The 144,179-nt window shown below is 37.0% G+C and overlaps 1 protein-coding gene across 3 annotated transcripts; it reads left to right on the top strand.

Annotated features, from left to right (window-relative positions):
* Nucleotides 1-27,563: 27,563 nt before the first annotated feature.
* Nucleotides 27,564-116,695, top strand: MDFIC (MyoD family inhibitor domain containing). Of its 3 annotated transcripts, none has more exons than XM_070616294.1 (5): nucleotides 27,564-27,657; nucleotides 28,693-28,879; nucleotides 47,788-47,910; nucleotides 81,129-81,404; nucleotides 114,140-116,695. In XM_070616294.1, the coding sequence occupies exons 1-5, from the start codon at nucleotides 27,580-27,582 to the stop codon at nucleotides 114,385-114,387; spliced, it is 912 nt and encodes a 303-aa protein (XP_070472395.1). In that variant the 5' UTR covers nucleotides 27,564-27,579; the 3' UTR covers nucleotides 114,388-116,695. The 3 variants fall into 3 exon arrangements, with proteins under 3 accessions (XP_070472395.1, XP_070472396.1, XP_070472398.1); XM_070616295.1 differs by lacking the exon at nucleotides 27,564-27,657 and adding an exon at nucleotides 28,275-28,415; XM_070616297.1 differs by lacking the exon at nucleotides 27,564-27,657 and adding an exon at nucleotides 28,276-28,415 and having other exon boundaries at nucleotides 28,696-28,879.
* Nucleotides 116,696-144,179: the final 27,484 nt, after the last annotated feature.

Here is a 144,179-nt window from a genome sequence, read left to right on the forward strand (position 1 = left end):
TTTTTCTTTTCATTGTTTTTGACCAACATGTGCTACCTAAGCACATTTGGCGAATACTGAGATAAGTTCCAGGAAACTTTAAAAAATGACTCAAAGAAATCCGAGAAAACATGGTTCCTACTCTCATGTCACATAATGTCAACTCTCTCTCAATTTTTATTTGCCTAGTGGGTTTCTATTTTCAAAGACCATTTGTCTATATCCAGTTTTTCAGAATTTTATCATTCTCTATAAAGAGTGGAAACCTAATTATTTTTGTGGGAATTGAAATATTTGCCTCCATCTGTCATTTCTACTTTCATCTTTTCCTTCCTATTTAAAAGAAAGATGAAATTGAATGGTATCTTTAAATACTATGATGACAAGTGAAATGACAAAAATTCAGAAGAAGCAATGGAGTTATGTGATAGTCCACAGTACCTAGCTAAGGTGACGGTGTCTGAGAATCTGTTTTATGGGTCTACATTGCCTCCATACCTCAAGATTGTATAACGGCTTGAAATAATAATTTAGGGTATCTACTTTGTTATCAATTAAGAAATATTCCATAACATTTGAGATTGTACTACCATATGAATTTTACTACTGAAAAGAACTTATGAGCTAACCGATTCTGGTCAGATAGTTTCACAGAGGAGGTAACACTGGCACATGTTCCCATGACAAACTTGCAATATGAGGCAGGACTAAGAACAGGACCCAAAATCCACAACTCTCATCTAAACTGGGGATCTTTGTCTTACACTATGTTTCATTTCATGTAATGTATTTTACTTTCCATTTCATATGTCACATATATCTTTACTGTTACAGCAATTCTAACATAATTGGATATATAGTTTTGTCTATGTGACACTAGATCAGGTTACCAAAAGGAACAACATTTTAAAGTATTCATTTCATTTATTCATTCAAAAATATTCAGAATGCCTACTAGGGGCCGGGCACTTTGCAAGATGTGGGAAATACCCTGAGCTGTAAGATAGACATGGCCCCTGACCTCTAGGAGCCGAGTGGCTCTTGCACTGTTTTTCAAACTGCTTCTTTAACCCCTCCAGCTCCATTGAAGTACATCAAGGATTAGACCAAAAACAGAAGCAGTTTCCACAAACCAATAAAAAAATTTTAAAGTGACCTACTCATTTATCTGTTTTGTACACAGTATTGAGGAGGATTTCACTTCAACAAAGAATTCTAAATCTAATCCAGTGGAATCAACTAGCTTATAGAAAATGGAATACACTATATTTTGAATAAAATAATGTCACCATGCATCCGTAATAATAGACACTGTTTTGTTTAAAATGTAAATATATTGAAAACACATTTCTGATTTCTCTCTGTGTCCCTCTTTTCTTCTTTTTTTTAGTGAAGTATAATTGATGTATAACATTATATTAGTTTCAGGTGTACAACATAATGATTTAATATTTGTATATATGGTGAAATGATCAGCACAATGTCTACTTAACATTCATTACTATACATAGTTACAAAAATTTTTTTCTTGTGATGAGAACTTTTAAGATCTACTCTCAGCAACTTTCAAATACACAATACAGTATTAACTATAGTCACCATGCTGTACATTATATTTATGACAACTTAACATTCATTACTATACATAGTTACAAAAATTTTTTTCTTGTGATGAGAACTTTTAAGATCTACTCTCAGCAACTTTCAAATACACAATACAGTATTAACTATAGTCACCATGCTGTACATTATATTTATGACATTTATTTTATAACTGAAAGTTTGTACATTTTGACCCCTTCATCCATTTTTCCCACCCCCCATACCCTGCCTCTGGCCACCACCAATCTCTTTTCTGCATCTATGAGTTCAATTGTTTTGTTTTTTTAGATTCCAAATATTAGTGAGATTGTATGGTATTTGTCTTTCTCTAACTTATTTCACTTAGTATAACACCCTCAAAGTCCATCCATGTTGTTACAAATGGCAAGATTTCTTTCTTTTTATGGCTGAATAATATTCCATTGTATATATATACCACACTTTCTTTATCCATTCACCCATCAATGGGCACAGGTTGTTTTCACATCTCGGCTATTATCAATAATGCTGCAATGAACATGGGAGTGCAGATATATTTCCAAATTAGTGTTTTCATTTTCTTCAGATAAATACACAGAAGTGGACTGTTGGATCATATGGTAGTTCTATTTTTAATTTTTTTGAGGAACATCCATACTGTTTTCCATAGTGACTGCACGAATTTACGTTCCTACCAACAGTGTACAAGACTTCCCTTTTCTACACATCCTCACCAATACCAATTATTTCCTGTCTTTTTGATAATAGCCATTGTAACAGGTATGAGGTAATATAGCATTGTGGTTTTGATTTGCATTTTCCTCATGATTAGTGATGTTGAGGGCCTTTTCATGGACTCATTGGCCATCTGGCTGTCTTCTTCAGAAAACGTCTATTCAGATCTTCTGCCCATTTTTTAATTGGATTGTTTGTTTTTTTGCTATTGAGTTATATGAATTTTTTATATATTTAGGATATTAACCCCTTATCAGATATATGATTTGCAAATATTTTCTCCCATTTGATAGGTTGCCTTCTCATTTTGTTGATGGTTTCCTTTCCTGTGCAGAAGCTTTTTAGCTTGACATAGTCTCATATGTTTATTTTTGCTTTTGTTGCCATTGCTTTGGTGTCAAATCCAAAAAATCATTGTCAAGACTGCTGTCAAGGAGCTTATGCCATATGCTGTCTTCTAGGAGTTTTATGGTTTAAGGTCTTACATTCAAGTCTTTAATCCATTTTGAATTAATTTTTGTGTATGGTATAAGACAATGGTCAAGTTTCATTCTTTTGTGGCTGTCCAGTTTTCCCAACACCATTTATTGAAGAGCCTATCTTTCCCCATTGTATACTCTTGGCTCCTTTGTTGTAAATTAAATGACCATATATGCGTGGGTTTATTTCTGGGCTCTCTATTTGGTTCCATTGATTGATGTGGTCTATTTTTATGCCAATATCATCCTGATTTGATTAGTATAGCTTTGTAATGTAGTTTGGAATCAGGGAATGTGATGCCTCTAGCTTTGTTCTTCTTTCTCAAGATTGTTTGGCTATTTGGAGTCTTTTGTGGTTCCATACCAATTTTAGGATTGTCATGTTCTATGTCTGTGAAAAATGCCATTGGCATTTTGATGGGGATTGCATTGAATCTGTAGATTGCTTTGGGTAGTATGGACATTTTAACAATATTAATTCTTCCAATCCATGAACATGGAGTATCTTTCCACTTATTTGTGTTGTCTTCAATTTCTTTCATCAGTGTCTTATAGTTTTTAGTATATGTCTTTTACCTCCTTGGATAAATTTATTCCTAGGTATTTTTTCAATGCAATTATAAATAAGATTGTTTTCTTAATTTCTCTTCCTGATAGACCATTATTAGTGTATGGAAATGCAACTGATTTTTTTTTTTTTTGGTGAGGAATCTTCTTCACCCTGAGCTAACATCTGTTACCAATCTTCCTCCGCTTCATATGTGGGATTCCTCACAGCATGGCTAATGAGTGGAGTATGTCTACACCCAGAATCCAAAACTGGGCTGCCAAAGCAGAGTATGCAGAACTTTAACCACTCAGCCACAGGGCCAGCCCCAGAAACACAACTGATTTTTGTATATGGATTTTGCATCCTGCAACTTCACCTAATTTGTTGATTAGTTCTAACAGTTTTTTGGTGGCGTCTTTAGGGTTTTCTATATATGATATCATGTCATCTGCAAATAATGACAGTTTTACTTCTCCCTTTCTGATTTGGATGCCTTTTATTTCCTTTTTGTTTTTTGGCCTAATTGCTCTGTCTAGGACTTCTAATACCATGTTGAATAAGTGGCAAGAGTAAGCATCCTTGTTTCTTCCTGTCCCTATTTCCAATACTAATTCCCACAGAAATTTTTGATATTTGTAGTAATTTTGATGCTAATCTGATCATGCTGAAGAAAAAGCTACTTCCCTACAAATGTAAAGGTTTGCATTTAAGAGAATGCTTACTTTTTAAATGAAATGAGAGTTTTATTTTGCAGTTGATGCACTGTTATATTCACTTAAAGAATTAAACATTTGCTACTAGGCATTTTGAATTAATTGCATGAGTGCGTATTACTGAACACAGCGACTACAGGCTGAAGCAACATTATCTAGATTATGAAGTGACTTTTGTACACTGTACACAATGGAGTCTCCTGATTAGATGTCTTAGATTTCATGTTCATGTTAACACACTTCCTGAATGCAGAGGTCTGCCTCTTTGAGTTTGTGGTCTTGTGAAATTTGATTTCATTGTGCTGATAGGACATAACATACTTTTCTAGAGAGCTCTTGCATTTCTCATCTATCTAAACTCATTCAGTTTATGGCCCTGTAATACTATCCAAGGCATTTAAAATCACCCCAAACCTCACAGATCTTATTGCCTTCATGTGTTCAGTGATCAGCTGACCTTCACAGATTCGTCAGAAAGTAAAGGACATGTTGAGTTCATGTTATGAGTTTAGGTCATCTCTGGATTCTCTTAGTTGATGAAAAACTAGCTAGCTATGATAGCATATGGTTTGTTAAACAGCTATAAATTTAGTTTATTTATATCTTGCAGAATTGGTGGACTTTCAGAAGTTTATCTAAACTTTTGCATCTATTACAGGGCCTTTAAATATAAGAGCTATGCAATGAGCACAATGAAAATATGTTCATTACAACTGAAGTTGCTATTTCTTTTACCTATATAGACTGTATTCTGTGGAGGATATAAGCAAGAAGGATATTGTTTAAAAAAAAAGAAAAGAAAGCTTTTTGATTTGGTCATGTAACCCTCTGGAAACCCAGGTTTTCTACCAATTTCCACTAAAAAATTTAGAAATAACACATAGCAATTTGTAGAATAGTAAGTAATACGTTTAAGTAAATAGCTTTTGAATATTATAACTATATTTTTATAAAGATTTGCTTTATAACACATAATATGAACTCATATTATGTAAATGTATTCTACTGTTAATATGCATTCACAGCATACATAGATAATGGTTCCAAAGGAACTGTTACAAGGTATGCTCTGAATATGTATGAAGAATAATAGACACATGTTATGGGTTCAATGTATAGTAAGGGTCCAAAAGGCAGAATGCATGGTTTTATTAATACTCATTCAGTAAAAATACTGAGGAAACAAAAAGAGACATGTTATGGTATAATTCTGAATACATATTAAATATACACCACAAACTTAGCAAGCCCTTATGAGTCCATTGATACTATAACTGTAATGTGATGAGTAGTATTTTGTTACAGAACATTAGCTAATCCATAAACCTAGAGAATGATTTAGAGTGGATAATATAGCTCACTTTTTAATAAAATGAAATGCTTAAAAGATATTCACACCTGTGATCCATTGATCAGAGTATAGGCTTTATGGGTTTGCTTCCCTCAGGAGGGAATAAGCTCCTAAGAGGCTGATCCTTCCACAAATTGCAACTAGCAATTTTGGAGTAAGTACAAAAAACAACTATCTGAACATCATGGATACAGACAATGGACAAAGGCTGAGAGATTTTGGAGGGGAGTCAAAACTTGAATAAAGGAAATGGGATGGTTTGAGTTCCTGGTTTTTGCAAGCTTTTGATTAGAGTTAGAAAGTTGAAGCTCCAAGAGAAAACCTGTGGTTTCTCTGGTCTAAGGGATCAGAAGACAGCTCAAGGTGGCCACTGCCATAGGAAAATGACAAGTAACCCTGAAAATTAAAGAGCCAGAGAAGTGGAAGCCCAGGTACTATGTATAAATTCTGCCCAAGTCTCTGAATAATGCATAAGGAGCAAAAAATTGAACTGAGATTTGAGATGCCACAGGTGAGGCAGAGTTTTCAATTTGAAAATCAAATCAAGTTAATTACTTACCAAGGTAAAAATACCAACACTCTTCAAAAGAATATAAAGGAATCTAGGGTCTCTACAACGTAAACCTCAAAATATCTAGGATACAGTCCAAGATTACATGACGTACAAAAAGCTAGCAAAATGTGACACGTTCTCAAGAAAAAGATAGCTATAGAGGCTGTAATAATTTTCATTGCTGCAGAACAAGTTATTATAAATTTAGCAGCATAAAACTGTATACATTTGTTATTTCACAGTTCCCATGGGTCAGGAGTCCGGGCACAGCTTAGCTGCATACTGTGCTCAGGGTTACAAAATTACAATCAAGGTGCCTTCTTGGCTGAGCTCTCATCTGGAGGGTCTACTCGGGAAGAATCTGCTTCCAAGCTCATTCAGGTGATTGGCAGAATTCATTTCTCTGTATGACTAAGGACCCCAAACTATTGCTGGTTGTCAACAGGAGGCTACCCTCAGATACTAGAGGCTTCCGATAGTTACTAGAGACAACCTGCAATTCCTTGAAGTGTGGACTTATCCAATAAGGTTTCTTACTTCATCAAGAGCTGAATAAATTAAAAAGAGAAATAGATAATCACACAGTCATAGTAGAGTATTATGACTGGGATTTGATTTTACCCTACTTACGAGAGTTAAATTAGCCAATTACTGTTCCATAGACGCTGGCTGAAAAATACAAGGATCCTGAGTCAGAGAAAAAAGGGTTTATTTTTCACAGCAAGCAGCATAAATGTCAGCATACTTGCATCAGTTACCCTTGCCCCCAAGTCCCATGAAGGAAACAAGACAGATCCAGATGGGTGTGCAGTGCAGGTGAGGAATATTGAGATTGAGGAATACACTGCTTTCATAACAAGCAGTAAATGAGTGTGCTGTTTTTCTGGGGGTTTGGGGGTGGTACCTTATCTCTCAAGGTTACCAGGGGAATTAACAACCCCAAGTAATGGCCCAGGTAAAGAGGATCAGAATTTTGCAGTCCTGGAACACCCAGCAAAATATATTGGAATGTAAGAGGTCCAAGGAGAACTAGATCTCACAAAAGAGATTTTAACACTACTCTCTCAGCAACTGATAGAAAAGCCAGACAAAATATCAGTAAATACATAGAAGATCTGGAAAATACTGTAAAAATAATTTAACCCAATTGATATTTAAAGAACACTATACTTGAGTATAGTGCCCATAGTGTGTTTAGCAAAATAGACCACATGCAGGGCAATTAAACAAGTTTCAATATATTTAAAAGAATAGAAATCTCTGACCAGAACAAAATTAAGTTAGAAATTTATAACAATAAGAATTCTACAAATATTTGGAAAATAACAACATACTCCTAAATAATTCATGGATCATAAAAGAAATTGCAAGGGCAATTAGAAAATGTTGTTAACTGAATCTTATTGAAAATATAATATATCAAACTTGGTGATATAGAGCTAAAGCAATGCTTAGATGGAAATTTATAGCTTTAAATCTTTATATGCAAAATGAGGAAAGTTCTAAATCAATGATGCACTTAAGAATCCAGAAAAAGAAGAGCAAATTAAACGCAACATGCATAGAAAAAAGCAAAAGATAAGAGTAGAATTCAATGAAACAAACATAGAGAAAATTTAAAAGCCAAAAGCTGATTCTTTGAAAAACTCAGCAGAATTGATCAGCTCCTAACTTGCAGATCAAGAAAACAGAGGAGGGAGGAGGGAATAAGAAAGAGACGAAGAATAAGTGATGGATTGTTATGGCAACTCCTATAGACATTAAAAGGAGAACAACAGAATATTAAGAATGACTTTTGGCCAAAAAAATTAACTATCTTAAATATAATTTACCAAAATTGACACAAGATGAAACAGAAAATCTGCAACCTCAGTATAGGCAAAGATTTCTTAGGAGACACACACACACACACGTACACACACACAATTACACTTCAATAAAGTTGTTGAATAAAATTCAGTTTTGGGGAGTAGACTCTTGGCATTATATTTGTTTTCTAACCATAGGGCTTTAGAGTCTTCAAATATATTCATCAGGAAAACACTGGAGAATATCACAGAAATGTTATGTTGCTTAAACACAGCATGGTAGGAAGCTTCTGACTTGGCTCCCAATGATCTCTGTCTCTTGGTATTCACTCCCTCCTGTGGTCCATACCTCTTTAGTGTGGCCTGGACCTAGTAACTTGCTTTTAACAAATAGAATATGGCAAAGGTGTTGGGATGTCCCTTCTGTGATTAGGTTATAAAAAACCATTTCTTCTATCTTCCTAAACCCTCTGTTTTGTTGGCACTCTCTCTTGCCCTCTTGCTTTCTGGCTCTGGTGAAGCTAGGTGCTATGTTGTGAGATATTCTATGAAGATGCCCAAGTGGCAAGGAATTGCTTAACAGCTCTAGCTGATAGCACATGTGGAACTGACACATTAGTCCAACAACCCACAAGGAACTGCATTCTCTCAACAATCTCATGAGTGAGCTAGGAAGTGAGTCCTTCCCAGAGGAACCTTGAGATGACTGCAACCTTTTGAGAGATCCAGAGCCAGAGGACCTAGGTAAACCATACCCAGTTTCCAAACTTACAGAAACTATTAAATAATAAACCTTCTTGTTTTTAATCCACTGAATTTTGGAGTAATTTGCATCAATGGAGAACTAATATACATAAGCATACACCTACCACATGTTAAAAATTGGAGGAAAAAAGTAGAAAGGAACATATATTTCCAATTCTGAATATTCATGAATAGAAGGGAATCTTAGAGATGGTGGAGTTAAAAATCCCCTGCTGAAGCTACTTCCTTTTATTCTCTTGCACAGTAAAGTTTCGAGACTTGCCCAAAGACATAATAACAGCATGGTTAATTTGGAATTTACTACCAAAGTATTCTAATTGCCTAATGATTTTCTAGTAGCCCTCCATATATATGTGTGTGTATTTCTTATCCATTTCTCGCTAGTAAAGACTCCTAATTGACCCTAGCAATCCTGAATGAATGTTTGTGAGGTAAAGAATATATATGAAAGTAAAGATTAACACTGAGTGACGATAAAATGCAAGCAGACGCTGTTCATCTGCTGTACTAAGCAAAAATCAATGTCATCCAAGCTGGGTCAGGTGACTAAATGAACAGCAAAGCAATATTAAATCAGATTTTAACAAAGTGGAGTGGAGAGTTGAGAAATACGTTCATGAATTAAATTTACATAGGCAGACAATCAGGATTACTTTCATGAGCTGATGCTGATAAAGTGCTAAGTATAGTGCCTGGCACTAAGTAAAAAGCTCCACAAATGTTAGAGATCATTATTATTTTAGAAATAAAGGGGCCAGCCAGGTGGCACAGTGGTTAAGTGTGCACATTCCACTTCTCGGCGGCCAGGGGTTCACCAGTTCGGATCCTGGGTGCAGACATGGCACCTCTTGGCACACCATGCTGTGGTAGGCATCCCACATACAAAGTAGAGGAAGATGGGCATGGATATTAGCTCAGGGCCAGGCTTCCTCAGCAAAAAGAGCAGGACAGGCAGTAGTTAGCTCATGGCTAATCTTCCTCAAAAAAAAAAAAAAAAAAAGAAAGAAATAGTTTTTGTCTTAGTTTTTATTTAAAAGCTATACAGCACACAAATATAAGTTAATGTATGTATAAGTGACATAAAATTATGCATCTTGGCAGTGTGTGTATGTGTGCACATCGTTGTCTTCTTTTTTCCTTTTGTTTCCTTCTCCTCCCTTCCCTCAATAAAATAACTTTCTGCATCCTCCCCCTGCCTGGAGTAATCTATGCTACCAACCTAAAGTTCATGCTTCTACATTTGTTATGCATATAGTCATATTTAAATATATCTTATATCTTCATCTACATTTATATCTGCATCTACGTCCATATCCGTGTGCATATTATAGCAATATCTGTATCTCTACCTATAAGCAAATACATAAAAATGCCTGGCCAACATGTTATACAACTTCATTTATATGAATGGTGCCCCTGGAGTTGTGTAACAACAGAAGTTGGGTTACATAATATGTTTATTCCTAAGGGATTTTTTGTTTGCTTTTGGCCTGTGTTTTATATAATGGTATATTAAACATATTTGTTTCCATTTCGCTTTTGTAGCTCAGCAGGACCCACTGGAACTGTTCTGACTGAGCTTCAACTCTCTCCTTAATGACGTTATCCGAGTCTGTGGTGTGGACTGTGGCATATGTATTCAATGCCTCTTTTAATGACAGACGTTTACACTATTTCCAGTTCTTTTCTCCTAGTGCAGTGTCGCCATAAACAACATTGTACACGTATCTTCACCTCCTGGGAATTGTACTCCTGTGTGATATATTCCTGGGAGTTGTCATGGATAGAAAGGTACATGTAATTTTTCATTTTAATTAAAGTTGCCAGATTACTTTTTAAAAAGCAATTTTTTTCTCTATTACCACTAGCATTGTAATTTGTGTCCCCAGCAACAATGGACACTGTTGTTCCTTATCACCACCCCATTTCTTGGTAAGAAGTTTCCCCTATAGATATTGTTTCACCTATAGATTATATATGTAATTGCCTAGTTTCCTGCTAAGATTTATATTGCTTTATTTTTTACATTTAAATCCATTTGAAATTGTTTGCCTATGGTTTAAAATAAAGCTATAACTTTATTTTCCAGGAAGATAAATTATAACATCAATAGCATTTATTAAATAAATGATCTTTTCCCCATTAAATTGAAATACAATCTTTGTCATATATATATATATTTCTGAATCTGTTCCACTAATCTCTTGGTTTATTCCTATGTCAATAACACATTGATTTGATTAGTGTGACTATATAGAAATTTCTAGTAACTGGCCAGGTAAGTCCTCCTCAGTGGTCTTCTTTATCATATATTTTTGAGGTGGGAGCATGCAGCTCTTCTCAGGTGTTTATTCTTCCATATTAATTTTAAGATTACCCAAAAATAAAGAGAAAACAAAAAATACAACTGGAATTCTAATTGGAATAATGTTAAATATATAAATGACATTTAAGAGAAATGTCATTTTATAATATGAAAATTTCTCATCTAAGAACATAAGCTGTTTTTCCATTTGTTCAGATCTTCTTATGTCTTTTAGCAGATTTTATACTTGTCTTCGTACAGATCATGTGTCTTTCTTGTGAAATTTATTTCTAGTGATTTCATAATCTTTATCACTAGTGGGCAAGGAATAATTGTTTCCATTTCTAGTTTATTATTGCCTATTTAGAGAAAAGTTGCTGAATTAAAAAAAATACTTATTTTGTATCCCTCCACGTTACCGTTATGGTAGTTACTGTTTTTACTAGTCTTGTAATTCTAGGTATACAATCCAACTGCAGCAAAAAGAGAGTTTTACCATCACCCCCACTATCCCTGCCATGTTTATACTGATTAATTTTTATTTGTACTATATTTGCTAGACTCTGAGGACAATATTAATAACATTATTTAATACCTTTTATTAAACTGGGTTTAGTGTAAGCTATTTAGAGTAAATTTGCTCTTGATTTTATTAAAGAAGTTATTGCATTTAAGTAATTTCCTCAAATCCTTTTACTTAATGCTTTTACAGGTAATGATATTGAATTTTATCAAGTGCTTTTTTGGTATTATTTGGTATTAATATAATTATTAATTATTAATTAAATTATTAAGTTAGATTTCTCAATACAGGATCATCCTTGCATTACTGGAGTAAATACAATTTTATTATGGATTCTTCTTTTTTTTTTCCGTTTGGTGAGAAAAATTGGCCTGAGCTAACATCTGTTGCTGATCTTCCTCTTTTTGCTTGAAGAAGATTGTCCCTGAGCTAACATCTGTGCCAGTCTTCTTCTGTTTTGTATGTGGGACACCACCACAGCATGGCTTGATGAGCAATGTGTAGGTCTGCAGCTGGGAATCCAAACCTGTGAACCCCAGGCCACCAAAGCAAAGTGCGAGAACTTAACCACTGTGCCACCTGGCCGGCCCCAGCGTGATTGTTCTTTTGCAGCATAGTAGATTCTATTTGGTAGTACTTTATTTCAAATTGTAATGTATCATAGGTAAGATTTATCTGTACCATTATTTGTTTTTGTTGTTCACCAGGTTTTGGAGTTCATGTTATTTCAGCTTTTACACAAGGAATAGAGGGCTTTTACGTCTTTCTCTTTAGTCTGTAATAGTGTGTTTGGCATTTAATTTTTCTGTTCTTTGAAGGTTACACAGAAGTCAGCAATGAAGGTATGTAATCCTGGTGACTTTTTCAATGGTAGATCTTTAATCACTTTTCCAGTATTCTCAATACTAACTGGTATAATCAGTTTTTCCACTTGTGTTAATTTTGGTAGCTCATATTTTTCTACAATATCATCCATTTCCTCCAGATTTAAAAACCTAGAGGAATTGCATGCTTGACATAGTATGTCCTAGTCTCGTACATTTTGTTGGGGGTGGGACTGGGCATTATTTTTTCTTTATTATTTTTTTAAACTTCAGCTTTATTGAGGTATACTTGACATATAAAATTGTAAGATATTTAAAGTACACCGTGGTGATTTGATATATTTATACATCATGAAAGGATTCCCCCATCTAGTTAATTAGCATATCCATCACCTCAAATATTTATTTATTTATTTGCTTGTTTGTTTATTTTGGTGGGAACATTTAAATTCTACTCTCCTAGCAAATTTCAATTACACAATATAGTGTTATCAACTGTAGTCACCATGTTTTATATTAGATCCTCAGACCTTATTTGTCTTATGGGTGAAAGTTTGTATCCTTTTACCAACCTCTCTCTATTTCCCTCATTCCCCAGCCCCTGGCAACTACTTTTCTACTCTCTGTTTCTATGCATTCAACATTTTTTTATTTTTAAGTTTCCATATATAGTGATACCATGCAGTATTTGTCTTTTTCTGTCTTGTTTCTCTTAGCGTAATGCCTTCAGTTCCATCCATGTTGTCACAAATGGCAGGGTTTCCTTCTTTCTCCTAGCTGAGTAATATTCTATTATGTATGTGTGCGTTTGGTGTATTATATCTTTTTTTATCCATTCATCTGTTCATGGACACTTGTGTTGTTTCCATATCTTGTTGTTGTGAGTAATGCTGCAAAGAACATGGGAGTGCAGATACCTCTTTGGTAACCTATCATTTCCTCTGGATATATACCCAGAAATGGGGTTGCTGGATCAGATGGTAGTTCTAGTCTTATAATTCTTTTAAATCTCCTCCACAGGTCTTTCTGGCTCCTTTCTAATTCGTTATCATATATATATATATTTCTGTTTCTATTTTATTCTTAATCAAGACCACATTGGACTTATTATTTTATAGATTCTTTCAACAGTCCATCATTGGATTTATTTATTATGTCCATCTTTTAAAAAATCAGTCCATTAATTCCAACTTTATTTCTTTAAGTCTATCTATCTGATAGTTTAAAATATCATTTGTTGTTTTTATAGTATCTTAAGATGAATACTTTTTTCTTAATTTTCATCTTTCTTCTAATTTTAATAATAAAGGCATTTAATGCTACACATTTCCCTGAGTCCAGCTTTTCCTGTCTTTTCTAGGTTTAGATATAAAATATTCTTTATTTCTTTGTATTCTAATGAGTTAATAATCTCACTTTTGATTTCCTCTTTTATCTAATGACTTTTCAGGAGTATGTTTCTTAATTTTAAGGTAGTTTGGATAATTTTGGTCCTTTTTATTTTATATGAGGAAGATTCACCCTGAGCCAACATCCATTGCCAATACTCCTCTTTTTTGCTTGAGGAAGATAAGCTCTGAGCCAACATCTGTGCCAATCCTCTTCTACCTTGCATGTGGGATGCCTCCACAGCATGACTGATGAGTGGAGTAGGTTTGTACCTGGGATCCGAACCCAGGAACCTTGGGCCACAGAAGCGGAGCACATGGAACTTTAACCACTCTGCCACCAGGCTAGCCCCCAAGGTAATTTTTTATTACTCTTTAAATAGACATAAATCAATTACATATCTATATACTAGCAATAAACAATGGGAAGTTGAAATTTTAAAATTCCATTTAAAATAGCATCAAAAGTTATAAGATTGTTTGAAGAAAATTCTGTATTCTTCTCTCTTATTTCTGCATTTCTTACCAATGCAGGCATTACTTGTCTTTGTTCTGAACCATCTTTTTAACAGTGCTTGTGTCGCAAAAACATTAGAAGACAGAGATAACGTCTTTTTTAGATACTTCCTTTGCACTACATTTGATAGAGCAAAAGGAATGTTTGCTTATTGCTCATTATAAAATGTTTAGGTCTCTAAGCTTGTGCAGTTATTGCATGACTGTTTTTTCATCATCCATGGGAATGGGGTTTGGATAAGTGGTGTAAATGCTGATACTTTGGCTCATGCTATTGCTGGAAATAACAAACTATCTTTTGTCTCTAGCCCAAAAGTCTCCTGTCTTCTGCCAGCATCTATGCAACTGACAGGCTAAGTTGTTAGCGTGTAAGTAGGGTAAAATTTCAGAAACTTCATAGTTATTGAAGAAAATACTTAGGAATAAATCTAACAAAACATGTGCAAGACCTTTACATTTAAATTACAAACATCACTGATATTAAAGAAAACAACTAAATGAAGAGATATAACATTATTATTGATTGAGAAACTCAGTATTGTTACGATGTCCATTCTTTCTATATTAATATATAGATTAAATGCAATCCTTTATAAACTTCCAACAGACTATTTTGAAGAGAAAAAGATTATTCTAAAATTTATATGGAAAGTCAGAGGATTAAAAAGTCAAACTGATTTTTAAAAGGAACACTTTTGGAGAACTTATATCTTGTGATTTCTAGATATGATACACTATAGCTACAGTGTGGTATGCATGTAATGCTGGGAAAATGAATTGATGGAACAGAAATAGATCCTCAGATTTATGTTTGATTTTTGACAAAACTAGCAAATTAGTTGAATGTGGAAAGGAAAGTCTTTTCAACAAATTGTGCCGGAACAATTGGATATCCTTATGAAAAACTGTGAACAAAGATCCCTCTCTCACTCCATACACAGAACAATTTGAGATAAACCATAGTCTTAAATTTAAAAATTAGAACTTATAGGTTCTCAAAGAAAATATAGAAGACTATCTTTGTAACCACAAAGTAGGCAAAGCTTTCTTGGACAGGCCACAAAAAACACAAACCATAGCACTTAAAAAAATATATAAATTGCACATTTATATGTTCTGACATTATCAAAATTTAACATTTTGGCTCATCAAAAGACTCTATTAAGAATATGAATAGATAAGCCACTGTCTTAGAAAAAACATACACAGCACATATCTAATAAGGAACTTATATTGAATATACATATTATTTATGTGTATGTATATATACACATATATTATATATATTATATATACACACGCAAAATACAATAAAAATTCAAGAAACAATATAAAAATAGGCAAGCTGTATGAATGGTTAATAAATAAAAAAATGCACCACCTAATTAACTGTCAGAGAAATTCAAATTAATACCACAATGAGATATCACTTTTACCTACTATGATGGCTAAAATTAAAAAAAAAGTACTGAGGGGCTGGCCCAGTGGCTGACTAGTTAAAGTTCCACACACTCTGTTTCGGTGGCCTGGCTTCATGGGTTCATAACCCAGAGGCAATAGAATACACAGTGTTTAAATCCATTATTATGAAATTCAGATTAAGGCAAAACTAATCCATGTTGATAGAAATTAGTTGGTGGGGGAGGGCAATCAGTGAGGAGGAATACTCATAGAAAAACGGCAGGAAGAAAATTTCCAGGGTGATGGAAATAACTTATTTTGGGTGATGGTTATATAGATATATACAATTGTCAAAACTTAGCAAACTAAACATTTATAATCTGTGCATTTTATTACATATTAATCTTGTCTCAATTTTTAAAAATATCAGAGTGTCTGGTGGTTTAGGAAGACAGAGGAATTCGCTTATTTATCCGTGGTATGATGGAAAAAATTCAGACACTAACAGAGTAGGCACACATTTACCCTTTGGCTGAAGGACAACCCCTGTGTTTATCTTGGTTGAGAAGCAAAGGATCAATGATCCTCTGCTCCTGTAACATCAGCCTAAGTGCTGGGCACCAAAGTAGTTGCCAAGGCTTAAGATCTCTCTTTATTCTTCTGAATGGTGTTCTGTTGTACTCTGTGCATTTAGAAAGAAAAAAACTTGTTAAATGATTGTATTCGTTATCTATTGCTGCATTACAAATTACCCCAAAACTTGGTGGCTTAAAACAGAACCCATTTATTATCTCATGGTTTGTGTGGGTAATGAATCTAGGCAAGGCTTAGCTGTGTTCTCTGCTTCGGGGTCTCTCTCAGGCTGAAATTAAGGTGTCAGCTCAGGCTGTGTGGTCTCATCTAAAGGATCAAGTCGGGAAGGATCTGCTTCCAAGCTCACTCATGTGGTTTTGGGCAGGATTCAGTTCTTCAAGTGCTGTTGGCTGAAGGCCACCTTCAGTTACTTGTCATAAGGCAGAGAGAGAGGCAGAGTGCTGGCAAGATAGAATTTTCAGGCTTTTGTAACCTATGGAAGGTATGCACTATCACTTTTGCCTTATTCTGCTCATTGCAAACAAGGCACTAGGTCCAACCCACACTCAAGGAAAAAGACTTCACAGCAAGTGAGGATCATTGAAGGTTGTCTTAGAATGCTGCCTGCTAAGATACTTACCAGTGTGTCTAACATAGGAGATACTAAGTGTAAGGTACTGTTTTATAGAAAGTTACATTTTCTGACCTTCAGTGTGCATGAGTTATTTTATCTAATAATGAGAAATTTACATTATGCTAAAGAGAAAATATAACAATCTTTAAATATATCTTCATAGTATATACTTGTAGTGCATAATATAACCATTAATTGACAGGGGAACAAAGTAATCTTCCAAAGCTATAAATTATTAAATTTTAATTACAATTTGTAAAGTTAAGTACTAAAGGGGATATGGTTTAAATAATTGTTTTAATTCAGTTTTCTTAGTCAACTGGATCATTTTTGGAATATAAATTGGCACATGTTTATATTATAACAGTTTTGTAATATAGATATAACTTTGATTGTTTGAACACTTGATTACTTATTGGCTTGATATTTCAATGACAGAATTCATCCCAAACTACCGAAAATAATTATTTAACTTTAAAGTTGATTTTCTAAATTTTTTATTTTTAAAAACTTATTAAGTACACTACTGTTATTATGCACTTAATACAGCTAAGGAAACAAAATGGTTTGAAAATATTTCTAATAAGGAATAAACTATATCTTTCATTCAATATTTTGAATACCATTGGGTTTCTACTGAATACACTAAACTATATGCATATAGACAAGTAAACATTTTTATTGATATATTTATAAGCCAAGCTTCTGTATCAACCATAATCCTGGAAGCAAGATTTTTACAAGTTAAGGAGGAATTTTAACTAAAAGAAGGATGTTAAGCTCATCAGAGACCAAAAAAATGGATTTCTTTCATTTCATCTTGCTTAAAATCTGAATTTTTTAATGTTTCTGTTGCCCTGGGTCAAAGGCCACTAGGCACATGTTTCAAACTGCTGACTTTTACTACAGTTTTCATCTTTCTCTTGGATTAAAGTTTCAGATTCTATAATCAAGTCTTCTCTTTCCCCTTTCCCCTATTGTCTAGGGCAAGGGGCTGACTGGGGAAAGGGGCTGGGGACAGATGTGGCTCCTTGACTTAAGAACCATGGTGTCTTGAAAGCGTGACTTTAGAAGAGCTAAAAAAGGGGAATGACCTTCGTTCTGTATGCTAAACCAAACATCAGAATCATACTTCGAGTTATTTAAGAATCTTCCATAGCCTTGCTTTTAAAATAGTTATGCTTACTTTGGGAATTACACTCAATTTTTAAAATGGCTTTAAAACAAGTGATGCTAAGAAAATCCCACACCCTCTCCAAAGACTGATATATCAGGAAAAAAAATTTAGATGGTCCTAAGAAGTTGCTTCCTTCTGATTGTGAAGGTATTCACATCCTTGTATGAAGGAGGTTCAGTGTTTATAATGTTGAATGATCACAGACAATGTCCATCAGCTGGTATCTACGAAAAGCGCACCCTGGGTCTCAGTGCAGACCAAATGGATAGTCCAAAGTGATTCTAGCAATTTTGAATGTCAAGATTTCATTTTGTAATGGTTTGTTTTAGCCTTATCTTTCTTATCATCTTTGGCATTAATGATTATGTTTTATATGATTTAGAGATTTCCTTTTATTTTGAAATAATTTTATAATCATATCTTTATAAGCACTGTTCCCTCTCTTTTATTTAAAAAATTATCTTTGACTCATTAGTGAGCTTTCCAAATACCACCTTCTTGATTACAGCGAAAGCCAGGAGAGATTCTCTGCTCTGATGTTCTAAAAAGCAAAGACTATAGGATAAAAAGAGACAGATGACACCAAGGGATTCTAGTTAATGTTGTACCACAGCAAGACTATGGGACAACATTTTTCTACTATTGGTGGTATTGGTGGTGCAGTTTAGGGTGTAAATACAAGTAACCCTTCTAAGAATACTCTCCTTTTTTTGGCTGCTATCAGATGGATTTTTTCCAGCACCAGCTAGCCAATAGCATCTTGGGTATACTTCAAATGGGTTTTTGTCTGATCACCTGGAGGGAATTGAACGAACAGTGTCATAGTTAAAGAGTAAAAACCTCGTCTAGAAATCCCTCTGATAGAATTCTGAGATGAATTAAAAGCTTCTGGAAAGTATAAATGAGGTCCTATTTTGATATAGGCATACCTATCATAAGGAATCTAATAGAGCAGGTATAATTAGCTTTAGGGTTCTCTGAATGCCCACTTCTCCTTCTCCCATGTCTTTGCGCTTGCACTTCCCTTTCTCCTTCCGCTTCCTCTTCCTATTGTTAAGTCCTTCTCATCCAGGGTCTTCTCCAAACCCATTTCATTCTTCAAGTTCCTCCCTCTTCAGATTGAGTTTGGTGGCACCTCTTTTGTCCTGTCACAGGACACAATTCCTACTTCATAGTATGAATCACATTATATTTTAACCTTCGCTTACTTGATCCTTTCACCTATTCTACTGTCAAGTTCTTTCAGAGCAGAGACTTCATCTCTAATTCTCTGCCCCCCTCACATACTCTCCCAGCACTCCATCATTTTTCTCCACTAACTACTGTTTGTACTTACATATTTATATGTGTGATTATTTTATTAATGTCTAACTCTCAAATTTTATGAAGGCCAGGACACATCTGCTTGACTTTCCATTTTATTCCAGTGTTTAGTGTTCAGAGTACCTGACATCTTGTAATTGAACAAAAGAATTCTGTACTGCCAGGACCTAACTGGAGGCCTGGTGTAGAGTTAGTGCTCAGTAAATATCTGATGAATAATTAGATGTACATTTTAGTTAGAGCCTGAGCTTTTCAACTTACTACTTATATGTTCTTCATTTAACCTCTCTCAAACTTTATTTCCTTACTTATAGAGTGGGAATTATAATACATTTTGTACATCTAACACAGAGTTATCCCTAGGATAAAATTGAGGATGGATAGCAAAGAATGTGTAAATTCTAAAAGACTTTGCATATGATAGTTATTATAATTAGTGCTCAGAGATGGGCTATACCCGTGGAGGTATTAGGATGGACATATGTCACCCTGGAAAGGCTTTTGTTGAAAGGGTTGGGTCTCTTCAGGGATTCAGAGTAAACTGCTTTGCCCTTTGATAGTGACAGCATATCAAAAATCAAATAATTAACAGTAGCACACTGTGCCTAAATAGCTTCAATTTCACTTTTCCTAAAGACAGTTGTATTAGTTTCCTGTGGTTGCTGTAAAAAATTATCCCAAATTTGGTGGCTTAAACAACAAAAATTTATTCTCACAGCTTTAGAGGCCAGAAGTCCAAAATCAGGATGTTGACAGGGCTGCACTTCTTCTGGACGCTCCGGGAGAGAAGCTGTGCCATGCTTCTTTGGGTTGCTAATAATTGCCAGCTTCCTTGGCTTGTGGCCAGTAAACTCCCATCTCTGTGTGCATCCATCTTGACAGGGCCTTTTCCTCTATATCTGTCTTCTTTGTGTGTCTGTTATAAGGACACTTGTTGTATTAGTTAGGATTCTCCAGATAAACAGAACCAATAGGATATATATAAAGAGATTTATTATAAAGTATTGAATGGAGGTTGAGAATTCCCAGGATCTGCTATCTGCAAGCTGGAGGCCCAAGAAAGCCTGTGGTGTAGTTTGAAGGCCTAAGACCCAATGGCATAATTCCAGTTCTAATCTGAAAGCTTGAGAATCAGGAGTGCCAAACACAGAAGATCAATGTTCTGGTTCAAGCAACTAGGCAGAAAGCGAATTCAACCTTCCTCTGCCTTTTTGTTCTATTCAGGCCTTCAACAGATTGGATGATGCCCAGCCACACTGGGGAGGGTCATCTGCTTTACTCAGTCTTGCATTTCAAATGCTACTCTCTTCCAGAAACACCCTCACAGACACACCCAGAAATAATGTTTAACCAGCTATATGGGCATCCCATGGCCCAGTCACATTGACATATAAAATTAACCACTTCACTTGCTATTGAAATGAAGGCCTACCTGTATAATCCAGAATTATCTCTTCATTTCAAAATACTTAATTATGTCTACAAAGGCCCTTTAACTAAATAATGTAACATTCACAGGTCCTGGGGATTAGAATGGAAACATATCTTTTTAGGGGCCACCATTCAGCTGACTACAACAGTCTATGTAAGAGTGAGTAGAGAAAACATGCCTTCGTATAGACTGGCTGTATGGTGACTAAGGTGTTCTGGTGTTGCTGACCATTCACACAGATCAAGTAGGTAATCATTTCATCATTTCTGTAGTGATTTTAGGGATATCTGGACAGTAGCCCTCCCCCAATGTATATCGTACAACAACTTCATTTCTTCTGGTCTTTTTATTGCATTGCTTTATAATCTACCAAATACAAATTTAGGCAAGTCTTTTATTTTTATCGTTATTATTGTTATTATTGGCAGTAGTAGTTGTTATTGTTTTGGACCTCTAGAGCAAATAACTGAGTTAATCAGCGCCTTGGTACATGGCACATTATCATCACTGATCTGTGCGAGTCCCCTTTCTTGTACATTTGCTTGTCTGCATATATTTATATGTTCTCTATGATTCCCATTCTCCACTTTCTTTTCCTTCCCCTCATAGATTACCCCATAAGATGTTTATGTAAGTCCTTTTGCTTGTATGTGTTCTCATAAACTGTGTTCTTTTATGTGCACATATTTTAAATTATTAATTGGTGCTGCATTAAAATTACATTCTACTTCTTACTCTTTTCACCAAATACAATGTTTTAAAGATCCACACTGTTGTCACCATGTATATATAATCTACTCCTTCTAATAGCTACACAACACGCCATACTCTGCATCCACCCCAATAACCTCCTGCTCTCCCAGGGATGGCTGCCCGGGATGACTCTGACTCCCTGCCACCAAAATAATGTGGCAATAAGTCATCTGTCTATGTCCAGTTATGGGTCTGGATACATTTTTTGGAGACTATGAACATAGAAACAGGATTGTTGTTGCTAGAGTTAGGAAGACTATGAGTTATTTATATCTTTGTGTTTAATATATTAAACCAAACTTGTTCCTAATAACTTGGGCACATATTTGCACAGAAGTCTAAGGTTGGGAAATTGGGGTAGCAAGAGAATAGTATAGGGCTCCAAGTGCCTCGGGGCCAGGGGCTGTGCCAAGTAGAGAGAGGAGCATAATGGGAGTGGGAGGATTTCAAGAAAGCTTTGCCTTTTTCCTAAAGTTGGTCTTGGGATTGAATGAACCATATAGTTTAGCTACAATCTGCATTTTTTATTTAGTGTCTATTTCTTAATAGAAAATTTGGAGAGTTTTAGGCATTGGTTTAAATGTCAGAGTTGAAAGTTACCCTCTTTACCTAAGAATTTAAATGAGTTTAGGGGCCACAGTGACAAAAGAGTCCTCATCTTCTACACTATTCTAAATGTTTTTGTCATGATGGGCATGCTAAGATTGTTTCCAACTGCAGTTTCAGCAGATCAGTCATCATTCTCAGGAGCCTCTTATGTTTATCACTTTTCCACAATTCTTATTCTCCTGATGTATCTAGGTTCACTTTCGATGTACCAGGAGAAAGTCTGCTTATTGTCTACTGCGTGTGATATGCCCGTTTTCATTTTGTCTTCCCTGCTGTTGTGCATATCCGACACGTGCCACTGCATGCCTTCACATCGCCCCCCTTCCCTTCAAAACGCAAGCAGGAAAGTACAGTGACAGCAAGGAAATACCCTGAAGGCCAGTGCCCCAGGTCACAGGAGGCAGCCAACAGAAAGGGACACTAACTGAGAGCTTGGAGGGCAAGGACAAGTCAAGCTAATTCAGTAACAGGAGATTTTGTGCCCAGTTCTTTGGTGGACATATTTACACAGAAAATCTTTGGAACTCCTAAATATCAGATCAGGTACGCCCTTGCTTTCCATCAGTTAGAAATGATGGATTCATTTCCATGACTTATCCAGATAACTGGAGCAAGAAGCCTGGATGTCAAGAAACTTAGGCTCTTAGTACCAGCTCTGTAATGAACCCAGTGAACAACGTTTGCCAAGTCATTTAACTTCTCCTGGGCTTTCTCACTTCTGTGCCTTCGCAGGCGTTACATCTTCTATCTGGAATTCCCTAACTCAGTGACAGGCAAACTTTTACTCATCAGCAATACTTAGCTTGGTATCATCCTTTTTTGGAAACATCCCCTGACTCTCCCCACCTACACCCGACTTGAGCAGTTAGGTGCTGCTTCCTTTGTGCTCCTGTAGTACAGTTATTATTTACGTGAATGTCCCTCTCTCACTCTGCCCCCTTCCCCTACCCCAAGCCTTACACACTATGAGCTCCCAATATTTCTTCTATTTTTAAAATCCTAGTGCCCAGCGTATGGTTTGACATCTATTAAATACTCAGTGTATGTTTGTTGAATCTAACGAATGAACTTTACGTCTTTATATTTCTTTGTATGTGAAATGAAGAAGTTGAGCAAGATTGGAGGTTTACAAATGTTTAAATGTGGAAGAGCCAGTTTTCTCAGTTAAAAATTTAAGGGAAGGACCAATACATTATGGAGAAAAAGAAGAAAGTGCTCTATTTGAAGTCAGAATGGGATTCTAGAAACCTGTCCACTTGACCTCTCCTCTTGGAACAGAACACTAGGAGGTGGTGAAATACAGTTAAAACAAATTGGCCTAGAATCACGATTGCTCACTTTCCTTGCAGCTATAAAAATGTAATTCTGAGAAAGTTATTTTTTCAAGTAGCAACATTTTTTTTTATGTGAACGTTTTTTGGTAGAATTTTTCCTATCATGTAAAAATACTGACCTGCCTCCCTAAAAACCAGAATGCAGCACTAATGCAACTGAACCTTTCCTTAATGACTCAGGCCCTCATTAGGAACGTTCACTGTTTCACTGAGCTGAATTCACAGAGGTGTTGTTATGACGTGTTTATTTCCCTGTATCTCCCCTGTCTGTCAGCTGCCATTTCTTTTGCTGTCATTTTTTCTGACCTAATAGCTCCCTGAGCTAATCTCTTTTGCTCAAAGCCCCTGTGCCCTAAATTTTCTGTGAGCTAAAACAATAAAAAATAAAGTTTGTTTAGAAGTATATGTTCACACACACACAAAAATGAGTAGGATTTGAGAAAGTTGATGGCCATTGTGTTGGCACTATGTGAAGGTCATGAAGGTTATTTTAGGTATTTAAATGTTTAGGGTTATTTTCTAGTTTCTGTGTCCTTTGCTTTGGGCTTGCTAAAGTCAGGCTTCTCCGTAAATATGTTTTCCAGAAAAACTAACCTTGGTACAATCTGGGAATGAATGAATGAATATACCTTAAATCATTTAAAGCATTTAAATTCTTTTTTATACAAAGGAAACAATAAAATATTTTTGAGCATGAACCCTTAATGTATGTTTACTTATAAATTATATACATGTACTTTTGTATTAATATGTTATATATGTTAAAAATACTCAAATAGAAATTATAAACAACATAAAAACAAATATCAATGCTCATTCTAATATTTTCTTCCCACATTCCAGAGAATTGTCTTGTGCACTCCCTGGTATGCACGCACAATAACACACCCCACGTACACACCTCTGGTTTAGATACTATGTAAGAATATTGACTTTGACTTTAGCTAGGCAGATAAGCCTCTGTCCAAGTGAAAACTAATTTAGCTGCTTTTTAAGATATCAAATCAAATTTTTTTTTTTTATCTCCAGAACCTAACATGTGGCCTAACATGTAGTTGGTGCACAATAAATGTTTGATGAATGTTAAATGAATGAATAATGGAGATTTAGTTCATAAGGATGCTTTATAAATTGTTTTAATGCGTTCATTTTATTTGCTTAGCTCATGTCAGACTTCTTCCACAATGTGTTCACACATTATTATATCACCATTAGTGCGTACATCACTAGGCAAGAATGGTTGTAACGCCCATTGGGATTTCAGTGGCAGAGGACTTTGAGCCAGGGCTAGGGCATTTAATTCCAATTGGAAGGCTGGTCCCCAGGGAAGGTTTCCACCCATCCAGATTACTGGAGTGTGAAACATGGCAAAATCTGGCCTAATAGACACCATAAGGTGATACCGAGGGGCATCTGGGATGGCAGAAGGGGCACCAGCAGTAGTAGTAACTAAATAATGGTAATTCTCAAAGACAGGCAGAAAACAGTATACGACATTGGGAAGGATGTGGAGAAAGGGAAAGGGGCCAGCAAAGACATGTTTGAATTGAATTTCAGGGCATAGCCACTTCTAGCGTTTCTGCTCTTACACTACACCCTCACCCTGGGCACTCATAACCTCCTGGCCAGTAAAGCACCACCCATGTGCTTGTATTCCAGACACCTATCCAGCAGCCTAGTGGATGGTTCCAATTAGCTGTCTCACAGGTCCCTCAGACACTACATCATCTAGGTGATTAACTCAGCAGCTTTCCCCACACCTGCTTCTCCTGAAGGTTTCCATCTCTGTAGGTGGTATTACCACCATCCACCTAGATGCAGAAACCTGGATGTCGCCCTTGATTCCTCTAGCTCCCTCATCCTTTACCTCTGTCTGCTTGGCTCCATTCCTGCATCCCTTACCTCCTAATTGGACCTCCTAGCTCCAGTCAGGGCCTCTAAATCATTTTACATGTTATACCAGAGTAGCTTTTATAAATAGAAATTTGGAAAATACATCCTCTTTGTTCAAAGTTGATAGGATCCCTGCTCTTCTCCAGCTTCATCTCTCATCACTCTCCCCTTACATTTGGTTGTCCTTGTATATTGAACTTCTTTCAGTTCTTCAAAGATGCTAGGCTGCCCTCAAACCTCTGGGCTTCCACCCACACTGCTACTTCTGGCTGGAGCAATTTTTTCTTCTCTTTTATTTTCTCCTTCTGGTCTCAGCAGAGACAACTTTTTCCAGAAACTTTTCCCTGATTCCTAGACCAGATTACATCTCCCTGCTAGGTAGTATCATAGCATTCCACAACTTCCCTTGCCATCCCACTCAGTGACTCTTGTAAGTAGTTGTATGTCCATATTTCCTTCTAGACTGTGAGCTCCACAAGGGCAATGGCCACATTTATCATCTTCACTAGTGCGTCCTCAGCACCCATGACAGTGTCCTCCACCTTCATACATATTTGTTGAAGAAAAGAATGAGAGGATGAGTGCACTGGAGTGCTCATCAGGAGCCAAGCCTAAGGGATTAGTTAGACAGACCGAACAAATACAGCAAGGCATGGGGTAAATGGGCAGCTTGCGGAACACTTAAGAGCCCATACTTTTTAAAATGGTGTATCTTATGCATTGGTGTCTTATGGGCTGGTATCCTGTGGACTTCTGGGTCCTCCCAGAGGGAAGACCTGAGTTTACTTACAGAAGCAGGATAGACTTGCAGTCAGACAGACCTGAGTTCTAAATCCAGAGGTATAATCCTCGCAAGTTACTGATAGGGCTGATGTAAGAATTGATTGAGATAATTTGTATAAAGTTCATGGCATAGTTTACATGGTGTTGTGACATGACCCTTGTGATACAGTCATTATGCCATGCTCAGCGTTACCCATCAAAATACTTCTGCTCTATAATAATAATAATAGTTAATATTTTTGAGCACCTTCCGTCATAGATGACATTCTACCAAATACTATAGAATTATCTTATTTAATCCTCATGAGACCCTATGAATAGCTTTTCTTATTCTCACTTTATGAGGCAACCGAGGCTCAGAGAGAGGTTGATGAACTTGCCCAAAGTCACACAGCTGAGCAAGATATAGCTTCTGAGCATCTCGATGATTCTACCACATAATCTTTCATTTGTTCCTAATATTTTTATTTCAACTTTATTTCTTCCCCATTAAAGAGTAAGATGTTTAAATTTAATTCAAGGAGTGTTTACTGAATCACCTCCCATGTGTGCAACATTAAGTACTGTGTGAAATTAAATTAACAGATATTTATCACCGACCGTAACTTTCTAGAAGAGTGTTGCAATTTCTTGATATTCATGGACTTTAACATCTCAGTGAGGGGATAAAAAAGGAAAAGTAAAACGAGGCAAGGAAACATATAAGAAAAAGATAAAACAGAATCTTCCAGAACAGCCACTTTCTATGCCACTCCTTTGCAGATTATGCTGTAGTAGACAGCAACGCTTCTTAACTGTTTATTCTCTAATAGTAATTCAGTTACCATCAGAATCAATCTGCTTCCATCAGGCAGATTCCAAATGGTCCAGGCCCATAGACAAGGTTTTAGGAGTTAAGGCACCTTCATACACACAATTTCTGAAATCTCTAAATTAAAAAAAAAAGCGTTTGTTAGTCATAGGTCACTGGGCAAAATGTCATTTGTCTTTTGGGGAGTATGGTCTGAATAACCGTCATCAGAAACTTCAAAGGCTGTGTTTTTCAGGTTTAACTGAAAGCAAGTTTCGTGGCACTGACTTATTAAAAGTAAGAAATGGATCTTCTCAGTCAATTGGAATCAATTCGAATCGGTTTTTGAAGAAATGAAATTCCTGGGATATTATCAATGATACACCCAGAAAGATGTATCCAGCGTACATTGTCTTCAATTTTTATAACATTGCTGTGATTCCTGTCTTGTCCTAAAGATTCAAAGAATGAGTTTGTTCTAGCTTTCTACAAAGGAATTCTGCGTTCCGCTCATGATGAAACAGAGAGCAAAAGTGATCCGAATGTATTACTAAAGTACTTTATATCTGCAAATTACCTTATACTTGTTATTCTTGGCTCATCAGATTAGGCTACCATCAGAACGTCTCCTTTATAAATGGAGAGGTGATCAGCTTTCTACTTCTGGCCACAAGTTCATCTCACCACAGAAGCCATAGTTCCAGGCATTCAGCCTGCCATAGGCTGGGCTAGGCGGGGCTTGGCGCCCTGGGCCAGGCAATCCTCAAGGGTGTCAGACTTGCCTGCCTGGATGCCTCTAGTGGTTTGATGCAACTGCAACTGGTTTTACCAGAACCAGGATCCTGTCTGACCAAAATAAACGAAGAACTGAAAAACAGAATAAAGGTAATTTTAATTTCAGAGATTAAACCCTCAGCTAGGGGTCAAGGTTTCAAAACCACCCATTCTCTATCCCACCAGGAAAGCTTGATATTTTTGTAATTTTTTCTTTTGCGTTGTCCACCCTGGAGGTTTCTACTTTTCTCTGGGCATTCCCAGAATTTCAGTTGGTCTGGGGCAGCACCGGGAAGAGGAGTTGGGAGAGGGGATGCAGTGACTCTCTGGTCGGGGGCACTGTCGGCCAGCCAAGGGCCAGCCACCTCTCTCCTCTGTGCCAGCCCCGGGAGGGCCCCCTCCGGCCTGCGCCAGCCCCGTCGGGCTTTGGCCTCCTGACCCAGACAGCTCGGGGCGTGAGGGAGCTCGCGGTGGAGCCGGGTCGCCGCCCCCAGCCTCGGGCCGCCCGCCAAGAGTTCGAGGCCTCCTGATCCGGATGTGATGAAAAGAAGCAACAGAGGGAGAAGTGTTTCAGGAGTGTAGGAGTGGCGGAGGGGGCAAGAGAGGCAGAGGAGGAAAAGTCCCCCTTGGAGGAGAGCTGGCCGGACTGAGCCGGCTGGAAAGAGGGGGCGGAGAGCGCGCAGCCGGCGGAGCGGCTGCCGCAATTGCGGCCACTGCGGTGTCGCCGAGGGAGGCGGGCAGGGACGCCCAGGGGCGGCCGCCGCCGTCAGGCCACCGGGGCGCGATCCGACTGCTGCCGGAGGCTCGCTAACTTTCCGGGGCGGAAGAGGAGGAGGAAGGGGCTTTGAGCGAGTTGGGGGGATGCCGAGGTAGGTGGTGGTCTCCCCGGCTGGGAAGAGGAGGGGTCTTATCCCCACCCCCGAGCTTCTCCCAAATCCAATCTCCCTTCCCCGCCTCCTCCCTCTTCAGTGCCCCTCTCCGACCCCGGGACTGTGCTGCTGTCAACTTGCTGGGTAACAGTTTTCCTCTCTGGTTTCAAATCAAAACTTCCCCGGGGTGGGGTTTGGGGGAGGGAAGCGGAGGGGGAGGGAATGTCCCGCAGGGGTGGTGTGCTCTTCTCTGAAAACACTTTTTTTTTTCCGCCAGAAGCAGTCAGTTCCCTGCACCCAACACCTCACAGCCCTTCCTGCGTCCGCCCCGCAGGGCGGCGAGCTAGGCGGCAGCGCGGTGGAGCGGCCCATGTCCGGCACCGGCGAAGCCCTGGCTCCCGGGCCCGCGGGGCCGCAGCGCGCGGCCGAGGCGGGCGGCGGCCGGCGGGGCAGCCCGGGCCAGGGTGAGTGCGCGCTTGCAAGTTGCAAGCTTCTTTGTCATTGTTGCATTGTAGAATTTGTTCACACATTTACTGATTGGGGTGGCGTTGGGGAATCTGGTGTCGTGAGAACAGATTCCTACCTTGTAGTAGTGAACTTCTGCATAGTTAGCTTTACTCGAGCAAGTTCTCCAGGATTCCTACCCTAGATCAACAACCGGATAAGAGGGCGGGATCCGCTGGTCCCTCCACTCCCCCTTCCTTTGGCTGCCGAGAAACAGGATGACAGGATTGCTTTTCTTAAGTCTGTGCATTTCGGGGCCTAAGACTCCAAGGTGCGGGATCTAAAGCCCTTGTCCCCGACGTCTCTTCAGTTCTTGTGTCTTCACCAGCTCCAGGACTGCCTCTGCTCTCTGAACAAGCGTGCGCTCTCGGTTCATCTTTCTGTTTGTCGTGGGCTACTCTGCAACTAACTTGGTTGATAATCCAGGTTTCTATGACCAGTTGCTTTGGAATGGCTGATTCATTCGTTTACAATAACTGTTTTGTTTTGAAATAAACATGCTTTAAAAGAAACACTTTCCAAGAATGAATTAGCTCCTTTGTATTCTTCCAAAGTGTAAACACATACAGCCTGTAAAGAAAATACTCTTGTTTCTGAGAAACTTCCATAACAAGCTATAAACAACAGATCGTATCTTTCTTCTCTTGAAGGTCACCTACTTCAGGTTTTCACTGGTGACAGAGAGCAAGGGCCTTCCTCTTCTGATGCCTTTTCCTCTAGGGGCCATTCTGATTTAGAGTTCTCACATTGATATAAACGAAATAATTTTCCTGGGCTCAAAAACCTACTTTATACTCTTGATTTTAAGCATATCTGATAGCCTTTTTTCCCCTTTAACAATACTGTAGTGAGTATCTTGGGATTCTTTTTTTTTTTTAAGGCAGCAGGAAGTGCAAAAGAAATAGTCAATGTTGAACCCACAATAGGTAAAAGCAGAAAACATCCATGGCTAAATTAAAATGTTCTGGCATTCAGGGCTGTTAAATTGAATTATGTTTATCATTGTGTTTTGCTCCTAAACAGTGAGTCATTTTTTTCTAAACAGAGAAAATCAGAAAATCAGAGCTAGAATGTAAAACATATGTTTTCCCAGAAGCTGCCCCTGTTCTGCACACTGGATTGGCAACACAATCATTTTCCTGTAGTTAGGCCTGCCCTCAGTAATCATATCGCTCATCGATAGGCTCTTTATGTTCGCACTTGAGCTAATCACTATTGTTAAACAATGCTTATGTCAAAAATCAACATCAAACGCACTAGAAAAACGATTGATTTGGAAATAGTTGATGTCTACAATTTCCAACTTTAATAATATGCATTTTTAAAGTCAACTAGAAGAACTTACAGTGCTACTTAATGCACCTGTGCAGATGGGGTGCTGTAGGGTATCACATGATCTGACTTTAAGAAGCGGGAATCCAGAATGGTCTGAAGTGGAATGTTGACTGCATACAACACACCTGTTAATAGTGTGTAAACTCTTGGGTTCTGTTTTACCTGAGAATTGGCTTAGCCTTAGCAACATAGTTACATATTGCATTTTTATTAGTTTAACTTTGACTCACAACATCCTTTAAATAGGCATCAATTTAATTGTAAGTGTAATATAAAGTTGGTTTTTTAAAAAAGAAAATCCATTGAATCTTGTTAAAATACTATGTCTCAAACAGGCAGATTTCATAAGGTTTATTGAAAGAAAACAACTTTTGGAGTGAGTGGGTGGGGGAAAGGCTTCAAGAGGTAGCTGCTCATGGTTGGGTTGGTTTTCTTGGTAAAGACATTAGTGAAGAAGCTTTGCTTTACTCTTAAGCTTCTTCCTTGAGTTCTTTTATCCTTTTCCTTCTGTCCTTGGATTCTTTGTCATCTTTTCAGAATAGTTCTCTGGTAAGATGTGGCTGCCTAGTTAATTGAAACAATTTAAAAATTTTATATATTAAAATCAGTGAGAAAAATGGAATATTTTATGAAAGTTAACAGAAAATACCTTTTTATGAAGAGGAAGGAGAAGGTCAAGTCTTCCCCTGCAAACAAAGTTAAATATGTATGTGTGTGTGTATATATGCGTGTCCATGAAGACGTATGATGTACCCTATGCATAGATTACTATGTTGTAAAGAGCTATCTATACTGCTAACCAAAGGCATAGAACGTTCAAGTTGAAAGTCATTGTAGCGGGTCTCGAGTCTGAACTCCCCATCAACTCTAGAATTCCTTTCTACATTCTTTTAGGTGATTAGTTAGAAACCTCCAGTGTAGCGCATTCTGCTTATCAGCATTCAGTTACAAAGGTTTTCCTTATTGAGTGCATAGCTCTGTTTCTTTAAAACTTCTACTCTTTTGCTGTGATTCTGCCAGCAAAATTCTATTCCTTTAAAATCATTAAAAATCTTCTCTATGTATTTTGAAAGTTGTTACAGAGCAAGGACATAAGTTCTTGTGCTCCAGGCTGTAAGAGGGAGCCAGGATGGGTATCAGAAGATGAAGAGCAGTGGGGGTGGTGGGCTGCTGGAAGCTCATGGGCCGGAAGGCAGGCCTGCTCAGTTCCAGCTCATTGTTGCCATTTGGGCTAATATCTTCCAGTATTTCAAGAGATACTGGAAATATGTATTTTTATGTATCATCTCTCCCCTTTTAAAAGTTGGCAACTAATTAAATATAATTCTTGTCCAGGCCAAACAAAACAACCACACCTGCAGGCTGGAAATGGCCTCTAAGCAGCTGATTTGTGATCTCTCTTATTGAAAATAGAAAGTAAACATGCAATTTAAAACAGTTCCCCGATTTATGACTAACTTCTGAAAGATTGATTTGATTTATCTTCTCATGCAAAGTACCTGTTTGTGTCTTAACAGGTGAAGGACAATTTGAGCCAAACTTAGTTTGCTTTTGAGAGAGAATGGTTGTATACATGGTTCATCTAATTGTCATTTTTCAGTTTTTTGGATTAAGCATCTTAAAATTCATTCTGTTGTCAACACTGCAAATGTAGGTATTTGCTTTTTTGTGCAGCAGTTACGAGAATCCATATAGTTGAAAGAGCCTTTTAGCTAAATGCTTCATTTATAAATTTGCAACTTGTAACTAAAAGGATCTTTAGAAAATTTAGTCCAACTGGCTTAGTTTTTAGAAAGGACATCCAAAGAATTTAAGTGACTTGCCCAAGGTCTCATACACAGTCAGGAGAAATCAGGGTGAAAGCACAAATTGTAAAATACATGTCATTGTGATAAATGTGATTGAAGCAGAGAATCAGTACAACTTTTTCCTACGGATGGATAATTGAAGATAATAGGCTTTGGATACTGTGAATCACTTGAGCCTGTGTCCCTGCCTCTCCTCCCCCCACCCCACCCCCAGCCGCCATTGTATTTGCCAAGACTTAGACTGTTGGACTGTTAAGTGCTAGAATATACTTTAATGTGATAATTTGTGATTTAATGCACTCTTCTCTCTGGGGAGAGTCCTCTGAGACTATTAGGCGGACTTTTCATAGCAGGATGCAAAATGCCAGTGAAGTTAATTAAAAATAATTTAAAATAGAAACGAGGGAGAAAATCTCCAAGTTGAAATTACATAAGAAGAGCTTTGACTTAGAAGCTTAGCTGAGTTGTCAGGAGTTTATAGTGACTAATCAGATTTCCTATATGGGAAGCCTGTTTATTTCAATTTATATAATGTATGCTTGTAATATCCATGTTCTTTTACTTTTAGCATATTGTTTTATCCTTTTGATTAAGGATGCCATTTCTCAAAGTGTGTCATCTTTGGACGGCTGCTATCTCTGGTTCTCAATCGGGGATGATTGCGCCCTCCAGGAGACACTTGGCAACATGTGGAGACACGTTTGGTGGTCATAACAGGGAGTGGGCTGGGTGCTCCTGACATCTAGTGGGTAGAGGTCAGCCACCAGGGTAATGCTAAACATCTTACAATGCCCAAGACAGGACAGCCCCTCACAACGAAGGATTCTCTGGCCCAGAATGTCAGTACTGTTGAGACCTATCCTAATCTCTCCAGGCAACTGGCATTTTGGCTCCTCTCCAGACCGGAAGAATCAGAATCTCCGGGTATAAGACTCAAGAATCTGCATTTTTAACAAGCTCCAGGCGCTCTTTATCTCTAGTTGAGAATCATTGTTTTAGAGGCTTTTATCTGTAGAAAGACATGTTACATTGATAGATTTTTAAAAATGCTTTCTTTTGTTTTAGTAGGAAGCTTTAAAAAAGTCCCTTTTTCGAGTGCCAAACTTTAAATCATATCACTCCATGCATACTGTCTTAAAGGTGCTCTCCAAAATTTTTATCATATACCTCATTTCATAAAAATAGACCTGAATATTCATTCTCAAAAAATTTCTTTTCAAAATTTTATGTACTGGAATACAAATACATTGTGAACCTTAGACAAGAAATACATAAATAAAAATTTCAAAGGATGAGATAAAAGTAACTTTCTTCCACCACCTCAGTGGATATTCTGGTCCTACTGCCCCACACTGTTCTTTGGAGATCCCAGCATTGTGGAATAATAAGGAAAAAAGCCCCAAATTTGCACATGAGTTTTGTTCATTTGTAAGTTGGGTTTTTGGAACTTGGATTATCCTTTCTCATAGGAACAGAGTGACAAATTATATTTAGTTCTATAATAAGTCTTAGAAGATTGTTGGAATTAAACTTTATTAAATTTCATATATTTACAAGGATAAATCATAGAGAACGTGCTGTTATAATTCCGGCAGCCAAAAATAAATAACCAAGAACAAAATTAAGTTGAATCGAAACTGGTTTGAAACACTTTTGAATACAGGTGTTTGAGAAAGGACAGCCTTCATGAGGAAACTAGAAGGAGACTTGTCTAGCCTTGGAAGAGGATTTGGGGGCATTGTCAAGCAACTTAGAACTTAGATTCTCAATTCTTCATTTTATAAGTTTAGCTATAGAAGTGCAGGGCTTATCAACTAGGCACATTCATTTCCTTTTGCTAAGAAAAAAAATCAAAGGAGTAAGAGAAGGATGTAACTGGGAAAAACTAAGAATGAGGGAGGAAGCAAGTGGTTAAAGATACATCTATAAATTTAAGACAGCACTTGGAGAGGTTGAACTGTTTGAGCTGGGAACTGTGAAGACCTTCTAAGGGCTAGCGTGGTAGGAGCTGAGCTGGCGGTGGGCATGTTAAGGAAATAGATGATGGGACAAAATCTTGAGTTAGGCGGGCAGCACTGCTGACCTTGAAGTAGCCCTAATACATATTTGGAATAAGCAATTTGGTACATGAAGGGCTTGATTACTATCCAGAACAAGTGTGAGGGCAGCAAATGGTGATGAAAAGGAAGAGTTTCGGGGTCAGGATGGAGGATGGGAATAGGGAAAGCATTTATATGTCTGTGTTTGTAATTCAGGGCACTGGTATAGAGGTTTAATTTTATTGTTGATTTTCATCTCTGCTATAGCCTTTTTGTTTCTCTTCACATTGTTCCTCCCTTGCTTGGATGCTCTATAAATGTTCAATCCTGCATATATATATATATAGAGCCTTGTTATTTTACAAGTACAGAGAGAAGTAGACTGATGAATGAAATCTGGGGCTTGTAGGATGTTGGGGGAAACACATACATTTATACTTACCTATAATGCAAGGTAGGCTGACAGGTGCTATAATAGAGGCACAAAGAAAGTGTGATGGCAGAACATGGGAGAGAGAAAGCATCTCCAGCCGGGGCATTTGGGAAAACCTCAAGGAAAACTTTTGATTGGAGTTGGACCAAGAAGCATGGTGATAGAACTCATCTCAGTGGAGATGGGTGGTGGAAAGCAAGGCTTGAAGAAGATTACAGAATGTTGAGTGCCTCACTAAGACGGTTGTATGGGCTGTATGAGGGAGCAGAGAAAGTTATTTTGAGGATGGCCCTGATTCTCCTGCTGAGGAGCTTGTATATCCTTTCTGTAGCCAGTGGTAAGCTATTGAAAGTTCTTGAGAAGAGGAAGAACAGGGCCAGATTGGCATTTTTAGGAAAATAAATCTGCTGGCAGTTCAAAGGATGATTTTGGAGGGAGGGGTAAGTGATTATCCAGGATCTATTACAATAGCCTGACTAAAGATTGGATAGCACTGGTGAGAGTAGAATTGAGAAAATAGATTTAAGAACAATAGTACAAGTCAGATAGAGCTTTGCCTAGCTGTAAGAGCCCATTGAAGGCATCGATTTTTACTTATTCATCTTTGAATCTCTTAAAACCAAGGACAGTGTCCAGATTTTGTTGAATTGAATTGATATGGTTGGGTGAAATATTTAATATGGAGATGATGGAAAGGTAGAAATTTAAGGTCATCCATGAGTTTGCTTTTTAGCCTAAGTAGAAACACAGGAGGAGCTGTTGAGTCTTCTTTTGATCCTGCCGGTTCTGTGGAACTTATCCCCAGCCATGATAGCCAGTCGGCCACTGAAAAAGAGAATTTGTAACTAGGTCAGTGGTGAGAGTCAGGCTCACAGACTGAGGAAGATGATGGATGGGCATGAGAGAGAGAGAGAAGACTGAGGACCAGATTGGGGGAATGACCACACATTAGGGAGGAGAAGGAAAAGAATACAGAAAAAGAGTCCATAAGCATTGGTCACAGAAGTGTTAGATGTTTAGTGGTCATGGAAGATGAGAAGAGTCGTGGTTTGTTAAGGGAGAAACAAAACACGTAGAGAGCTTCTTTTTGATGGGTGGGTTTTGAGCATGCTCACCGCACACGATGAAAGAAAGCAGGGAGGGGGTAGAGAGAGATGGAAGATGAAAGGGCATGGGGTGGAGCGTGGTACAGTGGATGTTTGAAAGAGTGAAATTCTGGGAAGGAATGGGATGAAGAGACCAGTCTTAGGAAAGTTGGGAATGTTCCCCTTTGAGATGAGAATGGGAGAAAAGGATGAGTGATAATCTAGAGAAAATTTGATGTGAAAAAGAGATTATTGAAGGCCTAGATATTCTCAGCAAAGTAGATGGTAACATCTGCTGGGAGCAAGGCGGGTTAGAATGAGTCAAGAAATTTGAGAAGTGTGGAAAAGATTTGGAAGAATGAAGAATTCAAGAGGGAGTCAATCTGGGGCAAACAAAAGGGCTGCACGTAACACTGAGGGCTTAACAAAGAATGAATGGCATGAAGTTTTAGTGGACACAGTCAGCCTGGTTGATTGCCTTTCTCAGCAAGGAGCATACGGGAGCTTGGGAACAGAAGCAGATCGAATGGACTTTTGGAATTAGCATAGGGTTGGAGGTTGGCAGGGTGGAAGCAGTTGGGGGCATGAGGGAGGAGGATCACCCATGTGTGGGAAGAGTGTGTTTGTACTAACTGATCTTGTGTTCCAGGCTGTGTGGGGAGCCAGAGAGACCAGAAGTGCAATTGGCAGGCTAAGATTTCTCGCCAGCAAGAATCATGCCTGTTGGCTTTGTTTGGTCAGTTCACATACAAGGATTTTTAATACAGTAGTGCATCACTTAATGATGGGGATGCGTTCTGAGAAATGCATCATTAGGCGATTCCATAATTGTGTGAATGTCTTAGAGTGTACTTACACCACCCTAGATGGTGTAGCCCACCACACACCTGGGCTATATGGTACTAACCTTATGGGACCACTGTCGTTGACTGAAACGTTATGTGGCACACGGCTGAATATATATTTGAGTGACCTTAACTGTGCTACTGGAGAAGCTGTGGAATTTTTGGGTGTGGAAGGGCCTTTCCTGTTTCTTTGAACTTTATTTCCTGGATCTTGTTGAGGTGACTTCATGGAAAGGTCTAATAACAGTGTGCAATTTATTTTACCAGCATTATATTTTTGTAATAAAAGATTTTAGGAAAATAAACATAAATTGACACAATCTGAAATTATTCCATTTGCAAATGGAAAATTAGTTAGAAGAACAACAACAAACAAAAGAGGGAAACAATCCAACCAAATTGTCTTTCCGAGATAATGTAATTATTCTCCTGTTAGAGGCAGGGGATGTGATTTTTATGTTTCTATTTCTAAAAGTCTTTGTTCAGTTTTTTTTTTTAAGGAAAGACTGATTCTGCACTGGCTAGATTCTGGATGTTTGGATAGTTTAACTTTGGTGGTTCATTGGAGCAGGTTGAAGATGCTGCAGCCTTCCTCTGTTAATCAGTCGTGTGTTTGTGCACCAGTATTTTGGATGCTTCCTTCTCTCTCTGTTTCCTTCTCTTTCTTTCCCTGTCTCTTTCTTCATCTCTCTCTTTCTTCCCCATCTTCCCCCTCTTGCCATTAACACTTTACTGAAGTTACTTAAACTTTTCATATCTTCTTTTTACATTACATATCCTGAAGGAGGAAAGTTTTTAACCATAAATTTTTGAAATCGAGCTATATTTTATAGATTGTAATTCTAAGCATTTAGGGTTCACTAAGAAGGAACTATGAAAGGAGTTATTTTAACATTAATTTCGTTTGTGGTTTCTACTTGCAGTCTACTTCTGTTTTCAGATTCACACCCACATGATCTGAAGATGATTCATATACACGTGCTTTTATTCGTGATTTTTTTGTAGTTTCAGGAATAAAGTCTGAAATTAATTTTCATACTAGCACATATATTTTGTTATTGAGACATTGGAAGAGGAAACCTGCCAACAAATACTTGTTGTGTGCCTACTATGTACAAAGTCGTGTGAAGATTAAAAATGTATAATACGTAGTTTTGCCCACAAGGAATTTGTAAACTGAGTGAGAGAGAGGATGAGATATAAATGTGTGCCAAATTAAATTGTAATCCCTTGTTTAAATGTGAATTCAAGATTACAGCAAGAACCATGTGACAGATTAGTTCATGGCCCGTTGCCAGCTGAGTGGTAAGTTCTGGGGCATACAAATTTAGAGGTTGAGGGAGAATCTCAGGATGGCAAGAAGAAGTTGAGTTTGTCTGGATTCGGCTGCTAGTGACCCCAGCTGAAGAATCCACAGCTTGTAGATCTTTTTGGTTTGGATTATGCAGAGTTGAGCACTAAAAATAAGGCAACTTGTGGTTGAGCAGGTGACAGGCCCTCTGAAAGCAGGTGGCAGAGTACAAAGGAACCAGGTTCCTCTCCTCTCTTTTTCTACTCCAAAGTGTAGTCCTTCTACTATTTTTCATGGCACATCAGCCCTTGATCCTTTGGATCTCTATGAATGTAGACCTACTCTACTCTTATTTCTTCCATCACCCAAGAAACACACAGGATCTTTAGTAAGATTTTTCTGAGAGGTTTTACTCTTCATTTCTCACTGAGTTACGAGATGAACTTAGGGAGAGTGGGAAAGGTGTAGGAGTTTACAACATTAAAATAGGCACAATGTTAAAATAACTATCTCCGTTTTTCATCAATATGCAAAGTGAATTTAATTCTTACTTGAGCTAAGGAGAAACTTAGTCTTTGTGTTAGGAAAGTGTGTCTGGTTAGAGAAGAAAAAGATTGGAGGCACTGGTAGTGGGCGTGGAAAAGAAAATGTAGATTTGAGAGAAATTGGGAAGTTGTAACTAACAGTTTCTGGTAATTGATTATGTTCAAGCAGAGGAAATAACGGGAAAATAGAGAGTTGAAAAATGTTTCTGTAAGTACCATTCACCAAGATATGGACCACAGTTGAAAAACAGGTGGAGATAGATGCAAAATGGTGATGAATTTTAGGAAATGTTGAGTTTGAGTTGCTAAAGGTCTATTTAGAGTTGAAACTTCAAATCTATAGGTCAGGACAGGGGTCAAAGGTAGGGTAATGGATTTACACATTATTCTCCGGGCGATGACTCAAACTGTGAAACTTAATGCGATTGCAACGATTGTAGAGCCAGAATGGTTTGATGGTCTTAAATGAGAATCCAAAGAAAGCAGTCTCCCAAAGAGATGGTCCAGAAGGCAAGAGGCTGGGTTAGTGAATTAGGTGAGAGGCTCCTGGTTTTAGCCTTCAGGAGAATTATCAGAGAGGACACATCCCCTAACTTCTAATCATTCTGAAGTCCAAGAAATCAATTTCAATATACTTCTCATTCTCATATCACTATCTTATTTGTGGCCTCACTACTATTTGAAATGCTCTTCTCCATCCTCTCTCACTTATTTACTTCAAGATCAGACTCAAATCACAGCTTTGAAATGACTTTATAGGTTAAAGAATCCCCTTTGGTTCACTTTTCATTTCCATTGACCTGCATTCTTGTTATAGTGCCCAATATGGATTTATTCCTTAACCAGAGAGCTTGGGAAAGAGTGTTCTTAATGAAATCACTTGATATAACAGAGATAACAGGAAAGTTTTTAAAACTGTGGCACTTATAACAGTGATCATGCTAAAAGATTACAAATGGTGTATATTGCCATTTTAAAAGAGGAGAAGATGGTGGAGTCCTCAATTCCTTTTGTAATAGAGCTAATCAACTGCTAAGTAAGGGAACTGCTATAGATACGGCGTCTCTGGATTTCAGCAATCAGTCAGACAAGCTCTTTCATGATAGCTTTCTAGAGAAGAGCAAGAAGTCTCTTGTGCACTATGAGTGAATAGAATGTGAAGGCTCTGGAAAAACCACTGAATGAAGTGAGGGCGTTAGCACAGAGATGATAAAGACAGAAGAACATGAGATATTTTCTAATACGAGACTGTCACACGGAGGGAAGATCAGACTTTGTTGATTGCAAAGAGCAAAATATGATGAATTAGTGAAAACTAAAGGGAAGTGGGTTTCAGACAGTTGTGATGGAAGTCTTTGAATAATTAAGCAGTCCCAAACTGGAGTAAACTGTCTTCTGAGGCTGTTTCCCTGTCCCTGAAGGTATTCATGCCTGCTCTTCTTGGCATATTCTTGAGATGTTGGGTGGTGAATGTTTTCATCTGAATTCATGTTATCAGGTTGGCCTAAGGGACCTCTATGAGCCAAGGAATGTTCGGCTTGTTGGTAGAAAGAATACAGTTGAACCTGTAGAATTTGAGGAGGCAGGAGTTTCCTATGTCTTAGGGTCAGTCATCCTGAAAATATATTTTTAGCATAAAGAACTTTAGATGGAAAAGTACAGGAGATTGAGATGACTGAGATAATGTGTTCTGATACCCATATCAGCTTGCTGTCATCTAATCTGCCTACTACATGTTTTGAAGTGAAGTGAAATGTGCCTAATTTCGACTTTCTCCTCACTTATTTAGAGCCCTGATTTGAGATATTATTTGAACTATTGCTGCATTTTGTACCTATTCATTTGCATATCCATATTCAATTGCATTTCAATTATTTTCCAAGTTGCTGTGTGTATAACTCACTCTTCTCTACTCACTCCCGACTTGTACACTAGTTGTCAGTCATTTTTTTTTTCATTCCTTTGAATCTAAACACACCATAAGCTTCTAAATACCCAAGAAGCCCTTTGAAGGAATGCATTTTAGATTTTGCTCAGAAGTCTTATTATTTTTCCAAATATTGGTAGTAACAATTGGTTGTTTAAATTGATTTAAGCATTTAATTTATTCAGCAAACATTTATAGTATATCTGTGATTATATAATAACTTTCTTGTATTTATAAAATTATGAAATTTTATGCATATGTTCATTCATCTGTTAAAAATGCTTTGATTATCTTAACATGCTTTTTTGAACAATGAGGTTTTAATCCGTTTTAGAATGTTAGGCAAGGCAGGTAAGTTTTGCAATGTTTCTTAAAGGTCATTAGGCTTGAGAAATTTTTTTTTTTGGATCAGTGAAGGAGTAAAATTCCAGAGCCTCCGGTCTTCCTGAAAGCTGCCTTATCTTTGGATTTTTAAAGGTTACATTTGGGAAGCATTTGTAGATTTCCACATTGTTCTGAGCCTCTGGGAAATACAGACCGAGAGTTTTTGCTTTTCCCGGAGATTTTAGTCTCAGATTACTTGAGATTTCATAAACCAGCATATACTTAGGTCATCTGAAATAATGCTGGTATTTAAAGTGGAAGAGTAAGAATGAAATTGCTTAAATCCGTTTTGTTTACAGATAAAGGAGGTATGAATATAGATTGCATAGTGGTAAGAATATACATACTATGTAGATTATAAATGATCTGCCAGAAAAACCATCATCAAATATTTAATTTAAGTAGGTGAGATCTAACAAGCAAAAGTCCCAAAACTGAGCACAAAGAAAGCTACTTATACTCCTTTCTATAAGAAATAGGTATATTTTACACTGATTAAGTTTTATGAGATTTTATAAGATAATCTGCTAAGTACCATTATTTATATTAGTCTTTCATGAAGTAAGCAAATAAAATATGGATGAGTAGAAAATGTATTTGGTGGTTAGTTTGGGCATTTACACATTCTTTTGCCTAGTGCAGCAGAATATTTGAGGTAGCTTATAAAAGTATATTTTTAAAAATGATTAAAACAGAATAATGGAAAATATAGGTAGTCTAGGAGTTCCAAACCTGGGGGGAAAATCAAAATGTACAGATAAAGACTGTAGGGTCAAATCCACTTATTCAGTTTTGTCTGTAAATTTGAGTCAAAAAGAAAACATTTTCTTTAATATGATTTTCATTGTCCATAAGAAAAAAATAACGTACATCTTCTCAGAAAAGCTTTCCTTATACTCAGTCTAGAAACAGCTTTCTTGCATGGTCTTTCACATAGGGATTACTGAATAGACACTGCCCTTAACAGCCTCCCTATGATAAGTTTATAGCAGGTTTTTAGGCATGGAACCTAGTTCTAGGCATGATTCCATTTATTTCCACATCTTCTTTATGAGGTAGGTACTGTTGCTATTCTCATTTTAAAGATGAAGAATCTGACAAAGATTAATTAACTTGCCCAGGATTCACATTTTTAGTGGACCCAGGCACTCTGATTTCAGATCCTGTTCTCTTAGTCATTTCTCTAGTGGAAAGCGCGATGTAGGGATAGTATTTCTGTCCCCGAGAACCTATTGAGAGTCTTTTTATTCATCAGGAAGGAGTCAGATATCTATACTTTTAGATGACAATATTGTCCCTATTTCTTGGAAAACAGTGGCATGTAGAGAACTTTATACGTTTAGAAGTTCATTGGTAACTTTGACAAACTCATTTCATCCTCATGCAACATCATTAGATTCTTCTGTTCTTATTTGCTAAAGAATTTAGCGATTGAGAGAATATATTTGCTTGACTACAAATGATGGAAGGAATATCCTTTTTAATAGTTTGAACTCTTGTCTTATAGAAAAATTTAAGCTTACTATTTCTACCTACAATGGCAAGACCTAGGACTGGTTACAGATTACCTGATGGAAGATTTATGTTCAAAATAAAGAATAACTTACTAATGAATCAGACTGAATAACTTACTAATGAATCAAGCATAGAATTTCTTTATGAGATGTACCATTCCTTGGAATTTTGGGGAAGGTCTGAGTATTGCAGTGGGGTTTTCTACACAGGGTGGAATGTGAAATTAACTGAGCTGCAAGATCCTTTCCAACTTTGAATTTGAACATCCTACTTCCAACTGAATATCTGTGTCTCAGACTCACTCTGTATTCCCATCAGTAAAATTGAGCTAGCATTTTCTTCCTTACTAAATTGTTGATAGTTCTGAAGATGAAGTAAATATTATATATTGAAGTCCTTTGAAAATTGCTAATACTGTAATTTCAAAAATTCATTAATTATTTCAACAAAAAGGAAGTATTTAATTTTTTATTTTTACTTATTTAACAACCACATCCCAGCTGAGTGCTGTTAAATGGAATATATCATACTTTACATATATTATTACCCAATTTACTTGTTTTTAATACTCTTAGATTTTTCTCTTGTTGATCACCATTCAATTATTTTATTCCCCATCTCTCTGAAACAAGTAAAACTCTCAAAGGTTTAAATTTGGATAAAATTTTAAATTTTAAATTTGGACAACTAAGTAAAATATTATAGAATTTTAAATTAAATGGAAATTCTGTTTACCTGAATCTTTCTCATTCTCCTTCAGCAGGAATAATTGAGATTGAGATTGGAGAGAATTTGCTTCTCACCGTTCATTCCCTTCTTTAGAAAAATAGAAAAATATTTGAAAAATTAAGAATATTGATCCTGTAAGGTAGATGGTCATTTCTGAAGAGAATATAATGTATTTAGATTGATCACTTAGAGCTCTTATATTTTCCCTTTGATTCTTTTGCTTAATTCATGCTCATCACTTTCTTTGAGAATGAACTCAAATCTGATGCCTTACAAAAGCTTTTCTATGATTTCCTCTACTCCACTCTAAACACCCCTCAGTGTGTGTATGAAGTTTGGCTTTATTGTTTAGCCCTTGTACAGAGTCAGACTTAACAGAATTTTAGAGCCAGAAAAGTCTCTGCAACCATCCAGCTCAAGTCACACAGCTGGTCAGTCTTTGAGGCAGAATTATGACCCAGGGCAGTTGTCATTGCCTTCTGCTTTGTAGTTCATTGTTTCGTGTGTATGTTTGGTCTCTCCAGCTGGAGGACTTGTTGTCAGAGACTGAGCTTTTTTCTTACTCGTCCAAAGATTCTTCTGCACTTCTATGCTCCGGGTAGGCACACTGGAATACTTGGGAGCTAGCCTTTTGAAAGCAGATGCTAGTGGTATATGACTTTGGTCTCGTGCTATTTTTAAAGTGTCTTCAATTTTTATTTTAATCTCTAATATTTCTTATATATTATATATATATAGTAGAACCACTTAGTATTATATATAATTCAGGTTTTGTGTTCTCATAGTTGTTCTGACATGGAGACAGAACTAAATACCTCTATATTAATTAGCAGTTAGATAAAATTATATTTTCTGATTATTGGAATACTGGACAACGTGATGAGAAGCAAGGTCTGTATCTCAATATTTGATAGACTCTTCTAGGTTTTGTCTAAATTGTGTAGTACAGAAGAGCTTACTTAGAACACTGCCCCTCAAACCTAGCCGTATATGCTGATGACAAATACCGTCCCACACACACCACCTGAATTGAGCCCTCTAAGGTTGGGACTGGTGCATCTTTACATTTAAAGAGCTCTGCAGTAGAGAACCATTGGCTTAGAAGAACAGCATCATTGAGATGATGAAGGGCCCCTTTTAAGAGAAAATGCTAAGTTGGGGAGGAGTGCTTGTTGGATGTACATATAGAAATCTTGGAGAAATGTATATAAACTGATTTTATACATCATTGAAATTACTTGATTGCGTATAGGATATGTCTTTCGGGCCCACATAATAGTTGAATTGCAACTGCAAACCTTCATAAACCTAGAAAGGAAGTGATTAAACCAGGACTGTGGTCTCTGCTTCTGTAATTCAGAAGTGACACAGCAAACCTACATTGATAACAGAAATCTGCTATTTTGTCATTTTAATGAGTAGTGGCTGACCCCATCTATTGAAAGTTGTAGTGAGGTTGGTTCTGTGGCTGGACATTATGGTGCCCATCTTACAATTGTCTATTGATTAAATCTTACACACTCTCAGTGCCTTTCTTCAATGTTAGATGTAACTGGGCACCATTTATGAGGCTGCCATTTAGGTATTCCCTTAAATATTAAAGAGATGTTAATAAAATAATGTACATGCATTAGAAAGTCATAGAACAGTCAAGTGGTCACAGAAGTTTTGTTTTTAGAAGTGGAGAATTGGCAAAAGTCGATTTAACTTTTATACTTGGAACCTTTTCTGAGCCTCACTTTGGGCTGGGTGCTATGTATCATAGCAAAAGCCAGAGACTAGCTTGTGAGCCAAGACATTTAGTTTTCAAAAGAGGCAAATTTGGCTAGTCTGATGATTGTGGCTTAATAGTAATTACATAGTATTTATTATTTCTTGAATATATTTAGACAGAGAATGATGTTTTTCTATTCTTCTTTAACTTCAGAAGGACGCTGGGGAATCATCTAATTCTAGAATTCCATAGATAAGGAAACTTAAAGAAAAAAAATAATAAACTGTCCCTTAATAAATATTTAGAGCAGAAAGAACTTTATTTTCCTCTTACTAGTGGGTCACTTCTAAATCCGTGTGCGTATGGACCACGTGACATTTTCATTTATTCAATGGAGAGTTGAGAGGGTCTGTGTTTAGCACTCGAATATTGGACATGATTCAAATGTGAGTCAAGTGTGTCTAGAGGCTTTATTCATACCTATTTTCTTTTAGTCAGCAATGCTTCATAATGCCCTGGTTTCATGAATTAATTTTAATGGAATTAAACTTGAACAGCTCAAAATTATATAATTAATTTCATTCAGCTTCAATTAAAGTTACTAATTGAATCAAGCCTACTAGCATGACACCTGGCGGCAGTCAGCTACATAACAGTAGCAGCAAGTATGTAGGACTGCTGCTGACAGAGTTCATGTGTACCAGTGAGTTTGTATAAAAATCTCTTCTGTCGATGATCTCAGAAAGGCCTTGAGTTGACTGTAGCAGTGGAAAGATTTCTGGAGTTGTTTAAAAAAGTAAAGATTTTTAATTGAAACTAACACATCTCAGGAAGATTACATTTTCTCTATGATAATGCTGAATAAGTGTTACATAAATCTAGAAGATGTTGGTTTAGCCTGCTTGTAGTTTATATTTTACTGCTATCTGAATATGGTTTTGATACTAAAAATACTTAGTGTTGGAGACTATTTTTTTCAGAGATCTTAGCCTCTGGACTTAGCCCTAAGTGGTGTCCATCAATTTTCATGTGTTGAAATGCGTTTTATGGCAGAACTTTTCAGTTGTTGTGAAATCCTGGTGGTACATGAGAAATTTTTGCATGTGCAGAAACTTTTCCCTTCCACTGGAAATGTTAACACAGTTGACTAACAACTTCTGTTTGAATCTCTTTCCTTTCCTTGCTTCCATGGCTTGACATCATCCAGCTTCTCTTCCTTGTCTGACTCCTTTCTAATTGTACAGAACGCTCTTGGCACTCTTCTTTTAATATACTCATTCCTTTGGCGTCAGCAGTTAAATTTAGGAAGATGACTGCTTCTGGCTATAACTCTGTGACTTGCAAATTTAAATGTCCAAGACTAGACTAATCCACCAGTCTGTAAACTCCATGAAAGCCTGGGCTGCATCTCATAATTCATTGTATCTCCACTGCCTAGAGCAATGCCTAAATATCTACTATGTACAAATAGATATTTTTTTAGATTAATAAATTATTCTCCCTGTCTCCAGGTTTTCTTAGTCAAATGCAAATGAAGAGAAATCAGTCATCTTCAATCCCATCTTCCCTGATTATCTGTGCAAACCTCTAGTTATTTTCTCCCATTTTCCCCCTTTCTCATCTTGTATCCAGTTGATTAAACTGTCATCAATTTCCACCTGGACCACACTAAGCCTCCCTTTTAGTTTCTCTTACTCTGTCCTCCCTCTTAGATGGATCCATACTCCACTGGTTCTCAGGATTGAAGTGCAGTAGAATCACCTAAGTGCCGCTCTCCCAAATTGAAATAGAATCTTTGGTGGTGGGACCCAGGAATATGTTTTTTATTTAGTTTTATTTATTTATTTATTTTTTTGAGGTAGATTAGCCCTGAGCTAACATCTGCCACCAATCCTCTTTTTGCTGAGGAAGACTGGCCCTAAGCTAACATCCGTGCCCATCTTCTTCTACTTTATATGTGGGACGCCTGCCACAGCATGGCTTGACAAGCAGTGCATAGGTCCGCACGTGGGATCCAAACTGGCGAACCCCGGGCCACCGAAGCAGAATGTGCAAACTTAACCACCGCGCCACCTGGCAGGCCCCATTGGAATTTGTTTTTGAAAAAGCCTCCCAAGTGAGTTAAAGTGCAGTCAGGATTGAGACCCACTGTTGTCCACAAATTTATTAATCTTCCTAATGCGTGGCTCTAATTAGGCAATTCATAAAGCTTCAATGGCTACCTTGACTTATTTATCTTGCTTTTAAATTAGGTCCAGACTTCTCACCTTGGCATTCAAATATCCATCCTAATCAAACCTTTACAGTTTCATCTCCTAATGCCCCCTGTACAATACTTCGTAATCCAGAGAGTTGAAACCTTTGGAGTGTCTGCCTTTGGAGTTTGCCCATGCTGTTCTTCTACCTCAAATGGGCTTCCTTCCATCTCTACTTTTAGATCTCCTGCTAATCTTTTAAAGACCATCCAACATACACCTTTTCCTATAGTGCCTTTCTTGAGCTCTGAATCCTGATGAGTTTCTTTTTCTTCCTTTGAACCTCTTTAGTGCTCTGGACCTCTCATAGCATGCATTTTATCTTGTGTTAGAATTTGCTTTTTGCTTGAGTTATGTTCCCAGTAAGATGTTACTTTTCCTTACTTACTGTCCTTCCCCCTCAGAACCCATAAACCCACGTATAAATCTCATCCTAAACGCCCTCCCTCTTTGAGAATGCCTAAAACAATCCTTGACTCTTTCCTAAGTTTCTACTGAGCGAACCCTATACTTGCTTTCTATACCTTCTCGCTTCTGAATCATTCCTCATTCAATTACAGCCTGACTCTCATCTCCACCACTCATTGGGATTTCTTCTCCTTTGATGCTTTTTTGTGTCAGCCCACTCTCTATATGTATGGACTCACTTTCATCCTTGATGTAACCTCTCCACATTTTTCTATCATGGCAGATCACTTGCTGTGTTATGATGATTTGTTTACAATAATCTTAACAGGTTATTTTTACTGTAAACATCTGTTTCTTTGATACTGGGCACATAGGTGCTCAATAAATATCTGTTATCGAATCAATAGCATATGCAACAGTCAATAGGGGTACCGTTCCCATTTTCTTAAATTATGGTAGACGAAGAAGCATTTAGAAGAAAATCTATAAAATGAAAAAAATAGAGAAAAATATATAACATTTAATGATAATAAATGTATAATTTTTCTTATTCAGAAAAATCTGACAAAGAAAATACTGAAAGAGATATAACTCAAGCTACCAATAGCCGCCTCACACATGGAGAAATGCAAGACCAGTCCATTTGGGGAAATTGTTCAGATGACGAACTCATCAGAAGTAAGTATTTTTAGAGAAAGTTGGAATGATTTGGGGATATGACTATGATAATATGCTCCTAGTTAATATGCTCTTAGTTAATTGTCCCGTATAATTATGCTGGAAATCTATAAATCAACAGTGTTTTTATGAGTATTTGAAAATATAGGGCTAAAACTAGGATATAAATAATACTGTCAGCTTTCATCCTTTCTTTGGAAAGGGAGAAATGAGCAGTACATTTTAGACTTGATTTTCAGAGAGATTTAGACAAAACTTAATTCCTTCTTGAGGAGCAACTAAGTGGAAGTGAGACAACTCTGAGTATACGTGGAAGGTAGATGTAAAAAGACAAAGACAGCACTAAAGGACGGTGAGTCATACTTTGGTAATGCCAATGTGATTCCTGTTCTTCTAGCCATGTGATTCCAAACGTTTTTTACAATTAACATTTTTATCACTGCTTGGTTTTTTTAATTCTCTTCCTCTTCCTGAAATTGCTCTGTAGAATATATACAAAAGCGTTTGGTATATTTTTACTTTATTTTGCTCTGGGAGTGCCTAGAAATACCAGAATCTTTTGGGTGCTATTCAGAATGTCTATTCTGTGTCAGGTTCTCCTCTAGACCTGGAGCTTACTTTCTGAACCCTGAGTCCCCCCGGTGGGATCAAGATGAATTTGGCATATAATGAATTATTCTCTGTAGTTAACGTGTAAGTATAAAGATCACTGCCATGCCACACCTGGAAGAGCACAGGAATAAATCTTTTGAAATTCTCGTTCGTGGTAACCACGAAATGTCTCATTTTCAGTTGTCCAGAGTGGATAGAGGAGAAGAATTCCTTTCTGGTTATCAAGTGGTGTTTTATTTTATTTTTTTAATTCAGTTCTTTCATTTAGACAACTTCATAATATAGACCCTTTCTTGTGTTAACATGTTACACTTTGAATCTTGGAACATTTCCTTTCCTCTCTAGAATGCCCAGTATCTGTCCCTAACTGAAAACCACACAGAATAAAGCAGAAAAAAAAGGAAGAAGAAACCAGCTTAGCAGAAAAAAAAAAGGAAGATGAAACCAGCTTAGTAGAAAAAAAAACAAATAACAATAAACACACCACTGAAGGAAATTTCAAGTTATCAAACAAAAGCTCTAAGAGTGAGTGTGTTTTAGTTTAATTTTAGAACCATTTGGTTTTTTATACTTTTGTCATCAAGAAGGGAATAGGAAGGAAATGAGACCCAGAAATTAGTGAGGAGCAAGATTTATATAGCTTCTCCCAAAGAATCAAATAAACATTATTTCAAGTAAACGTTGGTTGTCGTCTATCCAAATATCGACTCTGCTGTTGTGAAACTTAGGGTTTTGTGAGATAATGGCATATTTGATTTGTGATTTTCTGACAATCAGAGAGTTAGTGAGAGCTAGAAGAGGTCTTAGAGACAATTTTACCTCTACCTTTTGGGGAACATGATTGTTGTCTTATTTTTTTTTTCATAGTCACTGAATTTTAAGTGTGTGTATTTCATTTAATTGATTTATTTCCCTAATCTTTCTTCTCAAAGTCCACACTAGGAGAATGTGATTAAGAACTCATAGAATAAAACCCAAAAATACAAGTACTGTTGTAGAAGGCTATGGAGAGTCATGTTAATGTGTTAAAAATTTTTTTGTGCTATTTGGTGAAGCTCATTTTAGTCACAGAATTCATGCTATTAAAGGGAATGGATTTAAAATTAACTACTCTGTTGTCTATAATGTTTAAGTAGACAGTGATACAAATACTGTAAATTTCATGAAATAGTTTCTTTATTGAGATAATGATGTAGCCTGTACCATGGGACACTGGAGCACTGGGGAACAACTGTCTAATTTCCTACTAATGTGCACTAAAGGAATGCAGAGAGAGAGAGATTTATGGCCCCCTCTAAGAGGGCTGCTTGGAAAACTGACAGATGGAGGGATATACAAAAGATAATGGCAAAAGACGGTAATGCCGCTCCTGCCTGAAAATAAGCTGGCTAGAATTTCCAAATATTTGTGGGTGACATTAGACTCTGAATTATGATTACAAATTTCAAAAACTATATTTTTGTTGTTTTCCTGGTCACTTTTCTAGACAAGACGACTTTGTTGGGTCTACAGAAAATTTGATCTCTGGATTTGCCGAAATGGAACATCTTATGTCATCTTAAACCCGACTCATGTCTGGATAGCATTTGAAAGTTTGATATTGTGATAGCTGCTGCTTTTCCAACTCCCAGAGTCTAAACTCTACAAAGCTGCTTGCTCGACATAGCGTCATTGACCATCTCCGCATAATTTAATGTCTGTCTCTCTTAACCCCACAGTTAAGGAGATGCGTGTTTTCCTCTTACTTCAGCATCCAGCACATTTTTGGGGCCCAGTAAATCTTTCGTAATAACAATAGGCCCTGGAAAGAAGGCTCTGGCTCAGAGCTGCATGGGGGAGGAGGGGAGCATCTGCAGTGAGTCAGGGCTGGGCTGGCTCCCTTTCCAGAAGTCCTGTGTGGCTCCCTGAGCACCGTGGAAGAGGTGGACAGCTGGCTCTCATGGAACTGATTTTAGTGTTCCCACTGTAGTGTGAAGTTGGCTGGATGGAGGGATCATCAGAAAAATGAGGCTGGCTGGGGTGTGGGAACATTTTCAAACGCACAACCCACTCTTTTTTCCAAGCTTCCATGGGACAGCTTAGCTGCATAAGCAAGAAGTGAAGGAGAGTTGCTCTGTTTAATGTGACTTCTTTTTCTCTGTCTGTTCTTGAGAGTGGTTTGTGAGGTCTGGCAGCTAACGTCTCCATTGTCCCGGATGCCTGCTGCCGCCTTGGTCGGACATTTAAGGCATAATTTATAGGGGCCTGTTAGCTGTCAGTGTGATGAGGCTGTTTTTACTTTTCTGAGAATAACTGAGCTCTGGAAAGTCAAGGGAGTGGCTGCTTTGGAAATTGTATTCTAATTAAAGGGTGTATTCTCAGGCTCATAAATGAGATCCAAGCTGAGAATAATTTCCAAATTATTCTGTGAACTTTAACCCTGACCTCAGTGGACCACCCACTTGTGGCTCACACTTAGTTTATGCTGCACACGGAAGTTTGGGCTTTGTGTGCCTTCGCTGGTCCTTGTAGAAAACATTGCAGGTGGCAGACCTAAGATACTGTGCTCCCAGGGTCTAGATTTCAAATTGGTTGCCCTTGAGTTGCTAACTTATTAGAGAGAATCTTTTCTGGAAGTTATAAATAAGAGAGAAGAAATCCATATGGAATCAAACATTTTGAATAAATAGGCCACACACAATCTGGTCAGGGAATGTGCATTGTGATGCTCTTTCATAGGAAATTTAAATTAAAAAGATGATTCCAACCACTCAAGATAAAAAAAAAAATCCAAATTAAATCAGTGAAGAATTAAAACATAATAGAGGTTTGTGAGGAAATTTTATAATTGGAAAATTTTATTTTTTCACTTAATGAATTTTTATCCTTTTTACAGTTTAAAAGGCTTTTATATTCTGAGAAAATATTTTGGTGTATAATTTAATTTCTGGAATGGGGCTTAAATTTTAGAGTTTATAAGAGCATCTTTTTATGGGAACACTGTTTAAGACTGTCTTTTCCCCTCAGATTAGCATATATGGTACAGTGTATAATTTGGAGCTGTGCCTTGTTTTAATAATCGCTATTTCTCTGACTTAGTTAAATAAATGTTGCAGTGAAGTGACACACTCAATTAATATTAACTTTTCTATTTAACCCATAATGTGCATAAACTGATAACAGGAAAGAGGCAACATTTCATGTTTTAATTAGACTAGAAGAGGAACAGAAGTAACATTTTGATCTCAGTCTTTGGGGGGATTTATAAGGTAGGAAGGAGTGAGTGTATGTGTGTGTGTTTGTGTGTGTGCATTCCTGTGCTTATACTCATAGGTGTTGTGTAATATTTTCCTTTAATTTAGGTCAAATTCTACTATCCTAGTTATTTCCTATAGAGAGAGAGCTTACGTTTCTTTGTTCTTTTTCTAAAGTGCCTCTAGCTCAGATTTTTCTAGGTCTTTCTGAAAATTCTTATTACTTAACTTTATCCTTGGATGTTGCTTTTACATAAACGTCTCCTAATTCTAAATGTCATTACTTAACTCCAGAAATTTTTCTTAGCTTCTCTTCTGAAATAAATTTCCCTTTAAATTAAACTGTTTTGTTCAGCTAATTTTCTCCTTTGTGATTTTGTAGAATTCCCATGATCTGAAGCAAAGTTAGAATGCTCTACTTAAATGGTAATCCCCATTCTGTTTAACCCATTTATTCACTTTGAAGAGTTTTTAGCTCTCATAATAGTAAGCCCTTACTTGGTAGTAGAATGCAAGCCATCTTTCTCTAATTTACGCTTGCCTCTTCTTTATGGAGCTGATGCATCGTCCTTTTTCCCTTACCCTACTGCCTGAAACCTTCCTCTTGGCCTCCTCTGAGTTTCCTCTCAACATTAACAGGCTCTGTTATTAGAAACTCTATTATTTCTTTTCCTAGCCTTTGCCAACTCACCGCTGATCACCCCTTAATGAATACCATTTCATCACGTTAGGGAATGCCTCCTCTGTGTACAATACTGAAAGAAAGGCAGATACTTAGGTGTACTATTTATATACTTAGAACATTTCTTACTTTGATGGTAAGGAAAGAGCACTGAGAAGTTTGGATTTAAATTTCTTCAGTGGTTCTCATGTTTGAATGCATGTTACACTTAACTACTAATTGTTTTTTTTAGAATTCACTTTATATAAAAGGCCATAAAGAAGTGCCCCAGATAAGTACTACCCAGCAAGACTGGGATATACAGCTTTCATGTTACTTTCTTAGGTAATCTAGGATTCTTTCCCTAATAGTTCATGCTCCTTCATTTTTGGGAGTCCATATTGGGAGTTAGTGAGTGTGACTTTTATCTTGCTTAGTGTCTTGTCTTCCATCTGTCTCTCAGAAAAATTCTGTTTTTCCACATGATGACCAAATGATTATGTGGTGGCAGTTCAGATGCTTTGATTATTGCTATAGAGAGGAATCTTTAACCATCAATTATCAAAAATGCAACTTATGGTTAGGTTTCAGGGTTGAGTGGATAATCATAAGCCATTTTTTATGGCTACCTGTATTTATCTCATTGGTGAATGACAGCTATTAGGCTGTGTTCTAGAACGAAGCTCAAATTCCCTGACGCACTGCTTTCTCAGGGTACGTTATTCTGTGCTCATCTGGGTTCTGCCCAAGTAGCTAGAGAGAACCATTGCCCATCTTTTGTTTTGATCACCTTAAATTCAGGGTCCTGGAGGCCAATGGAAGCCAACTGCCAGGGTTCAGACCCTGGATACATCATTACTATTGGTTTTGAGGAAGTTGCCTAAATTTTCTGAGATCACATTTCTCGTTTTTAAAATAGGCATACTAATACTCTATGCCCTGTTGTGTTATTTTGAGGATTATACAAGAAAATGTATATTGTATGCTTAATTAGCACAGAGCTAAGTGAGTTAAACACTCAATGAATTTATCGGTTTTCATTATTATCATCCTTGGGCCCGAATACACAGTTTTAAGGTTTTTTGTTGTTTTTGTTTTTCTCCATGGTTCTGCTGGGTTGCATGTCCGGACATGCTGGGTACATAGACTAGGTCTTTCTGAGACCCTTGATATTTATGCCCACAAGAAGTCAGCACATTGGCTGCCACAAGGTTTATGCTTGAAAAATACTTGATGACTTAAGTGTAGTGAATTAATGAAGGGAGGGAAGAGATGCTCTACCCATGTTGTTTCTATTGTTTCCGATCCCATCCTATGATGAAGGTTCTAAATCAGTACATTTTTTCTTTTACTCTTTCTAACCTCCTTCTTACTTCCAAGCCACATGTGGTTCATTCATGTCAAGTTCCACATATTTGTAGATGACTCTAATGATATTAAAGCAGTTAAGTCCTAAGTTTGACTGCTGTTCACTGATAAGGCTATTCTTTCCCATTTGGGAGTTCTTCAAGCTTCACAGAGGAGCCGAGGCCTTGGAACCAGCTTAGAGATCCCCGTGAAAATGCTAACCACTGCATAAATAAATAACATTTAATGAGCAAGACCAGAAATGCTGTGGTCGAGATAATTTTAGTTCTCAAACCTCAGACTTTTTAGATCTGAACATTCTGTGAATTTACACAAATTATTTTTTGTAGAACATGTTGTTATATTGAACTTTCAGGATTAGGAATCAAAATATAAATAAAAACTGAATAAAAAATCAATTACATTAAGATGGAGTGCTTGCAGTATGCTGGCACTGTGTTATGTTGGGGATGCGGTGATGAACAATACAGGTATGGTCTCTGCATCGAGAATTTACAGTCTGGTGGAAGGGACAGACAGTTCATCTAGAAATGATATTGTGTGTTATGAGTGCTATGATTGGGAAGCGCAGGCTGCTGTATGTTCACATTTGAGAAGCACAAATCCTCATATGGAGGAGGGGTTAGAGAGGGCTTTCCAGAGGAAAGGAGTTGGCCAACTCAAACAGAGCATGGGAAGGGGTGGAGCCAAAGTGTTCCAAGCCTAAAGAACAGCACCTACAGGTATAGGGGTAAGAGAAAACATGACCGGCTTGAGGAGAGGTGGAGAAGTTTTGGATAAGCGGGGATGTAAAATGTTAGATGCGGGGGCCGGCCTGGTGGTGCAGCAGTTAAGTTCGCACGTTCCGCTTCTCGGCAGCCCAGGGTTTGCTGGTTCGGATCCCGGGTGCGGACATGGCGCTGCTTGGCATGCCATGCTGTGGTAGGTGTCTCACTTACAAAGTAGAGGAAGATGGGCATGGATGTTAGCTCAGGGCCAGTCTTCCTCAGCAAAAAGAGGAGGATTGGCAGTAGTTAGCTCAGGGCTAATCTTCCTCAAAAAAAAAAAAGTTTGAGGAGTGGAGAGAGATGAGAGGGAAAGAATTTGTTAACAAAGGGTTAAGAGAAAATGGAAAGTATTGAACGGAGTAGTAACCTAATCAAATTGTATTTTAGTTTGGCTGTATTTTAGCATGATTACTCTTGCAATAGTTAGGAAATAAATAAGAATGAGAAAGACTGAAGGCATTAAGAGACTAACTCAAAGACTGTTGTGTTAGTCCAGCTGAGAAAGAAAGGTGTCTTGGACTGGTGTAATGGCAGGTAGGATTGCAAGAAGTGGATGGATTCAATTTTTTATGGGGTACAACTAGTAAGATATATGGGGTAGGGGACTGGCAGTTGCTGGGAAGGAGGCCAAGGTTTTTAGTTTGGACAAATGATAGTTGTGACGCAAAGCCAGCAGGGCAAAGGATTAAAGGAGAGTTTGAAGTGATGGGCTATGAATGTCAGATGGATAGAGAAGGAAGTAAAGACACGAAGGGTGTTGCAAAGAAGCAAACAACCAGAGAGGCTAACAATTCCTAAAAGTTTCTATTTTTTAAGATACAAAGCAAAACAGGTATAGATACAATAAGTAAATGGAACAAGTGGAAAGAAAAGATGGATTATGAGAATGGAAAATATGAATTTAAGATTTCTGAGGTGGAACAATCCCAGGTGAGAGCAAGGCCCATGGTGTGGTCATGAGGATGGGTGACTAAAATAAAGCCGGAGTGCTGGGTTTGGAACAGGTTTAAAGGCTTCGTAAAAATAGCCGTGTTTAGCAGGTGGGGAAACAGAAATCCAGATGTTTCCTCAAATCAACTTGGCCAATTAAGAGGCAAAGCTGGGGCGTTATCTGTTTTTTTTTTGGAGTCTCAAACTTGTGAATTCCTCATTGAACTTTAATGGTTTAGGAGAAGTCAACCAGTTGGTTATCTCTGGTTCTTTGCTGCTTTGCCTTAAGATTAGTCACCTGCTGTAGATGAATGGGATAGTAGTTTGATATTCTCTAAGCTGAGGACCCTGAAATGAATGAAAAATAATACACCTTCTTTAAAGCTGCTGGTTTCCTTTATTGTAAGATTCTAAAGGATCTTCTTTATGTAGTCTCAGTGGCATACAAAATTGGGACTTTTTTTTTTTTCTCTGAGGAAGTTTAGCCCTGAACTAACCTCTGTGCAGTCTTCCTCCACTTTATATGTGGGTAGCCGCCACAGCATGACTGATGAGTGGTGTAAGTTTGCACCCAGGATCTGAACCCACGACCCCAGGTCACTGAGGCACAGTGTGCTGAACTTAACCACTATACCTTGGTGCTGGCCCCCAAAATTAGGATTTTTAAAAAAGACATATATTGATATGTGTGTGTGTATTTATTTTTTCTTTTCTTTTTTTTTTTTTAAAGATTGGCACCTGAGCTAACATCCGTTGCCAATCTTCTTTTGTTTTTCTGCTTTTTCTCCCCAAATCCCCCAAGTACATAGTTGTGTATCTTAGTTGTGTGTCCTTCTAGTTGTGGTATGTGGACGGTGGCACCTTATGAGCAGTGCCATGTCCGTGCCCAGGATCCAAACTGGAGAAACCCTGGGCCACTGAAGCGGAGTGCGAGAACTTAAACACTCGGCCACGGGGCCAGCCCTGTATTTATTTTTTCTTAATGGAAGATATTTCTTCACAATAGTTGCTTGTAGAGAGTTATGTGAAATTAAGTGGGAACATGTTGGTGAAGAAGACTTCTACTTAATATCCTCTATATTTTCTTTTGTATCGTTTTCTTTCCCCTCAGTGGGATGAGTTATTTTATGATATGAAAAACAACAATACTTTAAAAAGAAAATTCTCCAGTATAGAAAAAGTATCCAGGTGAGGCTCTAACTTCCCAAAGCCGCATTAGAGCCCACTCACCTGTAGGAAATGCTTCCGGTCGCAGGTAGGCCCCGAGATTCGTCTCCCTTCGGGTTCTGCAGAAGATAGGACCAGCTACATAATTTGAGAGGTGGAGAGCAGTGCAAAATGAGAATGCAGGGCCCCTTGTTAAAAAATTATGAATTTCAAGACAGCAACAGCAGAGCATTAAACCAAACGCAGGGCCCTTCTGAGCATGGGGCTCTGTGCTGCTGCGTGGATTGCATGCCCATGAAGCTGGGCCTGGCTGGAGGCATTGAAGAAGTGGGGATTCAGTTCAGATAAGCAAAAAAGAATACCTTGCACCCATTTTATATGTTTTTTTCAGTAAGTTTCTTTTTTTTCTTTTTCCTTTTTCTCCCCAAAGTCCCCCGGTACATAGTTGTGTATTTTTAGTTGTGGGTCCTTCTAGTGGTGGCATGCAGGATGCCACCTCAGCATGGCTTGATGAGTGGTGCCGTGTCCGTGCCCAGGATTCGAACCAGCGAAACCCTGGGCTGCCAAAGCGGAGCGCGCAAACTTAACCACTCGGCCACGGGGCTGGCCCCGGTAAATTTCTGAAATTCAAGAAAGAAGGAGTTTTTTCTGGGCTTGGCAAATCAGTTGATATGTTAGTCACAAGCAAGAGTAGCTTGTATAGCAATATGGAACAACTGCCATGTGGCAAACTGTTGAAGGCTGTGGTTCCCAGCTTTTATCCAGCCACGGACGGGGTGAGACCTGCTTGCAGCTTTATCAAGGCTCAGTACAGAGGGTGTGAGAGTGTATCAGATTGAGGAGTCTTGGTGGAATTCTCTCTCCACTCGTTTCAGGAGCTCCACTCTCCGTTCGCTTTAGCGCAGCTGAGAGTCAATGATGTGATTTGTCCTGTGTTTCTTTCAAGGAGTCCTTCAGGACTTCGTGGTAAATCCGTGCTCCACACTTCTTCACTGGGAGCTGGATTCTTCCCAAGTCCCTGAGTTCTGCAGCAGATGACAAGAATCCGGGAAATCTCTTTTAAAACCTTCAGATGCTGGTATTAGAGGGTGAAATTGCATTAAGTGAACCAGAGAAGTGAGTGGGTGGAGAAATTAGTTCTGCTTTGGAACATTATTTAATTAAATACATTTTCCATGGTACTTGAGAACTTGCATTGGGAAATTTAAGAAAAAACAAGTTTCCCAGAGTCTCAAGTTGTCACAAATAATTGATTCATGGCCATGTGATCATAAGACCGTATGTCTCATCTTTGGATGCTGCCCATCATTCCTTTTCTTTATGAAAAAGATGTTAATGTGTCATCTATATAGGGGCCTGTCTCTGCAGGTTATCTTCTCCATAGTCCTTCAGCATTACAAAGGTGCTGTCGTAATCATGCAGGTGAGTGATAATTTGACAACGCACCCAACGAATGGTGTGATCGTGTGTAATGTTGTCATTTGCCTACCATTCATTTGAGTTAGGTTCTTCTTATTGCTCTTTTCCCATGTCCACTTTTTAAAAGTCTTATCAGATAAGCCTGAATATGAATATTTATTACTAGAAATGTAAAATTAAATCTCTATTCTCGCATATTTAGGTTTTCAGTATTTTTCGTTTTAGCCAAATTCAGGTGGTCGAGTTTTGGCCTGACTTTACATTTTGAAAGAAACAGAACAAAAGCATTTCAATATTTTCCATTTAAATATATATAACTTGCCTTTTAATTTTTAAATAAAACGATTTCTTTTTAATTCATTAAATTTCAAAGACTATACTCCAATGAAAAATATATAATGTATATATTATATATATAATAAAAGTCTTTTTAATAAAGAATTGAATAATACTGACTTTTGCTATGAAGTCCAATTTTATTTAGATTAATTCAAGGCAGCGTGAACAATTTGAGGCTACAAGATCTTCTTGTTATTTCAACATTAAATTTGAGCCTAGTTGCCAATCTGGTACCTGGTGAGTTGATCTGAGGGGATGTTGGTGGTATGCTAATTTCCTGGTGTCACTGAAAATCAAGTGGCAGGACTCCGGTCAGTGTCATTGCATGAACTGGTGTTGAGTGTTACATTGCTGTGGCTGTTTATTCATGCTTTCTGCTCCACCTTCTAGCGTAACTAGTTGATCCTTAACTATTATTTAATTTGCCTGTCCTCTAAGTCAAGGCTTCCCAGTGTTTGACTGATGTAGAGCTTCTTTTAGTTTCTTTGAAATCACGTCGATTCTTGCCTTCTTTGACTCTAAAGACCTTACACCTGTTTCGCTTTAGCCACCTTACAAATATGGACCCACCTTGGACCTTGTTATCACCGAAATCTGCTCCATTCTGAGATTTCGAAATCAGGAATTTGCTTTCTCATTTCTTCTTTCTCTTTAATAGTAATTATGCCTAATCTGCTAACTATGTTTCTTTTCTCCACCGTATCTTCTTAACTTCACCTGCTTTTTTTTCATGGCCATCTAGGACCTGCAAATTGTCTTTCGCTAGCTTCCTAAATTCTGCAACCTTATGCCATATCTCCCGAGCTTATGCTGAAACTAAGGTAACAGACCTCACCATCAGTCTTCTTACTTCAGGTTCCAAGGGCTGTGGATCATAGACGAAAAATGTTATGCAGCAGCAGGATTAGCTTTAGTATCAGTGGGTGCTATCTAATCTTAACTGAGACGTCTCTGCAACTCAGCTGTACTTTAACTTCTGGTTGGTTTCCACTTTTGGTTCATTCTTGCCTCTTGATTTTATGACACATTGTTTTATCAGGACTCAGATTATATTCTAGTTCCTTCATTACTGACACATTTTAGGTTATATTTAAGCACCAGCTCCTGGTATTCAGACCTAATTGTGGTCTGCATGGCCGATACCTGAGCCCTTCCTGATCTATGTTCTGGAAGCGTGTGATCTTTTGATACTGATATGTCACTTTTCCCAATTAGTCCAGTGGCCTCTTCTCAGCTCTCATTCTTTCTGTAGCATTTGACAGGACATGTATCCTGCTTGAAATCCCCTCCCTCTTCTGCCACTCTCCCCCTTCTTTCTGCCTCTGTAGCTACTCAGCTTCCCTTCAGTCTCTCAGATGCCCTGAGTTCCTTTCTGTTTCTGGGCGTTTGCATACCAGGCCTTCCTCCAGGCTTGATTGTCACTTCCTGAGAAGTGTTCCCAGAGCTCTCAATCTAAAATGGGTTTCTCTGTTTCTCACAGCACCCTTTCCTTTCTAGCCATTGTCACAATTTGTAATTTATTTTTGCTATCACATGTCTAATGTCTGCTGGCTTTAAGTTGCATCCCTAGCAATTAGCATCATTCCAGGACCTCAGTAAACTTTCAGTAACTATTTTGGATGATTGACTGTGGAATAAAATACATTTGGCTCTTTTTCCACAACTTTTTTTCATGAACTTTTGCCATAACCAAAATATATTCCTTATCTTCCCTCTACATGTCCAGTATTTTCCTTCTCCCAAGCTTCACTCATGTTACCTGTCTCCCCACATCTCCAGCCGTACAAGCAAGGCCTTCTGTGATTTCCCCCTCATCTGGACTCAGTGTGTATATTCCTCTCTCCTAAAGGACTTATTAATTTCAAAATTGTATTGTGTGTGTTGATGGCCCTCTTCCCCATCACCGAACTGAAGGCTGCTTAAAGGCAGGATTGACATCTCATGCAGCTTTGTACCTCTCACAGCATATAGCCCAGGGCCATGTGCAGAGTTTGTTCCCAATACTTATATGTTAATTGTTGAATAAATGAAAATCTGTACCTTTTGACTACATTTAGCTTCTCTGTAGGAGACTGACAGCTTTGAATTGGTTAAGCTGTAGTAATTTGTCTTAAAATGTGGATTGACTATCTTTGCTTCTCCTAAGGAGCTAATTTTCTCAGTCTACAGTTCATGCATATCAAAGGATGCTTTTTATTAGTAATATTAACAATGTTATTACTTAGAGCTTTTTACAGTTAATGAAATTTTTCATATTGATCTAACTTGGCCTATCTGCAACTTTATCAGGCAGGTGGGATAAGTATTCTTATCTATAGATGAGACTGAACTCAGAAAAGTCAAGTGGCTTGCCTAGGGCTACACAACTGATCTCATGATTGGCTATCTAGCAGTTATTCTCAAATGAGGAGTGGACTAGAGGGAGGAGTAGAGACTTGGTGGTGTTTATGGTCCCCTAGAGATTGCATTAAAATCACAGAGGAGGTGGCAGTTTCCCAAATTATATCCTTATTCCAAGCCCAAAATTCTAAACCATTACCCTAGTTGAAAATTATTGCTGTTCTACCACTATTAATGATATGACTGCATATTGCCTTTGTGTTGGGCCTAAAAGAGGTGGGAAAATTGCAATAAACTATACACCTTTAGAATTTCATCTTTGTTGTGATAAATTCGAGACAATTCCTGGTCTTAATAGATACTTGACATCATAGAAAAAAGGCTTCTTTAGTTTTCAGAACTATCACTCATTGCCTCCATGAGAACTTGGTCTCATTCCAAGAGATAGGCAGAGAATCTTGGCATCTGCTGTTCTTTTTGTGGTGTGAAGATATACATTTTCTTTCTTCAGCAAGAAGAAATCTTAATAACTGAAGCTGAAGATACGGGGGAAGGAATATCATTGTATAGTCGTATCCCTTTGTGCAAAGCAATGGGGTTCTCAACTCTTCACATTAGCTTAAAAACATACAGATGTCCAGCCCCACCCTAGATCAATGAACTCAGAATCATTTGGGGGCGGGGTCTAGGCAAGCTTAATTATTAAAAGCTCCCTAGTTAATTCTGAGGTACAGCTCAGACTTGGAACCAATACAGTTTTCAATCGAATATATTTCACTAGAACAAATAAGCTGAAAACTAGTTTTTTATTCGAATATTTAAAGACCCTTTTTTTTGAAAAGTAGTTTCTTTAGTTGTGATTGTTGAACTATAGGAACAGACAGATGCAACTCCCTGTTTGGGAGAGCCTGCGTGCTGGCTTCTTGTTTTATCCCTTAGCCTTTTCGAGAAGTTGTTTTCTCGAGAGATGTTTACATTATTCAAAATGTTTCTTACTTTTAGTTTCACTGGGCAGTGCTTTAATCTAAATTTTATAATATTGGAAAAGAACTATTATAATTTGTTCTTGTAGCCTCGTTAAATGGCACAATGAAGTTGGATTGCACAATAAAAAGTTTTAAAATATAAGACGATGTAGCTATACGAAATTATTCAATTATCTTAGGAATCTTGATTTATTAAATCAAAAATCAAAATTTATGTTATATATGAGTCAAATTTTAGGATGAAAACCCTTTCGCCTGTTTTTCTGAAGAATTACAAATGCTTGCTTCTTTCATCTTCTTTTGACATTCTGTCCCAAATTGAAGTAAGCTGTCTTTTTCAGTTAAAAATTTCTGGAATAAGCAGCCTTCCAATCAAGTGTTTGTAGCTATATTGGAAAGAATATCTCCCTAACTATTATAGCTAGAGTTTGTTCTTGGAGTAAAGCAAAGTCTCTTATAATAGAGATACAGTTTACCTAAGAGTCATATTAATAAGTGAAAAAAAAAAGATCAGCTTTTTGAATAATATATGAATTCATATGGTATCAGTGGTATCTAGGCATTTGGGACAGTACATAATTAGTTTCAATTCCCTTTGAGTGGGAGATGTGGATGTTAAAATAAATTGCTGATGAAGCATATACTTTGGAGAACAGTGTATTTCAAAACTTTGTGCAATATCAGCTATTTCTTTCAATGGTATGGAAGTATAGCATAAGACTGAGAAGATTTATTAGGGGCAGTTTTAAACCATTCTTATTGTGTAACAGTAGTTTGCTCATTTAGGACTAGCTGCTAAAAAGAAGAATAATAGCAAATATTTATAGGCCTGCTTGGAAAACATTAGTTCTATACAACTTCTGGCACCATTGTTTGTAGCCAATAAGCCAATAGTGATCATTTTCTTGTATAAGAATAATCAGTGTCACAATATCCAACCATTTAAAAGGGCTTGGTCATTTAGTTATTAAGAGTTACTCTTTTACGAAACACTGAATAATGGACTTACTCCAGAAAAATCGGCGCTCGCAGAGTAAGAAGACTTAGAATTGTGAAATAAATATATTCTGAGGGAGGAAGGGAGGAACAGAGTTTGGAATAAATTGATTTTATTAAGTAAAAGTGAAGAAACTGCCTCTATGGAAGGAACGGTTCTGCTACCAGGAATAAATATTCCAAACTAAACTGTTCCTTGCACAGTAGAATGTCTGTAATCATTCTGAGCTTTACAGAGTTCTTTCAAAGCTTTCAGTTTTATCATGGAAGCTAATTAGGCCACAATATACACAGTATATGCAGTGTAAGACCCTAGGCAAGCACAGGTCCCCAACTACTCCTGAGTTTTTGAGACACACAAACAAAATATTACATTTTCTCATCTTTTGCACAACTCTTTGAAGTTTCTATGCTGAAATTGGTGCAGGTTATCACGGTTATCTTAAATATGTTCAAGTTTTCGTCCTGAGAAATGAGGCCCACTCCTTTGCCAAGGATTCATTGCTCCTTGCTCATCATCTTTCTCATGTTTGCTTATTTTGAGAAACGTTGGGTTCGTGATCAGTTCCTTGTTCCCATTAAACCTACGTAAAATAAGGGGTTTATTATAACACTCACTGGGAAGAAGTCTTCAATTTAGTTTGTTTTCCTGATGACATCGACAATGTTAAAGTAAAAATATTTAATGGTACAGTTCAGAGTACATATTTAATGTGTAAAAAGCACAAATGTGTGGGAGTGCTCATTTTCTGCATTTAAATTTTTTTTTCCTACTAAAAACAAACAAACAAAAGACTAACCACTACTTCTTGGACCCAAACAACAAAATTGGATAGCTAGGCTCGCAGAGTCAGAATCTGCAGCTCTGGCAGGCTGAGTAGGTGCGATTACAGCCTGGTCAGTAATAATGACAGATTTTAGTGTCCATTTTAGTGTATGAAACACTAAATTACAAGGAATTGAAAAAAAGGAGTAGTTTATAGTCCTGGAATAGCTTTTCTTGGGGGGCAAGGATGACGTTAAATCATTTTGGGATGCTTTTCTTCTTTTCCTTTTTAATTGCAGGTACAGTGTTGTTTTCACTTCTTTGTATATTAATACAAAGGTGAAAATATTTGTGGATGGTCTATTTGTAAGAGAGGCTCATTAGTATGTGTGTGTCCACCCTCAAGGTCTCCGCATGATGTTTTTGTGGCATACAATATTAAAACTCAGTCCCTTGGAAAATGTCATAAAGAAGTTTCTTCATTCAGATAACTTAATTTTTATAAGTCTTCGTAAGGGCTGCTTCAACTTAGAGAGTTCCCAGTCAGTCGGGCTGGAGCCAATCCGCCCTAGTATGCCTTGTGAACTGACTGCTGAAATCTTGCATACTCTTAATGATTATGTATGAAGACTTTGGAAGAACTGGAGATGTCACTGACGACAGGTACACACATAGCATGGTGCTTTTTTAAAGCAAGGAAAGGTACATATGTGGCAAGCCAATTAGCTTGACTCTCATATTCTAAATAGATTAAAAAAATAAAGCACTTGGAAGAAAAATGAAAATGGAATAATGGCCAAAAGCTTGACTGACTTGTCTGCCAGCTCCATTTTTGACAGGAGTGAGGCTCCTGATCAGACATAGGAATGGGTCAGCATGTAACACCGGCGCTTAGAGAAAGGCTACGTGTATGCAGAGAAGGTAAGGTGTGAAGTCCTATGATTTGGATTCTAATCTGCCTACAGCTCATTAGCTGTGGGGCATTGGGCAAGAAACTTTTGTCTTTCAGCTTCAACTTCTGCAACTTTAGCATACAGATGGAAGTAATCCCTTCCCTCACTCCCTCACGAGGTTGGTGAAGGGTCAAACATGAAAATCTAAATGGAAATAATCTTGTTAATTATTGGATATTAGATGGATATTAGTTATACATAATGCTGAGAATAACTGGGACCTGGGTTAAAGGAAGAAGTACAAGACCAATTTGACTTAGGCTTTGGAAAGAATGGAACCTCTTCCTTAATCGTATATTCAAGCTGATCAGGAGACACTGTGCAGAGAACTGAGAGAGAAAAGTGGAGTGTGAACCTCTGGATTCCCTCCCTGGTTATCCGGGAGTTACAGGGAGGAGTCAAGTACACATGTCATGGCCTTTTATATGATCCTAAAAAAACCCTCAGAACACATCAACAGAGTTTCCTACAAAAATGTGAGGAAATGAGCCACTGTACTAACTAGACTCTTCTTTATTTTAAAGTTAATTTTAAATATAATGAAATATTTCAGATAGAAAAATATACAAAAGAATATTACAAACACTAATGTACCAACCACTCAGATTTAACAAGTGTTAACATTTTGCCACATTTTCTCAAGTTTTTGTTTGTTTGTAAAAAAAATCAGACCTTTTTTTTTGCATGGCAAATTGAACTTTTATATTCCATTCTTTTTGGAAATTCTACTTAAGTGATAGTAAATTAGTAATAATTTTTAAAAGACATAAATTTAAGGAGAGAGAGAACAGACACGGAAACAACATTGAATCAGAGATGTTAAGAATTTTCTGAAAGATGGAAAGTAGGTGGAGAAATGATAACTGACTTTGCAGCACTGACAAGCCAGAACCTGAGTGAACAGGACACATTATGGTACTGCCCCAAAAGGCTCAAGATTTGGAGGCACCAGGGCTTTTGGAAGCTGGCATGACACCAGGACTGGAGAAGAAGAGTGCAGGTTGAAAGTCTGAGGACGGAAGACTGAGACCATTCGGTCTCCTCCATCCTTTGAAATTGAGCAGCCCTGTTTCTCCCGCTCCGACCCTCAAGACACAGGAGAATGATGCTCTGGAGAATGGAAACCAGAGAAGCGTCAGACTCTGGGCACCAGGCATAGCAAAGCACAGGAGCTAGTGGCATGCCGACCACAGGGTGCTCGGTGAAAATTGACTGTGACGAGACACAGATGCAGTTCCTACCTCCTTTCCCCTTAAGCACTGATGGGCATGAGCCAAATATCACAAACCAGATAGAGAAAATATTTATTTTCCTATTGCCTTTTGTTCACTAGTTTTCCAATTTTGAAAAAAAAGTGGAAGAGATTTAATCTTGTCTCCTGTTGCTTGCCATTGTCACTAGTAGCAGCCGTGAGCATCTGACACCTGGCTAAGAGCAGAGGGTCTGTGAACCTTGTTAAATTAATCATTGTTGGCTGTAGGTGGACACAAAAACGCTCAGTCACTACTGTCGCTCCTTCAGGTTAATCTTGCTCCCAGTGAATGTTCTATTTAAGGTGTCACACCTTCCACCTTCTCATACTTCTTTCTTTAGAAAAAGAAGGAAGTTTTAATAATTATGTTAATAGATATTAGATGGCTTAGATTCTAAATTAGAAAGCCCAAACGAAGTGGGTCCTTACATTGATTCTTTCCAGATTGTTTTCTAGATATTATGTCATATATACACTGTTTTTCTACATGTTGACAATGAATCAAGGACCTATCCTCTTGTAATATTAGAGCTAGGGAGGATGCCTTAGAGATCAGTGTGTTCAACCTCTGTGTGTTTTTTCAGTTTGCAAACTGAAGCAGGAAGAGGTAAACAGTTTGTCCAAGGATACCCAGGTAGTTAGTGGCAGAAGCAGGGCTATTATTTTTGGAAATGGTCTTTATCGACAAGAATATATCGTTAACACTTGCAATTTGTAACCCACAATGTGGGATTTGAAAGGCTATATTAATAGGAAATAACTACTAGAAATTAATAGGAGTTTTTAAGACCCCGGGTACATAAACTTATTCAATTCACTGTTGAATTGCCCGTTTTATTCTCCCCGAAGAGTCTGCCTTCATGATACAAATTGCTCTTGGTGAGCATTCTACCCAGCTGTGGTTCCAGTATTAGAATTATGATTCTCCAGTGGAGTGCACAAGGCAAGAGAAACAAGAACCCCAGAAGGAGTATTTTTTGGGTGGGGGAGGAGGATTACCCCTGCACTAACATCTGACGCCAATCCTCCTCTTTTTGCTGAGGAAGATTGGCCCTGAGCTAACATGCGTGCCCATCTTCCTCTATTTTATGTGTGGGATGCCTGCCACAGCATGGCCAGCTAAGGCGTGCATAGGTCCACTCCTGGGATCTGAACCAGCAAACCCTCGGCCGCCAAAGCAAAATGTGCAAACTTAACCGCTGTGCCACCAGACTGGACCCAAGGAATATGTTTTTTGAAACAACACAAAATATTACTAAAAGGTGTGTGTTGCTTAAATAAACCCTGTGGAGTTGGAAAAAGGTTGAGAGCTACTGCTAGAGAATTGTGTTTTAGTTGAGGGAAGGAATCTGATTTAGGAAATTGCAAGAAAATATGAAGATAAATACAAATCAGAGTGATAGTCTCATTTCTAAAATCTGAGCAGATTCCTAAGAATGGTATAAAGATTCTCTCACAACCATTCATTTTACCATGAAAGAATATCAAATAATTCATGCTGTTCTCTAGCCTCAGAACAATTTTCACCCAATTTCAGTATAAATAGATTTTTACATTTCAGAGAAATGGATATATGTTTATCCTTAGAAGTAATTAAAGGATAAAATTTCTATAAATGTTTCCTAATATTGCAAATTGTGGTTGTATTTTATATTTATATACAGTTGATGGCCGCTTTATGTAACTTCCTAAGAACACTTTTACTGGGAGTGTCTTGGATTCATAGCAAGTATTTAAGCCAGCTTCTGCTCAGTTACACAGAGTGGTCTTATAAGTGAGTAACTTATTATAGTAATGGCTTATATAGTCATGAAGCACAATATCTGGAAGAATATTGCCAGGAATTGTTTATGGAAGCAGATTCTGTGTTTTTTTAAATATATATGTTAATACTTATAATTTGAATTAGGCAATACCTTTATGGTCCAAAGGACTGTGTGAGTATTTTCTAGCTACACTGCCCTCCATCTGTTCAGCACATTTGTTCTGCTTCAGGGCCCGGCCTGTGTTGTTAGCCTGGCCTGGACCCCTGTTACTCCTTCTCTTTGTGAGGCCCCTTCCCCTTCAGGTCTCTGTTGAAATGCCATCATAGCTATCCAAACTCAAACAGTTTCCCTTGTTATTCTGTCTGATAGTAGTACTTTTCCTTTAAGCATTTCCCATAATTTCAAATTGTATGTTCTGCTCATTTATTTACATACTTAATGTCTTTTTATTCATTTCTATTTAACTAGTCTTAGCAGTGTGTCTGATACATAGTAGATGTTCAATAAATATTTCTAAAAGAATGCATAGCACATAACGAAAACATAATTTTATTCACAATGGGCTCTTCTTCCCACTCTGTCTTCAAGTGCTAAGATCTGTTATAAACTCATTTTTTGTTTTACTAGCTCCAGTTATTATTTATGGGTTTTGTCTACTGTTGGAAAACAGCAACATTTTTGTAAATGTTGATGAATTTAATATGAGGCCTATGGAGCTGATAAACTTGACATTCTCATTTTTTCCAATTCATTTGAATTACAAACAGGAAGTGACCTTATAAATAACATGGTGTTTGGGGGATAGTTGTGGGGGTTTCGAGGATGAAGATACTTGCCACAGGCTCCAGAGATCCGCTGGGCCAAGGGAGGGAACCAGATTTGCTCAGGAGGTTCAGGAGGAGGCAGTTGTGCTGATTTTCCTTGTCTCCTTTTCTAGGTAAGCAATATGTACTTTTCAAGGTTTTATTTAAATGATTGAAATTGGGGACTGTAGAATGAAAATTATTTTGTCCTCATTCATATTTCTAAGCAACCACTGTTCTAGGTGCTGGAGCAGGTTGTCAGAGGTGCTGGGCACTTGAGTGCAGCTCTTAGTGAATGCTCGTAGAGTGACTGTATGCGTGAATGAATGACGTGTTTCTTGCCATAGAGAAGCATATAGTTTAATGGAGTGGGCAGACCTTTAAACAAATTTTGCTCTGGGCGCAGAGAGGAGGGAGCTTTGGGGTCAGCATGTGACCCAGTGCTGATCAATGAGATGTGCAGGATGTCTCCTGGACGGTTTCTGGGAGAGGGCTTTTTAATATTCTTAAAGAGACAGAAAGAGCACCCTCACTTTTCAAGCAGTGTCATCATCTGTGGATGTACTGTCTAGAACAGTATTGGAAGGTCTTATAACTATGAGGGGAACAGTCAGATGGGAAGGTTGACATGCTGAGGATGGCAGTGAAAATATAGAACCTGTGATATTAATAATACTACAGCTGCCCTATCTTTGGATTTCTTGTTATGCATGATAATAAATATCTGTAAATATCTGTGGGAACAAGGTGTTTGTAAATTTTGTTCACTGTAATATTCCTTATGCCTAGAATAGTGGCTGGCACTCTACTGGTGTATACTCAACAAATATTTTATAATAACTTGTTTCAGTTAGTTTGCAGCCAAAGGTACCTCGATGGATTTAGTGGGTTTTAATGACAAAATTTAGAGGAAGAAATGTTGGTATAAATGGTCTCACTTGTGTTAATCTTTAAATGTGGTTAATGAGTTTGTTTTCTCTGTCTAGCCATTTCCTGGTGCTTATGTTTGGGTAACATTTTATTCCCACAGAGGTTAAAATCGTCTTGATACATTGATGAAGACAAGAATCTAAAATTCACATTCCCCAAATCAGCTTCCAAAAGTTTGAAGCAGCCCCGGGGCAGAGGGAGAGATTTCATCTTAGGAGAAGACAAGATGAGAATAATGAGAAAATAGGGTTATTTTTTGCTTATTCTTTTACATTTTGAAAACTTTTTATTATATTTAAGCTAAAATCTATTGTTTATGTATGAAAAGAAACTTAAAATTCATGTATCTGACTTTACTCTACAGGTTTGGAAAACTTTATCGCACCATTTTTCTGAGTTTTATTGTTAGTTATGTGGGAGAAGCAGCTTGTTCATTAGCTCTCATGGAAGAAACGCTCCAGGATCTCCGATAGGGGTTGGACATGATTGTTCACACCATCCCAGTCTTAGAGTCATTTCTGAGAGCTTTGCTTGAAGTCTTGAATTTTCAAATTATGTCAGAGAGCATTGTCTATAATGGGAACTCTTATTAGAACTTAAGCACAAAGGTTTCTTGGTCTTGGGCCATATCTTAGGAATTTATTGAATAGTGAAAAGCTATCCTAATAATAAATACTTACAAATAAACTTTGAAGGTAATGAGCTATATTAAAGCTCTGGGGAATTCATAGTAACAAAATTTACTTTTCTTCTGATTTACCTTGTATAAGCTAGTGGAAATAAATTTACTTTTTAAATGTTCAGTTAGCAATTCATAGTTTCCTTTATCTAATTCCAAATCTTCTAACTTCATTTGCATTTCCGCTGCTCTAACCTCAAGGAGATACCAGTTTTGTACATTAAGTTGGATTTATGTTTATTACAGGGAGGAGGAAAAAAACTTTTAGATAGATAATTTGGTACTGACTTTTCTTATGCTATTTTCAAAAAGGTCACTCAACTAGTATTTTTGATGCATTTCCCTACACTTGGTATGATATCTATAACTGAGTCTTTAATTTCCTTGTTATAACAGAGAGAATTTCTTGAATCCTTGCTATAACTCCACCATCCTCATATTATGCTTTTACAGCAATTCCCTAGACTCATGAAGGTGAAGGATGAAGTTTATAGTGGTATTGAATACCAAACTGTTGCTTGATTTATTCAGGAAGGTTGTTATGTACTGGGATCAAGTGACAGCTTAAAAGCTAGTATAATTCATCACCATCAGTTAATTTTCACTGGGTGTCCACTGGGTGCTGAACATTGTACAAGGCTCTTTGTCAGCAGGTATGTGCCTGATAAGGTTGATGGAACTCTAAGACGACAATGGAAGCTTGTCCTTAAGGCATTTGCTATATAATCTAAGGCAAGTCAAGTGCCCAGTGTCGTTAAGCTTTGTGTACAAAATGTATGTAACTAAAAGTACTTTATTTTTTGAAGGGTTCTCATTAGTAAGTTGAGGTTCTCCTCTTATTAATATCTATACTGACACCAGAAGAAAGGGAGTGATATTGGAGGCACCAAGAGTAGGTATCTGCTATGGTTCAGTCTTTGGCTGACTAGCATACATTTATCTATGTGTGTACACACACATACTTTTTTCCCATACGTATAATTTCAAATCTCCCTACCTAGTGAGACCCAATTATCCTTTGAACAAACATATATGTACTGCGCCTCTCCTTAATGACAAATCAAAATCACATCCAGATGATGCATCTAGAGCCATTGTCATGTGGTCATTGTTCCACAGACCTTGGGGAGATGTTTGTTCCCCCTCTGAAATGATTCAGAAATCTGATCTTGATCAAATTTGGATATAGCTCCTGATGATCTTGCAACTTATGGCTTAAAACATATCTGATTCTATAATGGCGAAGGAAGTGTAGGGTACCTGCAATGAGACTCTCAAGTGCGGTACTGGTCTAGGGATTTTCCATGTCTCCCTGGTTAGGGTTAGTACAGAAGATGATGTGGCCAGGGACTATCATAAGCATCTCTTTATTGAGTTTCCTCCCTGACCTTGGCCTGGGTTCTGTGGCCAGTGGATGTGCTTACCCTAGGATCATCTGCTGAGAAGTTTTCCCTTGTTGAGTGTCCTTCAAGGCCATCTCTGAGAAGAGCTTTGGGGGTTGGGGGGGTTCTCTTGCTGGAGCCTTTGCAGTTGATAACAAGGATTTAGATTCAGAGATTGCCTTAGGGTGAAATAGTCACAAACCTTTATTTGCTAGGCTAGGGACTTTTCAAGTAACATACTTTCTTCAACATCTTTGTTAGTTGCTTATCAACATCTTTTGGAGGTAGTGATGGAGGACTTCATTTTCTGGTAACTGGCACCAAAAGTTGTGTCAAATAATAATCTTTGACTCGACCCTTGCCTTGCCTCTTACGTTTTTGAGGTCTGGCTCCCTGTCTCCTTCAGTCTCCATTTAATGGCTTCCTGTCCTAGCTCTACTTCTGTGGGTGGTGAAGCCTGACCTGGGGCTGCTCCTTCCCCTGGCTGTCTCCCTTATGAATGAATTAAATGAACTACTGATGGGTACTGAGTGGGAGAGGCACTTGAGAGAGCCTGGAGTTTCAGGCTTCCACAGTCCTTGCTCCTCCCTACTATCTGCTATTCCATTTAGTAGCATTCCACATTTACCTAATCAGCACACTAAATTTAGACAGTAACAAATAATCTGGCTGCTGAAATTCAGCCAACATCTACGACTATCTGAAATTTAGTGCTCGCACAACGTTGACTACCAGGGCTGTTGCTTCTGGTTGTGAATCGCACAAAAGCCCGTGGGGGTTGAAATTGAGCCCTTGCTGTGCTCACCAGGACTTGCACTCAAGCAAGGAAGGTTTTTGAGATTTGTCTGTACAGAGAGGAACACCTTTTCAGACTTACACAATAGCAAATTTATCTGCATGTTGTTGCCATGGCTGTGTTGCTTGCAGGTTAAAACACTTTTCTTTAATAACGCTTCCTGTTTTTTCCATTGGCTTTTACCTTGGCCAGTCAGAATGGAGTTTGTTGTTTTATTGTAGCAGCTACTGAAAGCCATAAGAAATCTAATATACCAGTATATGAGTCGTCTTCTGCAGAGTACCCTAAAGCTGCAGCCTTAGTGTGCACACAATCTGCTTCTCATCAACCGATGACTGCTTATTTTAACTAACTACTTCATTACGGTTTCATATTGACTGTATTTTCTAGCCTAGGATGGAGTGATCCTCATTTCCCCATTCTTGCATTTGCTTGGCTAGTTTCACATTTCAACAGCCTACTCCTGATGCAGGTTTTCACATTAGATCAGAGTTCTTGGTTTCAAGTTTTTTGACTCATATCTTTGTCTTACCAGAGAGCCCTCCCCACCTGGAGGAGGGCTAAAGGGACTGAAAGGTGGGGCTGGTCAGGGACCTATATCAGACAGCAGTTCTGCATCTATCCAAGTGTGTCAACGTGTATATTAAGTTGAAACCTAAGAGTACAGCCTGCTTCTCAATGGGAGGTCTTCTGATTTGCTTTGTGGTCCTTGAAAGTTGTAATGAGTGTGTGAAGTTTCTGGGTGAATTCTGAAGTTTCAGATGTTTTCGGTGTATGCTTTTCTTAGCTGTTACCCACCCTAATTTTACTGTGGTATATGTTGCTTAACGTCTGTAGATGCCGAACTTGGTTAAGTAAAGTATTTCTGATGTGTTATTTAAAAAGATAATACTTGAATATGTCCTATCCTGTTGTGATAGACAATCAGGTCCTTAAATGATTACTTATAAAACAAAAACATGATTATTTTTCATCTTTTTCTGTAAATCTTATGATGAAACACCAGCAGGGTCAAGGCAATGTTTAACTGATGGTATGAAGATTGACGTATGAGTAGTAACGCCCTGGGACTGCCTGCCTTGCTATTGTTTTGAGAATTCTGAGGAGAGTTTCTATTTGTTGAAACGTAGTGCCATAACAGTACGACTTTTTAAACATTTGCCTGCCCACTAATTGATTCTTCAAAAAATAAGAGAAATGCCTTTTATATCTTTAAAAAAACTCAGATGTATTTGTCCTGAATATGCCTGTTATTGCCTAGTAGAAAACTCAGGAGTGATTCTTCAAAAGAACATGAAGCCGTTATTCCCTGTAAAGTTACCATATTCTAAAAATTTCCGTATGTAAAATAGGTTTTCAGAAGATTGTACCTTCCTGCTTTTTATTGAATTAATATGTTTTCTATCATACAAAAAAGATTGTCTAGGCTATTTATTTTCTGTAAAATTTAAGTACATATACATTCATTTAGATGTACTTATTATACAGTTATAAATAATTATAAGCAGAGGTCACTTTATCAGTTAAATCAAATGAGGGAAATGCCTACTGAGTCAGAGAACAAAGGGAAACCACAGCAAAAAAGATCCCATCTTCGCTATGGGATGATATGGAGGACAATACAATCTTTTAATATAGAAATAAAGCTTGTAGACAGCAATCCATAATGAAACCTGCTCACTTAAACTGAAAACATTCTGTTCTCAAATGAATGAGTGGTGAGCTCATGTTATCCAGATAAGTTAACTAGAAACTATGATGTATAATACTGGCGTAAAGAAAGGCCAAATTTGTCATTCCTTTGAGGATAAAAGCAAGCATTAGAGAAAAGCTACACTTGGAGGGGCTACAATAAAGATTTTTGTCATTCGCTGGTTTACTGTCTGAGGGCACTCAGTAATACATGCAAATCTTAAAAGAAAATGTCAGTAGCTTTCCTCAATAATCCTTAGTTTTGAATTTATTTTTCTAGCAAGTCATAATTTTTCTGAAAAACAAAAACTAATATTTGCATGTTTATTTAAAACCTGTTTACTTACAAAAAGGTTTTGGATTGACTTATAGAAAAACCCCACTAACGCAGAATGAAAAATCAAGGCCAAATAGTAAATCAGAAAGAAATGGAGGAAAATTAGGTAGGGGAGAGTAAGAAAAGGGAAGAACAATGGTATGGAACTGGGACGTTAAACCTCCCTATACCCCTGAGGATCTGTCATTTTCTCTCATTTTGCCAGTGAAGGTCCAAATGCCCAGGGAGATGATGCAACTTTCTCAAGCTCATAGAACCGGGAAATACTGACTCTGGAATTCAAACCCTAGTCAGTCTTGTTCCAAGCCTATGAGCTTCCCACCGTCTGCGGTTTCCAGTATCTTGTTTGAGGAAAGCAAAGCAGTTATGCACAAGTAGCTGCTGATAGAAGGTGACCAACTCATCCCACTTTGTCTGGGACTGTCATGGTTTTAAAACTAAAAGTTCTGTGTCCAAGCACAGCCCTCAGTCCTGAGCAAACCGGGATGGTTGATCACCCTGATTTCCTCCTAGCCACAGTCAGGATCGAAATGTGATGGAGTTATGTAACTGTCTTCAAATGGCACAGTCAGGCTGGGATACTTTTCCTACAAAACTGCATGATGCAATATTATCCCTCAGTAATAATCAGCTCCTACATTGTAAAGCTGGGCTGCTGCTTTCTAAGATCCACCACGGGCTGTGGATTTGGCAGTGGTCTTTCTACTGCTGCAAATATATTGTTTCTTTTTTTCTAGTGAAATGTGGTATCTTTTGGGTCATTTGGGTTAGGGGCGGTTTACTGTGTGTTATATGTATATATACCATACATAGTTGTTAATATGCCTTGATCGAAGCTGTTTTATAACGAGTCCCAGCATTAATCCCATGGCTAAATTAAAAAAGTTTATTTCTATGTAAGTATGTGATGAGCATTCCAGATCAATGAGAGGCTCTCCTCCCTGCTACCATGCAGATTCCCTCTGTTTGGTTTCTCTAGCATCCCTTAAGATATTCCCTTAGCTGTGGTCAAAGCTGAGTGGCTGCCAATGCAAGAAAGAATGTGTAGAGAGGACACAACCAAGTCTTAAAGCCTAGGCCTAGAAGTGGCAGAAACAGTTTCTGCTCTCATTTCTTCATAGCAAACATGGATACATGGCTGAACCAAACTGCAAGGAAAGCTGGGAAATGGGTTAGCCAAGCACACAGGATAATGGAGAGAATGGATTTGGGAAAAAGCCAGCAGTCTCCCTCTTCCAGGCTCTACTTAAATATGTTTAAATACTTTCTAAATGTTCTTTATGAAATGCAAAAAATGATTGGTTCTCCAAACAACTTCTAAAGTTATAACCTTTTGTTTTGGGAAGAAGTACCTCCCACCCCTGCCTCATGGTGATTTGTGTACAATAATTAAAACTTAATTGCTGTTAAAAATGCTATTAGGTATGATATCATCATAAGACAGTCTCCTCCATCCTGTGAGTTTCTGGTCATGTAGTCACAGAATTTGATTAGGATTCTCAGATTGACCAATGTTCCAGAAAATTCCAAAATATATTTCACTATGTTAATATGTACATTAAATAAAATGAAGATGGAAAATACAATATATGATGAAAGAAGTCAGAAGCTCAAGAGGTAAATAAAAAATTTCAGAAGACCCTTGGAGGAGAAGTAAGGAAACAAGTAGAAAATGCTAGGAGCTTCCAGACTGTGTAAGTGTTAGGATTCATGGTCTGTCCAGGGTCTGCACACTCAGAAAGGTTTGCATCAAACTGATGAACAGAGTTGGCCATTAGCACATTTATTTTAGTTGATTTTAGCCTAAATTTGCATTATAACAATAAAGCAATATAGTTTTATCATATTAGTACAGATTGAAGTAACTTTTAAAGCTGTTATTGTATATAGATGCGTTTTATGTGTATATAATAAGACACTATTTTGTTATATATATATGTATATGTAAATAAAATCTATTTTGTGTGTGTGTGTGTGTGTGTGTGTTTGTCTCATAGTAACCATGGAGTAACATACCACAGGGCGCCCAGTAAAAGCTTTGTAACTACCCCTGGAAAGAGGAATTTTGTTTTATTCACATCAAGTCATTTTACCCCTTCCGTATCCTATTTCGATCATTTTGTTACTGACAATTTTAAATCCTAAGCATTTAAATTTGATTTTTTGTCTGTGCACAGCAACCATACAACCATACAAACTGACTAAATGGCATGAGAATTCTTTTGTAATTTTATTAAATCTGACTTGTGTAAAGAGACCAGGGACTGAAGATGATTTGCACATGCTAATAGATTATATGCTATAGCAAAATGTTGCTTTATGTTGCTACTCCAGCAGCTGCAGTTTGAAGTGTAGTTATTACTAGCTACAATATCACCCAGCTTTTTAAAAAAAATTTATCAAAAGAAGTTCATTCTATTGACTCATTACTCCCATATTTATTATTCTTATTGAAAATCACTAGATCTAATTCTATTGGTTTCCTTCCTGATTGAAAACATTTGAACCTAGAAAGCACAGTATTTCTTAAGACATTTGTAACTATTCATCATGGATATTAAAATTACAATCATGCTGCTTTGTGTGAGCAATGATTTAAAAAAAAATTCTTTACACATATGGTAAGCGGTGACCAATGCTATCCAGGATTGAAGATGCTGAACGTTCATGTAACTGGTATTTGAAATTTTGATGTGTATTGCATTCGTTACTGAATATCAAGAATACATTTTTTTGCTCATATAGAGTAAGTTTAAAATGGGGTCTTTTGTAAAAGCACCCATCCTGTTTAGAATGATATAACAGATGCTGAATGTTCACATATCAAACAAAATGCCAGCTTTCTGTAGAAAAGAGGTGTCAAAAAGTTTCTTTGTACCTTTAACGCATGTGATTATGTAGTACAAAATGCAGAGTTTGTAAAATTTCTTGAATATACAGGCAAAAAAATGAATAATTCAAAACAACTCATAAGTTCTACATTCTATTGTCCCTTTATAACGCAGGCAGAAGATAGCAGTGTGCTCCCAATAGAGCTGAATTTGCACAAGTTACACCTCTGAAAATGCCAGATGGTCTATGGTCTACTTTTGAGAGCTGTCACATATGTAAAGATTTGAAAAAAGAAAGACAGCTGAATGAGAGCAGTGGATCATTAAAGAGAGAGCGAGGGTCCCTAGACATCACTTGTGTTTTAAGAAGCATTGTGTCGTTCTCATAGTAGCGTGTTTTTTTTTTTTAAAGCCGTATACAACTTTTACACAATAAGGAAAATAAAAATAAATCTGTTTAAAGCCAAGTAGTTATGGTTTAATCAGTTAGACTTTTTGTTCTTTATTTGAGAAAAGTCATGGTTGCAGCTTGTTTTTAGTTGCAATTTTACAATGAAAGATTCAAGTCACACCCATGAAAAATTATTGATAAAGTTAAAATAAATGTCTATTGAGATAACTAATATATTTAGAGTTTATCAAGTTTGATTTGACTTATATACTGCATGCATCTGATAAAATCATAAAACTAAGAAATACTTTTAATGTTAATAAAACTGGACTGAAGAACTAATACTTGGTTACTGACTATAATACAAACTATAATAAAAATAAGTAGGTGACAGTGAAACAAAAATGAATGTACTATCATTTATCTGCCAACAGAAATAGATATTATTGTGCAGATTGAAATGTAGATAAATCATTAAGGATATGTTTGAATATCACTCCAGCCATACCCAGTAATTTGCAAATAGTCAATTTTGATGGTAGAAAAAGGTCAGATCTGTCAGTTTTAAAATCTGGTGGCAAGACACAGTTGTCTTTTACCACCTTTATTTTTATTTATTGAGAATGTTTAGCTATTACATAGTAATTTTAAATTTCTTTTGGATTATGGAATATGACAGCACATTTTGATTGATAAGAAGTCACACCAGCATTGGTCAGTCACATTTTGGCTTAACCAAGCTCTCAGATTGCTTGAATTATTCTTTTCAGAGAAAAAGTGGCCTAAAACATTCCATTTATTTGGTGAGATTACTGGAAAGTGCTCTGAAAAGAACACAAAATTAGGTTAAATGTCTTCTTTGGCATCCCTTTAAATACATATGCATAACTAGCTTTATATTCAATAGCAGTCATTAGGATGTCATTCTAGTTGATAGAAGAAGTTTCAGGAGCAGCAAATTAATCTCTAGATCAAATGATTGCACTCATAAGAAATAGATCTCCTTTGCAGATGCCTGATTGTCGATTTTAGTAATGAGAAGGGCACATATAGCTGCTACACAGAGAAGTAACCTTTTGTTCTTTTTTTCTTTTCATCAAAAGTTAGAAGAAAAAATATTTTGATACATTTTACAATCATTACTTTGTGGTATTCCCAAATATTTAATTTTCAGACAATTATTCTCCTTTGTTTATTACTAAAGACCTAAAAAACTGTGGGAGGAGTTCGTACATTAGTTTCATAAATCAGGTGTGAATGTTAATAGACTTGGTGTGAAAGAATGCTTTTGTTTGTTAAGTAAAAAAATGAATCTTTTTTTCTTGAAATGTGTGCATTCATGAGTAGAATATTTTGATATATTAAGATGTTTTTCTTCAAGAGACGTAGGATATATGAACAAGAACGGAAGTAAACAATGTGTGCTAAAGACTTTAATATAAACTGCCATCTTTGTCAAAAATATATACCAAGTCATAGCTAGATCACAAGTAATCAGCCCCTTTTACATGTCATCAGTGCCAGGGATAACTGTTACTGCTTTGCAGGCAATACTTTTTCTAAGTTGAAGAGTTCTTAGTCCTTAGATTTAATTTACATTTCATAAGTGTTCATGTTCATAAATGGAAAAGACTAGTTATAACAGTTTTACATTTTGAAATACCAGGAAATTATAAAATAGTAAAATTTTGACAATGAATGATTTTTGTTGTTGTTGCTGTTTTTGCTGAAATGCTATGATTGATAGTTTTGCTTAGGAGCTGCACAATCAAGGTAAATGGTGATTTTAATAATAATCTTGTTACTTAACCAGTATAAACATAACTTTTTGAAGGAGATCAGAGTCTTTAGCTGCAAAAATTAGAATCTATTTTGGCTAGTTTAAATAGAAATAAATTTATGAGCAGCACATAGACTCTCCCAAGAGTTACACGGCCAAGAATCATGCCCGTTCGTTGAAATGGGCTTCTCTAATGAAAGTCCCACTGCTGCACCGTTGGCCGCTGGTCTGCTAGGAAGCGGACAACAGACACTGCACCCCACTGCCAAGACCAACAGATGCCTCTCCACTGTCTATGCTGAGTGGCTCCGCCACCCTGGTGTGGCTGCGGTCGTGTGTTGGTCACTTCTGCTTGGTAGAACTTAGGTCACATACTTGCCCCCTGGCCGCAGAGGAGTCTAGGGATGGGCTAGAGAAACTTCCCAGAATCTGTGAGGGTGATCAGAAATGCTGGGCAGCATAGATGGTGACTAGTCACTCTGCTTGTTTTTCGATTCGTTGTCCAAAAAATCAAATTAGTTTGGCCTTCCTTAGTGTTGTGCTCTTAAAACAGTCTTGTGTATTTTTCTTTAAGCTAAAAAGTTTTGCTTTTTATATATAGACATTTAATACATCTGGAGTTTATTTGTGTGAGATATACATGCACTTAGCTGTGTATACACATGCATATTTGGAACACTCTCTGTTGTTCCGTTGGTTTATATGTCTCTACCTGGACCAACAGCATACTGCCTTAGTTACTGCAGTTTTTTAATAAGACTTTATACGTCTAGTAAATCAAGTCCTTGAAATTTACTTAGTGATTCTTGATTACTCTTCTTTAAAAATTTTTGGATCAGCTTATCAAGTTCCATAAACAAGCCTGTTGGAAATTTTATGGGAGTTATATTAAAGAAATTGGGGAAAAATTAACATATTCTCTTTCCATTTATTAGGGTTTTCTTTTGTGTCCTTCAGTAACATTTTGTAATTTTTGCTGTAAAATCTGCCCATTTTTTCCTAGCTTAATTCCTAGATACTTATAGGGTTTTTGTCTGTTGGCTTGTTTTTCTTTTTTTCTTATTGTGAAGAGAGAGTTTTTCTTGTATATTTGCTAATTGGCTACTGTTAGCATATATAACTTTGTTGATTTTAATATGGTAGATTCTGTATCAATGTTGCTAAATTCTTAGTTTTTCAGAATTTATAGTCTCTTAGATTTCCCCTAGAACATTCAAATTATGTTCACATCTCAAAAATTTTGTTTCTTCCTTCTCAGGACTCAGAGTTGTTATTTCCTTTTTGTGTTTATTGCTTTCACCAGGACCTCCAGCATAATGTTGCATAAGAGGGGTAAAGGTGGGCCTTCTTTTCTTGGTCCTGACCTAAATGGGAACACTTCTAAAGTGTTGACACTACATTTTGGTAGATGTGTTTTATTAGATTAAGGAAATTCTCTTCTATTCCTCTTTCCATGAATGGTTTATTTTAAAATCAAATTAAAGTATAAATATTGAAAAGATTTTCTTCTCCAAGATTTAAGATAGAATTAAAAAGAAAAACAACTGTATTTCTATTGTCTGGCTTTGATACCTGAATTCATTGTTCTTCTTGTATCTCAAAAGATAATTGAGTAGTGTATCATTATCAGGGATGTTGAGATAATACTGCTGTGTCTCTGGAGTCCAAAAGAGGACCTGATACACAGGAAACAATATTTGCTGTTGAGTGACTGTTGAATTACTTTCTCAGATTTCCAACTTAAATTTTTTTTAAAACAAAATACTTTTTTCTGGTCTTTTTATATGTCGTGTAAAGTCACCCTTGATAACCCCACTCCCACTTTCCCTTGTAGTAATTATGCTTTCTCTATGTTTGTTTCTTATTGACGGTTTGTTATGTTGTATATTATGTTTATTGTTATGTCCATGTTTATTAATATTTTCCCTTTTTTTCCTCTTCACTTTTAGGATCTTGGGTAAAGTCTGTTACTGAATGAATTTTGATTATTTTCAAATATTAATCTTTTTAACCAGATAAACTTTTCCTGTTTTTATGCTTAGCCCAACCTCAGCGCTTGCCTCAGCTTCAAACTTCAGCACAGGAACTGGGTGAGGAGGAAATAGGCAAGATAAAGAACGGCCACACAAGTCTGAGCAATGGAAATGGAATTCACCACGGGGCCAAACACGGGTCTGCAGATAATCGAAGACTTTCAGCGCCTGTTTCTCAAAAAATGCATAGAAAAATTCAGTCCAGCTTGTCTGTAAACAGCGATATCAGTAAAAAGAGTAAAGTAAATGCTGTCTTTTCCCAAAAGACAGGCTCTTCACCTGAAGGTAAGTTTGAGATATACATATGTTTTACTTGACGAGATGTATAATCAGATTCACAAATAATTATTTGATCAAGCAAAAATAAATGAAGAATCTTGCTTATCCTTCAGACAAACAGTAATTTTAGTAAAATGCAACTTAACTTCCCCAAAGAAAAGGACTGGCTAGGAAAAGAAGCATTGGCAGCAGACATTCTGCTCTTAGATTATTGTCTTCTAGAGTAAATAGTCATTATTTTAAATATAGCTGCTATACTCCTTTTGTTTTTTGCTGGGGAAGATTCACCCTGAGCTAACATCTATTGCGAGTCTTCCTCTTTTTTTCTTTTTTGTATGAGCTGCTGCCACAGCATGGCTACTGACAGACGAGTAGTGTGCTTCTGTGCCCGGGAACCACACTGGGGCTACTGAAGTGGAACATGCTGAACTTTCACCACTAGGCCATCATGGCTGGCCTATACTTTTTTTTAATACCACATTTAAAAATATGAATACAACATTGTAGTGGCTTATGAATTTGAGTGTTTTTTCTGTCCCTGATTCAATATGTTATTCTGTGATTCAGTGATAAGATTACCTGCTTGTACTTTTGTCTTGCAAATTAGTTCTTAAATATGCAAAACTAAAACCGGAGAAAGATTTGGTAATTCTCATGCTCTTGCCAGGGAGTGGGTCAGATGGTTGTTGATTAACTGATCGGCATCTTCCAGACACCACTGCTGCCACCACCTTGCCCCTCTCCCACCCCGGCCCGCTGCAAGCTCACTGTAGTCTGGCCTTTACCTCCTCTCAGGAATGGGTTATTACCTCTTCAATTCGGGCTCGTCCTGCCCTTGGCTAGGTTAAAGTCAGGTTTAATACTATGAACCTGAGGAAGTTTTTCTCTATTACAAACCCATGTGATGACAGTGGTTTATAACCTACAGACTCCTTTTATAAAAATGGTTTGCTGTGTTATGTTAAAAAACGAATAGTCTGCCCCTATATTTAAGGCCTCAGAATTCTTCCAGCATTCCTACATTCCTCTGCTTTTCCTCCTTCCCCCTTTAGCAGTTCTTGTGCATCAAAAACCTCAAATAGTCTATCCGATATATATTTTTTTCTCCTATTCCCTTTACTTTTCTATTTTAATTGCCATGAAATCTTAAATAAGGGAAATTCTGTGGGCGCCTCTGTGAAGTTGGCCATGCTTATTCATAGTGACAAATTGAGTTGTAAATAGGAAATTGTATTGAGAGTTACCAGTAATGAGTGGGAGCAAGGATATTACATTTTGGCTACAGGTGTCTCCAACTCAACTGAGGTAGAGTGTTAGGTTGATCAAATGATATGATAATAAATGGTCTACATAGTTCCAGGTCAGTGACACTACTTTCCAAACTAATTAGATTGAAAGGGACATGATTGACACTTTAAAATGAGTTTGACATGTAAGCTGCATGGTCATCTCTGAAGCATAGGTAGGCTGTTAACTAAACTGGTTCTCCAAGGAGTTGGGAAGGCAATGCAATTTTCTTTAGAGGATCTTCACTTCTAGGTGATTGGGTGAAATAATTGAGTGCAATTGAAATCTACTTGTTTTATACATTTGAATTTACTTATTATGCCCCTAACCTCTTATTTTCTGTTTGATATTTACTTATTTTAAAGAATGGTAACATTTGTATATCAATCCAACTTGAAATAGCTTATGGAATTTTTGTAAAATTTTTATTATTTGCCTATTTTTAATATCATGTCTAAATTTATTTCTAATGCAAGAGTACAGCTTCATGAGTAACATATGAAGAAAAAGGAAAATCAATAGTGTATAAATGAAATATCGTTCTATTCTCCCTCTTTCTCTACCCCTCCTCCTCCCTTTTCCCTTTCTTCTTCATCTCCCCCTCTCGCATACACACTCACACTTATGGCCCACCACAAAGGTCTGGATAAGGGAAGTCCCCTGTAAACCTGATCTTATCAGAAAATCGGTTCCAGTTTGGGTTGGGAGCATGAGGAGTATGAAACACAAATGAAGATGACTAAATATATTGTCCAATGTCCTCTCCATGACTTTGCTGTTAGGCTGTAGAATTTAGCTAATCGTAGGTTCATTTTACTGCGATTAGTTAAATCTGGATGAAAGTTCCATTGTCCTAGTTCAGGTAGTCTCAAGGTTAGATGTCTTCATGCTTTTTGCTGCTATTTAAGGTTGTGCCCTAAAATTTTGTTATTTCTGCTGACTTTGAATTTTGAAGTTAGATTTATTCTCTGTCAATGTGCTGTAGTTAAAGAAACAAACAAACAGAGAACTGGTCGATGGCAAATTAAAAGGGGAAGCTTCTCGGCTCTGCCACTAGCTAGCTGGGGGACTTGGGTTTCTCTGGGGCTGCTTTTTCTATAAAATGGTTTGGATTAGAAATTTTCACAGTTAGGTTCTGTTCCAAGATTCTGTGATGCTTTTTTTTACAGCAAAGCTGCTTCACTCTCAGGACAGGTCTCTTGTCCTACGGAACATGGGATCCTTGGTTGAAGAGAAATCTGAAACCTGCTGAGTAGAATGGGGCAAAAGCAGAAATGGTTTGGATGAACAGGATTAGCGGCTGGACTTCAGAAGGCCTATATTTCAGAGCAGTAGGTCTTGAACAGGCTTGGTTTGTGACACTAATAAAAATGGATAGAAATTATTTTTAAAAAGCAATAACAATGGGGGCATTTAATAGCTAGACTTTTCTCAGTTATATGTTTTTCTTTTTGTTTCACATTTTTCTTAAGTCTTCATTATCTATCCTTATTCTTCTTGCAGCAAAATGAGCAAATGAGTAGTAAAATAATATTCACTGAAACTTTCACTTCAAAAACAGCTAACCAGACCCAGTGGGACAATGTTTGTCTTTTCTGGATAGATGGTGCTTATGGTTATGATTTTCGTATTCTGCATAAATAATATGACAACTAGAGGGGCAGTTTTCTGGTTCACATGATGGAATTAAATATTTAACTGTTTCGTCGTGTTTCCTTAAGAGCACTAAGAGCTTCTTTGCTGTCCAAGTTTGGAAAATGCTGCTAAGATGTGGGCCCATTGCTTGTACAGAGGTAAGGATTGACCCATCCACATAATTGAGTCAGTGGTTTGGTGACATCTTTTAATATGTTTTTAACTGTGGGGTATGTAAAGCCTGAGTACAAATACACGTGCTCCCTCCGATTCTCTTTTTAAGCTGTTTTCATTCGTGTAGTTAGTTACATGAATTCATTCTATGTACCAGGTCCTGTCTCCACATGCTTTACTCGCATGAACTCATGTAATCCTCCCAATAGCTCTGTAATTCTATGAACTGTATGTACTTATCTAATAATAAATGAGGAAACTGAGGCACAGAGAGGTTGCATGAACCCACCAAAGTCAGTTGGTACATGATAGAACTGAGATTCAAATCCAGACATTCTGGCTCCACAGTCTATGCTCCTAACCACTATAATATTTTGCCTTATCAAAGTCCTCTGAGAAAAAGATAATTTACCGGCCATTCCAGCATCACATTGGATGTTGATGGTGTTACAGCTGTAGGTCAGGCAGGGATCTTTTTATTAGTATGTATTTGCCTTCTTGCAGCCCTTGATACTAAAATTTTAAAAACAATTTTCACGCCTATGCCCTGTGTTCGTTTTCCTTCCCTACTAGACTATAAATTACTGTAGAGTCTGGGCTGGGTCTGAGTTAATTTTTTTTCCTTTTTTAATTTACAGCATTGCCTAGTACAATAGCTTCCTAGAGTTTCCCATGAGTTAATAAGTGATAAAACGTTTTATTCCAAACTACTTTACCCTACTCTTCCTTGAAGCTGGCACTGGAAAATAAAATGTGTGCTCATATTCATTTAAAAAATGTCCTTTTAAAAAGTTCCTTTTATATATCAGAGGAAAAAAAATACCCATGTGGGAAAATATTGTACATTTTATTTAAAGGCATTAAATTAGTAGATTTCTACTTGTTTTGTATAATTAAATATTTTCATACATACTTTAATTTTCTGATTGCATTACCCTGGTGGAGAGTTTTAAGACTAAATGTTTAAGATTCTTGACCTTTGAAATAATTATAGTATAATTTAGTATCATATAATATTCAAATTGCCAAGGGTTTTCATTAGACTCTGAGACACTTATCATAGGAATGGTAAATTCTAACACATTTTAGGTGTGCCAGTTGCTACTTTATATTTTTGTAAAAATGGTTTCAACAAAGATATTTTTAGAAGAGATTCTATACTTTTTAGGAATATTTGATGGTTAATTTGTACTTCATATTGATATTATAGATTTTGTATTTATAGAGAAATGCATATCCAGTGCCAGCAGCTCATTGAACATAAATGCTGATCAAGAGAGTCAGGAGCATTGTGTATGTAGAGTACCTAGGATCAGTCTCATTTTTTTTTTTTTTTTGAGGAAGGTTAGCCCTGAGCTAACATCCACTGCCAATCCTCCTCTTTTTGCTGAGGAAGATTGGCCCTGACCTAACATCTGTGGTCATCTTCCTCTATTTTATATGTGGGATGCCAGCCACAGCATGGCTTGATAAGCGGTGCTGTGTCTGAGCCTGGGATCTGAACCAGTGAACCCCGGGCCACTGAAGTGGAGTGCGTGAACTTAACCACTAGGCCACTGGGCCAGCCCCAGATCATTCATTTTTAATCACACAGAGGCAGTATACCCTAGTGGTTAGAACACAGACTCTGAAACTAGTTTGCTTGGGTGCAAATATGGGCTTTACCACCAATCATTGATGTGTCTTCGGCGTAGGTTACTTAACCTCTTTGTGCCTCAGTGTCTTATCTATAAAATGGAGATATTATTAGTACCTACTTCATAGGATTGTTGTGAAGAACAGTTGAGTTGATACTGCATTTAGTTGAGTTAGAGCACAGCCTGCCCAGATGAAGCATTTGCTAAGTGTCAGCTGCTATTATCATCATCATTATTAAGGAGCACAACAACCAACTGTTTATGGTTCTCTGAACAGAACAGATTAATTCATAAGGCCCCTTGAATGCCTCCCTCCACTCTCAACTTTGTAACCTCACCTTATCTTTCAGGTCTCCATCCACACACTGCCTGCTCCAGGAAGTCAACATTCCTGACCCTTTGTAGACTCCTCTTCCTCCCCTTTTCAGTGTACTTCCCCTTGCCTTCTCAGTGTAGCAGTTTTTCACAACATACCATAGAGGCGGGGCATCATACCATTGGTAGGAGAAGTACAGCCATGACCCCGTGGGAGACAGTCTGGGTGGGGCACACAGCCTTAAAGGGCATGTAGTGCAATTGAACAGGACACTTTGAAAAGCCCACTAGGTGATTTGGATATGTCCCGCCCCCTCCTTCCTTGAGAATCACTTGTAAAACGGCAAAAATATCTTTTCTTGACCTCACCGCTTCCCTTCTCACCTCATCATCTGCAAACCCCCACCTAACTCTGCACTTGAAACTGCGTCACTGCAATGCTTAGAGGTCCCTGAATACGTGGTTAAGTGACACAGCTGAATGCCTTTGCTTCTGCTCTCCCCTCAGCCTGGAATGTTCCCATAACTTTCTTCGCCTCTTTGACCTCTGCACATTTTTTTTTTAGAACTTAACTGAGGCATCATCTCCTGATGCCCCAATTTTGGGCTAATTGCCCCTCTTTTGGGTCCCCACAGTAGCCTCCGCATACAAAATGATACTGAAGTTTCTGTGTCATTTTGTCTGTCTTCCTGCACCAAAATGTAATCTCATTGAAGGCAAAGACTGTCTTATTCATCTTTTAATTTCCAGCACACAGCCCAGTGCCAGCCCATATGAAGTGTTCAGTGAATGTTGAAGCAAGTAAGGAGTATGAACTGTAGAACGTAGATGCTTATTCTTTCACATTTGTGAACGTTGTGGTTGAAACCTCAGGAATGGTTGAAATCCTCAAGCGAGAGAATGTGGAGAGATAGAAGGGAGTGCAACTATTTGAGCTGAGAGAAAGGCAAAAAGAAACTTAGCTGAGGCAGAATTGGAACTCGGAACTCCTGCCTCCCAACCCCATCGAGTTTTCTCATTATTCCGTATGGTTTTCAGTCAACTACACATTCCGAAATCCTAAAACCAGAAAAAAAAATTAGAAAGGTAAAATTGAAATTGAATAGTTCATTCTTAGTTTTAGTAGTATTGTACAACCTTATTCATTTTTTCCCCATGAGAAACTCCTCAGTTTTGCCTACAATAGTAGAAGTATTAGTATTTTAATAGAAGGGTAATAATAATATTTTATGATATGACCACAGTGCTGTAATCTGAGCTTCCAGAAACAAATTTTCTCTGACTTTGGCAAGATATGTCACTGCATTCCTCAAAATGCTTAATTTGCTTGGATAATGTTTTGTTTTGTTTTGTTCTGTTTTCTCAGGCAGAGTGCCTTTCATTCCATGTCAGAATAATTGTGTGGGAGAAAGGTTTAGAATTCTGCTTTCCAATGCCATATTTGCCAGTCCATTGGAAAACAGGATTTTAATAAATTTTACTGCTCAGCCAAAAAACTAAATGGAACAGCAGTAATACAAAGAGAAGAAGTGTGTGTGGATGTGTTTGCAGAGGCGAGCAGGCAAGATCAAACTGACTGTGTCAAAGTATAAATCATTCTGCACATATAAATCATTGCTTTTTATTTACTTGAAATATTTAATTAGCTGTTCTTAAAAAATTAAAACGATTATCTATCTGAAGTATTTATAAGTGGTAAGTATTACTTTAGAGCCAAAAGTAAATATTTAAATACACTTCCTACAGAGTTTAGGAAAATAGGTTATCTATATAATTTATGATCTATAGTAAATTATTCTCATACCCATCCATTTGATGAGGAGCAAAGAAAAGATTTTACAAGGTTCTGAAATATGTATAATTTAACATTTGAACCATAGAGACACCTCAAAATATGCCTGAAATCTCAGAGCGCTTCTTTTATAACAGCCGACAGCTTGGCAGGCCATGTTAAAGAAGAGATAGATGCTATCAGCTATGTATGGACTCCACCTTTGGTTTTTTTGTTTTATAGACAAGCTGTCTTAGGCCATTGCTCTAAGAATTTAAATTCTCACTCAGGAGTTGGGTGGGGAGGAAATAAAACAATGGAGATACAGATAGATTGGCCAGAAAGCTTTGGGGTGTGAGGTGGTGGAGTGAAGAGACCATTTAGAAATCCAGCCTCAGAATCGTAGGCTAAATGGAAAGAATTGAATAAATCTCATGACCCTATTAATACACCAAGGTTTTAATTTCTTCTTTATATAATGATAAAAAGTTTAGGCGGTTTTTTTTATTAGCTCAAACAGAAAAAGGGAGTTACAGCAGCCAGGCCCCTCTAGGATGAAAATTTGTTTTCCATCCCAAGAGTTGTGCCCAGGTTGGGCAGTGGAGAATCTGAAGGTTTTCTTTATGGTTTCAGGATTGAGTGCGGGGTCTTGGCCCAGGGCTAAAGCTGAATAGAACTGGAACAGCAGTGAGACATGGATCCTAAGCAAGACTGTCATTAATTTTCTAGTTCAATTAGTTGGGAAAATGCATAGCAACTAGGAAATCATGAGGAATAGCTGAGTGTAGTTTGAGGCTGATCATGAGTTGAGTTTTAGATCTGATCAATTTCAAATGATGATACACAATCCAAGAGCATTTGGAAATACGCAACTGGAGCTTCAGAGAAGAAGTTAGAACCAAGCATAATAATTTATATTTGTTCTCTTAGAGGGGATATTTGAAACCATGAATCTGGATGAGTTTTAAGTAGCGATTTAGAAGAAAAGCTCAAATGGCTGAGAATTGAGTGACTCAGGGATCACTGGAAACCAGCCATTTTGGTGGGATGGGAGTGTGGGTTTAGCTTGCGCACTTGAGAGACAATGCCATGAAAAGTTCAGACTTTTCTCCAGAGGTGATGTCAGATAGAGTAAGTCAGAGTGAGGCCATGGCACTGATAAGATAGCGTACAGGAGAGGTCAGAGGACAAAGAGAAGAGGAAGGTTATTTGGCTGAGAGGAAACAGAAAGGTGAAAGAAGAAACAAACTGGAGAGGGTGGTGTCATAGAGGCCAGGGAAAGAATGTTTTACAAAGAGGACAGGGACTGCACCAGGGTTGCACCAGCTATTGTTGACGGCTTCAGTAGGATGAGTGCTGACATTGTTCTGTTGGATTTGACAATGTGGATGTCATTTGGTGACTTAATTAAGAACCCTTTCCGTGGAGAAGCCAGAATGATGTGGGTTGTGGAATGTGAGGAAAAACATTAATGACAATAGTTCTAGAAAGACCAAAATCCCAGTGGAAGTGTGGGTCCAGGGAGATTGTTTCGTTTGTTTTGTGTTGTTTTGTTTTAAGATGGGAAAGATTTGAGTGTGTTTACATTTGAATGGAAAGGATCCAGGAGGGAGGGAAAGATTAAACACCTAAGGAGGTAATAATGATACCTTCATATAGTTTCTTTAGAATTTAGATAGGGAGTTCAATACAGTGAATTATGTGAGTGCATATTCATTATCAAAGCAAGAGAACTGAGTAACCAGAGAAACATTTACTGAATTGTTAACCTAGATGGCTCCACTCTATATGGGTTGTATGGTTGATTAATCTTAGAAGCCTTCGGAGTAACTTCTGTGGAATGACTTGTTATGAGGAAATGTAACCTTTAAAATGATTTAAAAGCCTATCTCAAGTCCCCAGTCCTGCCTCATTCCAGGAGCATTAATTGCATTTGAATGGAAGGCATTGATAGGCTGGGTGTTTCTGATTCTGAGTTCCAAATATCTGACTTTTGTGTTTTGGACTGCAAGTTGATGATGGTTGATAGCTTCTTATACTTTAGATTAATAAGGCCCCTAACTGAATTTAATCATAGCTTTTACACATAGTATAGGGTAAGCAAGAAAATAAAACAAATCAAGTAAACAAGCAGTTTTAAAGAGTTAGAAGAAAAGTATAGGAAATTTGAGTAAGGAATAATACTCATAATCCATAATAATAATAATAATCCACTGCATAATCCAGAATATTAGAAGACAATAGGTTAATTTTAAAATGTATTTAGAGTAAATTTAATGTGGCTTACTCTTCACTGCGTTACTATCACAAGCAAAGGCTTGAAAAGGTTAAAACTTAACCTATAATAAATTGGAATTTTGATTGTGATAGTCTCTTACACAATGATTCTGATCATTTTTGGTTCATAGTCTTCTTTGAGATTTAATAAAACTTATGATTATTTTCCTCAAGTGTTTCAGAAAGATGATAACAAAATCCTGTTACCTCTTGTGTTATTCCTGGAAGTAACCAAAGATATTGGCTACCTTCAGATGTTTTATTCTAAAATCAAATGTCTCTAAGAACTGAACAGTGAAGCAGGTAGCAGACGATAGGGAGTCTGAAGAGCCTTTGTAAGGGCTTTTATTTTGATCTGAGTGAGCTGGGAAGCCAGTGATAGGTTTTGAGCAGACGACTGACATGATCTGACTTACCGTTTTTAAGGATCACCTGCCTTTTGTGCTGAGGGTAGACTATAGGTACACAGGGCCAAAGAAGGGAGGCCTACTGTTCAACTCTTGGAGTAATTCAGATGGGAGATGACTGGGTTGGATCAGGGTGGCAGTGGTGACATATTGCATATGGATGTATTTTGAAGGCAGAGTAAGATTTACTGAAGGATGAGATTTCAGTGTGAGAGAAAGGTAGGGATTAAGGATGACTGTAAAGTTTTTGGCCTGAACAGTTGAAAGTATGGAGTTGCCATTAATGGAGATGGGAAGAGTGTGGGAAGAACAGCATTTGGTTCTTGGGGGAAGATCAAGAGTTCGGTTTTAGATATGTTGGATTCGACATGCCCATTATCTATCCAAGTGGTAATGTGAGATAGGTGCTTGGATAGAGGAGTCTGGAGTTCAGAGGAAAGGTCTGAAGCCTGAGATGATAACAGTTTGTGAGTCATCAAGGTACAGAATGTTCAGTGGATGGGATCACCTAGGACTTGAGTTCTCAACACCGGCACCAGGGTATTTGGAGTAAGAACATCTGAGCAAAGGCAGTAGAAAGTAAATTACCACTCTGGGCTTTGCCCCTAGAGATTCTAATTCATTTGGAATGGAGTGGGTCTAAGCCATCAGCATCCTTTAGAAGCTCCCCACATGATTCTATGCATATAGGGTTAAGAACTACTGCCCAGGAAGCAGGTAAATTTAAATGTTCCAAGAATTGAGCCTTGGACCACTCCAATATGTAGAGGTCAGAAAATGAAAAGGAACCCTGAAAAAAATGACGATGAATGACCAGAGATGAAGAAAGAACCAATAAAGAGGGACAGCTTGGAAACCAAATGAAAAAGGTTTTTCAAGATGGAGGGAGTGATCATGTGTCAAATGCAACTGAGTAGTCCCATAAGATGAAAAAGAGGAGACCATTGGCATTGTCCTGTAAAGGTCATTGGTGACCTTCATACATTCAGAATTCTGATGGGGAAAAAAGTCTGAGTGAAGTGGGTTCTAGACAGAACAAAAAGAGAAAAACTGAAGATTGCAGGTTTTGGCTGCTCTGTTCAAGGAGTTTTCCTAAAGGAGAATAATAAAAGAGCTAAAGGAGAATGTTTTTAGAAATGGGATATATTGGTCGAGTGTCATTGGTAATGAGCTAGTGGAGGGGAGACATTGATGATGCAAGAGAAGGATGTCCTTGAGTAGGCAAGGGAGGAGGAGATCCATTACAAAGTGCCCTATGTTATAGTTATTGATATCTGTGTCTGTATCTTCTCATCCCTCTCAGATTTTACATCATAAGAAGAAAGCATCCACACTTTGAGATTATCTTTTATAGTGCTTGCTTTAGTACAGTGCCTTACACATATGGGGCACTTTCTATACTTTTAACTGAAGATCTTCAAATGACTCGTAAGATTTGGCATAGTAGATTTATATAGTAGATTGGTAGTTTTGGAAACCTTTCCTTTAAGAAAATATTTTATCATTTGAAATGATGTTAAATATGCTAAAAGTTTCCACTCATTTTAGAAGGATTTCAAAAAATTATTTCAGAGTTACAATAATAGCACTAGACACTACATAATACTCCAATTCTCAAAGGAGGAAGTTTTTGGGAAGAGATGCAGGATGTTTTGAATCTTCTAACAAAAACTGGCTGATGACTCATGAGTCTCTTGTAGTTTATGGAGTGTATACACAAGGAAAACAGTATCAGTATTGTTCATTAAATATAATTTTTTCTTCAAATATTTGAGAGACCATTTACAGTAAAACTTTCTCACATGCTCACAATAAAAACATTTTCTTTAGATTTTATATTTTACTTTTGCCTAAATGTTACCATTTTAGCTAAAGGGTTTTACCTTTTAAAAAATTAGTTCCATTTTGTTAGAGAGAAGCATAAAAATATTTAAATCAGTTGATAAACTGAAGAAAATATTGATGTGTAATCCATACGTTAATTCAAGTCCAAATGCCATGTGCTCTGCCCACTGACAATCTGGAGGAAAGAGAAAATTCAAAATTTTAAGACTAACTGGATTATATTCATGTTCGTTAGTCTTTATCAAAACCATTTTGATAATGCTATATTTTGTATTTTTTATTGTTTTTTTGGTAACTTCATAAATGTCCTGTTTTTCCCCAGTTTTATCACTACATTATTTCAATTCCTTCCTTTGTGTGCTTCTATGACTATCACTATATACGCAAAAGATCTGTTGTTTTGCTGGCTAAACTGACACTAAGATGTTTGAGAATAGAGAATTTTAATATTGGAGGGTGGGAATTAACTTTGAATATGGAGTTTTTAAAAAAGAAGTTTCTGAAAGAACTGGGACAAAAGGATGCCCTTCATGTCTGGGACTATGTCTGTTTTTGCAGTAGTCAGAGAAGCTTCCATCTTTGAAGATTTGGCCTGCCAAGCCCAGAGTTTTGGTTGTCTCATTTTGGTTATTACTCCAAAGTACCCCATCTGGATCTCTGTCCATCTGTCTCCCTCTCTCTCCCCCTCTCTCCCTCATCTCTTTCCTCTCTCCTCTCATTTCTCTCTTTTTTCTTACTTTCTCTCCCTCCTCATTTCAAGACTCATTTCAGTTAGAAATTTTGCATGATTTCATATAACAATTTATTGAAATTTAGAGGAACGAAAATGGCAGTGATTCGTGACATTTTCAATAATAATGGTTTAGTACTCTTTTCAGGTGGTTTTTTCTTAGCTTGTATATTTATGAGTATGAGTACATAGCTTAAAAGAAATAGCTCCCAAATTCTCTAAGACCTAAGACTTTTTTTAACAATGATTTTTTTTTTCTTGATTAAATTAGATTCTCATGGTATTTGAGTTGATTTCTTTTCTTTCAGAATACATAGTTTCTTCCTATTTGGTTTTTTAAAAATTATATTCTCAAATGACCCTGCCTGACTCCTAAACCTAGTTGAAGTAATGTAGAAATACTAGCTTTCTTAGAACTTTTTTTGCAAATTTTAATTCTTACATGCAGTGTTAAACTATTATAGTTTTGAGAGCCTTTTATAATTAATTTGTATAACTCTCAACTAGTACAATATAAAATAGGATAGAGGGGAGCTCATGCTATAAAGTTGCCGTGTTTCTGAAAAACTCTTGCAAGGTGAAAATTTTTTTATATAGAATGTTAAATTGAATACACAGAAACCTATTTGAAAGATTCACTTATGAGTCTCTAGCTCCAGAGCTTTCAGCTTTGGGAGGGGCCCATGACTTCGACAAAAAAAAAATCAATTTAGTTTCACTACCTTTTAAACTTTAAGTGAAATTAAACTTTAAGATTATAAACTTTAAAATCACAACTTTAAAATTATAGTAGTTATCTGATCACCACTACATCTTATTATTAATGTGTTGAAGAAGCACGTATTTATTCTACCTCAACTTTTAATATTATAACTGTTTCAACATAATTGATTTACTTCGAAATCGTTTGTACTTTATTTTACACATTTAAAAATATTATGTCCACGCCACACAAAAAAACAAGAATCCCTGCTCCAGCCCTCTTTGCATCCTTGGCATTCTCTGTAGTAACAAGAATTTCTTTAGTAACATACTTGTTTTTAAACTTACATTTCTGTGTGCAGTTTTCATAATGCAGAGAACACAAGTTTTTTTAAATAGCTTTTTAAAGCACATATTAAATTGAAGTAAGAATAAAGGACGCATCCAAATTTCTACCTTAGAAGAACTATATTAAATAGTAAATTTCTAAGTGACTGTTGTTTTCAGGTTTGCATTTTAATGACATACTTTTACCAAGGCATCTTCAGCAGTAACAGGACACAGAGGCCCGGAGAAAATTAACTTCGTGGTTTTACATGCCACAATTTGGGTAATCTTAATTTAACTCTCTGTAAATAAGTATGGGAGGAAACAATCAGCGTCAACAACCTGGTGAAAAATTTGTTTCAGGGCTCTCAGGCAAAGCTTTGAAAGGGATTTTAATTGATATGCAACACAGTGTGGCCTCAGGCCCTCGTCCCAGCACAGGGCACTGGTAATCTGTGCTGGCTTCCCTATTTCTTGTACACTTGACCGAAGGGAAAATAGATGATGGGAGACATCCTCCCAAGTAGATGTGGGAGGCAATTAGAAGAATAAAACTGAATAATTATAAAAACAGTTTGCTCAGGGAGATTAATCATATTCCCTATTTTGAAGGGGAAAAATATTCATACAAATAAATAGCAGTTGTCTCTTAGAAGATTGAGAAATCCAGGAGTTTGGGGGAAGTGTAAAGATAATTGAAAGAAAAGAGCAAAATGGATTAATATACTAGTTTTCCAAAGACATATTAAATCTGCTTAACTTTCTACTCTGACTTCTCTTGGGAAATCAAACTGGAGGAACTGGACCTCATGGGGAATAATATTGCCATAACATAACATAATTTAAAGTTGACACTAGAAGTTGAAGTTTATTTTTTTCCTAATAATAATTATACTCAGGGAGGAATGCAGAAATTGTATCTTGGAATGATAGAAGAGTAGTTATTTTAGAAAAAACTTTTCAACATCTATGGTAGGTATCTCCTAGAAAATGTGTACTGTGGAGTGACAGAAAAATTTAAAACCAAAAGTAATCTTTGCCTCAGGCTGTACAAAATGAATTTCATAAGTCAACGAATATTTATTAAGGGTCTGCCATGTGCCCAGGCCTGTGTACCAGTTTTAGTAGATCAGTTCTATCTTATTTTTTAATTTAATGCCTTTGATTATTTTTCTGTTACTTTTAAAAAATATACAGTGTGAACATATTGCCTCTTGAACACCAATTGATCATGATATCTATCAATATAGATATAAATTTATGTATCTATATCTGGCCTCCCATGCATTTTCTTCCTTATCCAGATTTGGATCTTTTGATGAATCTCCTTCAATTCTGGCATACCTACCTTTGAGAATCAAAAATCTAGATTGTCTGTCCTTTCAACTTCTGTCTATACCAAGGGGCTGAGCACTACTCAGGAAACCTTGATGTCCATAAAAATTGCTATCACTACCCATTTGAGGTCACAATTCTCAAGTGTATTCTCAGACTCCCTCAGGAAGTCTTCTGTGTGTCTCTAATTCATTCAACAAATCATTATCGAGCTTGCCTTGTGGCAGGCATTCTTGGGTACCGGGATACAGCAGTGAACTGCGCAGACAAGCAGACCTGCCCTCTCCCATTTTCCAGTGGCTATCTCATCTTGTTGCTACTCTTTTGAAACGAAGCTCTCCGAAACTTTCCCTCGTTCTCTGTAGGGAGAAGATGCCACCCAGCATTTCCTCAGGGTCTTTCCCCGTTAGGCCCCTCCTACAAACTTACCTAATTCTGAACCTGTTTTCACCTCCCCTTTCAAAGGAAAAGATGTCTCCCTTCCTGTTGCAGCAGCGTCCTGTTACTACAGATCCCAGCATCCACTCACTCCACTGCGTAGCGCTTTCCATATTCTGTTTTGACTTCTTCCAGAGAACAGTAAACATATGCAAGTCTTTCCTATCTGACAGTGTTTCTGTTGTGTGTGTGTGTTTGTGCATATCTCTTCCTCAATTTTGCATCGTGTTGTAGTTTTTCCTCAGGTTTCTCTTGCCCTTCGCAGATTTCTTGAAAGGATATCTGCGTTTGCCCTCTCTACTTCTTCATCGTTCAAACACTTCTCATCTCACTGCTACTCATTTCCATCCCTATCACATCACTGAAATTTCTCTGGCTAAATAGAGTGTTTGACACAATCTCCTTCAAATATTTTTCTCTCTTGCTTCCACGGCGCCTCCCTTTCCTGGAGGTTTCTACTCCCTTGTTAAGTCCTCAGCTTCCTCTGCTGACCCCTCTTCCTCAGTCGTTTCCTTAGATGCTGTTGTCCCCCTACTTCTCTTCTCTTTTTGCTCAGTACGTTCTCCCTGGGCAACTTAATAATTTCAGTCACTCTAAGAGTTTCAGCTACCTCTAATGCCGTAGCCGGGATGTAAATCTCCCTTAAGCTCCAGACCAGTGTCTTTAGCCATCTCTTGGACATCTCCATTTGGGTTCCCTCAGACTTACCATGTCTTATATTCAAAATATTTTAAACCACACGATTTCTCTTCCTGTATTTCTTCCTTGGTAAATGGCTCCAGAAAGAAACCAGGGAGTCACACTTGACTCTTCTCTTCCTGTCACTGCCTCATCGAGTGTCTTATCAACTCCTGCTAATCCTACCTTCTTTAAGTTCCTCAGTGTCATCCTGCCTGATCCCACTGATAGCATATTATTATCACTGATGCTGTCCCTGCCTCTTCATATCGGAAATGAACAATTAAGGGCTTTCCACATGGTTTTCCCTGCCCCAACAATATTGAGCCACTTGCATCTCTAAAACTATTGTATTATTACCCCTGTCCCTTTGTATAGCCTCTCTACTGCCTGAAACCACCTTTGCTTTCTCTTCACCTAACACATACCATGTGACACATCTGCTCCTGAGGCTTAGCCCCCTTGGAGTCAACTTGTATTCAGCATTAACTAACTTTCCATTGTGCTTAGAATATTGTGTTAAACCAAGTACTGACTCTGTTGAAGACCAAGAAAAGACCATGAGCTAGACTTCAAAATCTGCTGTTTGTAGATGACAGTAGATTATATCATCATAGAAACTTAGTGCTTGAAAAGGATTTGGAGATCATTTTCTCCGTCGTTATATATGCATATGGACCCTGAGTGAAATGATTTGTTCAAGGTCACTTAGCTAATTAGCTTTTAGTTTTCCACATCCTAATAAATAGGATAATACTTGGATTCTGTGCCATTCACGAAGATGGCAGGGTGATGATAAATTATTTTGGTTTTTTTGCCCCCAGGAATCTTATTTCCCTCTTGCTAGAAGCCCCACTGAAACCAAACATAAATAGCAACCAGCACCAACGACACAGACATTGAAGGCATTTCTTTGGGTAGTTCTGGCTATTGCCTGCCTGAGTTGCCATAGTAGGGAATGAGCTGTGACTCAGGAAAACCTCAGTTGGGGGGTGGCCTGAGGAAGGGCAGCGGCTTGGGAGGCAGCTAAGAAAGAGGGCTTTTATTTTTATCTTCTTTCCCACAATTTAAAGTAATAGAGTGAGACTACAAAATGTTTATTAGATGAGAAAACCAGGTTTTTCTGCTTTTGTCAGTTTTGGAATACTTGCAAACAATATGTTCCTAGATTTTCTTGGCTCTGGAATTGTTTGTACACTAAATTACAGTGGAGGTATTTCTACCTTATAATTTCAATGTCATGCTGTCCTTTTCATCTAAGGCTTAAAAAAAATCAATGGTATTAATAGATAACATGGGTGGAGAGGGAGGGATGTGGAAAGAGTAACAATGCGGTCACTGATTCACAAATTAATTCCATAAATAACAGGATTTACCTCCTGTGTGCGGTTTTGGAATGTGCTTTGGTGTCTCCTTTTGCTGTAATGTTTCACTGGGCTTGTACTTCTTCATCCTGCCTGGAGTGTCTGTCGGACTGCTGTGCCTCTTTGGTTGGGGCCTGGCTCTTCTGTCATGGCTAGAGACTGCTTCCCGGGCTTTCTCAAGGCAAAGCTTATCCTGCCTGTGTGAGGCCTGTACCTCCTGCTGGGGATGCTGCCCCTGCCTCTACAGGGGCCTGCAGGAACAGTCACTGCTGGAGCCTCTCAGCCCTGTGGAGTGCAGAGGTGCCCTTTGGACTCTTGCTAAAGAACACTCAAGTGCCTGGAGAGTTGTGTCTGATCCCAGCCCTGTGAATACTGTCAACTCCCTCTTAGTGTGTTTGTTTACTCCCACACTGTCATGAGGACCTCATGTCTCAGGTATCCTGGCCAACCCTGTGGGGTTCTATAATAGGCAAATATCAGTGGCTAAAAGCATCTGATGTGGGGAGTTTTGGTGCAAGAAGGCGATGTTGGAGGATCCTGAACTCACTTCCTCCCATGGACACACTGAATCTTCAGCTACATATGGAACAATTTCTTCTGAAAAAAACGTAAAAGCTAGCTGAGCAAATCCTGCATATCAGGCAATTGAGAAGAAACCCATGTCAAAGTGGGTAGGAGAGGCTGAGACACAGTCTTGCTGTAAACTCCACCCCTGGCCTGATGATCCACAATCAGAAGGGAACTCAAAACCTGGGGCTTCTCCCTGAGGAGCAAAGGGTTTGAAACCCACATCTGGCACCACAGCATTTTGGACCTGAATCTGAGAGATGAGCTCCCAAAACATCTAGTTTTGAAAACCAATGGAGCTTGTATCCACAGGACCCACAGGTTATAGCAAACCAAGAAATGACTCCTAAAGGAGTCATTCTCTTGGACTCACCCACTACAAGGGCCAACGCAAAGGTAGCCAGTTAAGAGGTACCCAGACTTTATGTGAAAGAGGCAAATTTTAATCAGTCTGAATCTACGTGCTGTCTGAGATCCTCTCCTTTGGGACGGTGACAGGTCTTGGCACACCCTCAACTATTGGGAGCCACTAAAAATGAATTAGGCTGCTTGAACAATCAGTGGTTTGAGAGACAACCAAGAGTAAGGGCAGGGTTGAACAAGAACGTTCATTTCCTACACTAGGCCACTCCTTCAAGACTGGGAGAGATGGATATTTTATCTAATACATAGAAACCAACACAGAGAGTCAAGGAAAATGAAGAAACAGGAATAGTTCTGAAAGAAAGAGGAAAGTAAAACCTAAGATAAAATGTTTAATTAAACAGAGATGAATGATTTACCTGATAAAGAGTTGAAAATCATGGTCATAAAGATGGTCAAAAACTGAACTTGGGAGAAGAATGGATGAACACAGTGAGAACTTCAACAAAGTGATAGAAATATAAGAAAGCACCAAATTGAAGTCACAGAGCTGAAGAAAATAAAACTGAAATTTAAAATACACTACAGTCATGTGCCACATAATGATATTTTAGTCAATGATGGATCACATATGCAACGGTGGTCCCATGAGATTAGTACCATATAGCCTAGGTGTGTAGTAAGCTATACCATCTAGGTTTGTGTAAGTGCACTCTATGATGTTTGCACAATGATGAATTCATCTAAAAACACATTTCTCAGAACATATCCCTGTTGTTAAGCAATGCATGACCATACAGGGATTTACCAGCGGACTACATGAAGTAAAAGAAAGGATCAGTGAGCTTAAAGACAAGGTAGTGGAACTCACCCAATCAGAGCAGCAGAAAGAAAAAAGAATGAAAAAAAAAGTGAATATAGCTTGAGGAACTTATGGGACGTCAAGTGGACCAACAGTCACAATTAAGAGTTGCAGAAGAAGAGAGAGAAAGGGACAGAAAACATATTTGAAGAAATAATGGTTGAAAACTTCCCTAACCTGGGGAAAGAAATGGATATCTAGATGCAGGAAGCCCAGAGAATTCCAAAGAAGATGACCCCAAAGATACCCAGACCAAGACACATTAACTTTTGACATTTTAATTATAAAGACAAGGAGAGAATCTTAAAAGCAGCAAGAGAAAAACAATTTGTTATGTACAAGGGAACTGCTGTAAGATTATCAGCAGATTTTTCAGCAGAAACTTTGCAGGCTAGAAGGGAGTGGCATGATATATTCAAAGTGCTGAAAGAAAAACACGTGCAATCAAGAATACTCTATCTGGCAAAGCTGTCATTCAGATTTGCGGGAGAGAGAAAGAGTTTTCTAGACAAGCAAAAGCTAAAGGAGTTTATTACCACTAAGCCAGCCTTACAAAAAAATTAAAGGACTTCTTTAAGCTGAAACAAAAGCGTGCTAATTAGTAACAGGAAAACATAGAAAAGTATAAGTCTCACTGGTAAAGGTAAATATACAGTAAAATTCATAATGATCTAATGTGAACATGGTGGATTAATCACTTATAAAGCTGTTATGGAGGTTAAAAGATAAAAGTAGTAAAAATAACCATAACTACAATAAGTAGTTAAGGGATACACAAGATAAAAAGATGTGACATGACATCAAAAACATAAAAAGTTCCCACTCAGGTTGTTATCAACTTAAAATAGACTATGATGAATGAGTTGTTAGTAAGCCTCAGGCTAACCACAAAGAAAAACCTATAGTCAATACACAAAAGCTAAAGAGAGAGGAATCTAAGCATACCATTACTGAAAATCATCAAGTCACAAAGGAAGAGAACAAGAGAAGAAGAAAGGAACAGAGTAACTAGAAAATAGCCAGAAAACAGTTAACAAAGCAGCAATAAGTACATACCTATTAATAATTACTTTAAATGTAAATGGACTAAATTCTCCAATTAAAAGACATAAAGTACTTGAATGGATTAAAAAAATAAGACCCATCTATGTGCTGCCTACAACAGAGTTCAGATGTAAAGAGACACCCAGACTGAAGGGATGGAAAAAGATATCCCATGCAAATAGAAAACAAAAGAAAGTTGGAGTACCTATACTTATATCAGACAAAATAGAGTTTAGAACAAAGACTGTGAGAAGAGACAAAGAAAGTGAATACATAATGATAGAGGGGTCAATCCAACAAGAGGGTGTAACATTTGTAATTATTTATTTACTCAACATAGAGGCACCTAAATATATAAAGTAAAATATTAACAGCCCTAAAGGGAGAAATAAATAACAATACAATAATAGCAGGAGACTTTAATACCCCACTTTTATCAATGGCTAGATCATCCAGATAGAAAATCAAGAAGGAGATATGAGCCTGAAGCAACATGTTAGACAGATGGACTTAACAGATATACACAGAACATTCCATCCTAAAGCAGCAAAAGACAGATTCTTCACAAGTGTACGCAGAACATTCTCCATGATAGATCATATGTTAGTCTACAAAACAAGTCTTAATAAATTTAAGAAAATTGAAATCTTATCAAGCATCTTTTCCAACCACAATGGTATGAAACTAGAAATCAATTACAAGAAGAAAACTGGAAAATTCACAAATATCTGAAGATTAAACAACATGCTACTCAACGGCCTATGGGGCAAAGAAGAAATCAAAAATCACCTTGAGACAAATGAAAATGGAAATACAACATGATAAAACATGGGATACACCAAAAGTAGTTCTCTGAAGGAAGTTCATGGCAATAAATGCCTACATCAAGAAAGAAAAACCCTCAAATAAACAACCTAACTTTATACCTCAAGGAACTAGAAAGAGAATAAATGTAGCCCGAAGATAATAGAAGGAAAGAAATAACAAAGATTAAGCAGAAATGAATGAAATAGAGATTAAAAGACAATAGAAAGATCAATGAAACTAAGAGCTGGTTCTTTGAAAAGATAAATAAAATTGACAAACCTTTAGCTAGACTCACCCAAAAAAGAGAAGAGGACTCAAAATCAGAAATGAAAGAGGAGACACTACAGCTGATATCACAGAAATACAAAAGGATCATAAGAGAGTGCTATGGACAATTATACGCCAACAAGTTTGAAAGCCTAGAAGAAATGGATAAAGTCCTGGAAACATACAACCTACCAAGATTGAATCAGGAAGAAATGGAAAATTTGAAGAGACAAATTAGTGGTAAGGAGATTGAATCAGTAACCAAAAACCTCCCAACAAACAAAAGGCAAGACTAGATGGCTTTGCTGATGAATTCTACCAAATTTTAATAAAGAATTAACACCAGTGCTTCTCAAACTTTTCCAAAATATCAAGGAGGAGGGAACACTTCCTAACTCATTTTATGAGGTCAGTGTTAACTGTGATACCAAAAACCAGCAAGAGTGCCACAAGAAAAGAAATTTACAGGCCAATATCCCTGATGAACATAGATTCAAAAATTCTTAACAAAATATTAGCAAATCAAATTCGACAATACATTTAAAGGATCATACTCCATGATCAAGTGGGATTTATTCTAGGGATGCAAGGATGATTCAACCACCACAAATTAATTAATGTGATACATCACATCAAGAAAGTGAAGGATAAAAATCATATGATCATCTCAATAGATAGATGCAGAAAAAGCATTTGACAAAATTCAAGATCCATTTATGAAAAAACTCCCAGGAACATGTGTGGAGAGGGAATATACCTCAACAAAATAAAGGCCATATATGACAAATCCACAGCTAACATCATACTCAATGGTAAAAAGTTGAAAGCTTTTCCTCTAAGATCAAGAACAAAACAAGGATGCCTGCTCTTGCCACTTTTATTCAACATAGTATTGGAATTCCTAGTCAGAGCAATTAGGCAAGAAAAAGAAATATAAAGCATCCAATTTGAAAAGAAGAAAAACTGTCACTATTTGCAGATGACATGATATTATGTATAGGAAATTCTAAAGTCTCCTCCAAAAACCTGTTAGATCTAATTAACAAAGTCAGTAAAGTTGCAGGATCCAAAATCAATATTAAAAAATCTGTTGCATTTCTATGCACTGATAACAAACTATCAGAAAGAGAAATTAAGAAAACAATCCCATTTACATTTGCATCGAAAAGATCTAGGAATAAATTGAACCAAGGAGGTGAGAGACCTGTACACTGAAAACTATGTCATTGATGAAAGAAATTTAAAATGGTACAAATGAATGGGAAGATGTTCTGTGCTCGTGGATTAGAAAAGTCTTGTTAAAATTTCCACAGTACCCAAAGCAATCTACAGATTCAATGCACTCCCTTTGAAAATTCCCCTGGCATTTTTCACAGAAATAGAGCATACAATCCTAAAATTTGTATGGAACCACAAAAGACTCTGAATAGCCTAAGTAATTGTGAGAAGGAAGAACAAAGCTGGAGGCATCACACACTGATTTCAAACTACATCACAAAGCTATAGTAATCAAAACCGTATGGTACTGGCAGAAAAACACATTGATCAATGGACAGAATTCTGTGCCCAGAAATAAACCCACCTATATATGGCCAATTAATTTACTTCAAAGGAACCAAGAATATACAACTGAGAAAAGAGAGTCTCTTCAATAAATGGTATTAGGAAAACTGGACAGCTACATGCAAAAGAATGAAACCAGATCTGTATCTTACACCATACACAAAAATTAACTCAAAGTGGATTAAGGAATTGGGTGTAAGACCTAAAACGATAAACCGCCTACAAGAAAGTATAGGGGGTAAGCTCTTTGTCATCTGTCTTGGTGATGACTTTTTTGATTTGACACCAAATTCAAAGGCAACAAAAGCAAAAATAAACAAGTAGGACTACATCAAACTAAAAAGCTTCTGCATAGCAAAGGAAACCATAGATAAAAATCAAAAGACGACCTACTGAATGGGAGAAAATATTTGTAAATCATGTATCTGATAGGGTATTAAAATCCAAAATATATAAAGAACTCATACAACTCGGTAGCAAAAAACCAAATAATCCAGTTAAAAATTGGGCAGAGAATCTGAGTAGATATTTTTCCAAAGAAGACATGGATTACCAACAGGTCCATGAAAAGGTTCTCAAAATCACTAGTCATCAGAGAAATGTGAATCAAAACCACAGTGAGATATCACCTCACACCTAGTAGAATGACTGTTATCAAAAAGACAAGAAATAACAAGTGTTGACGAGGTGGAGAAAAGAGAACCCTTGTGCAGTGTTGGTGGGAATGTAAATTGGTATAGCCACTATGGAAAACAGTTTAGAGGTTCTTCAAAAAATTAAAAATAGAACTGCCATAAGATCCAGCAATTCCACTTCTTGGTATTTATCTGAAGGAAACAAAAACATTAACTTGGAAAGATATGCATCCTCACGTTCATTGCAGCATGATTTCAATAGCCAAGATATGGAAATAACCCAAGTGTCCATCAATGGATGAATGGATAAAGAAGATGTGACATATATATGTGTATATATACACACACATACATGTATACATACATACATACATACAATTGAATATTATTTAGCCATAAAAAGGAAGAAATTTGCCATTTGTACCAACACGGATGTACCTTGAGGGCATTGTGCTAAGTGAAATAAGTCAGACAAAGACAGACAAATTCTGTATGATCTCACTTACATGTAGCATCTAAAACAAAAGACAAAACTATGAGCTCATAGATTGCTGGTGGTCAGAAGCAGTGGGTGGGGGAGGCAAGATTGGTCAAAAAGTACAGATTTCCAGGTATAAAATAAATAAGGCATGGGGATGTAATGTACAGCATGATGACCATAGTTAATAATACTGTATTACATATTTGAAAATTTCTAAGGGAACAGATCTTGAAAGTTCTCATCATAAGAAAAAGATTTTCTAACTAGATATGGCGACAGATATTAACTAGACATATTGTGGTGATCCTTTCAAGTATGTACAAATATCAAATCATTATGTTGTACACCTGAAACTAATATAATGTTAAATGTGAATTACACCTCAATAAATATCAATAAATAAAAAACATCTGCTATGTCAAGAGTGTCATTTTACCATCATCATCATCACACTCGGCAGGATCACCCCAATACCTGGGTACTATATGTCTTTTAATAAAACTGATTTCTTTTCATAATATACCCTGTACAATATTTAAACAAGCCCAGATAAGAAGAGGTGAAGCTGAATTATGAATTGTGAAATAAATACAGTTGTTAAAAATGTTAAACATATATAAATATGTTTATATTATATATAACATATATAAACATATATAAATAAATATGTTTATATATTTAATGTTTTCATTAAAACTAGAGGATTTACTGTCTTATATTTTGTCCTAGCCGTAGATGGTATTGTGACCAACTTTAGCAGGTTGTTAGTCATTGATTCTTTCTAGGAAAATGCTTCTAAGATCTAAAGTAAATTTTGTTATCCAAAAGTTATGTTCAACTTTGTTAATTAAAGTTTTTGGATTAGAGATGTTTCAACTGGTCAACTGAATAAAGTCAGCATTAAATACATGTAAATTAAGTATAGTCTTACTGTTTTTGCTTTCTAGCTTCCTGAGAAAATAGATGGATAATAATTTAAATATGGAAAAATATTATTTCTAAATCTTCTGCTGTAGCCAAACACAAGATTTACTAATTCTTTCCAGGCAGATTTATGTGCCATTCTTTTGCAGTCTCTGTCTCTCAGAATTGCCTCCTTGGTTCTCTTTTTTCCAAGTATTTAAACTATGAACAGAGGCTTTTATAAATTTCCTTAGGTTAAAATAGAATGGCCCTATTTTGTTGTGGTGATCAGAGTAAATTGAAGATCCGTAGGTAGAGAGGTGAGCCTCTCTAGAATGAATATTGCTTATCAACTTTGTTGCTATCACAATAATAATATTTAGTAAGTATTTAGCTGATAAATCCTTTATTGAGCACTTTGTATGCATTGTCTTTATTAATCCTCACCATAAGCCTGTGAAGACACTACTGTTATTACCAGCGACCAAATTTGTGATCTTAATATGTTGTAGAGATTCCATAAACTAATGTAAATATTTACACCATCAGTACTTTTTAGCTTTTCTTTCACCTCCTGTCTGCCCACATACTAGCTTTACATGTAAAGTGTTTTAAATAAACACCTCTACTAACTGAGCTTTTACTCCTCTTAAGGTTCCTGTGTAAAGCTCCTGGGAAACAAAAGCTGTCCTGGTACATATGTTATCTTCCTAGACTCTGTAAAATGCAACTCTTTAGAAAGAACTGCTTGGATCAGTGCTCCAGTTAAGTCATGACCAACAATTACTGGATCAAATCTCTCTGAGAGTTTGGAATATTTAATGAATCAACCACAGATGAGGCAGCAGGATAAATGAATAAGAGAAGCAAAAATCTATGCTATCTGCTTACTGAATGTACCTCCCATAGAAGGAGGATGGATTCCAGAATTTGGACACGTGGTGGGAAAATTACTGAGGAGTCCCTTCGTGGGGCGTCAGAGAACGGTGCTGTTTTTTTCCAGGGTTCTTTGGGGTTGGTTGAGAGGAACGATAATAGTGAAGATTATTGTTCAGTTTCTGTAAGTGTGGTCTCTGTGCTGCAGTGGAAAATGCAGCTCTTCACTTTCTCTTACCTCCTGACCTAACTCGCTTTCTTCCCCACTAGGAAAATGTTGACTATGTTCTGGCTAAGAGGCATGGCCTCGCGGGGACAGCAGTGTGCCAGAGAGTTCTGTGTAGGAGGCGCACTTCAGGCCAATTTATGCAGGCAGCAGGTCATTCTAGGGCTGTAGGCCAGAATGCTGTGCGTCCTCTGGCTTGGAGACATGGAACTACTTGGAGCTGAGCTACCGTGCTGTATTAGTAGATATTTCCTGCCCCCACAAACACTTGAGGAGCACAGCTCCCTGGAGATGTCTGTGTCTCGTCCCTCACAGCTGGCTTTTTCACAGAGGCCAGACAGTAACTTAGCCATTCTGGCTGCAATTCAGGATTACCAAAACCCACTTCTTCTAGCCTGCGTTTTGATTTTGTATTGAGAAACAACAGTCACAGGAAAGCAATATCTGGGAAGAGGAATGCCTCCACCCAATGAGGCTTGCTCTGCGTGAGGGGTTCATTGCACCCCTGCCGGGCAGATGTATGCCTTAGCAGCTAAACACCTGGGGACACCTGTGGGTTCTCTGTAGGTTTGGTTGCAAAGTTATAGAGTCACGTTTGATCTCAATGCAATTTCCTAAATTACTAATTACACATAACTGACTGCTCACCTGCTAATCTGCAGTTGCTTTTTGGCATGCTGTTGGCCTGTTAAAAATAATGAACCTCTGTTTCACAGTATACAGTTTATGTGATGGGGACCTGATTAAGAAAGTATTTTCAAGCATTTTAAGTCATGGGAAATGTTATTAGAGATTAGTCAAGATAAAACACAGATAAATCCGCATTCGTTCAAAAATGGGTTGTGGGTTATTCTCAGAATTCACCGCTCTTTGCCCTTCTCTGTACTCCGCTGTTTGGTGTCTTTGTTCCAAGAAATTCAGAGCACCTGTCATACCACATTTTAAAAGAGGAAGCTAAAGAAAAATGAGACTTATTTAGAAGAGAGCTGAGTTTACTCTGCAAATAGTTTTCTGATAGCTCTTTTACTAACAAACTGCTTTCCTCATATTTTCCTCGTGTTTTTGGCCATCTGATTGGGCACGCCAATATGGGATAGTTTCATTATTAAACTAATGCGTTCTTATAAAAGTGAACCTTGTCTCATCTTAAACAGAATGAAGCCCCTTTGATCAGTCACAGATATATTTTGCCCAGTCATCTAAGATGCAGTTGAAGTAGGTGTCACTTGTTACCTTCATGGTATTGGGAAGCTAGACACTTTCCAGGTCTGCCAGCTGCAGGGGTTCAACACTGATGACCTTTATAGGACTCGGAGATTTTGTTTGGGTTTGTGTCTGCAGTAATTCATAACTTTTTTTTTTTAAATCAAACATTGTGCTAAAAATTTCTTTTTATGCCTTTTTAGCTACTTGGCTGCTGGTGTGTTCCTTTGTTTTCCGAAATTTACAGTAGCTGTCAGTCTAGTGCTGAGTTCTGCTCTCAGTAGTATACCGAATTGTGCAATTCTTGCTTGGCCCAGTTTGGGACAGGCATCCTTCCCAGAACCTAGTTGGCTTCTCAAAGGTTAAACGCTTTTGGCAATAACTGCAAATATGACTGAATAAAACCGTAAAAACTGAAAACCTCAAGAACAGGGGGAAAAAGAATTATTTCTGGCAGTGAACTACATGGATGCAGAGGACTCCTCCTTTTTAAAGTTTCTTTCTCTTGTAAGTCCTCTTAGTTTGATAATTCTTATAATCCTCTCTTTGCTTCAAATAAAACCAACACATTCCTGCCTTTTATGATTCTTGATTCCCCTAGGAGTGGTGGGAGTGGCAGTGGTAGAAACTATAACAGCTATTTCTTCTTAGTTTAACCTTTTCATTACCGCAACTCACAAAGAAACTACTCTTTCTCGAACACAACTTAAAGAAAAATGTTTATGGCAAGAAATAAAAATCAGATTATTGGGGGCTGGCCTCATGGTGTAGTGGTTAAGTCCAAAGCACTCTGCTTTGGTAGCCTGGGTTCCCAGGTTCAGATCTTGGGCACAGACCTACACCACTTGTCAAGCCATGTTGTGGCGGTGACCCACAGGCAAAATAGAGGAAGATTGGCACAGATGTTCGCTTAGGGCTGATTTTCCTCAAGGAAAAAAAAAGAGGAAGATTGGCAACAGATGTTAGCTCAGAGTGAATCTTCCTTACCAAAAAAAAATCAGATTATTAAGTTGATTTGATAGAATTTAGAAATCCATTTTTTGTTTCTTTTTTGTTGTTGTCATATCTGAGTATTTCTCTACTTACAAAGTATAGAAAATGAATGTGTTTCTGATAGATGTCTCTGTAAATACATCTTGTTTAATATCACTTTAATCTCTAAAATGCATTTTGGTTTATGGCTTCTTCAGGTGCCTGTTAATAAATTTTTTTTTCACAGTAGCCAAAAGTGCTTTTGTGGTAAATTATGTAGGACCTATGTTTTAAGAGGATGTCTGTTTTTTGTAAGTTTTAATATTTACATAAAGAGCTTATTCTTTTGAGACCTCTGTCATTACCGTACATTTTACCACTGGAGTTCCCATGTCATCTCTACATTGCTCTTGTTCGTGTGACTATGGACTTTACCTTTTATGCTGTAAATTTACAGATTTGTTTCTTTGATTGAGACATCGTCACTCTCTTGGTTGCCTACCCTCTTATGTCTATTTCAACAGTGTGACTGGTAGTTTATCAGTTCCCCAACTCATAAACTTTGCTCTTACTTGTTGAAGGTTAACATTTACTATCAACTCTTCATTAAAACTGAAATTCAGAATCATCTTTTGAAAGGAAAAAGAAAGTGAATCAAGGCAAAAAACAGATCAGCAGGACAAATCAGCAGAAAGCTGTGGATTTATAAATGATCTTCCCCCAAGGCAGATGAACCAAGTGTTAGAAGTGGCCCACTTCTGCAGTGGCAGCATAGCATGTGGATTACAGCATGGACTGTGGAGGGGTGCACATGGGTTCTGACCCCAGGCCAACTACTTACTGCCTCCATGACTTTGGGCACATTTCCTAAATTTTCTCTGTCTGTCTCTGTATTGGTAAAATGAAGATAATACTGGTACTTCTTAGGAATATAATCAGAATTAAATGAATTAATATTTGTAAAAAGCATAAAACAGAAGTTAGTGCAACATTAGTTTTTCAAATAAATAGTTTTTTAAAAAATAGAAGAATGATACAAACATCTCCTCTCCTAAGATAATACATTTCTTAATTCTGAAAACAGCAAATAAATATTTTTCCTGTGTTAACACTAGGCTTCCCATTCTATGTAAAACAACCATTCACACCTATTATAGAAATCAGTTCTATTACAGAAGACAGGATAGAAAAGGAGTGTTTGATCTATGTAGAGCTAAGAATCTTTTTTTTTTTCTTTTTCTTTGTTTACTGAAAATACAAAGACAGTTTACGAGACAAATTAATTTGTTGATCTTGTTGGCTAAAAGCAGGAGTTTGGAGAGATTCTATTCCTGGCTTAGGGCTTCTAATTTCTTTTTTTTTTTTTTTTGGTGTGGGGGAAGATTAGCTAACATCCTGAGCTAACATCTGCCACCTATCCTTCTCTTTTTGCTGAGGAAGATTGGCTCTGAGCTAACATCTGTGCTCATCTTCCTTTACTTTTTATGTGGGATGCCTGCCACAGTGTGGCTTGATAAGCAGTGTGTAGGTCTGTGCCCGGGATCTGAACCAGTGAACCCCAGGTCACCGAAGTGGAGTGTGCAAACTTAATCACCACGCCACTGTGCTGGCCCAGGGCTTCTAATTTCTGTAGGACAACTGTCGCTATTGTCTAAGATCTGGAAGAGATTTTCATTCTCAAATGAATATATCCTATGAGCAGAAATGAGTTGTTTAGTTTAGAATGCCACTCGTGTCCCTCTTCGTCCTGAAGGCTGTTGATTTCACATCAATCACCTTCAGTCTCCCCCTCCTGATTACTTGCTAGTTTCTTCTTCTTTTCTATATATGCGCATGGCCAGACTCCCTTGTTTTGAATGCAAGACTTTTTATTTCATTCTGCTACCAAATCTTGTTAATGCCTCCTCTTCTTCGTTTCACTGACTGATTTGCCACACTTGTCTGTCTGCCTCTGCACTTGCTCAGCCACGTACTCCCCTATCTCCAGCTAACTACAAGACTTGATTTGGAGGTGTCTTCATCACTCCAAACTCTTGAGGTCTAAAAATGAACTCATCTCTCTCTCATCACTTTAACTAAGAAAAGCCACATACTGAAAGAAGACAATCATATTTAATGAAGGACTGGTATCTTGAATATATGAAGAACTTCTACAAATCAATAAGAGTAAAAGAGGTAACTCAATAGAAAAGTGAGGGAAAAGCCTGAACACCCTGAACATCTGTTTCAAAGAAGAGGAAACGTGAATGGCCAGCAAACTTTAAAAGATGTCTAAACTTATTAGTAAACAAGTAAATGCAAAGTGAAAACACCATGAGATGCCATTTCACACTCAACTACTTAGCATACATGAAAGCATGACAGTTTCAAAGCTTGGTGAGGAGTGGAGCAATGAGCATTCTCATACTCAGTGGAATAAATTTTGAAGCAGTCACTTTGGAAACAAATTTGGTATTACCTAATAAGATTAAACATGCATGTCCTATGGCTCAACAATTCTACTGCTAGTTATTTAACATGTGTGCTGTAGAAGACCTGCACAAAACTGTTTCAGACAGTAATGTTTGGAATATCAGAAATGCTGGAAATGACCAAAATATTCATAAGTAGGATAGATAAATAAATTATATATCTATCCAATCAATGGAATACTATACACCTGGAAAATAAGTGAACCATAGCTACATGAACACCAAGGGTAAATCCGAAACACATACTGTTGAGCAAAAAATGCTGCTCACGGGAATTCATGTGGTTTCGTTTCCTTTTTGAGAGATTATGTAGGAATGTTTACACATTCACTGTTGTAAAAGGTACAAGCAAGGGAAAGATCCACTCAACGTTCAAGACAGTAATTATATCTTGGGAGAGGAAGATGTACTTAGGAAGGAACCATAGGAGACTTCAAAGATATTATAACCCTCTATTTCTAAGGCTGGGTGGGACAACCATCCTTTCCCCTTTAAAATTGATAGATCCATTACATATAGTTCTATGTATGATGTATCTTATGATTAGTACATAAAGAATCTAATGCTCAATAACTATTCTTAGGCTTTTAAGAATATCCAGTTAAAGTTTCTTCAGTGTCAAGTGAATTTTTGTAGATTCCCCCTCTCGGTCTTGAAATGTAAGCATTCCACAGCAGAAGTTAGAGTCAGAAGTGTTAGAATCAGTTAATATGACTTTGTGTTTGGAGGCATATTGAATAAAACTGGCTTTCTGCCAATAAATCACTATTTTCTTAATAATAATAAAGCTAATTCTTTATATCATTTGAAATATTTTACAAATCCTGATGATAATATAATGCTAGAAAAGCTCAACTGAACAGAGACATATAAGAGAGATAGTAGGCTAAACATTTATAGAAAGAGTGTAGAAGAGAGACAGACACTCTCTAGAAACCCAGAACTTTCGATGGCTATAGACTTGGATTCATGTAGTTGATTTCAGTGTTCTCCTAATATGGTTAGATACTACTAAAAACGTTAGGGGAAGATGGAGAGAAACCTGCAGACTCTTATAACTCCATGATGTTTTTCCATTTGCTCCAAAGACCATTGTATGTGAGAGTGGGCTTGGCACTGAGAAGAATGGAGGGAACGATTGGTGTGTTCTTTTAGTCTATAATTCTACAAGCAACTCTGGAGTTTCCCTTTTGAGTTCTTTTCTGACCCTCCCTCCTTTTTGCCATCTGGCATGTAGAGTACAACCTTGTATTTCCACATTTTCCCCTTTTACCAAGTTAGAGACTGTCTACAAATTTAGAGACTACCAAAAAACAGGAGGATGTTCAAGGAGTTGGGGAGTTTATGATGGGATAGTCACACAGTCTGCTGAAACTCCATCAAAGGCACTCAGTTTTAAAGCGAAATACAGAAACACAAAGGGCATGTGACAGTGGGATGGTGGTGGGGATCGTTCTATATTGTTGCTGTTATTGGAAGTAGAACCCTGCATTAAAACCTGCATTGTACAAAATATAAAACAAACAAACAAACAAACAAAAAACAACCCAGAAATAATCCTGGTGAAAACCCACAAATATTTCTGAAATTGGACAGGTATAACATTGGTCTTAAATATTTTATTACACGTGTTAAAGTCCTCCAGAAATAGAAATTTTCTTCAATTGTTCCTCTCACTTGCCCCAAAATTCTAAAGGAAAGAAGGTTAGAATATGGCTTACTAAATTTATTAGATTGTAATCTGTCTGATCTCTCATGGTTTTATGTCAGTTCATGAAGTTTGGTGAACATTGTTTTTTAGAGAAGCATCATTAAAGATGTGTCAGAAAATAATAGAAATGTAAAGTACTTTGCCACACAGGCAGTGGGAAAGCAACATTACTGTGTCATTATTCATATTTGCTAAGGTACAAATCTCTTGTTAAAAATAGGCAGAAGAACTATTCCAGAAACAATGGTTCGATCCAGCCAGAGTGTCTCATAGCTTTTCTTCAATTCTGTGAAATCAAAAAAAATCTGAGACCATGAAACTGAGTCAATTTTATTGGAAAGTAAACATGTTGATTCCAATTTAACTATTGAATCGGTTATTCAATAATATACTGAATATATCAGATTTAATTTTTTTTCCCCAATTTTAGAACAGGTTGGTGGAACAGTTGAAGCAAATTTCTGTTTCTGAAGGACTTTAATGTCATGGAATTATTTTAGCCTATGTAATAGAGAAAAATAGGATATAGGGAAGATGGATAAGAGGCATAGAAAAGTGGAACCTAGGACCAGGGACCATTACACAGTGTATGAGAGTAATAATCTAACCCACATGCACACGCACATGAATACACAACTACAATCTTTTTTTTCCAAATGCAGTATCTACTTCTGAAGATCACTCATCTAGAATTTGACTTAAGTTTCTTTTTAAGCTTCCAGTGCACAAAAGACTTTTAGGACTACATGTCATTGGGTTCTGGGTTACTTAATTATTTTGATCAATTCTTATTAGTCTATTGATGATTTATATATTTTCTGTTCCTCCTTCTTCTCACTCTGTGGTCTCTTCCCAACTGAAAATGAAGACTGCTGTGTCCACTGCATCCTGGCCTGCTTGTTCTGTGAATTCCTGACCCTCTGCAATATTGTCCTGGGACAAGCTTCCTGTGGCATCTGCACCTCAGAAGCCTGCTGCTGTTGCTGCGGAGATGAAATGGGGGATGACTGTAACTGCCCTTGTGACATGGACTGTGGCATCATGGATGCCTGTTGTGAATCATCAGACTGTTTGGAAATCTGTATGGAATGCTGTGGAATTTGTTTTCCTTCATAAATATTTATCTTTTGTGTTAAAACTGGAGAGTGTTTAAAACTTTTTCTTTTAAGGGGGAAGAAAAGCACATGGTAAGATTCTCCTGAAGTAACCTAGTATTTGCACTGTCAACTCATTCTTTTAAATAATCCCTGAAAGCTTTTTTTCCTCTAACCAAATCTACATGGTTTAATATGTGAAATTTTAACTACTTTTAAACTTCTTAATAGGTTACAATGACTGAGGGACATTTTGACCAAAAAAAACAATGCTAAATGTCTCCTCCCTTTCATATGTATTTCTGTTTCTTTTAACCATTCTCAAGAGCCCCTTGCTCAAAATATATTATTTCTCAGTGGGTATTTAAACCAGACAATTTATGTTTGATGTTTATCTATTAATGGTTCAAAGTAAGCATTCTTCACTCTGAAGTAAACTTTGAGAAACAAACTCACACAGCAGTTGGGCACCAGTGTTGGTCTCCATGCTCCGTTCTCCACTGTCTCCACTTGTTCAAGAACGAGAAACTCAAAAGGCTATAGGAATGCACAGAAAAGAATAGCTAATGTCTACTGGAATATTCAGAAGGCTTCAAGGAGAATGTGTATTTGAAGAGTCCTCTTAGGATGAGTGATTCATTGCTGCTTGAGTGAATTAGATTAAGGACCAAGTTTTAGGTGGACCGCCTGAACTGTGTGTGCCCTTAAGCAATTAAAAGAAAAACGCCTTAAGTATGTATTTTCTTTAGTTGCAGGAATACAGCTTTTTTTAACTATAAAAATATGCATTTTCTTACACATAATTTAAATGCTAATAAAGTCTTTGATAAAAACATAATGCCTCATTAAAATAGCTATATTTTGTAAAGAATGTGGAATACTTTTGACAAATTGCATTTAAATTAGAAGATTTTTATGTTAAAATCCCAGTATTCTGATTTTGATTTATTCATATGCTTTCTCTGGTTTTTTTGAGAGCTTTAAGTCTTTTTCGGGGGGAAGAAGATGTTGTTTGTTTTGGTTTGTTTCTTAACCAATGTTATATTTTATAAGCACAGTTAATCTTAGATGCAAATTATTCTCTCCAAAGTAGTGGGCATCTTGACATCCACTGCTGTGACCAAATTTTACTATTGCAATTTTACGTTAAATTAAGTCAATATGTGAGGTTATAAAGATCCTTAAGTGTAAAGAAACAAGTCAATTAGAAGACTGTGTACATAGTTGTTGACACCTCGACACTGTGTGGCACAGATGAAAGGAGGAATAAATTTTCTATGTCCTCTCCTACTAAGTTTGATCTCCCCAGAATTGTACTTTGGTCTGATTTAATGTAACTCCTTGTAGAAATTTTGAAAGTATACTTTTGGATTGAAAGTTATTTTCAGTTCTTCGGTTGAATATCAAATTGATAGTAAAAACAAATGCATATTTTTAGAAAGCTTTTAGCAAACCCAGCCTTTCAAGAGGTTTTCAACTTAAAGCATGGGAATGTCACCTATGATTTTTCCTTTAAGATGAAACCTGGTTTCTACTTATGTCATTAGTTAAAGGGCTTTAAAAAGAAGTTAGCAAATTCTTGACTCCCCCGTTTAGTGCTATTTATACACACACACACACACACATACACACACACCTTTAAATTGTCGGGGTTAAATAGAATTCTAGTAAACAACTGTCTTTCTCTTCCTTGTCTAAAGAGTGTCTTTCATTTGTTACATCAAATATAAGAACATCTTTGTAGTATTTCATAGTAACCAGAATCTGAATATTTACATATACCCTAAGTTAACTTATGCGTATATATTAGGATGTAAGAGTGTCATCTGTGTATTGACATATAAAGCCTTCTAATGACCTGGAATCATTAAAATATGTCATGTTTTATCCTGAAAAATTTTTCAACCAAATGGCTGGTCTAATATTTAAATATATTCTGCTACTATTTGCGATGAAAATATTAGCACTTTCAAAATAATGTTGCTCTGTAACAGAGAACATTATTCAATAGCAGAATTTTGTTTTCATATTTGTAGTCATAGTACTTTTTCTGTATTGTCTACGCCACAGTCATTCCATAAAGTACCTTGTATGATTTAAAAAGTAAACGAAAAAAACAAAAGTAGGTAAATGTGAAAATAGTTTAGTGTATTTTAGGATTTCTATAGGTAAAATGTTTTGTTGAATTATATGGCCATCACGACTGCTATAGTTTACAGTTAGAGATTTGGTCTCTTTTTAAATGTGGAAACTTAATCTTAAATATTTTTAAACTGGACCTGTATTATCCTGAATACATTATTTTGAAATAAAAAAATGACTTCTCTGTTGTGCTTTAGCATATTTTCTATCTAATTGATATATTAGTTGTCATTTGAACAAATTCAACTATAATTTAAAACTAAGGCTTTTCTTTGTCTTGTTACATCCCCTTCTGAAGATTTCCTAGTTGCTTTATTTAAACCACTCATGGCTAGAGGTGAACTATGTAAGATTCACATCAGTTTATACTGCAAATCATAGGTGATATATGATTTCAAAACAGACTGTTCTTTAAAAAATTCACAATAGGTCAAAATGCAAGCTTTGTACTTCTTTTTTAGTAAGTTGTTTCTATTTATTTACTTCGCAATTATCTCTCAACTTGTGAAAACTAAGGTAATTTTTTTAGTATATATGTTGAAATTAAACATTAAAGACCTATGATAGATTTAATGAAGTTCACCCAAAAATAAATCAGAAGTATTTTCGTCTAAGCTTCTTAGTGGCACAGTTTTTAAGTAGTAGGAGATGTTTTACAATTGGTATTTAACAACAACAAAAAAATCACTTGATTTAAGAGAAGGGTTTTTATTTAGGAATATAATAATTTTACATTTGTACTCTTGCAGTATATCGACTATATCCATTTTCCTCACCTGACGTAGTCAGTGCTTCTCTGAACAGTTCAAGGAGTAACCAAGGCAACCTTATGTAATAACTTTCCAATCTTCATCCATACCTAGTCTACCAGTGCCATAGATTCTAATGTTATAAACGTCAAAGTCACTGCCTAACATAAATAAGACTCAAGTCCAGAGTCTCTGTGGCTTGCCTTCTTGAATTCCAGTTTAAATGCTTAGATTGACCCAACCACCTAATGAATAAGTTTATTAATAAGATGATTTTTCAAATTATTCAAGACCTTTCTGCCCTTCCCAATTCCTTGCGATTTGTAGGCCTGTAGGTTTATTATATCTAATCTGACGGGCAAGATAAAATTTCATGAAATGCTACAATATCCATTTTTGTTTTTCCTTTACACTCATGTAGTAAAGCATACCATGTTTGTCTTAAAGGGGCTAATTTATATTTTTTAATCAAGAATTTATACCACAAGGGAGTCCCTTTAACCCCTCATCTCCATGTCCCCTTATAACCAATCAGTTTACAGCGATTGGTTTTCTCTAGGCCCATCAAGGGAGTCCTACAAGCCTCAGGTAATTCAACCTAGGGAAGAAGTTTGGCACCTCCCATGAGAAAACTTAGTTCCAGCAGTGAGGCTACTAATATTTACTTTCTTATTTAAGATTACTTTTAGAGATTTTAGTTAAAGTGGAAGGGGTTGTAGAAACATTATGATTCAGCCCTATTGTATCCTCCACATGATTTTTGCAAAAACTCTCAGTGGTGACTATAGCCACCATATATTTTCACATTGCAAAATTCCCAGAGAACAATGGCTGCTCCCTCTGCTGTAAAGGACTGTGAATGAAAATATCCTATCAATATAAATGACCAAATTTTAATGAAGTCAATAGGCAATCTGGAGGTGAAAAGGATTATAAGCAAAAGATTATAAGCAAAGCCACAGCCAAGCCCTACCTGGAAGTAAGATCTCTAGGCAAGCAGAAATCTGCTCCACCCCATTCTTCACCAAACTGGGACAATAGGGTGACATTTTCCAGTGAGGCTACAAACTACAGCTCCTAAGCTGCCAGACGTCAACATGAGTAGTTTCCTGCCTTCCATCTGAACTGGGGCTACTAGTTCGAGTCCCATTGTTTGTTTGTTCGTTATTTATGTCCTCGATCCCTCACCTTCGTGCTCGCTAACCGAGAATCTTGAATTTAGTTGTGAGGTGACCGTGAAGAAATCAGTTCAGAGAACCATCCTTTGACGCATTACCAACATGGGGTATAGCTAGATGTGTTAAAGACAAAGCAGAGCCCTGCAATTAAGTGTTCCCTTCCAGGCAAGCCTTTGTGTGAGGTTCAGTTGCGAATGTAATTATTAGGAAAATAGTAAAAAGCAAATTCAAACAAATTCTAAGTTTAGCTTGAAAAATTGAAAAGGTTCTTAAATTCCGTCTGATGCATAAAGCGGTAGAAGCAAAGGAATTACGTTCCAAAGCCAAGAAAGAGGGTGTACAAAAGCAGCTGATCCACTTGACATAGTTCATAGCCTTTTGCAAAGGAATAAAAGCCTGTTGAGCAGGGAACCAAAAGATCTCATTATAGGATGAAGCCAAGCCATATTAAAGCTTGTGCACTAGTAACTATGTCTAAAAACAGCCTGCTGTTTTATATTGAACCAATACATTTCTTAACTTGGTAGGTTGCAGTGTAAAGATGTACAGAGCCTGTCTGCTGGATGCTATGCCAATTACAGACGTGGCGGAGTGGTGTCAAACACCTACAAATAGTTAGGATCTCAAGCAATCTTAGGGTGAAACAAAAGAAGTTTTAAAATGTCATCTCAAAACGTAGAAAGCACGGTTCGTCATGTGCGTCTGACTCTTAGAGTCTTAAAGCACCTTTATTATATAATTTAACGTGGACGTCATATGACCCCTCAATCAGAATGCACAATTCTTTCAAGGACATGAATAGTGCCTGGGAGATAAGGAGGATATCTTTTAAAAGTAACACCTTCAGATGACAAGGCATCTCTGATCAGCTCTGCAGGAACTGCGTTTTATTGGTATTGAGGAGAAGGAGGAGGGAAATACCCATGAATATATTTTATATTAGATTTTGTTAGATCATCAGAAAGAATAATTGGGCATATTTACACAATTACCTTTTAGTAAACTATTATGCCAGCTTAACTATTACATATTCTGGTAAAAGTACATTAAATAGCAATCCAAAAGCAATTTGGCTGCTGAGGACATTATTTTTTTTATCTAATTATTCACAAATTAATGAATAAAATTAAATTCCAATCACTGAAGAAAATGAAGCAATGATGAGAATCAGAACTACAGATTAGTTAAAGCAAAGATATGCAATGCATAACAGAATTAAAGCATTTCTTTTATTCAAACTCGGTGCTTAAAAAAGAACAAATCCATCATCTTGAAATTTGACTTGTAGCTTGACATTAAAAATAATATGAGTAGAATTTTCAGTGGGGTAAGCACAAAACTAGTTCAAGTTGTGTCACTCTCAATTACCGTACTCAGGTGGTGTGCCCATTAAAATTCCCACTTGTGGGTTCCGCTCACTATGCAAATGGGGTCATTACCTGGAGAATTTAATTGGTTATGACACTGGGAGTAGGACTTTTCCTTTCAAAATAAACCCACTTACACACATTTTCACTAGAAATTTGATTGTTATATATACTTTGCATTGTTTTGTGCTGTAAATATTTACTAAAATTAGACTGTCTTTGCTTACTTATTTCTTACAGATAATTTGAAGTGGATCCAAATGACTTTGTGAATATGGTTTTATTTGTTTGTCTATAAGACTAGTTATAGTTAGAAGAAATCTTTTGTAAGTCATATTGCTTATCAAAATATTATTTAAATAATCTTTGTACCTTTCAAACCACCCATCACATGTGAATACATTTCCTCTAAAGATTTTCATCATTTAATAGTATACATTTTCTCTTTCATCATAGTTCTAAATATTTAATTTGAGGGGCTTCTTCCATTTTTCTCCTTTTTTGTGACTTTACAAACATGTACAGTTAAAGAGTTAACCTGCCCTCTTGGACGTATAATATATATGATATTGCTGAGGAGCCATGTCTAACACATGCAAGGTCCTTATAGTCACTGATAAGACGGGGTGAGGACATTAAGTTGTTTGTCAGAATTAGTTCCAGAGACACTTTGTCCAAGAACCATGAGACAACTGAATTTAAAGAGAACAAACAATAAATCAGTGTGAAAAGTGCAGCTCTCCATACACCTACCATCTGTTTTCATTGATTATGGTGAATAACTGGAAAAAACCTGAGTTTATAGCAACTGTAACAAGAATATTGATAATGGCCTGAAGAATGCACACTGAAATTACAGCGTGGTTTAGTGGATATAATATTAAACTGGGCATCCAAGAATTTAGTTCCTAGACATTGACTCTACCAGCAGTTCCCAGAGTGAACTTGAAGTAGGAACAGGATTGCTGTAAGTATTAATGATATAATCTCTGGGAAGCACTAACAGTTTCTTGAAACAGAGAGCTATGAAGTCTGAATTTTTATTACCCTACCAAGTTGTACAACAAGCCAAGATTTTATCACTAGGTTATCTAGACCTGAAGAGAGTATTTTTCTTTTAATGCAAAAAAGAATATTCTAAAATTAAGAGAAAAAATAATTCCAAGGATGATAGAAGAAATACTACAAATTCATAACTGGACCATCAGGCAGGATTTTTAACATCTGTAACTATGGGAAATTTCCCATAGAATATCAAATATGGATCCAAGTCTCTGACATTCATTTTTCTATGATATTTCTAATTGTGCCCGGAGGATAAGAAGGAGTTGGCGCATCCAATAAATATAATCATTTACATGCACGGAGCTCCCTTTGAAGTTAATAGGACCTATGGAAAGGGGAGTTATGCACCACGAAAACGAAGTTGAATGTGAATCTAGTTCTTTCTTTTTAACATGCAGTGGTATTGCCAATACATTTGGACTTTCTTACTGCTTATCTCTTCTTTGTGTGTGATGTTTAAGTTGGAGTTGAGTGAAGTGCTCCATGTGTAGAGGAAAGATAGCCAAAAAGAAAGGATGTGATGATTGGCAAGCATATACTCAGGGACCAGCTTTATAAGATAGTATCCAAAAGTGATAAGGCCTGACATTTGTAGAGCTTGTGTAACTTTTCAAAAGGAAAGCATATCCATTTTCTCATTTGATCTTCAAAATGCTATGATTCATCTAGGATGTACATTTTTACTTCCATTTTACAGATGAAAAAACTGGGACAGATTGCTTACATTGACTTCCTAAAATAACACACTTCCTAATAGACCTAGGAAGCCTGATTTATGTTCATGGATCTTTCCATTGGAATGGTATATTTCTTAAGAAATCTTACATATAAGTCAATATAATAAGTAGATTCGGTCACAGCTGCTCTGCTTGAAGGTGGAGTGAGGACATGGGGATCTGAATTCTTGCCTGCCTTGTTTCTTGTCTTGCGTCTTTCCGACCTTGAGTTGGTATCCTGGTGTGGGCTCCAAGGGAGGCTGAAAATCATAGCTCCTGTGCTACTTATCCCTCATTCCACGCATTGGCTCAAAAGTCAATCAGCCCACAATATCTCACTGTCCTGTGCCTGTTTATCAATAATGGGGCTTTTTTTCCTAGATGGATGAGGAGTCAGGAGTTAGATGTTTTTCATAAGGTTGTTTGCTAGTCACTCTCCATTTGTCCCTCCAGATCTGTTCTCTGTCTCTGCCTACTCTGTGCCAGCCTCCCTTGTTTTCTGATTTCCAGTTGGCTTTGACTGACGGCAAGCACTGCTGGGAAGTCAAAAGGTGGGAGAAAAGAGAGGTCAAAGTATTAATTCCTATCCAACTCACTGGCCCCCTTGCTGCCAGGCAGTGATTTTTAACAACTCTGTTCCTCCATATGAGGTGTTCCTTACACATGCAGGGATCCCTCTCCCATAGCTATGGCTCCCTCCTCTTGCTGCTTCAGGCATGGGGAAGTAATTTCCCACTGTTCCTAGTTCCTGGCACTTCAAACTCCCTTTTTGGTTACCTTACAACTGATCGTTTCTCTGTAAACAGTCCCTTTTATTAAATGTTCTTCAATTAAGCCCTTTCAGTGAGCCATCTGTTTTCCGCCAGGACTCTGACTAATGAGATAGTGAGGAAGAGTGAATTCGTGTGTGTGCAAATGCACATGTTGTCTGAAACCAGTCTTGTTATCGTGTGTCCCTAAGATTTATCAAAATAATGTAAATTCTAGTGGTCTCTTAGATGTTTGTCTCTTTAACAGAGACAGCTAATCAAATCTAATGTCACAAGAATTACACTAGGCACTCTATGAATTTACTTAATGTGGGGTTCAATGATCACACATTCCCATGCTAACATTTGACACTATAACAAAGCTAGGGGTGTGAGAGGGGAGGAAAGAGGTTATCACTACTGTGAGTGATCCAAAGTTTACAATTGAGTTTACAAAGCTTTAGGATCCCTAGAGACAATGAACTTTTCCTTTGTTCTCCACAACCTGAAATGACTCAACATCATTATCAACATAAGCAGACCAACAATAGAAATGTTAGCCTGGAAATTAATCCCTCTAGAAATGGTGTATCTGCAGACTCCATATGAATGTAACCAATAATAATAAAACGATTTAAATATGACATCTATATGCCTTCAGAGCCAGATAGTTCCAAGCTAAAGTAGATCCATGAAGCTTTAGACATCCAGTTCAATCCTAAGTTAGTAAACTGACAACGTTTTAATTGATGCCTCAAATATTCACCCAGTTAGTCAAGGAGCATTTACTGTTTGTGCCAGGCACTGTGCTGGAAGTAGTGACAGAAAGGTGTCCATTGAGAGTTCTCAGTTTAGAGAAAGAGTGAGAATGCACATTAATTGGACAGAATTAAAGAGTTAAAATAGAGACAGGTATAATTGCTATGTGAGTAGAGAGGTGAGAGTGTCTAAGGCTCCCTGGGAGAGTCGGGAAGGTTCCCCAGAAGAGGTAACATTCAAACTGGGATTTGGAGAAAGAATACATATTTATTTGTGCATTCTGAAGGTGTAGTAATGTTGGAAAGGATAGAGGGTAGCAGGTGATGGGAAGAAGCAGAACTGAGTCCAACAAGGCAACATTTTGAATGCCTTGCTGAAGGCTTCTGAACTCTGCCCTGGAGGCAATGTGAAGCCTTCTGAGGATTTAATCAAGGAAATGGTGAGATCAAATTTATATTTTGATATGACTTTATTAGTGCAGCAGTGTGAATGATAGACTAGAGGGCCTTAAGAATAAACTTGAGTAGCCAGTTAAAAGATTATGTATTCATTTACACAAAAGATGCTGAGGGCCTTAACGAAGGCATTGGCTGTAGCAACAGATAGAGGAGGGGAAATTGAATTAAACACGTTTCTAGAGGAGAATTGAAAGACTGTTCCAGGTGAATGGACATGTTAAATGTGCCCAGTGTTCGCATGCAAAACCAACTGTATGAATGTTAAATAAAAGTCAAGTTCATAGAAGTTTTAAAGTACATTCATGTTTCAGGTCACAACTGTCATCTTTTCATTAAGTGAGATAATGAATCTGGAAGTACTTGTAAGCAGTTTCACTAATATTAGGAAACTTCATCAGAATTCCATTTAGGGATCCCATCATGGGAATGGGGTAAACATGGTGTCCAGGTGGGTGAACTATTAAGACAAATGCCGGAGTGAAATCTTCCAGTCCCCTAGGATGCTAATGTATGTAAGCCAGGGGGTGGGGGAAGAAGTGAGAGGAAGACAGCAGCAGAGAGACACGGATAAAGGATCTCCACTCTCCAGGGCGCATGGCATATAAGAGGTGCTCATTTATATATTTGTTGGATTAATACATGAATGAATGAATGAGTATATATGCATATGTATATCTAGCATGAATAACAATATGCAGAATTGGTATGTAGTACTAAGGAACACAGCAGTTGTCAATTATGAGCGTAATAACTGAGAGAGAGGAGAAATTTCCACTGGGTTATACACACAATGGTTTGATCATTTCTACCTAAATTGACAGATCACTAACCGGTTACTGGTTACTAACGGATTGGTTAAATGAATCGTTCTTTAACTGGCTTAATGAGCAAGTCCAGTTCCATCATAAGTCTTCAGTTGTAAATAACCCAAATCTCTCTGGTTGGCCTCCAGCAGCTCTAAAATTGGTGGATAAATCTTCCAAAGTTATATTCTTGCCAGCCTTTGTCTTTCTGCGCAACCTGATTCAAATTTTCAATTGGGCATGTTCCAAGTTTTGTGTTAGTCTGGAAGGGTGTTTACTGGCCCCAAGAGGTTGCCTAATTTGTCTTAAGTTCTGTGCATCACATATTATGTTTTCTTAGTTCTAATAAAATGCCTCAAACCTGCTTGAACTATTTTATTCTTCACAAAAAATTGCAAAAGGATTATGGAATTAAATTCTGTTTTCTTAAAAAATAATTACGTTAAAATGTAAATATTTAAATTCACATGGCAAATACTATTGAAATTTTAAGGAGGTCTTTAAAATATAAGGGCTTAGTGAGAATAATAAGGGAGGAGAGGAGCCCCTGGGGCAAAAGGAAGCCACTTGGGTTCTCTTCAACCCTAGTGGTAGAGCCTGGTACCCTGAAGGAGTCACAGTGCAGCAACTCAGGCAGAAGTTCACTTTGCATCTGACAACCGAATCATGAAATATGAGCTGAAGGCTTTGCTTATCTGTTCATGGAAATATTAATTGTTGAAAGTGTGGGGAACAAGCCAATAGGAATCCAAACCATGATATGTAAACTTAAATTTGCCAAGTTCTTAAAAGTTTGTATTTTCTGATTCCTTGAGTGTGTGTTTTCAGTGAGCATGTCATCAAATAAAAGGAGTCACGTACTGAGGCTTTTCACGTATTATGAAGTCAACAGGTTTCCATTCATTTGGATTACATTTTCTTTTAAACAAAACATTTTTTTAGGTTCTTTGACCTCAAATATGATCAATTGTACTGAGGTATATAGGCAGTACAGATAGTTAGGCAGAGGCTAGCTCCCAAATAGATCTATTTTTCAACTATTCCAATGCGTAGTGTTGGCATTTTAACCATTTCTTCCTTAAAGAAGAGCATCCGCCTGGGACAAATGACTATTTCCATGGGGAGCAAAGTTAATATTTAATAAGAGAAAACATGCTGCTTTTGTGCTTTCTTAAATTTCAACAAGTACATGATTTTGAAAAATATCAAAATGCCTGCATATCTTTGTGGTGAAAAAGTTATGTTCTTTCTATAGTCACTAAAAAATTCCCATTATTTGGAAGTTGGCAGATGGTCTTCAGAAAGCTTTTCTAAATGAAAAAACATGGTGGGATAATACATTGCATAATTACATTCTAAGTTTGCATTAATAAAGTATTACGCTTGTAAGTTTTGCAACTAGAAGTAGCACTGTGGTTGTCATATATTACAGTACACACAATTTGATTGTTACGGAGTAGACATCTGCCAGAAACATTTCAGTTTAGCATGATGAATTTACCTTAGCCCTGTCAAGAATCGCATTACAATGCCAAAGTATTGCTTTGAATATATGCTGAAAAACAGAAATAAATTTGTTGAGGTAGGGTTTCAAATCCCCTCAGAATCATGTCATTACTGGTATTGTGGCTAGGCACATGTGAGCTCAGGTTACTCTGTGGGGGATTTGCCAATAGGCAATGTCACTCATTTAATCAGGACAGCTAACGAAAAGATATTGTTGACTGTGAGTGACACAAGAAGTTTATCAGCATCACAGCAAGGATTCCAGCACACTCAATTTACATACAAGCATAAGGAAATTTAAAACATAATCTCTTTCTAAGCCATTTCACCAGATTCACATGGGAAATTGTTTATCTGCAGCCCTTTTGCCTGCTTCATGGTAAACTTTTCTGAAAGACTTAACTAAACTCAACTAATAGAAGCCATATTTGCCTCAAAATACCTAATTGTAGCCATTGTTGGTTCAAATAGTGGAATTTAACTTTCCTCGTGTGTGAAGTACAAGATTATTACAAGGTAGACAGTAGGAGATGCAAATAATTGGCAGATTGTTCCAAAACCTCTCAAGGTCTATTGACAAGCTCACGTCCAGTGTCTTTGGGAGCCAAGGTAGAGCATAGTCTCCTCTACAGCCTGCTTTGGAAATGCCAGGCAAAATTTTACTCCGATTTCTTGAAAGGCCTATGAATTCTATCGAGAATTTGCTGCACTCTTTGGAAAGATTTTACGGTGTAGACATGACCACATGATAGGCTTCTCATATCCATAGCAACTTTTAAAGTCTAAGATGCGGAATAAAGACGACTGCCTTAATAACACCAAAGGGCCACATCCACACACGCAAGATTGTGTGCAAGGTTCACAGTTTAACGACCATAAAATTTAGCTGCCGCTTTCATTTGAGAAAGGTGGCAGATAAAAGCAGTTTCAATCTTGCACCATTGCATTATGTAGATGTAGCACAGATATATTAAATTTTTTCCTCTCAACACCGTGCTCTAGGAAAGTAGTAAAAGTATTATGTTTGCATGATACTGATTTGACATGTAGTCTGAGAAATATATGAAATGTTGTATTTTTAAAGGACTTGGCTTATGAAAAGTCATATTTGAGGGAGTGTGGAATCAATTCGCAGGGATGGTTTATGGTCGAGGAACTCTTACAAGGTAATGGGAGAAACTGGTATATATATAAAAAAATCTGACAGAAGAAATATTAATAACCTATGTTGAACTTCATCAGGGAGAATAATAAAAATCGTACAAACTCTTTCTAAGTTTATATTTGCAACATATCAATGGTATTCACATAGTCTAGAAACTGTGTTGATATCATTTTCCAATTTCCCTTTTGTATCTTCTGGTTTCTTCCAACTCAGCTAGAAATACAAGTTTCTATTATATTCAGGTAAGCTAAGTATAAAAAGATAAAATCTAAATATATGAGGATCCCAGAAAACAATGAACTTTTTATGGTGTATTGATATACAGATATATACACACATACCCAGCTTTATTTGATATAACCACCTATATATCCTGGAAGATTATTCAGAATAACTGATTTGAAGAAGGTTTACTGACACTTCTCTAGCAAAAACTGACTCAAATCTAGGCATGAGAATCCTAGTTGTCTCCTTCTAAGAGGAGAAACCCATGGCAAAACAGCCCAGATAAACAGAAGACATGCATAGGGAGAGAACAGATAAATACACTTATACTGTACTAAGAAAATATTAACAGAGACCATTGGCAGCGTATCAAAAAGAGGAGTCATAGCACATCACGTTGTGGCACAATAGACTCTCATCTCACTGCAGGACAGCGAAAAAGAACATTGCACTCATAGGGAAAAATTCTTTTTATTAGAACTACAGGGAATCCTTTTTCATATGAATTCAGAAAGTTCGGACATCATAACAGGTCTGGTATCTCTCCAACATATCTTCTATATTAAAACAAAAAAACCCTTTCAAATCTTTTCTACTTGCCTGCTCTAGTCTAGCAAGGAGAATTAATACCATAAATCAAATCTATTTCCTCTGAAGTTACTTGTATGATGAAGCATGTCGAGTTTTTTATTTGCGAAAGTTTCAGAGACTTCTTGGCAGCCTGATACCACTGCTCATGGGGCTCCATCTCTGGCTTTTAGATCAGGTAAAATATGAGATGCTCAGAAACTGATGCTCAACATTCTTTCTGAGATACAAGCCTGGAGCATCAAGATTCTTAATAGGGAAATTCCAATTGTAAAAAATTTTCAAAATAGAAATTATCATCGAAATCACTTAACACTATTGTGTACATGTTGCCTTTATGTGCACAATAATATTTAAAGAATAATTTGAAACATCAAACTAAATTAATCCTGAGAATATAGCAGTTTGTATAAATAGCAGCATACTTAAGAAATTTAGTACTAATAACCTATAAGATTTTTTTTTAACTACAGCAATATCTCTGAACCTAAACATCTGTCAGTAACATCTGTATCTCTCTTCTCTTTGCATTCTATCTGCAGACATTCTTCTTTTTATGACTTCCGGATTTCCTTTTATATTTGAGCTCTGTTTTCATGCCTCACTCTTCACTTCTTCTCCCAGATTGCCTGTTTATAAATATCCTCTCCTAAGTCCACCATCCTCTTTTTCCCTGTGCTTTTCTTCAATATCTAATTTGCTCTTGACATTTAGTACCATTTAGTTAAGTTTGGCACACAATTTTAAGTAGCCACTTTCTTCTAGGCACTGGGAAGACAGGGTAAATCAGAGTTGGCTCCTGCATCTCTGGAGCACTAGGTAGACTGATGGAAATAACGACATGCACAAATTATGAAAATGCATCATGAGAAGACTTAGAGCAATGTGAAAATTGTATGGGATCGCAAAAGACTGAGGCTTGGGAGGAACAAGAATTATGATGGAAAAATCACTTAAGCCAGTTCTTGAAAGATGATTTCAGGTTTTCCAGGCAGACTAGGGAGAGGCAGGAGGACAGTTCCAGCAGAAGGAATAGCATCTACGAATATAAGAAGCTGTGTGTGTCCCAAGACCAGAGAATGTTCAACGTAGCTGAAAAGTGACTTGTACAGGAGGGACAAGGTGGAAAATGAGACTGAGAATATGAGCTGTGGCTGAATTGGTTTTTTACACCATACCAAGTAATTCAGATTTTATTCCATGTGCAGTAATTGAAAGCAGAAAAGGACATTTCAGGGTTGTGTTTTAGAGAGGTCTTTTAGGCAAATAGAGTGGAGAAATCGGAAATGAGGGAGAGAGTAGAGAGAAAGTGAGGCAGATATGAAGCTGTTGTTATAGAGAGGCCAATGGTTCTCTAGGACCTAAGACTACCAAGGCGTTGGCAGGGAGGCTTAAGAGAATGAGGAATGAGACATCCAGGAGATAGACTGATGGTTGAACAAGCAGACTTAGGATATGAGAATTAAGAAAAGGAGAGTCAGGATGACACCAAAGATTTTGTCTTGAGGAACTGCCTTATGATAATGTCACTAACCAAGATAAAAGACGTGAGAATGTGCTAAGAATGAGGGCCTCATACACGTGGAATTTAAAATACTCAGGCAGCTTGACATGCAGGATGGGATCTCAAAAAAGAGGTCAGGACTAGAAAAGTAAATTTGAGAGTTGTTTTACTTTGGATAGGGTTGCCCTGAAAGCACAGTTTGAAGCAAGAGCTTGTATTTAGTTTATTTGGGAGGTGATCCAGAGAGCAGGATTGAGGGATCAGGGAGAGGGAGACAGGCGAGGAGGAAAAGCCAATTTAAAAGTGTCATTAAGGTTGTCACTGTAGGCAGTGGGGCTCAATTCTGCCAGCACCAGCTGAGAAGGGCACAGAATGCTTCCCAGAAATGAACACCTGAAGGACAAGAGGAAGAGACATTAATCTATAAACTCTTACTCCATTGGCTGACATTGCCCCAAGGGTGCTAACACCCCACCCTTCCAAGCTGTACTTGCTCTGGCCAACCCAGCTCCCACAGGGTCTGAGCTGGAAACCCTGGTGCAGAAAGCTTGATGCCAGATTTTGTCAGCATGAAATAGGTAGAAGGCCACATGGAACTATCCACCCCATTTGCAGCTGAAAAGAGGGGTGGAACTTAGAGGATGTGAGTCAGGGCACCAGATGTGTTTGCTATACAAGGTAACCACAAATAGGTGCTAGTTGAAGCTACTCAACTTGATGAGATCACTAGAGTAAACATGTAGACAGGCTACCTCTTGACATGGCCAGATTTCAGAGTAAACCCATTGAAAGTATGAAATATACTTGTATTTATTTCTAAGTGTACTTCTTTGAGAAATAAGCTCAAAGCTTTCGTCAAACTCCCAAAGTCCTTCTTGATCCAGAAACGTTTAAGAAACTCAAATTTGGAGCAAGAACGCGAGAGTAAGAAAAGAAATTTTGGAAAACAACATTTAAGGGTCAGAGAGGAGAAGATGGGGAAAGAGGTGTTAAGTGTCCAATCTTTGGAATCATAATTCCAAATTCTTAGAGTTTGATTGAGGCTCTATTTGAATTTGAGCAGACTATTGCATTCTTTGAGCCTCATGATACTCCTCTATAAAATAAAGTAGAGATAATAACACTTAGATCACAGGGGTGTTGTGAATATTAAATAGGAAATGCATGCAAAGTACCTACAAAAAAATAAATGCTCATTAAATGATGAGTTACCAGAAAAGTAGAAAATGCCAGGAAGAAACTTGTAGTAGAATCCAAGAAGAAATTACAAAAAGAAGCAAATGATAGTTTTCAGTAGGCAAACATATACAAGGATATTTAAAAGAGTTCATTGAATTTTTGATGGTTTCGTCAAGAAAAATGAAAGCACAATGGTTGGAACGAGAAGGTCAGGGGAGTAGTAGGTTGAGGAAGAAAGGATTGGATTGTCAAAGCAGATTCATACAAATCAGATGCTTCACCCAGCATCAAGCTTTGCAAATAATTTTAAGTGTACCCTCAGTCAAGAGGCACAGAAGAAACAAAGAGGTCTGGGACTTCCACACAGCTCTCCAGGTCCTTCCTCCTACTTTGGACATGCTATCTCTGGCCCAGAATAATATATGAGGCCTTCACATAAGGTTTTACAGAGTTGCTTGACACAGTCAGGAGCACTTAAGTTACGAAACATCTCCATTTTATACTCAGGAGAGTTCTATAATTTATGAGTCACTCTCCAAGGAGTCATGCTTTATAAATCCATAGGTCCTAGATTTATTTCCTATAGTAATCCTTTGGTCAGGGACATCCTGTTTAGAGAATTCGTTGATTAAGGTCTCTTTCTCCTAGCAAATATTATTAGTCTATTTACATGGAAGTCCAGTTGACAAGGAGATTAGATCAATTCACTTGTCCTTATTTTCTTTCACCCTGGGGTGCTCCCCACCCCTAAGGAGATTGAATGATCAGGAGCCAAGTCTTTTAACTCTTTCCTCTACAGTGCCCCATTCATTGTCCCACCCACCTACAACCCAAATGCCCAAACTCACTTCTCTTCCATGAGATAAATAATCATTTTTTATTATGTGTTCTACATCTTTAGAGAACTTTCCTTAAACATTTACATACTTATTCTTATATGTTGGGTTCAAAAATGAGTTTTTCCTATGTATATTGTATGTGTTTATTCATATATACATATGGGTGCATATATAATCATATGCATAGATTCACACAGACATGCATAGTTTTGAGACTTGGTTTTGTTTTTTTTTTCTTAGCAGTATGTCTCAAGATCTTTCCACATCATTTCATAGGAACTGACTTCAACCTTTTAACAAGGTCAACAACTGTGAAGGGTCTGAGATTTCACTCTCTTTGCAAGTTAAAAGCACTAGACTGCTACAATGTCATGAATGCTGTCAAAAGACATGAGACTCCTGGGTTAGAACTGTTTTACTAACAGCAATAGCAATATTCACAGTGTCAGCATTATACCAATTCCCTGAGCTCTAATTTCCATAGAGTAACACAAAGAAGGAGAGGCAATGCCTGCATATGCAGAAAGTTGGGTGACCCAAGCTTAGAGAACCCAAATCTTTTTTAATTGGCACTAAGCAAAACTGCTTTACTTTCCCCCTGGAGGAAGATATTGTTTGTTATACTCGAGAGTAAACAAACATAGCCTGTGCTCCAGAAGGAGATATTATCTCTATTTTCCAAGATTTTCATTAGAAGTTCTTGTAAGACATCCAGAAAGGTGAGAGGAGCCATGGAAGATTGTCTCCCAACAAACGAGTTCATACAATTTCAAGGTATTGACATTATTTAACCATTCTCCCATTAACGATCACTAACAGTTAAGGTAGAACAAAGTCCTTTTCAAATAATTAATTATTTCCCCAGGGTCATTTATTGAATGAACCAAACTTTTAAAGTCATTGTCAAGTTGTTCAATTATTTTTATTTTATTTGGTGTTGAATTCATTTTCTAAATTTTGATTTTGTTGGTTGTCTTTCTTAATGCTATTTTTTCTGATGTGTTTTAAATGCTTATTCTGCATCTTCCTCTTGAATGCATTTTTTTTCTCTCTCTCTCTGAATCCCAGGCCTCCCTCTCTACTGTGTAGGAATTTTTCAGTTGTTCCATCTGGCTCCCCTAGGCCCACGTTGTCAGAATCAGGTCTTAGGTCCAATCAGGTCTTTGCTCCAAACACATAGTGATGTGGAGCAAAGGAGGACCTCAAAAGAGGAACTGAACATGCTACCTTGACAGGAAGTTAACATAACATAATAAAAGCTAATTTATACAACTCAATAGCAAAAAATAAGTAATTCAATTAAAAAATGGCAGAGGATCTGAATAGACCTTTTCCCAGTGAGTTCATACAAATGGCCAACAGGTACATGAAAATTGCTCAACATCACAAATCATCAGGGGAACGCAAATCAAAACCACAATGAGATATCACCTCACATCTGTTAAAATGGCTCTCAACAAAAAGATAAGCTATAAGAGTTGGCAAGGATTTGGAGAAAAGGGAACCCTTGTGAAGTGTTAGTGGGAATGTAAATTGGTGCAGCCACTATGGAAAACAGTGTGGAGGTTCCTTAGAAAATTAAAATTAGAACTACCATATGATCCAACAGTTCCACTTCTGAGTATTTATCCAAAGGAAACGCAAATTCTAATTTGAAATGATTATCTTCACCCCCATGTTCACTGTAGCACTACTCACCATAGCCAAGACATGGAAACAACCAAAGTGTCTGTTGACAGATGAACAGATAAAGAAAATGTGGGAGATATATATATATACACACATATATATATACACACACCGGGGAATGTTATTCAGCCATAATAAAGAAATCCTGCCATTTGCAACAAACTAGATAGACCTTGAGAGCATTATGCTAAGTGAAAGAAGTCAGACAGAAAAAGATAAATACTGTAGGATATCATTTATATGTGGAATCTGAAACAAAAACAAAACCCTGAACACGTAGATACAGAGAACAGATTGGTGGTTGCCAGAGGCAGGGAGTGGGGGTGGGCGAAATAGATGAAGGTGGTCAAATGGTACAAACTTGCAATTTAAAAAAAAAGCTAGGGGCAGGCCCCATGGCCGAGTGGTTAAGTTCGCGCGCTCTGCTGCAGCGGCCCAGGGTTTCGCTGGGCGTGGACGTGGCACCGCTCATCAGGCCACGTTGAGGCGGCGTCCCACATGCCACAACTAGAAGGACCCACAACTAAAATGTATGACTATGTACTGGGGGGATTGGGGGAGAAAAAGCAGAAAGAAAAAAAAAAAGAAAGAGAGAAGATTGGCAACAGTTGTTAGCTCAGGTGCCAATCTTTAAAAAAAAACTAATTTACACAGAACTGTGGAAATGCATATGATGTAAGTCTTTCACAAGGTTATACATTAAAACCTAAAGTCTAGGATTAGTTTTGAGCTAGGTTTAAATCAATGGAGTTCTTCACTTCTATGAGGAGAACTTCTCTTAATTGTATTTCCAACCTCAGAACTTTCTTCTGTGTCCTAATAATTTGATGACTTTAAACACTTACATACTTGACATGTATAAAATATTACTGTCAGGTCTACCAAGTCACAATTACCCAGAATCTAGACCCAACCTTCTGGGAGATGGGGACAGTGGGGGCAGGAGGGAAAGGGAGTCAGTATGCTTAGTTTTTAAGTGTTTCAGTTCTATCAATATCAAAAATTGAGCATTATTTTTTTCACCTCAATCATAAGCATCTGTGGATCTCAAATAAAAGTGAAAAAATAAGGAATAATATTTGAATACACCCCAGAATCCAGTGAAAGCTCTTTATCATTTAAAATTCTGAAAAACATATAAAGAATATAATTTGTCTTTTAAGAAATACGGTAACTCAAAATACAGTATCATAGCCTTTAATTTTCTATTGTTATTTATAAATGGTATAAAACATAATTTTTCAAAAAAGGTTTCAAAGTTTGAATAAATTGTTAGGCACAATTAGTGAAGGAGAATGCAATCAGAACTTGAAGGACATTTTTTTCCCTAATATTGTATACTTTCTACTTAGATTGTCACTTATCTAGTGACAATGTGAATTAAAATAAAGAATATATATTTAAAAACAGCAGACCTACATATTCATATGAGGAAAAAATGAGCTAAACATCAAAAGTACATCCTTTAACTGAATCTTAATTTTAGAAATAAGACCTAGAATCTATTCTCAGCCTGTTTTTCTGTTCTACAGATAGATAAAAATAATGCCCTTGAGAAGATAAGATTTATTGACAGTTTTTTTTTTACCATCCTTGAGAGAATTATAAGATATAAAATTCTTTTTGCTATTTCACGCTAGCAATATTTAAACTAATGATGATGTCCATGGAAATGTAGTCCCATACTGATATTTAGTATATTTTTTCCTGAATCTCTAGAACCTTGTAGTCTATAGAAGTCTAAAAATTATTTTGGATTTCTTAGACCAGTAAAATTTCCAGAAACAGTTTTGAAAACAAACGTAAGATTTTTGACTATTTTGTTTTGCTAAAAAAAGACATTTGAAAAAACTCTGCTGGTTAATATCACCAAAAGACTTTTAACACATAAAATTAATCAAAGACATAATGTCAGAATAAGTTACAGATTTTCCCAAGAAAGAATTGTTGGCAGCTATATGGCAAAACAAAAACATATATTATCACATTTTTTGTTTTGAAGTAGGGCAATCAACATTTCATTGTTGACTTATTATTCAAAAATATTTATTGAGACCTGATTATGTACTGGGTTCTGTTCTAAACACTAAGGAACAGCAGTGAACAAAACAAAGTCCCTACTTTCAAAAAGATGACATTCCAGGTGAAGATATAAGAAACACATTGACAAATATATATCAGCTGGTGCTGTTATATCATGTGGAGAAAAATAAAGCAGAGTAAATGAAATCAGGAGCACCAGAGTGGGACAAGTGGTTATTATTTTACATGGAATGGTCAAAGATGACCTCTTTACTAGGGTGAAATTTGTGCAGAAACCTGAAGGAAGTCAGAGAATAAATCTTGCTGCTATTTGGGAGAATTCTGTTCCTGGCAGAGGGAAAAGCCAGTGCAAAGGCCCTGAGGCAGACACATGATTAATGTATTAGAAAAACAGCATAGAGTCCTGCATGGCTGAAGCAAAGCAAGCTAGGGAAAAACTATTCAGAAAAAGACATTAGAAAGTTCATGGGTGGTTAGATTATGTAGTGACTGTTAAGCACTTTGGCTTTAACTCTGAGTGAGATGGGTAGTAAATGGAGAATTTTAATCAGATGAATAAAATGATCTGCCATAAGTTTTTTCCCCCCAACAAACTTCTTATTTTGGAATAATTTTAGATTTCCTGAAAAGTTTGCAGAGATAGCAATGAGAATTCCCATTTACTTCTCACCCAGGTCCCCCTATTGTTAACATCTTACATGGAATTTTTGTCAAAAGTGAATAACTAGCACTGGTTTATTACTGTTAACCACATTCCAGACTTACTTGGATTTCATGAGTTTCTCCATTAATATCCTTGGTCTGGTCTATGATCCAGTCCAACATACCACGTTGCTTTGAGTTGGCATGGCTCCCCAGTCTCTCCTGGTCTATGACGCTTTCTCCATCCTTCCTTATTTTTCATGACCTTGATGGTCTTGGGGAGTAATGGCCAGGTTAGCCTGTACGATGTCCCCCATTCTGGGTTTGTCTGATGTTTTGTTCACGACTTCAACTGAAGTTATGGGTTTTTGGAAAGAATACCACAGAGGTCAAGTGCCCATCCTGACATGTCACATCAGAGGGTATATGATGTCCACATGACCTCATTGATGGTATTAACCTTGATCACTGGTTATGGTAGTATGTGCCACATTTCCCCACTTAAACTTACTATTTCTCCTTTTCCATACTCTATGCTTTGGAAGAATGACTTACATTTTAAAAGGATCATTCTGATTACATTTTGAGAACAGAGTAGATGCAAGGAGACAGTTGGGAGGCTGATGCTGTAAACAAGGAGGTGACGCCGCCTGCAATGCGCTTGTCTGGAATGAACCCCCATATAAATGAAAAGTAGGTGAGGTTGTCACTCGAGAATATCTTGGATAAAGCAGTAATAATAGTGTTTAATCTAAACAATTAAGCACAAGACTTTTAAATATGCTGTTTGACAAAATTGGAAGAACACGTCTGCATGCTGCCATAAAATGATTGTCTTGAGGAAAAACACTTGTGTATGATTGAGTTGCGAGCTGAACAGGCCACGTTCTTCCACAGCACACGGTTTGTTACATGAAGGAATTACTAATAGACAAACAAGGGTTATCCAGACTGGAGTATCTGGCAGACATTATCTTGAAAATGGATGAAGTACATGCGTCACTTCAAGGAATACAACTGTCAATATTTGTTGCCAATAAGAGTGAGATTTCAAGTAAAAATTAGAGTTTTTGAAAACTTGTATCCAATATTCAAAATCTTTTTTTTTTATGAAATCAGCCAAGATAGCAATGAATGTGGTTTTAAAAATATTTTATAACGAAATGTGTCAACATTGGGAAGACCTGTATAGCTCAGGGAACCAAGTTTTTCAAATACCAATGAATGATGTTAAAAAACCATATATGAGTAAAAGACCATTCGAAGTACAAGGTAGGCCAATGGATTTTAATGTAACAGTACAAAAAGTTTATTTATATGTTTCAGATTTCTCATTGCAACTAACCTTTAAGAAACTACTACTTGTATTTTTTTGTGTCATCAAAAAAGAATATCTATAATTACTTGAAAAGGCTATTATAATATTCTTTCTTTTTCCATCAACATAGCCACATGAGGCTAGATTTTCTTCCTGTATTTCATCCAAAGCACCATATTGCGACAAATTGAACATAGACACGGATATTAGACTCTAGTCCTCCTCTATGAAACCAGACATGAAAGAGATTTGCAAAACTATAAAGGGATGAAACTTTTCTCCCTGAATATTTTTGTCTTGGAAAACATTGTACTTTTTCACAAGAGCATGCTATTTGTGTGAATATGATGAGTTTATTATTGTTATTTTTGAATGAATATAGATTTTAGAAATTTCATGGTTTTAATTTCTAATATAGGAACTATTGACAGAGATAACCAACATAAATAAAAGCTCTTTGGAGTTCTCAGTATTTTTTAAGAGAGAAAAGTGATCCTGAAACTAAATGTTTCAGAATTGTTGCTCCAAAGCACGGTGCTCATTAGGTCAGATCTTTTATATAAATCTTTAGTGGCTTTAGGTTTAAAAGCAACGGAAGAAATCAGTAAGAAAAAGAGTAACTGATGTGAATTCACAAAAAATTAAATGACAGTGACTCAAAAAACACAAAAACATAACTACGAGACTAAATGCCTAACTGCGAAAGTTTTAATATCTTCCATAGAAGAATACTTTTTAAAAATTTTACAGCCAATCCTCAATTTTATAAAATGCTATTCTCTCTCTCTCACTCACTCTCATTTTCTCTCTCCCTCTCAGGAAAATATACTGGTACTAACAGTTGTTGTTTCTAATTGGGGCGGTTAGGATATTTTTAATGATTTTGTTCTTTTTGTAATCTGTATTTCCCAAAATCTCTACTTATTATGCCAGAAAAAAATGTTAACAATGTTTAAAGGGCAGATGTTTTAAAAATTGTGTTTAAACTGCTGATTCATTTATGTTGATATTCTTTACTATGTAAAACCCAAATCATTCATTCTGAATCTTTAAGATTATATGATTAAAACCATTCAGATTGCTTAAATGCATTAAGACATACTTTACTTATGAACACAATAATTATACATGTTTTTGATGCTTCCTTCAAATATTCTGTACTTTCTTAACAATGAAATATGTTATATATAACTTTTAAAAACACAGAGTCCAATTGTTAGTGAATTTATAAATGTCTTTAATCATTACCAGTTCTGATTTAAAAATAAGTATATTTGATAAAAGAAAAATGAAACACATTGGTTTCAATAGGTTTGGATAATGAATATTGATGTAAATTGTTCTTGTCTTACCAGTCCCCTATTATTAAGACAAGTTAAGAATTCATACTAACTGATTAGACATGATTTGAGGAATTGGCCCAATAATTTCAAATGTAGAAGAATTTGAGTTCAGTTTGTTGTGTTTTCTTGATATTCACTTTTATTTTAGTACAAGATGATAAAGATGAATTAATTTTAAAATTTCCTCATTTATATTTTAGCATTTCAACATTGTCATAATTTTTAGCAATTAAAATTTTGAAATATAAGTTAAAAATGAAAAAAATCAAACATCCTATTGTATGTCTTCTCTGCAGTGAAGTCAGATCACAAGATTTTTGCTCTACAAAGCATCAAATCTGCCGGTGGAACTTCTGTGTAGTAGCTTAAAAATGTTTGTTCATGTACAGTTTTCATTTCTTTTCTTTCTCCTAGGAAAACAATAACTACCCAAATTCAGCCAAACTTAACCAGATTCACCCTCTCTCATCCCTGAAGAGTTTGTGAGTGTTTAAAGAAATATGCTTGTGGAGAACTTGAAGTTAACGACGTGGCACTATTCTCTGACATCTTTAGATACTCGAACTCTTTGAGAAAATAAATCGGAGAGTTCACTAGTAATAATCTCAATTCTAAATTTCTCTTACCTGCTCCAAAGACTGAGAAAGAGTTGTGCTTCTAGTGGTTGTGCCTATGAAACCACCTTGTGAGTGTTGTCTTTAGAAAGTTTTGTTATGTTCGACATCCAACAGAATACTCTCTTAGGTGATTAAATTTACAATAATTATAATTGCTTTTTCTTGTGTTACCCAATAACTAGAGCTTCCATATTTCCATTTGTGCTAGGCAGAAGAGATTCCACTTTTATTGTAGCTTTCCATGCTTAGGAGCCAGAAGAAATTCCTCTCCATTAGAACTTTTCCCTTAATGCTGAAATCCAGTCTTAACTTCCTCCCTTTTTCCCCCCATTGTTCTTCCATTTCTCACTTGCTTTTTGGTTTCTTTCACTTGTTTCTATCAGTCTTCATCTCTCCTTCTGTTAAGGTGGCCTCAAAATAGATAGCCATAAGGTCAGAAGTCACAAGCTTCCTTTAACTTTAGTTTGCTTTTTAGTTTTTTAAGCGAAGCCTATTGAGCAGATGTTTATACTTGTTGTTGAGCAAATTAGACAACACTGTAGAAAAGAATTATTATAGAGGTAGTTCAACCCTTGATGGTTTCTTCTCCTAAAAGTAAAAATCTTGAGGCAGTTGAAGGGAAGTTGTTCTTTCTGTTTTTATCTTACTGTCTGGTTTGATCCATCTGTCTACCCTTGTAGAGGCATTGAAGAGGTCTCATTTTCATGTTTATTTCTCCCAAATGGAATAAAACTTTTTGTATGCCTTTATTCAACTTTGCTCCTACATACATTTTTATTTTAATCAAAAGCTTTCTTGGAGTGAGAGAAGGCCACCTAGGGAGCTAGTTTATGTCTGTAACAGCCTTGTTTATCCCCCAGAGTGAGAGTCTATCGGAGAGAATTCATTTTGGTTCAAGGACATAATATTGTCTTGATTGGGCTTATACATCAAAGGGAAGAATTAAAGGGTTCTGATGAAAACTTTCCACCTGACACATAGGTGGCTGAAAGTATGTGTTATCCTTTCTTGGGTCCTTTTGTCACCTTTCTTAGCTTTCTTGTTTTGAAACATGATAATAGTAGTATTTGAGTTTTCTGGGGATTTTTGTTCTATATTGCATGCTGTGAAAGGATTTTTCTAGGTTCTGCTTCTGGGCTCCCTCTGATCTTGTGATGTTAAACACACTGCTGTCTTCCCTCGGCATTACTCTCATCATTTTCTTCTCCACTTGTTCCACTTCTGTCCTGTGTATGTGGGAGGGGGCTGTACAGAAGATGTGAGAGGAAATTTAGTAGAATGGCAGAGTAGGGGGATGTCAGGGAATCACACCGCTGAAAAAAAGGCCTCTACAACTTCTAAAAGAAGAAAGGATAGGCTGTACGGGTCTTTGCATTTTTTTTCCAACATAACCACAAAAGTTAAACTTTTTTCCAATGAAGGCTTTCAAAAAGAAATACTGTCACTTATCTTTGAATTTTGATACCATCTAGTTCCTAGAGTTGTGTCCCAAATTCATGAAAATTCATGGTTTGTTTTCTAAACAGTAGAGAATGATTTATGCAACTCAAATCCCATATTTTCTAGCAAGACCAATGTCATTTTGACCTTGAAGAACTGTGCAAATTGTAATGAAAATAAATACTTCAATAAAGCATGACATCATATCTTGATTCATTTTGCATTGTGTGTGTTTAAGGAAATACTAGAACTTTCTTCTGATAGTTTTAATACCTTGGGAAATATGTTGACTTTTGCTTTCTGTCTTGCCCCAGGGTCATGTTTGGAAATTCCACTCAGTATTAGAACCATATTTAGTCAGTCAACAACAACAACAAAGAAAAAGAATGTAGAGTTCTTTTGGACTAGATATCGCTTTTTAAATATTTTCCTTATGCTAGCCATTTTGCCGAGAAAGATATACACAGATGAACACAAAGGTAAAATGTTGACAAACATCTTGAAGAATAATTTAATAGGGATCAAATTTCTTGCACATAGGATCTTTCTAGAATCATTTTCTGCTATTCAGGGCTGCAGTTTAATCTTTCTTTGATATTATTTCCTGGAATGATTGGCTGGGATTATATAATTAAAACAATCTGCGTGTGCTAGCATAAATTTGATTGTTCTAGACATTAGGACAAAATTTAATACTGATCATGATAAGCTTTGATAGTAAAAAAAAATCAGGCTTTGGGAGCACTTCATAATCATCAGGAGTATTTTACATTTATTGCAGAACTTAGCATAGTTTCTGGCACATAGTAGGAGATAGATATAGATGTAGATATAATTTTGTTGAAGGAATACATCAAGCAAATTAAACAACTCTTCTTTTCAGAAACGTTCACTGTAAGAGAAGCAATGCTTAAAAGTAAACATGTAGTGGACAACTAAGACAACTGGGAAATAAACAGTGAGCAAGCCATAAACCGACAAAATTAATGGTCTCTCAGTTCCCTAGCAAATCATAAGTGCATTTGTGAGTAATAATAGGGATGTTGCTAAAATCTCAACTTTTGGCACCTAGTGTTTTCATTCAATAATGTACAAAGTGTGATAGATTTATATTTCAAAACTTCAAAGGGCAATTCACAATTGCTCTTATCAACATATTCCAATTCCAGCGCTTCTCCATATAAAGGGAAACTTTTGCTGTAACTAACACATTTTATTCTCTCTCTGTGTTCCTCTCTCTCTTTTTCTTCTCTGTTTTTATTTCTATCCCTATCTCGGCGTCCTGGTATATTATAATTGGCTTAAACAAGAGCCTTCTTTAGATTTGTTCATTCATTCATTCAGTTTCTTTCAGCTACATTCCCCACTTCCACGTGCCCCAACCTTCTTAATATATATGTATAAATACCAATGTATATACAGATACATAATGTAGTGTTTGTGTGTTCATATATTCTGTTAAATGTGTCTCATCGAGTGTTTTTTTGCATATAGCTTTCAATTTTAGTAAATGATATTCCACATTGGATTATCCTTTTTTTCCACTCAGATCAAGTTTTTTGTATCCATCCATGCTGCCTTATACATATCTCATCCATTGCTCCTGCATATGCTTCTTGCCATCACACTAATTATCGGTTACACAATAATGGGTAAATTACTTAAATTAAGCCTAAATTTCTTCCTCTATAAAATGGGTGATATGTCTACCTCATAACAATTAAAAATTAAATATGATTAAAAATTCATTTCCTGTTGCACCAGTCACATTTTACCTGCCCCATAGTCACATGTGTCTAGTTGCTACTGTATTGGACGGTCCAGATATAAGACCCTCCCATCATTGCAGAGAGTACCGTCGAGAACAATGTTTTAGAAAGCTCATTTTAGTGGCAAGCACGGAGAAAGCATTAGAAGGGAAAAAGACTAGAGTCCAGTTATAAGAACATTTTAGGAGTCTTGACAAAGGCCTCTATGAAATAGGATCAATAAAGATAGAGAAGGTGGGATACATAAGAAAGACGTCTTTGTTTTTGTAACTAATTCTTTGAAAATATATTTATAAACCTTTTTTTAAATTCCCCTTTCTTAAGAAAATGAATAGATCTTTAATTATATTGCCAATGGTAGTTTTTAAAAGCTCTTAATAGATATTTTCAGGGTGTTTTACAGAAAGGTTGTACCCATTTGTCCTCCTACCAACACCCTATTGACAACTAATATCACTGAAAACAACTTTTGCAACTTCATTATGGCAACATGAAATCTCATTTTAAAAAACTTAACTTTTCCTGGTGTGTCTTTCCAGTCACTGTATTTTTGATATACCATAATAATAATTTTCATACAGAACCATTGACTTTTTCTTTTGCTCTTTCTAGCAATATCTGTACATATAATGATCCTTCTATACGTTGCAGACCTGTGAAGTGTTCTGCATATCAATTAAAGTAGTGCTTATGAGAATCTTAGGTGGGGTCAAACAGGATGGATGCGGTAACTCTTGGGAAACTATTACAGTAATTCAGGGATGAGGTGTACTTGTTTTAGGTGATGGATGTAGGACAGAGAAGCAACAATTTATACAAGAGATATTTTGAAGGAATCTTGAACACACTTATTTTGAAGGAATCTTGAACATCTTTCAAAGACTGCCTAAACCTATAGGATAAAGAGCTGTGAATCAGAGAGGCTTCTGGTTTCAACTCAGAACGACAGACAGACTTATGGACTTGTGATTAAGACAATTAAATTGGGTTGTGACAAAATAAATTTTTGGAAACACTGATTTGGGGAAATGGGCACATGACCAAGTGGGAACCAGAAGGGCTGGAGGCAAGCGATTAGAGCTCAGGCCAGAGGAAGAAACCAGCAATATGGCTTTGGATTCAGAGGAGAAAAATGTACTTAAACTAAGAAAATGGATGGACTTTCTGAGGGAGATATTTAAAGAGAAATGAGCAAAATCTCAAGGGTTGGGGAATTCTTTTCCTCCCTTCCAAAACCCATGTTTTCTTTGTACTTAGACAATTAATGAATCAACCTGGGGAAGCAGGTATAGTAACATACCACACAGTTCTTTCTTTCCCTTTATAGGTAATCAGCTCAGAGCTCACCTTCATGAACACTATGCTGTTCTTTTTTCTGTACTGCCATAGCCTCTTAATAGGCTACCTTGCCACATGCCCAGTCTATTCTCAACACAGAAGTTCTATCTCCTCTGTGCCAATAATGCCACTTCTCTGCCTAAAACCCTGAATAAAGGCCAAAGCTCTTTCCAAGATGTCCCCGAGGCTGCACTTGACTCCATGGTCTACTCACACCCACTGGCTCTCTCACCTTGTTGGTTGCCTACAACTTCCCCACTTATTTTTGCTTCTATAGCCACACTAGGTTCCTTGCTGTTCCTCAATATGCCACGCATGCTCACATCTCAGGATTTTGGCTCTAGCTGTTCCTTCCTCCTGGAAGGCATCTCCCTCCTTATCACTTGGCTAATGCTCTCAGATTTTAAGTCTTTGCTTGTATTTTACTTTCTTGGTGACTCTTACAATGACTATTCTGTCTACATCCCCTTCAAGTAAAACCAAAACTTCAGACCTTTATCTATTTCTTCTTTTTATCCATTTCATATCCCATCTAACATACCATCTAACTTACTACATTTTTAAACTGTCTGTTTTTCTTTTTCCAGAATGTAAGCCCCAGGTAGCTGAAATGCCCAAGCCCA

This window comes from Equus przewalskii, chromosome 4, assembly GCF_037783145.1.
Source record: "Equus przewalskii isolate Varuska chromosome 4, EquPr2, whole genome shotgun sequence".
NCBI classification, from domain to species: Eukaryota; Metazoa; Chordata; class Mammalia; order Perissodactyla; family Equidae; genus Equus; species Equus przewalskii.

Bases quoted from the DNA above. Each gene is read 5' to 3' on its own strand.
- MDFIC (XM_070616294.1), top strand. From the start codon at position 27,580: ATGCAACTGCAACTGGTTTTACCAGAACCAGGATCCTGTCTGACCAAA. The intron at 28,880-47,787 runs GTGAGTGCGCGC...TTTCTTATTCAG, and splicing joins GCGGGGCAGCCCGGGCCAGG to AAAAATCTGACAAAGAAAAT. The intron at 47,911-81,128 runs GTAAGTATTTTT...TTTTATGCTTAG, and splicing joins AGATGACGAACTCATCAGAA to CCCAACCTCAGCGCTTGCCT.